The sequence below is a fragment of the Sus scrofa genome, chromosome 1 (assembly GCF_054392235.1).
Source record: "Sus scrofa isolate SSC_HxYL_T2T_F1_AM1 chromosome 1, Sscrofa_HxYL_maternal_Yorkshire_Landrace_v2.0, whole genome shotgun sequence".
Classification (NCBI taxonomy): domain Eukaryota; kingdom Metazoa; phylum Chordata; class Mammalia; order Artiodactyla; family Suidae; genus Sus; species Sus scrofa.
Window position 1 is genome coordinate 62,917,841 of NC_139383.1, and position 144,179 is coordinate 63,062,019.

The following is a 144,179-nucleotide window of genomic DNA, read 5'->3' on the forward strand; positions in this document are numbered from 1 at the left end:
TGGTTCTGTTGCATGGATGCATATGTTCTCTGCATTTGCACCTTTTTTTTATGTATGCCTCCATTTATGGACTCTGAACTAAGCAATTTGGAGGTACTCTTGCACCCAAGTTTTATCCATCCTTCTTCTAATGAAACTCTTTGCTATTAGCCAACTGGCAGGTCAGAGGAGCATGACAAAGAGTGTCCCTTTGAATATATTCTCCTCTAGCTACTCCTGTCTTAGGTAAATAGTCTCTTGCTATGACTGAGGCCTGGGAAGGATGCCTCAGTTATAACCCACATCATCAGCCCAAATCCTTGACAAGGAGAGATAATAAGGAGAGTATTATAGGACTTGAAGGTAGTATTTTGATTATCACTTCATTTTTTTTTCTTTTCTTTTCTTTTTTTTTTTTTTTTACTTCAAGCGTCCATCTGGGAGTTCCCATTGTGGCTGAGCAGGTTAAGAACTTGACATAGTGTCCATTAGGATGTGGGTTCAATCCCTGGCCTTGCTCAGTGGATTAAAGATCTGGTGTGGCTGCAAGCTGCAGTGTAAATCACAGATGTGGCTTGGATCTGCTGTTGCTGTGGCTGTGGCATAGGCCAGCAGCTTCATCTCCAATTTGACCCCTAGCCTAGGAACTTATATTTGCCTCAGGTGCAGCCCTAAAAAAAAGAGTGCATCTGATTTTGTTGACAGCAGGAGAGACAACAAATAACAGGGTGTGGCATGCTATTTTAATTAATTCCCTAATATCAAGCTATTATTCCATTGTTAAGGTGAATCTAAATGTGTTGTGGTGTATTTTTTTTTAATGTACTACTGAGTTCTATTTGTTAATGCACTTGTATTTATTTATCTCTTTATTTTACTAAGGTGTAATTAACATATAACATCATATCAGTTTCAGTTGTATAACATGATGATTTGATATTTGTATATATTGCAAAGTAATCACCATAATAAGTCCAGTTAACATCTGTCACAACCAAAAGTAGTTAAACAGAAATTCTCTTTTTTGTGGTAAGAACCTTCAAGATCCCCTCTTTTAGCTATTTAACTATAGCCACTACTTTTGTCCATTATATCCGCTTAACTTATTCATTTTAGAGTGAAGTTTGTACCTTTTGAGCCCTATCATTGCTTTTGCCCACCCCAAGTCCTTCCTCAGGCAACCACCCATGTATTCTTCCCCAGCACAGTTTTGTTTGTGTGTTTTTTGTGTTTTTTACATTTCAATGTAAGTGAGATCATGTAACTTTTTCTGAGGCAGAAACTTTTAACATAATTTTTATTTCTCAGGAAAGTTTTCTCAAGAACCTTAAGAGAGTTGTATTCTTTTTTATTAGAGCAAACTATTCCTTGTGATAGTCTTGATTTCTTTCCTTATTCTTAATACAAAAAGGTCATGTATGGCCTGGTATTTCTCCTGTGTTACTACCCAAGCCACTGAGAAAAAATTATAGTAAATTAGGGAGAAAACCATGACCTGCTGGCATCCTCCTTGAGTAGTTTACATTCTTAAATGTCTCCCAGTGCAGATCATTCAGAACCCTGCTGATCAGAACAAGTAAAGGAACCCCAGTGGTGCCTCCTATTTATTCTATGCTATGGCACTGCCTTTATCCCTCTCTCTGGGAAATTGTGAAGGGCTAGAATCTCCCAGATTTATTTTCTCTAATGTCACACTGTAATCTCAGGAAGAATAAGAAGCAATGGGTCTTCCCTTGTTTGTTTCCAGGTAAATTAACTCAATTGGACATATACTGATTAGTCATGATTTCTAATACTACGTAGGCCCTTTACCATTCTTATGTTTTTTGGGCATTTTGTTATTAATTACTAGCTCACTGAGAATGCTGGGTTGGCACAGGGGCTAGGTATACCCATACTCAGGTCATTTGCTTATGGGAAGTCATCATCGATAGCATCTCATTTACAATCCCTCATCAACTGTTTATGGTCTGGAATCCCTAATGGAGTTTTTAATCAGGTGTACTGTGCTTTCACCTAAATATAGATATAGGTATTATCCTACTGTTTTATTTTTAGTTCTGTGCTCCTTTTCCCTATAGTTTCCTCATACAATTTCATCCAGTTTTGTAACTTCAATCATCTCTACTTTGCAGGTAACTCCCAGATCTTATCACTACTTTTGCCTTTCCCATAGCTGCTGGTTCTACCATTCAGATGAGTGTCTGCTCCTGCTTTGATTATTATGATTATGCCTTAAGTCAAAGCAATGTGTCCAAAATTGAGCTCATCACCCCCTACCTTCCCAAGTCTATTTCTCTACTTATTCGTTCACCTGCTTATTCATACATTCGTTCATTACTGTAGTTAGTGAATACTTTCTTTGTATCAAGTTCTGCTGCTGAGTGTGTATTAGCAAAAATGGTAGACAAGGTCATTCCTCTGAGGAAGTTTGCACAGAATCAAGGGACTTCTATGCACACAATTTAGCAAGCAAGTGTGGGATGCTATGATAAGTGCCAAATTATGATAAGGTTGGATTGGGAAGAAAGAACAATGGGAGTTTTGGTGTCAGGAAAAGTTTCTTAAAGAAAGTAATGTCTAAGTTGAGTGCTAAAGCTTGAGTGGTAATTTAGCCATGTAAAAGAGAGAAGAGAGTGTTCTAGGTAAAGAGGACAGTAAGTATGAAAGTAAGAAAGATCATGGCACACAGGCAAGCCTAGAAATAGAGAACCGTTCATTATAGCTGGACTGCAGTAGAGATGAAGTAGTGAGTTTCACACTGGAAAGGTAATCAGCAGCCAAATCCTTAAGGGCTCTTTAGTTGTGTTAAAGATGTTGTTCTTGATCCTGAGGGATAGAGAAAACGTTGAAGGATTAAAAGGAAGGGAGATACATGATCAAATTTGAATTGAGAATTGTTACTTTGACTGCAGTGTGAAGGTTACATTGAAAGGCGAAAGGAGGGGGAAGAACAATTAGAATCAAATGAGAGGTGATGAAGTGGTGCTATCAGAGATAAGAAAAGCTAAGGATCTTAAATTATATTTTGAAGGACATGGTGATTTTTTCAGTTGGGGCTCTAGGGGAAAAAAAAGCCCAAAGATTTCTGGCTTGATTAATGGTGTGTATAAGGATGTGTGTGTGTGTTTGTGTGTGTGTGTGTGTGTGTGTGTGTGTGTGTGTGTGTGTTTTCTTCTGATGTCAGACAACTCTGACATCAGCTGGGTGTCCTGCAATTCAGTTAACTTCTGACATTAACTTACCCTGGAGGTAGCATCAGACTCCAGAGGCTTAAGGGCTCAGTCCACAATTCTGTCCTCACTTCAGATGCCAGTTGCAAGTATTGAGTCACCAGGTTATCTACACTTCTGATCCACTATGCTAGACAGTCAGGGGTTTCCTTACTTCAACCCCTCTTCTATTTTCCAGGCTGAATAATTTGCTCGAATGACTCAGAAGGACCAGGAAAACACTATAATTACTATTACTTCTCTGTTAGAAAGAATACAACTCAGGAAGAGCCAATGGAGCAAATGCATAGGGCAAGGTATAGGAGAAGGGATAGGAGCTTCCATGACCTGTCCAGCCAAGATGGCACCTCAACTTGTTTACCAGTCCAGCAACTTTCTGAACCCTGTTATTTTAAGTTTTTTTGGTTTGTTTGTTTGTTTTTGTTTTTTGTCTTTTTGCCTTTTCTAGAGCTGCTCTCACAGCATATGAAGGTTCCCAGTCTAGGGGTCAAATGGGAGCTGTAGCCGCCAGTCTATGCCAGAGCCACAGCAACGTGGGATCCGAGCTGCATCTGCAACCTACACCACAGCTCATGGCAATGCCGTATCCTTAACCCACTGAGCAAGGCCAGGGATCGAACCTGCAACCTCATGGTTCCTAGTCAGATTCATTAACCACTGTACCACAATGGGAACTCCTATTTTAAGTTTTTTTATGAAGGTTTCATCAGAATCACCTCATTAGAACAAAAGATGCTCCTATAACTGGTCACTTAGGAAATTTCAAGGGTTTTAGGAGCAATGTTTGGGAAACAAAGATCAAATATCTGTTTTTTTTTTTGTTACAACCTTCTACTGAGAAATGGAACAGAAGAAGAGGAATGGGTTAGGGAGGAAAACTTGAGTTCAATCTTGGACATGTTGCATTTGGGTTTCCCAAAGTGTTTATAAGTATAAATAATCACTAGAAAATGAATGGGTCTGGAGTTTAAAAGAAAAATCTCCTTGCCTTAGTGATCCATAGGATACTAATGGTTATTGAAACCATGAAACTTAAGGGAGATTGTCAACAGTAAGTACCGTGCATGAGAAGAGTGAGGATCCAAATGTCTACTTAAGGGTTGAACCAAGAAAGGGAAGCCAATAAAGGAAATGCTAGAGTCATCAGAAAAGTAGTAGGAAGACTCACAGGACTTTGCAAATATATTTTGAGAATGTGTGTGCCCTGAGAAGTGAGAGCAGTGAACACTTTCCATGGATTGGTTTATGTAAACCAGAGAGTGTAGAATTAAGAAAATCAGAGGAAGAATGTGTTCAAGACACATGGACCTGGAGATAGAGCTGAATGCAACCAAGACATTAGATATGTAGAGACTGAAATGTGTTTATTGTATTTAGTGCAAGGAAGTCACTGGAGAACTTGAGAAAAGCAATTTCTAAGGAGTATTGGAAGTGTAACCATCCTACAGTAGGTCTGAGAAGTAATGGAAGGGAAGATGTTTCTCATGACTACTGCTAGGAACTCCACCACTCTGTGTATCCAGAATTGAAAACCTGGCTTCGTCTTGGATCTGTTTTTCTTTTGTCTTCTGACGTTAATTCTAAATGTATAATTACTCTTGCTTCTCTTTGACTTTTCCTCAGCATTGCTCTAGGAGGGCCACTTTTGTTCAATCCTAGCCTCATACCCCACACCTTTATTATAGTTCATGTTTAGGGAAAATCACGCTATTTAGGGTCCAATTTAAATGCTACTTATTTGATTAAATCCCCCAATAGGATCATACTCAAGCAATTTACTTCTCTCTAAACTCTTCTAACACTTTGTAAGTATCCTTTTTATAATACTGATAACTTTGTGCCTCGAGTGTGACCATCTGCATACATGTTTTATCTTCCTTTCTATACTGTTAACTTCATTAGAGCAGAAGTCATAGTTATTTTTACATTGTATATACTTCCTAACACAGAACACCTAAGTACTTATTTTGTTTCTGTGTGATTTCAATCTCTTGGACCTTGGCCACTCCTATCTTGGTGTTCTGAATATTATTCCTTCCAAAAAGTGATGATAATATTTTTTTCTGCCTATTCAGTATTGTAGAATGGTTTTTAGGATTTTAAAAATCTAATGTTTGAAAATGCTTTGAAAATGGTAGCAAAATACCGTTAAGATAAAAACAATTTATTATTTGCACTGTTATTACCATTGCAGTGTAATAGTGTTATTAGTGCTATTATTTTAGTAGTGATACCAATATGGTTATTCTCTGCTAAAAATTGCTGATTTATTTAGATATGCAGCAGTTCAGCCAATTACTAGTTTAAAGTTTTTTTTTCAATTCATAGCATGTATATAACATCTGTGATGAAGTGTCTGCCAATTTATTTTGATGAATAAGTCAAGAAACATATATTTTACTCAGAGACTGTTTCTTTCCCTAGGTGTTTATACTAGGAGACAAAGCTGGTGATTTTGATCAAGTGTCTTGAGGCTCATTTATCAATTTATTATTCTTTTATTTTTTAAGCACAAAATTAATGTGTGCTTATTGTACAAATGCAAACCATTCTTAAGTGTGTATATAAGAACTGAAACTCCAATTCCCAGAAATATCCACTGTTTAAAAATGTTTGGTATATTTACTTCTAGAAATTTGTTCTACATATATACATATTTATATTTTGCTGTTGTCACTGTTGTTCTCTATCTTTCTCTTTCCTCCCCCCTGCAGTTAGTTGTGTGTATGTATATGTGTGTGTATGCATGTATATACATACAAAAATATGGGTGTGTGTAAATATATACATATATATTTGTATAGTTATATATTAAGTGTACATATAGACATTGTGATAGTCTTAAAAAAAGGTCCCCAATTATGTCCACATTATTCCTCAGAACCTGTGACTATTGTACTTTATGTAATAAAAGGGACCTTGTACATGTAATTAATATTAAGGATCTTGAGATGGGGCTATTATCATGAATTATTTACTTGGGTCCAATACAATCTCATGAGTTTTTAAAAGTGGAAGAGGAAAGCATAAAAGTGGGTCATGTGGAATCTAAAAAAAAAAAAAATGAACTTATTTACAAAACAGAAATAGACTCACAAGCATAGATACAAAATAGATAAACAATAAGGAGTTACCATATAGCACAGGGAATCATATTCAGTATCTTGTAATAACCTATAATGGAAAAGCATCTGAAAAAAATATATGAAACTAACACAATATAATAAATCAACCATACTTCAATTTTAAAAAATGTTAAGTCAGATGAATGTGACATGAGGAGACACTGACCTACCATTACTGGCTTCAACAGCAAAGGAAGTGGGCTATGAGCCAGATAATTCTATGGTCTCTGGAAACTGGAACCTGTCCTCAGTTTACAGCCAGCAGGAAAACGCAGATCTCAGTCATGCAACTTTGAGGCACTGAATTCTGCCAATAAGTTGAATAAGCAGGAAAAGGGAATCTCCCCTGGAGATCTTCTCTCCAGTAAGGAAGGCAGCCCTTTTGACAGACACCTGCTTCTCTAGCCTAAGGAGACCTAAGTATGACTTCTGCAGAACTGCCAGATGATAGATTTGTGCTGCTCATGACATTAAATTTGAAATAATTTTATAGGCTAATAATAGAACGCATACAGATATAAATATATTTCTACACAGTTTTACAACTTCAATTTTTCTTAAAAATATGCTTAGATGCCTTTTCATGTCATTTACAAAGACAGCTAGTTATGTGCACAGCTTTGCACACTACAGTGCAATTTTGTAGAAGAAATTGATAAACATAGAATAGCTCAGACAAAGAACAGATATACCACTTTATCAGAAGCATCCAATTTTCCCTTCAAAAAGATTCTTTCAACTAATATTTCTACCAATGTATAAGAATGTCCATATTCTACCTAGCCCAAACTAGATATTTCAGTCATTTTAAAGCCAGGGCCTTTACCTTTTCCAGGAATCAAAAGTTGCTTTTTCAACTATTGAGTGCCATTAGTATTTTTCTGAGTCTCACATTTATTCCAATGTGAAACATTAGAGGGCTATGTATGATTTTAAATTTATAAGTAAATTTTCCTGGTGTCTGTGATGAATTAGTATTGTTATATTAATTATAAACTCAAAAATATTTAAATACAATTTTGAATAAAAGGTCCATATTTCTGAGTCCTGAAGCTTTGGGCTTCGACTCAATTGATGGGATAGTTAACTGTCCACGTGCAATGGAAACTTCATGTACCACAGTTGATGATATTGCGTTCACTTACCCTCATCCCCCTGCCACTCTCCAGCCTCTTCCTACCATTTCTACCCTTCCCATCCCAAGTTCTGAGAGTATTAATTCTTAAGTAATTTAAATACAAACATAAGAGGTGTCAGGATATTTTTATGAACATATAATAGCTAATATGTAGTGTGTGAAGGTCAATCCCCAGTCAAGAGGGGCCACACAAAAATAGAATATCTTATAAAAAGAGTGGATAAACTTTATCAGAAAAGGCTTTCATAAGGAATTTATTTAAAATTGTACTTGCTTACCAAGTGTTTCCAAGTTTCTTCTAGAATCTGCTTAGTTTTTTAAAATCATGAAATATTTTGGTTTACCTTAAAATTTACTTTAAAATATATTTAAAAATATAAAATGCATGTACCTATAACCCATTTACAATTCAGTCATATTTACCTGAGAGTTTTTTCTTGTTTATGTGAATATTTTTAGTACATTTTCTAAAACTGTCTACATTTAATGTTTTGTTACTATTATTTATAGTGTTGCCTTTGTTGTTTGGGTTTACACTCCATCTCTCTCTCTCTTTTTTTTTTTTTTGTATTTTGTCCTTTTATGGCCTCACCCATGGCATATGGAGGTTCCCAGGCTAGGGGTCTAATCAGAGCTGTAGCCACCGGCCTATGCCACAGCCACAGCAACGCCAGATCCAAGCCACTAGTGTGACCTACACCACAGCTCACAGCAATGCCGGATCCTGAACCCACTGAGCGAGGCCAGGGATCTAACCCACAACCTCATGGTTCCTAGTCAGATTCATTTCTGCTGCGCCATGACGGGAACTCCTTCATCTCTTCTTTATTTTATTGGAGTATAGTTGACATACAGTTTTGTGTTAGTTTCAGGTGTATAGCAAAGTGAATCAGTTATATAGATACAGATGTCGATGTAGATATATACAGATTCTTTTCCCATATAGGTTATTACAGAATATAGACTAGAGTTTCCTGTGCTATAGAGTAGGTCCTTGTTATTTATTTTATGTATAGTAGTGTGTATATGTTAATCCCCAACTCCAACATTTCCCCTTTGGTAACTATAAGTTTTATTTCAAAATCTTTAAGTCTGTTTCTGCTTTGTAAACGTTCTTTTGTATCATTTTTTATTAGATTCTACATATAAGTAATATTGTATGGTATTGTCTTTGTCTGGCTTACTTCAGTTAGTATGATAATGTTTTCTTTTTTTCTTTTTTTTTTTTTTTCTTTTTTTTTTTTTTTTTTTTTAGGGCCACTCCTGTTGCCTATGGAGGTTCCCAGGCGAGGAGTCCAATCGGAGCTGTAGCTGCCAGTCTACGCCACAGCCATAGCCATTCCGGATCCGAGCCACGCCTGTGACCTATACCACAGCTCACAGCAACTTAACCCACTGAGCAAGGCCAAGGACAAACCTGTGTTCTCATGGATGCTAGTCAGGTTCGTTAATCACTGAGCCACTATAGGAACTCCAGTATGATAATCTTTAAGTCTATCCATGATGCTGCAAATGACATTATTTTGTTATTTTTATGGCTGAGTAATGTTCCATTGTATATATGTAGCACATTGTCTTTATCCAGTCCTCTATTGATGGGCATTTAGGTTGTTTCCACATCTTAGTTACTGTAAATAGTGCTGCAGTGAACACTGGGCTGCTTGTATCTTTTTGAATTATGCTTTTCTCCAGATATATACCCAGGAGTTGGATTGCTGAATCATATGGTAGTTCTATTTTTAATTATTTATTTATTTACTTATTTATTTATTTTTGTCTTTTTGCCATTTTTTGGGCCGCTCCCGCAGCACATGGAGGTCCCGAGGATAGGGGTCAAATCGAAGCTGGAGCCACCAGCCTATGCCAGAGCCATAGCAATGCCAAATCCGAGCCACGTCTGCAACCTACACCACAGCTCACGGCAACGCCGGATCCTCAACCCACTGAGAAAGGCCAGGGATCGAACCCGCAACCTCATGGTTCCCAGTCGGATCCGTCAACCACGGAGCCATAATGGGAACTTCCCTATTTTTAATTTTTTAACTTCTGTACTACTTCTGTACTACTCTCTATAGTGGTTTTACCAATTTACATTCCCACCAACAGTGTAGGAGGGTTCCCTTTCTCCACACCCTATCCAGCATTTACTGTTTGTAGAATTTTTGATGATGGCCATTCTGACTGTTGTGAGGTAATACCTCATTGCAGTTTTGTCTCTTTATTTTTGAACTGAAAGCTCTCTCTTTCTTCCAATTCTGTCATATATTAAAATAAAAAAAAAACTGCAATTACACTTCACCCAGCATTTCTATGTGTGTATGTGTGTGTGTGGGTGGGGGTGCTATCCACCTTGGTTAGTTCATCCAGTGTTACATTCATGAGAAGTCTTCTCTTGAAATTTAAAGTAAGGTTGATATGAAGAATTAATGCATTTCCTTTCCTCCTAATACTGATATCTCAGGCTACATAGACAGAAGAATACTTTCTAAAATAGAATGTATCCTGCACTGGAAATTCAATTCTTTATTATGGCTATAAAGAATTTTTAAAGAGGTCAAAATAATCCTTTCTAAAAATTTGGAAAGAATATTAGAACTATATTCATTTATTTTAGGGCTATCTTGTAGAAGAGGAATTACAGTTTTCTGTGGTTCTTCAAAGAGCTAGGACCAGAGTATGGAAGAGACAGAAACTCATTTGGGCATACTTTGAGAAAAACTTGCAGAAATTTTTCCTTACTGAGTCATTTGTCTATTCTTGGATGTTTCAGAGGAAAATACTGCAACCACTTGTTTGGAATGGAAGAAGAGATTGTCCTACTAGGAAATGTCCAGCAGAACACCCTAAAATCCTATAAGTGTCCATAACTCTAACAAAGCGCCAGTAGACGCAAAGCTGATGTAATCAAATGTGGAGTAAATGAGTCTAAACCAGGTACCTCCAGTCAGTTTTCAGACCTGAAGGTGAGTATAGGTAAGGAATATTGCTGAGCTGCTCACAGTGGAGCTAAACAAAAAAGAAATCTCAGCTCAGGGAGTTCTCATCATGGCTCAGCGGTTAACAAACATGACTAGCATCCATAAGGATGCAGGTTCCATCCCTGGCCTTGCTCAGTGGATTAAGGTTGCGGCATTGCCATGAGCTGTAGCATAGGTCACTGGTGTGGCTCAGATCCTGTGTTGCTGTGGCTCTGGTGTAGGTCAGCAGCTACAGCTCCGATTGGACCCCTAGCCTGGGAACCTCCATATGCTGCAGGTGTGGCCCTAAAAAGACAAAAAGGCAAAAAAAAAAAAAAAAGAAAAAGAAAGAGAGAGAAAAATCTCAGGTCAGGAAACAAACACTCCATAGAGAGAACCAGGAAGACAAGAATAGTGTGGGGACTTGAACAGGTGTAGGAAGAAATCAAAATTGAAAGAAGTTTTGGAGAAAGGTTGGGGAGAAGTCAGAATCTTCTATTCCTGATAAATCCTATCTAAAATTTCCCCATCTCATTTTCTTAATAGAATATATATGAAAAATAATTTGGAATTCAATATTTTCTCATTATTTTTATATCTTTTCACAGTTTCCCTGAACAAGTTATATGAAATATAAAAGTTAATGTTCCAGAATGAAGATATTTCATAGCTTGCAATAAATTCTAAACCTGCAAAACAGTTAAAATGCATGTATAAAATAGTGTTTTTAATACAGATTTTTGGGAACACACTGTATTTTTTAATGAATCATAAAATATTGTTGAGATAAAGTAGTTTGCACAATATACATATTCTTTTCTCTGCTGTGAATCATAAATGATAATTTGATAATTTCTGTTTTTGTTGCACTTTTTTCTTTTCTTTTCCTTTTTTTTTTTTTTTTTTTTTTTTTTGCACAGCACATGTAGGTGCCCAGGAGGCAGGGGTCCAATCGGACCTACAGCTACCAGCCTATGCCACAGCAATGCAGGATCTGAGCCACATCTGTGACCTACATCACAGCTCACGGCAACGCTGGATCCTTAACCCACTGAACAAGGCCAGGGATCGAACCTGCAACCTCATGGTTCCTAGTTAGATTTGTTTATGCTGTGCCACAATGGGAACTCTGCACTTTTTTCATTTTAAAAGATGATTAAATATCATATCAGAGGATTTATTCTGAAAGAAGCAAGAATAAAAAGTCGCCACCAAATTATCACATTCATGAATAAACATACACACACACACACACACACACACACACACACACACACACACACACAGGGCTTTGTTTCAGTCAGTAAAGTATGAGTTTTTGGTCACTAGGTACATTCAATTAATCAAATATATTTGAGGACTTGTTATATGAAATGTTTTGAGCTAGGTGCTTTAAAAATACACATGAGAAAAAAAAAAAAAAGCCTGCCTTATAGGAGAACAACCTCTTTGTAAAAAACTGACCATAAAATATTACTGAAGTAACTTAAACAGTGGTGAGTGGATAATTAATATAATTATTTACAGTGACTATCTCTGTATCAGTTGGTAGTTAGCAAGCTCCTAGAAAACAGATTTCTTATGAATTGAAAGACTACAGGAGCCACCCCCACCCCAAATTATGAATAATGCATAATCAAATAAAGCCTGTTATCATAAAACTAACATACTGAGCAAGCTCAACAAACCAAAACCAACCAAAACAGCCAGAATAAGATTTTATAAATAAAATCAAATCAAGCTTAGTTAGTGTAATTAGCTTTAACTCTGTGGATATATTTGAAGGATGCTGTTTCTCTCACATCTCAAGAAACTTTTCAGGTCCATAACAATAATAAAAAAAGAATATACAGTATTTTTAGACCATTGTGGGCATCATATAATTAATATAACATTTACTGAATTCCTACTATTTGTCACTTCATTTATCCAACCATTTACTGAGCAATGTATTTGTGTCCTGTGGCTGCTGAAACACAATTCTACAAACCTGGTAGCTTAAAAAACATAACTTTAACCATTATTTATTTATTTATTTGCACTTCTGGAAGTCAGAAGTCTGAAATGCATTTTACTGGGCTGAAATCAAGCTGCTGGTATGGTCACTCTCCCTTTGGAGGCTTAGGGGGGAATTTAATTTCTTCCCTTTGTCAGTGTCCAGAGCTGTGTTCCTCACATTTCTTTATTGTGGCCCCTTTCTCAGTCTTCAAAGAAAGCAGCATAACATTTTGCTTCAGTGATCACATTGCCTTTATCTCTGTCAAATCTCTCTCCATCTGCCTTCTATAAGGACAACTGTGAGGACAGCCAGGACGTACCCAGGTAATCCTTGTCTCAAGATCTGTAATCACATCTGCAAAGTTCCCTTTGCTATAAAAGTAAGATTCAAACGTTCCAGAGATTAGGACCTAGATATCTTTAGAAGCCATTATTCATCCTACTACAAGCACATACTCTGTGTTGAAGGTAGGAGATCCAGCTGTGAATTATGCTTCTCTGTGTCTATACTCAAGGAGCTTGATATGATGGAAGGTAGAACAGATGCACAAGGCACAGACCTGCTTTTTAATTTAATTCTCAAGCAGAAAAATGTTTTATCAGAGAATATGTTTTTTCTTTTTCTCTTTGACAAGAGAAATTGCCAGCTTCTTAGAATAAGCAGGCACAGAAAATCACCAACTACTTCTTAGAAAATAAGAAGACACAGAATATCACCTTGCAGCAGATACTTTTGAGAAGGATTACTTGTGGACTTTCGTGTGTAAATAGAAGATGAATGCCTCATCTATGTTAGGAAATAGCAAGTCCCCCCTACCTTTTTTTAAACTTTCAGTGACTTGGCAAACTGCTCCATTTTTTATGTTAGGAGAGGGTTCACTTATGGCTTAAGAAAGGTTGTGTTAAGTTGGTTAAAGAACACAAAGCATCCTGGAAACAAAGAAACCCAAACAGTAATGCCCTAGGAAATGGCTCTGTAAAACCTGGATTTGAGTGGTCTGAGGTTTGGCTGATTAGGGTATGTAACAAATGCATTATCACAACCTGTGCAGTAATTTCCCTACTCAGGAAGTGTTGAATTTCCCTCCTTGCCCAGCTTTCAACTAAAGGCATGTATCTGTCTCAGTTGCCACCATGCCTGTGAATGGAACAGGGTCTTCCCTCAGGAGAGATGGCCTACAGCCAGTCATTGGTGCATTCACATCCAGCAGAGCCAGTCAACTAGAGGTGAACCTCCTACCACCTCTTCATGGGAAGGTAACAACACTAGAACTCTCTCCCATCTCAGTCACTAACGAGTGCCATGACCCAGACACATGCTTCAATCAGAGAATGAAAAGCATTTTACTCAAGGGATTGGCCCATTTAGTTGGTGTCTTCATTTGTTTGAGATGCTATAACCAAATATCATAAACCAGATGGCTTATAAACATCGTTTATTTCTCACAGTTCTAAGAGGCTTGAAGTCCACGCTTAGGGTACCAGTATGGTCAGATGAGGACCCCTTCTGAGTAATGGTCTTCTTGTTTTATCCTCATATGGCACAAAGTGGTAAGAGATCTCTCTGAAGCCTCTTTTATAAGGGCACTAATCCCATTCATCAGGACTCTGTGCTCATGACCTAATAGCTTCTCAAAGGCCCCACCTTCTAATACCATCAACTGGGGAAGCTATGGAGCTACGGACATATAACCTAGGTTTAGCCAAATGGATTATTCCAGCCCCAAACTTGAATCTTGAAGATGTGAGGCAAATAATGAAGGAAGATTTGAGAAATTATTCATGGTATCAACAACTTTGAGCATTCAGTACATCCCAGAAAATATCAATGCCTAATCTGTACTGTTATATGAGGCTGTGCTCCCAATGCCAGCCCTTCTGCAGTCATACCCACTGCCATTGCCTAAAGTACGAGCCTTCACCATCATGCTGTACCCTACAGCTTGTCACATAAAATCTGTGTTTTAGTTGCCAGATTCAGTTTCTATTCCCTGCACAAAATAACTCTGACTAATGGGAGTGGAGAGAGTGTGAATAGGAACTGAGAAGACATCTCAGGTGAGTAGAGATAAAATACCATGATTTATCTAGAAGACTCTAATAAAACTTCTAGGACTGGACGGAAAGAGAATACTTGAGATATAGCTGGCCCTCTGGGAGAATAGGTTCTACATTTGTAAATTCAAAAAAATATATTTTTAAAATCAAAATTCCAGAAAGTTCCAAAAAAGCAAAACTTGAATTTGGTGCACTCTGGCAACTACTAACGTCGCATTTATATTGCATTTACAATTATTTACATAGTACTTACATTGAATTGGGAATTATAAGTAATCTAAACATAATTAAAAGCAGAAGGGAAGATGTTTGTGGGTTGTATGAAAATGCTACGCCATTTTAGGGAAGGGATTTGAGCATCCAAGGATTTTGGTATGCTGGGCAGTTCTGGAGCCATCAACCCCCCATAGATACCAAGGGACAGCTGTATTTAAGAGGCAGACAGGAAAGACAGTTTAAGACCAGAACAAACAGTACATATCAGGAAGTAGGGTTAAATAATAATGGCTAAGTAACCATATTTTTTTTTCACACTTTTATCAACCCCCCAAATTGTTTGAGTCCCTGTTCTATGACAACAACTTTTGTTGGCTCTGCACATATAAAGATGGCCACATTTACGTGCTCAAGAAGACACTAGTCCTTACCAGCACAGTAGGGGAGGTCAGGATATAAATCCCTTTTGTCTTTTAATTTGACTGTTTATATAACTCTCTCTCTTTAGAGCAAATAATTATCACTCATTTATGAGCTTTAAAAATTGATGGAGTTCCCATTATGGTACAGCAGGTTAAGAATCTGACTGCAGTGACTCCGGTTGCTGCAGAGGTGAGGCTTTGATCCTCGGCCAGGCACAGTGGGTTAATGATCTAGTGTTGCTGCAGCTGTGGCAATCCCCAGCCTGGAAACTTCCATATACTGCTGGTGCAGCCATATAAAAATTATAGGAACAGAAATTAATATCATACTTAATATATGTGTGTTAATATGATTAATTATGTTAATTAACATCATAAATCCTAGAAGAGTGAAACTAAGAGTGTGGATCCTGAGGGCTATATTCTCAATTTTAAGACCACATACCTATAAATATCCATAGACAAATGGATTAAGAAGATGTGGTACATATATACAATGGGATACTACTCAGCCATAAAAAGAATGAAATAATGCCATTTGCAGCAACATGGATGCAACTAGAGATTCTTATACTAAGTGAAGTAAGTCAGAAAGAGAAATACAGTCACCATATGATATCACTTGTACGTGGAATGTAAAATATGACAAAAATGAACTTATTTATGAAACAGAAACAGACTCACAGACACGGAAAACAGACTTGTGGCTACCAAGGGGAGGTGAGAGGGAGTAGGAGGGACTGGGGGTTTGGAGTTGGTAGATGCAAACTATCACATTTAGAAAGGATAAGCAATGAGGTTCTACTGTATAGTACAGAGAACTAAATCCAGTCTTTGGGATAGACCATGATAGAAGATAGTTAGGAAAAGGAATGTATGACTGGACCATTTTACTGTACAGTTGAAATTGGCACAACATTGTAAATCAACCATACTTTAATAAAAATGAAAAGACCATATATCTATTTGCTAGTTATGGTTAATTATAAATTTACAAGTTTACTGTGAAATAATGTAGAAAGAAAAGATGGAATTAGAAAATCTACATTTGGTAACACTAAGGCTGGTGCTACCAAAGTCTGCCCTTCTAGTTACCATTTGACCCAGCTGCCCTTAGGCCTGCGTCAACTTGGACTCTCAGCCCCCTTCTTCCTGGAATACATAGGCCTGGATTAAAATTCTACTATGACAATTCTACTAGTTCTCTTGAAACTGTAATCAAATAGAATAGGAAGTTTAAAGCATGAAATGGTATAAACTCACTACCCAATCAGAAAAGAAACATGACAAAAGCATTTCTTATTTTCCAAAGGACACTGATGTCTTATTTTTGCAAAATCCCCCATTACTGCAAGAGAAGAAAAGAACTAGTAATACATACACTAGGCTATAAAACAAAAGTACAAGATGCAGAGCTGGCAATAACACTAATGCATAGAAGACTTGCAGAGGCTTACTTATAGAGAGTACTGCTAAGGAAACTATCCAAACCTAATCCTCATTCATAGATGAATGTCACAGGTGGATGGTTTCCAAGTGTATCCACAAGCTACGGTGGCATACACTGTGGTCCACAAATATCTTCCAGTATAATCGCTGCAGTCCTACTTTCCTGAAGCCTCTTTACATAGTGGTGTGTTATGGTGAAATGAAATTAATTAGCTAGGGAAGAGCTTCTCATGCAGGGTATCACTAATGTGTAACAGGTATGACAAGATATGAATCTCCTTAATCCTAGGATTTACCTGATAGGATCTGGGGTAGTCAGAGCCACAGATCCATAATGTTTACTGCAAGCAGACCATTTGCCTTTTTTATGTTTTATGAAAATACTATTTTCTCTGTTTGGAAAAATGTGAACAAGGATGGAAAGCCCTGGACAGAACCAACACTCACTAGCCTCTCTAACCAGGACAGTCTGGTGGCACAATCCAGTCAGTGTCTACATAGACCTCAGTAAATCTTTGCCAATTCTATTCTAATTAAGTCCAAATAGGGTTGTTTTTTTTTTTTTATGGATCTTGGTTGACTCATCTTAAAATTTATATGAAAAAGCAATGAGCCAAGAATAGTTAAGGCAATTTTAGAGAAGAATCATAAAGAAGAGGGGCTTGCAAAATGTTTGAATACATAGAGTTGAATGCAGGGGAATTCATTGTTATTATCTGTACTCTCTTGCTTCTACAATGTTTCATAATTAAACTTTAAAACTTTTAGAAGAAAATAAAAGAGAAGAGCTTCTGGTGTCTGGTTGGGAAGACTTTTGTGAGCAAGAAAGAAAAAAGCACAAAATTATAATTTAAAAAATCATCAAATTCAACTAGCAGTACCTTAAAATATACAGCTTTTGGTCATCAATAAAAAAAAAAAGCTTGTCTTTTAACACCATAAAAAGTTAAAAGACAAGCTACACACTAAGGGAAACTATTTGTAACACATATAACTGACAAGAGGAGAAGTACTTCAACTTTTAACATATATTAAGATTATCTACAAATTAATTTTCAAAATTATCCAGTCAATAAAAAAATGAGCCAAAACTGAGAACAGGAATTTTACAGAGACCCAAAGAGTCACTAAGAATGTAAAGATTCATAACCCTATTAGCAAGGGGGAAAATGCCAATTAAAAGATCAATTGTATGCTACCAACAGGCAAAGTTTTTAAAATAACAATAATTATAATAATAATAATAAAGCATGGCTGTTATGATAACTATGTGCTAGCCTCCATGTGAAATGGATTTGTGTGTAAATGAATCTCAAAACCTGAATGTGTAGTGAAAAGATGTTGGAAAAAAATTCAGTATAGCTCATTACATAAAAGACAACAACAGCATACTTATGTTTTTAGGGAATTATACATATATACCTATTTTCAAAAAATCAAGGAAATGAGCAATATAAAATTTAGCATAACAATTATTTCTGGCTGGTAGGGAAAGAAATACTTTGGAGCATTCTTAGCTGGCTTCAAAAATGCTGATATTTTTGTGAATCTTCAGCTCTGTAGTGGGTACCTGAGAATTTTATTATTCTTTTTAATTTTTTTGAATTTATTATATTTATAGTTGTACAATGATCATCACAATCCAATTTTATAGGATTTCCATCCCACACCCCCAGCACATCCCCCCACCTCCCTAATTACCTCCTTCGGAAACCATAAGTTTTTCAAAGTCTGTGAGTCAGTATCTGTTCTGCAAAGAAGTTCATTCTGTCCTTTTTTCAGATTCCACATGTCAGTGAAAGCATTTGATGTTGGTGTCTCATTGTTTAACTGACTTCACTTAGCATGATAATTTCTAGGTCCATCAAAGTTGCTAAAAATGCCAGTATTTCATTCCTTTCAGTGGCTGAGTTATATGCCTGTGTATATGTACCACATCTTCTTGATCCACTCCTCTGTCAATGGGCATTTAGATTTCCATGTCTTGGCTATTGAAAATAGTGCTGCAATGAACATTGGAGTACATGTGTCTTTTCAATTCATGGTTTTATCTGGATAGATGCCCAGGAGTGGGATTGCTGGATCAAATGGTCGTTCTATTTTTAGTTTTCTGACGAATCTTTGTACTATTTTCCACAGTGGTTGCACCAATTTACAATCCCACCAACAGTGTAATAGGGGTCCTTTTTCTTCATACCCTCTCCAGCATTTATTGTTTGTAGATTTTTTGATGATGGCCATTCTGGCTGGTGTAAGGTGATACCTCAGAGTGGTTTTGATTTGCATTTCTCTAATGAGGAGTGATGTTGAACATCCTTTCATGTGTTTTTTGGCCATCTGTATGTCTCCTTTGGCGAATTGTCTATTTAGATCTTCTGCTCATTTTTTGATTTTTTTTTTTTTTTTTTTGGTATTGAGCTGCAGAAGGTGTTTATAAATTTTGGAGATTAATTCCTTGTCAGTTGATTCATTTGTAAATATTTTCTCCCATTCTGTGGGTTGTCTTTTCGTTTTGTTTAGGGTTTCCTTTGCTGTGTAGAAACTTTTAAGTTTAATTAGCTCTCATTTATTTTTGTTATTATTCTTTTTTAAAATGTGCACATATGGGATACATTCATATATGTATATTTCACAATTAAAATTTGTTTAAAAAAATCCACCGAGATTTTAAACAGAGCCTTTAACAAAATTGTTTACATCAGCAACTTTATACTGTGAGCGAGGGTTTCCTAATTACTATGTAACCAAACAAAACAGAGAATTCCCTTGGCTTCTGAGGCTGATGCAAGGTGATGACCTTCACCTGTAACCCCTTATTTCAAGAGTTGTACTTCACAGCTGCCTCACTGTTCTCAAAGATTTAAGTATTCCCACAGAAATGCGATTTTATACATTTGCAAATTAAAACTGTCCTCTCTGTCGACTTTTAGCTTCCAAGTAGTTTCTTTTTCCTTTCTCTCTCTCTCTCTCTCTTTTTTTTTTTTAAAGGCAAACGGTTGCTTAATTTTAAAAGTTTGAAAACATCCAGTGTACTCAGAGCTTTTGCAACTTTTGGACACCTCACATCAAAAAACAGCACTCCTCTATTAGTGAAACTTCTGAGCGGAACCTTAGAAGACTTGGTTTCTAAGAGAGGAATGGGTCATTTCTAGTTGGGGAAAGAGAAGGAAGTCCAGCCCAATGCCACCTTGCCCCTCTGCTCCACTCCTTGGATGCTCAGAAAAAGCTCTCCCCCTTTCACGCATTCACATTCGTGTTCCTCACAAACCAGAGGCGCCTGTGCCTTGAAACCAGTGCCCCACCCACTCAAAGTCCCGCCCCGCCAGGCCCCGCCCTTCCAGGCTCCCGAAAGCCCTGCGCGCGCCCTTTGGGCGGCGGGGCTGGCTGGGCTCGCAGAAGAGCGGCCGCGGCCTCTGCGTGTTCTTCGCCTTCAACGTTTCTGGCGGCCGAGTCTCTACCGGTAGCTGGATTCCAGACCCTGGTGAGTAGCTGGTAGATTCAGGGCCTTGCAGACATGTTGCGGCCGGCATTGGGCCCACCAGCGGCGCCTGCGCGCTCACCTGCCTATCAGTCTGCCAACGGCCTTTGACCCCGTGCCCAGAAGGGCGGCCGTGGGCGGAGTCGCGCTGCGAGCCTTGGGATCTCGGGACTTCCCACTTTGTCACTCCTACCCCTTATTTTGTCTGGGTTATTTTTATTGCCTTCTATCCTACTTTATCCCGACCCCGCCGGCCTCGTCTCCACCACTTCTTTGTAGCTGAACCTCCTGTCGCCTTGGTTTTCCTTTCTTTCCCCAAGTTGGGAAGTTCCGGAGTCACGGAAGCTTTTCAGCACCTAGTCCTTTTGTCGGCAAACTCGGCCTTGAGCCTTGGGGCGAGTGGAAAGGTCGGGGCCTGTTGGGCTTGGGCTGCAGCAGGAAGGTGGTGATGGCCGGTCCCTAGACACCTGGGCACCGGGAGAGAGGAGAGCGAGGATGGCGAGACCGTCGCATTGATAGTTTTTCCATTCACCTGTTCACGTTTGGCACTATCATCTTAGACTTATCTTTTACTAAGTCTCAGGATGCATCCATACTGGAATAGTACCTTTTCCCTTTTTTCCAAAGGACCAAATTGAATTCAGGCAGTTAGGATAGTTTGTTTTTGTTTCATTTTCGCAAGACCCTACGGATAATATTTAAGGGAAATTGGAAGTGCTTAAAGAAATAATTAAAACAAGGGAGGCTAATGTTAATTATATGACTTTTAAAAAAAAAAGCAAATGGAACAGGGATGAGTACATTAAAGTATTTTTTATGTTTATGTTATTTAGACAGTAGTTTGGAAGAAAAATACAAAATAAAATCTAGATCTTGGTAATATTAAGTCACGTTGTTTGCACATCATTTTTATGACACTGTGTTACTCCATTCATATTGAGCTATATGTAAACCTCGAAAAAATAGTTTTGTACAGTGAGTCTTGTGGGTTTTCAGGACCTACGCATAAAACATTACCAGAGCTCTTGCTGTTAGTCACATGATGAATAGTAAGTGTATAAGAAAATAAGATTTCTTCAGATTAAATGTGGACTGCAGTTTATGAGTAGGTAATGGATAATCATTGTCTTCTAAGCCCATAATCTTTAAATCAAAACGTGACCACATGTCACCAGTTTTCATTTGTCACAATTTACAGTGTTAATAATCTCTATAAACTTGATTTGTCTGAAATGTAGGATGATGGAATGACATAAGAGGAAGAGCTTGAGTTCTAGAGCGGTACTTGCTCTGCTCCACACTAGTTGCTTAACCTCAGACAGGTTACTTAGACACTTGTTAGCCCAGAGGCTTGGAAAAAGTTCCCAACTGCTCTGTACTTTGGTTCTGTCATCTGTAAAATGTTGTTGAAAAGAAGTTCTACTTCATAGATTGCTAAGATTAAAATGGATGAGATTATGCCTAACTCATTTCTTTTGACAAAAGGGTACAAGTGTTTACATTAAAACCAACTTGGGAAGGAACCCTGGGTACAGAAATTGATTTTGAAAATTCCAGGTGTGTCTTCTGGTATTAGTTATGTTTATCTTCAGTGGTTTCTTAGAAAATAATATTAGGAAAAGGGGAAAAAAAATCACCAGAAATCTGTATAAGAACAGGATAGCAGCAAATACTTTTTGAAATTGTAATTGATATCATACTGATTGTGATCACTTATACCTCACCAGGCCTCCAAGTCCAAAACAAACTTTTCAAAGATTAAAAGACCTCCGAGTCACAAAGCACAGTGTAGAAACCACAGAGTTTCAAAAGAACCTATTATGTATTACTTCTCTGCATTATTATGTCATGTAAACTGCCCTTTGAAGATAACAAATTTTAGTTATCTAATACCTTGGGTAGGTTACTGCTTTGGGAAACTGTCTATCTGCAGTTAACTTGTAACTTTTTTTTTCTTTCAAGTGATTGCTGAAACTTTTTTGTTGTTGAAGCCAAATAAACAGTTCCTCCACTCCTTTCCTACTAAAGATCATTAGACCTGTTAGGCATCTCAAGTTTCCTAGCTTTGCTAAGTTGGACTTGGTAATATTTTATTGAAATGGGTTTTTGGTATTTTTGGATCTATTTATCTATAATTCTTCCTATATATGTTCAGTATAGACTTTAAACATGTCCAATGTAGGTATAGTTAATAGAATCTTATTTATATGCATACTTCCCAGAGAGATACCAATATTAAAAATACATATAAATAAGTAGCATGATACAACACATAAAGAAAGAAATGCCAATTTAAAAAGCAAGTAATGCTGTGACAGTAAATTATATGGGAAAGTGAGTTCTTTTCACTTTGGAATCATTAGGAGAGGTGTCACGAAGAGGCAACATTTCAGCTTTGTCTTGAAGAATTAGAGTAGTATTTCAAAAGGTAGCCATATGGAGATGAAGTATTTATTTTATGATTTTTATTTATTATAGTTGATTTAGTGTTCTTTCTATTTCTACTATATAGCAAAGTGATCAGGTTATACATATATACATACATTATTTTCCTCACTTATCCTCAATCATGTTCCATCATAAGTGCCTGGATACAGTTCCCTGTGCTACACAGCAGGATCTCATTGCCTATCCGCTCCAAACACAATACTTTGCATCTACTAACCTCCAAATTCCCAGTCCATCCCACTCCCTCCCCTTTCCCGTTGGCAGGTGGTACATATACACAAGTCTGTTCTCCAAGTCCATGTGGTACATATACACAATGGAATACTACTCAGCCATAGAAAAGAACAAAATAATGCCATTTGCAGCAACATGGATGGAACTAGAGATTCTCATACTAAGTGAAGTCAGAAAGAAAGGCAAGTACCATATGATATCACTTATATCTAGAATCTAATGTATGGCGCAAATGAACCTTTCAACAGAAAAGAGATATTTAGAGAGAGTAAACTATGCATTGGTTATTGATTGCTTGCCAGATACTCATCTTTAATAACAATCATCAGAAAAAATAATTGTTCATATTTATTCAGTGTTACAACAAGCCAGAAATGATTCTAAGTGTTTTGCAATACTAACTTCTTTCATCCTCACAGAAATCCTATGGGTGAGGTAATAACTCATTACAAAGGTGAGAAAAGGAGCAGGGAAAAACCAGGTCACATATAGGTGAAATAGCTGAAAGATGCCCAGCGAGAATTTGAACTCAGGCATTTGACTGCAGAGCCCATACTTTTAATCACAATGGTCTGCTGCCTTTATTTAGGTTGAGATGACTTTCTGTTCATTGAGATCTGGAGGTGGGGTTGGAGCCAGGGGATCACCTATAATGATATGATAAACAGTTTTAGTGAATGAATTAAATAAGTAATGTAAAAGGAAAAGAGCGAGCAGCTTAAGAAATTAGATTTATAGGCAAGAGGGGGAAAAAGGCAGCTTTTATAAACAGGTGTTTTGTGTTCATCCTGTAGCTCTGAGGAATAAATATAAAAATATCTCACAACTATTCATTTCCTACATTTCTTCACTGTTCATTTTTAAAAACCCAATTAGTATTTACATTTGATTTAAAATTACCCTTTTGCATTTTATTTCACATATATTTCTTGTGTGATTTACAGAGAACTTTTTAGGTAGCAGGTAATTTTTTTTTTAAGATAAAAAAAAGAACTCAGGGTCACAGAGTTAGGTCAACATAGCTGACTTGAACTTAGATCTTCAAATTCTAAAATCAATATTCTTTCCACTGTATATATCTTGACTCTTGCATGCATTTCACTCCTTTCAGGTGATCAGCATTTCAAAAATCAATGTCTTAGTAATTTCTAAATCCAGTAATTATTTCTTCTGTTCTCTGTGGTTTGTCATTATTCATTAGCATTAATTGTTTCTTTATGAAATACCTAACCCCCAAAAAACTTCTTCCTTAAGAAATGTTCTAATTTTAGAAGACAGCATAAGAAAATATTACTGAAAAATGATTACTCAGAGGTAATCATTCTATGTGTTTAAGTAGACTTCCTCTATATATCTTTAATATAGTTGAGATCATAATTACGTCCCTTTTTTTTTTTTTTCTATTTCATGGCTTGTCAAAATTCTCACTTTCGTTAAGCAAAGGAAAAGATTTGTTTATATCTTGACAACTTGGAGATTTTAGGACCGCAAATCATAGCAGCAGGGCAGAATGTTTGTATCATCTCTTTATTCCTCTGCACAGGGCTGTCACATACATACATAGGCTGTCACTTTCTGCATTCCTGCAGTGCAGAGCTTGAGGGACTGTTGGAGTTTGCCCTTTTCGGAACTAAGCAGGTGTTATGTTAACTGTTCATGTTCTCCCGTTTGCTGATGATAATCTTTTTTTTTAATTTCAATTTTCAAATAATTTTAGACAGTGAAGAGTTTCAAAAATAATACAAACAACTCAACAATCCGTTTATTTTTCCTGCATTTTCACCAAATTGTAATATTTTGCCACATGTGCTTTATTATTACACACACATTCATATATTACATTGTATATAATTTTACATAATATGTGTAATAGTTCTACATATGTATTTATGCATACATGTATATGTACACACATATATGTATGTGTGTGTATGCGAGTGTCCTAATATGTTGACTAATGTTTCCTCATGATTAGATCCAGATTAATTTTGATTGAAATATAACAGCAGTGATTCTGTTTTCTTCTTAGGGCATCCTCTCTGTAGACTCATATCTATTTATTCAGAATTAACTGATGAAGTTAATTTTGATCACTTGTTTAAAGTGGTATCTTCTGGGTTCTGCACTGTTAAGTTACTGTGTCTCCCTTCATAGTTAATTAGCTATCTTGAGGGGAGATATTTTGCTGATATGTAGATATCCCGTTCCTCATAAACTTTAATCTCTCATTTAATATCCATTTCCATTAATGAGTCTTTCTTGATACAGTTATTACCATGGTTGTAGTCACATAGTGATAGTCTAATTCCATTATTCTATCTAAATTTATAAGTTGATATTCTGAGTCTTCTTTATTCCATATATTTATTTTCACGTTTAAAAAATCAATATAGAATCATGAATTCCTATTTTAATATCTGTAATTTATTATTAATTATTTTGATGCTAAAATTGTCCCAGATTTAGTCAGTAATTGCCCCTTGAAGTTGGCTCCTGTGTCCTGTGAACATGTCTCTGCATTTTTTGAGTACTTACCAACTTTCAGGCAAGATGAGCCAGGTTCTTATCATACTTTCCTAGCCACATCTTTTGGGGTTTTTTTTTTTTTTTTTGGTCTTTTTGTCTTTTCCAGGGCTGCACTGCAGCATATGGAGGTTCCCAGGCTAGGGATTGAATCAGAGCTGTAGCCGCCGGCCTACACCAGAGCCACAGCAATGTGGGATCCAAGCCATGTTGCAACCTACACCACAGCTCATGGCAACACCAGATCCTTAACCCACTGAGCGAGGCCAGGGATTGAACCCGCAACCTCATGGTTCCTAGTAGATTCGTTGACCACTGAGCCACAACGGGAACTCCCCTAGCCACATTCTTGAAATCATCATTTCTCCAAGGAACCTGGTTCTGTTAAATAGAGAAGGGTATGTAAAAATCACAATCTTGGCATCAGATGTGTTCATTGTTGCCAAGGTTTCTTTGGTCGTATACTCTCTCAGCAGAGTTAGGAAATAATGTGAATATATTTACATGTGTGCACACAAACACACACCAATTTATTGATCTTTTAAAAGCTATACATCCATACTGATACTGCCAATTATAGTCTGACAACGCAAGTTTCATTTTAACCTCCCACTTTCTACATTTGTAATGCATTTTTTTTGTCAGTAAAACACCTGGGCCCCATTTCCCAACTTAGACTGCTTATTTTTACAATACTCATTATGTATTTAAGAATTGCTAACCAGTATCATTGCAAAAATAATCCACCTACTAATGGGAATTTAACATTTAATTTTTTTTTTGTTTTGAGTATATGAAATATAACATGGCTCAAAATGACAGAACTACATAAAAAGGTATACTCAGAGAAAAGTTAACTTTCATTCCTCAGCCCTCTATCCTCTTTTCATCTTTCCATATCTTCCACATGGTTTCCCTCTACCCACTGTAGATAATCAACCTTATTATATTCTTGTTTTTCTGTGTTTCTTTTGCTCACTTTAGAAAATGTATCTTTTTATTTGCATTTTGCTTTTTTCAGTATATCCATAAAATCCCTTTATGTCAACTCAAAGAGCTCTTCATTTTTTTCTGAGTATTCAACATTGTACAATTATAAACAATGCTGTATATAAATTTATTTACTACTATGTTGTGTATTTTCAAGGTAAATTCCATGAAGTAGGGTTGCTGAGTCAAAAGAAAATGGTTGTGTAATTGTTAGATATTTTCAGATTCATAAAAAGGTTGTACAAATATGTATTCACTAGCAGTGTATGGGAGTGCTTGTTTTCTCACTGTCTTGTCACCAAGATGTGTGTGTGTTTTTAAGATTTTACTGGAATATAGTGACTCACAGTGTTGTGTTAGTTTCAGATGTCCAGCAAGGTGAATCAGTTATACATATACATATATTCTTTTTCAGATTTTTTTTCCCATATAGGCCAGAGTATTGAGTAGATCCCCCCGTGCTATAGGTAGGTTCTTCTTACTTAACCATTATATATATAGCAGTGTGTATATGCCAATCCCATCCTCCCAGTTTATCCCTCCCTTCAGCATTTCCCCTTTTGTAATCATAAGTTTGGTTTTAAAATCTTAAGAGTCTGCTTCTGTTTTGTGAACAGGTTTTTTTGTATCATCTTTTATTAGATTCCACATGTAAGCAATATCATATTTGTCTTTGTGTGTCTTACTTTACTTAGTAAGGTAATTTCTATGTCCATCCATGATGCTGCAAATGGCATTATTTTGTTCTTTTTATGGCTAATATTCCATTGTATATATGTGGCACATCTCTTTTATCCATTCCTCTGTTTATGGACATTTAGGTTGCTTCCATGTTTTAGCTGTTAGAAATAATCCTGCAGTGAGCATTGGTGTGCATATATCTTTTCAAATTATGGTTTTCTCCAGATATATTCCCAAGAGTGGGATTGCTGGATCATATGATAGTTCTGTATTTAGTTTTTTTAAATGAAAAGACAACTTATGGAATGGGAGAAAATAGTTACAAATGATGCAACTGACAAAGGCTTAATTTCCAAAATATACAAACAACTCATACAACTCAACAATAAAACAAAAAACCCAATCAAAAAATGGGCAGAAGACCTAAATAGACATTTTTCCAAAGAAGACGTACAGATGGCCAGTAGCACATGAAAAAAATGCTCAGAACAAATGGTGGGGGAAAAAATGTAATTGTAATGTATACATGTAAGGATAACCTGACCCCCTTGCTGTACAGTGGGAAAATAAAAAAAAAATTATAAAAAAAAATGCTCAGCATCACTAATTATTAGAGAAATGCAAATCAAAACTACAACGAGGTACCACCTCACACTGGTCAGAATGTCCATTATTAATATGTCTACAAATAATAAATGCTGGAAAGGGTCTGTCAAAAAGGTAACCCTCCTGCACTGTTGGTGGGAATGTAAATTGGTATAATGGCTATGGAAAACAGAATGGATATTCCTCAGAAAACTAAATATAGAACTGTCATATGATCTAGCAGTTCCATTCCTGGGCATATATCTGGACAAAACTGTAATTCAGAAAGTTACATGCACCCGTATGTTCAGTGCAGCAGTATTCACAATAGTCAAGACATGAAAACAACCCAAATACCCATTGACAGATGAATGGATTAACATGGGGTACAAATGTACAATGGAAAACTATTCGCAGTAAAAAGAACAAAATAATGCCATTTTGCAGCAACATGGATGCTACTAGAGATCTCATACTAAGTGAAATAAGTGAGAAAGAAAGACAAATTCCATAGATATCACTCATATGTGGAATCTAAAATATGTCACAAATGAACCTATCTACAAAACAGAAACAGACTCATAGACATGGAGAACAAACTTGTGGTTGCCAAGAGGGAGGGGGGAGTGTGATGGACTAGGTGTTTGGGGTTAGTAGATGCAAACTATTACACTTAGAATGGATAAGCAATGAGATCATACTGGATAGCACAAGGAGCTGTAGTCTCTTAGGATAGACCTTGATGGAAGACAATACAAGAAAGGGAATGTATATATATATATGTACAACTGGGTGGGTCACTTTGCTGTTCAGCAGAAATTGGCAAAACATTGTAAATCAACAATACTTTAATAAAAATTTTTAATATAGTTTTGTAAGGAACCTCCATACTGTTTTCCATAATGTTTGTAACAATTTACATTCTCACCAACAGTGTGGGAGGGTTCCCTTTTCTCCACACCCTCTCCAGCATTTATTGTTTGTAGACTCTTTTTTTTTTTTTCTTTTTTTCTTTTTAGGGCTGCACCTGTGGCATGTGGAAGTTCCAAGGCTAGGGGTCAAATGGGTGTTGCAGCTGCCAGCCACAGTCACAGCAACGTGGGATTCAAGCTTCCTCAGTGACCTACACCCTAGCTCACTGCAACACCAAATTCTTTACCTACTGAGCAAGGCCAGGGATCAAACCTGCATCCACATAGATACTAACCACAGGTTTTTATACCACTGAAGCACAACAGGAACTCTCGTTATAGACTTTTTGATGATGGCCAGTCTGACTTGTGTGAGGTGATAATAACCTCATTGTAGTTATGATTTGCATTTCTCTAATAATTAGTGGTGTTGAGCATCTTTTCATGTGTGTTTTGGGTGTCTTTGGAGAAATGTCTATTTAGATCTTCTGCCCTTTTTTGATTGTGGTTTTTTTTATATAAAGTTGTATGAGATGTTTGTATATTTTGGAGCTTAATATACACACATCTTGTCAGTAGCTTTGTTTGCAAAGATTTTCTCCCATTCTGTGGATTGTCTTTTTGTTTTCTTTATGGGTTCAAACTCTGCTATAATAAACCTTTGTGTGGTTTTAATTTAATTTACATTTTTGTCATTTTGAATGACATACAAGATCTTGCAAATATTTTCATTCATTATTTCAGTTGTCCTTTCAATGTTATGTGTGTGTGTATATATATCTTTTAAAATAATGCAGTTAAATTAACCTCTATTTATTTATTGCATCTGAATTCTGAGTTATAAGTATCAAAAGTCTTTCACTATACTAAGGATATAGGGAATTCAGGTGGGATTATGTAAGTATTTGAATGATTCTGAGCCCTACACTTTACGTTATTCTTTGAGAGATAAGAAATAGGGAGGTTATTTAACACCTCTGACTCAAAAGTAGTAGCAGAGAAGCTGAGACTATAAGTAAATAGTGGCATCTGAGAAGATGAACAGGTCTTTCAGTAGTTTCATGGCTCTGTGGGAACTAAAATTAGAATTCAGGGCACTTCCAAGGCCCGTTCTAGATGAGGGATTTTGATAAATACCTATGACTTTGATTTCAAAACTCATGGGTATGAGAGAGTAAAGATGAATCAGAAATAAGACAAATATTTACAACACCTTAACATTAGTTTTTAAAATTTCAATCTCTGATTATAAGATCATCTTCCTCTACCCTAGAAGTCTTCAGGAAGCAAAAATAATTGGAGTTCCCTTCGTGGCTCAGTGGTTAATGAACCCGACTAGTAACCATGAGGTTTCGAGTTTGATCCCTGGTCTTGCTAGTGGATTAAAAAAAAAAGCAAAAATAAGCTTTCTCAGAAGGAAAATAACATACAGGGCCTCACATTGTCTCTGAAAATGTTCCTACATGATGCTAGCATACAAAAAAGAATACTGTCAAGATATTAACAGGAAAAAGCTAAACAGGTAATAGAAACAGAGCCCTAAGGTCCAAATTCAGGTTATTAGAAGTAGACTTACAATAAATGCGATTGAAAAATTCAAGGAATTATAAGAGAAGAAAATTTTAGCAGAGAGTAAATGTCTTAGAGAAAATTCAAATGGAAATTCTAAGACTGAAATTAATAAGTCATAGCCGAAGAAAATTAGAAAACTGATAGTTCAGAAGTAAATATTCAGACTAAAGCATGGAGAGACAAAAGAGGGAAAATTTTTTTTTTAAAAGAATGTTTAAGAAACACATGGGACATAAAATTCTGATATGTGTAGTGTATTCCATGATGACAGGTGAGAGATCAAGAGAGCAATAATTGAGCAAAGGCAGTATTTGGAGAGATAGTGTTCAAAGCTAAGGAAAGATATCAACCCACAGATGGAAAAGGCACTTTGAACCTAAAGTAGGATAAATGTTAAGAGGACCATACTCCTATATATTCCATAGGAAAACAAGTAAAAACCAAAGGAGAAGAAAAAAATATTAAAAGTAGCCAGAGAAAAAGAAAACACATTATTTTTAAAGTCTTTAAGGAATCAAGAAGAAGAAAAAGAGAATAGTAGCTGAGTTTTCATCATAAGCACTCAAAGGCAGAAGGTAATGGGTGGTGCTGAAAGAAAATAATTACCAATATTGAAGTCAATATAAATAACTAAAAATGAAGGAGAAATAAAGATATTTTCAAACAGGTTAACTAATATGAAAAGGGTATCAGTAGCAGACCAAGACTAATGGCCCTATTAAAGGGAATTATTAATTCACCCTAAAGGAGATTATTTTGAATGGAAATATGGAAATATTTTCAGCACAGTACAGTACCTGAAGGGGTTTAAGATGTCTATACAGCACAATACACTATCTGGAGGGGTTTTCTATGTAAAAATATAGAAAAACACAAAGTTAGGGCAGGGATAAAGGAGCACAAAAGTTGGGGCAGGGATAAAGGAATCAACGTATTCTAAGTGTGTTTTCACTGTTTAAGAAATAGTATGGGAGTTCCCGTTGTGGCGCAGTGGAAACGAATCTGACTACTGACCATGAGGATATGGGTTTGATCCCTGGCCTTGCTCAGTGGGTTAAGGATTCGGCATTGCTGTGAGCTGTGCTGAAGGTCACAGACACGACTTGGATCCTGTGTTCCTGTGGCTGTGGCATAGCCTGGCAGCTGCAGCTCTGATTTGACCCCTAGCCTGGGAGCTTCCATATGCCACAGATGAGGCCCTAAAATGCAAAAAAAAAGAAAAGAAAAGAAACAGCAAAGTTGTACTTCACACTGGATTTTGACAAGTTAGAGTACATACTGTAATCGCTAAGATAACTAACAGTAAAAGTATGTATGATTAACAGAGAAATAGGGAAGAATGAAATAACTAAAAAGAAAGTAAGAGAGAAGATAGAGCCTGTAAGAAGGAAACCAAAAGAAAAGCAAATAGAAGGTAAGGATAGATTTAAGGGTAAGAGTAAGGAGTAGATTTTAAACTGTATTATCTATATTTGTAGAATTGTAAATGTGCTGAATACTGTCATTATCGGACAAAGACTATTTGAAGAACCAACAGTAACAATAGAGGAATGTCATATTTAAGAAAAAATTTAATCATTTAAGGTGACAAATGCTAAAAATGATACTCTGTGCCAACATGAACCAAATAAAATCTGTTAAAGCTATACTAATATCAAACAGTGGACTTTATGTCATAACCTTTCAATAGAGAAGGAAAGGAACATTTTATTATAAAATAAGATTTAAAACTTTAGGAAAATATAAGTCCTAAATTTGTTTCCACATAATAACATCAATGAAAATTATGTAATGTAAGCAGTTACAGACATGCCTAATGATAGTTGGTAATTTTTAACACGAGTCGAAAAAAGATGGGTGAGGATAAGAAAAATATAACCAACATATTATATTAGCGTATTTGGTTTGATAAACAGGTAGAACTCTGTAACACTAACCGCAGGATATATATTCTTTTCAGGTGCATATGGGGTACTTGACAAAATTGTTCATTGTTGAGCCTTAAAGAAAGTCTCTACATATTTCAAGGGATTGAAATCACACAGGGGGATGTTTTCAGTTTACTCACACTAGAAATCAATAACAAAAAGAATCTCATGGGAGATTTTCCTATTTTTATAAATTTATAAATGTCATCAAAGAATAAATCATAATGAACATTAGAATATATTTTGAACAAAGTAGTCATGAAAATACAGAAGTGAAAAACTCATACTGCTGAAGATGTACTTAGAGGTAAAGTTATAATATTAACTGCATTTTTAGGAAGGTACAAAGAAATTTGGAGATGATAGCAGTAGCAGAGGTATAGCATTTAAATCTTCCTGAAATTGAGAGTTCCCTTTGTTGCTCAGTGGGTTAAGAACCTGACATAGTATGCATTAGGATGTGGGTTTGATCCCTGGCCTTTCTCAGTGTGTTAAGGATTCAGTGTTGCCACAAGCTGTGGCATAAGTTGCAGATGTGGCTTGGATCCCATGTTGCTGTAGCTGTGGCATAGGTCAGCAACTGCAACTCCGATTTGACCCCCTAGCCTGGGAACTTCCATATGCTGCAGGTATGGCCCTAATACTAACAAACAAAAAAAACCAACTTTCTGAAATCATTAAAAGAATAAAATGAAAACAAAACTACTATAACAAAAACTGAAGTGAGAGTTGATCTCCACAGATCCCCAAAATACAAGTTAATGGGGTCAGCTTACTAGTAACTAAAAAGGACATATTGTTTCTCTGTGCTGGTGAAAACAGAGGGAAGCGGTAGTTTAACTGCTTGAGATCTGAGAACAGGAAGATCCCTGTATATGTATTAATTGGAAAGAGTGACAGTTCAACTTGAGTAGTGCCTGCAGTGGAGGATGGGGGCTTTGAAGTCATATTTTTTCATCTTTTTTAAAAATTTAATTAATTTTATTACATTTATAGTTGTACAACAATAATCACAAGCCAATTTTATAGCATTTCCATCCCAAACCCTAGCTCACACCCCCATCCCCAACCTGTCTCCTTTGGTAACCGTAAGTTTTCCAAAGTCTGTGAGTCAGTCTCTGTTATGCCATTTTCTCTATGAAATACAAGGCATGGTTGTGTGAAGAGAATAAAGGAAATTGGTAATGTAGAAGTAGGGTTGATGAAAAATGAGAAGGAATGAAATCATTCTTTTGAGATTAGGTAAGTGTAAGTACTGGGGTGTAGTAATAGATTTGTTAAGCCGTCTTAAATATCTGAAATTTATAATCATAAATTCAGAGGGAAAAGTCAGAGTGGTGTGTGTTTTTCTCTAGTATCATTTTTTGGTTCTGGATCAAGGTCAAGAAAGGCATCGTTTATTTGAGATTATACCAGGTAAGTATTAAGAAAGGAGAGAAATAAAGGAAATTATGGATATATTTGTCTCTTGGTATCTGTGAGGGGAGCTGGGATTAGTTCTAGGAGTGGGTACCAAAATTTATGTATGCTCAAATCACTTAGTAAAATGGCATAGTACAGTTGGTCCTCTGTATCTGTGGGTTCCTCCTCTTTGGATTCAGCAAACCATGTGTGCCAACTGTATTTGCAAGTGAGGAATTTCAATGCTGGGTTGTAGGCTACAAACTGCTTCATTAGAGATAAAACAAAACAAAAAAATAATGAAGAAGTGGTGGAATCAGTGGATTAGGCATCTCAATAAGGTCAAGGAATTGATTGACTGAATGAGAGTACTAAAACAGAGAAGGTTAGAGCTTTGAAGGTTATGTTTAGAAAAATGTAAAAAAGTGAAGTACATATTTTCGAGTGGATAATGATTAAAAATGACAAGATCAAATTTATGAGTATGACACATGAGTTGGTGAAGTGGGATGGAAGAACAACAGGTCATAAGAAATGAGAGGCACTAAAAGAATGAGTTGTAATTCCATTTAATGACTAAGCTTTTAATATACTTTTAAGCATTTCCTTTTTAAACAAAGTTTTAATTTTATATTTATATTTAGAAATCTTAGTCTCTCTATATCAAATATTCCCTTTTTACATTCAGTACATATAAAATCTCTCCGAATGATGAAAAATATATTTACTTAAATAAAATTCCTAAAATCTTTATCTGACAAAATGTAACTGTGGTATTTCCAAACAAAAACTATTCAGTCTAGCTGTAGATTCTTTTGTAGATATTAATATTTGATTACATAATTTGTCACAATATACTTTAAAACTTTTCATTGTAACACTATTTTAGTTTTCATTTTGAATACGTTGGAAAATATTGTTAATACCACTTACTAATTAGCATTTTCCAATACATTACAGCCAAACATTTACCATTTTGGATTTTAAAGCATGACATCATGGCAAAGTTTCGAAGAAAGACTTGCATCGTTTTGTTACTTTTTATTCTATTTATTTTCTCTCTGATGATGGGTTTAAAAATGCTGAGACCAAATAAAGCTGCTTTTGGAGATCCCTTTGGACTTGACCTTCTTCCAGAAATTCGTCAACACTCTCATTTGGTGAAAACTTTTGATTCCCAAAAGAGTGACAAAATCAACAGTGAAACAAACAACAAGAATTTAAAAAGTGTTGAAATCACCATGAAACCTTCCAAAGGCTCTGAACCTTACCCAGAAGAACGGCCACCTCTGAATTATTATTTGCATGTATTTTATTACAGTTGGTATGGAAATCCACAATTTGATGGTAAATATATACATTGGAACCATCCAATCCTGAAGCATTGGGACCTTAGAATAACCAAAAAATATCCACAAGGGACACACAACCCCCCAGATGACATTGGCTCCAGCTTTTACCCTGAGTTGGGAAGTTACAGCTCTCGGGATCCTTCTGTCATTGAGACTCACATGAAACAAATGTACTCAGCTTCAATTGGTAATTATTTTAATGTGTCTGTTTAGATGTGTTTTGTGTGTATGTATATGTGTATAAATTTTTGTAGAACGTTAATTCCTAACTACTCTTCACTATGTTATTAATTACAATTTTAAACTTAAAAACTATGAATTAAACAATGTTAAGCATCTTTTAACACTAACATGTTCATACTAACATTTCTGGATTTTTTTTTTATTGATTTCTAATTTAATGCTCTTTCTGAATTTTATTAAATTATGACTGACATAAGGTACAATTAATTCTCTCACTTTGATATACATCTATTTAAATATCACCCCAATTATGAAGTAAAATATTCACTAGCCCCCCCCCCCCCAATTTTTGTCATGTATTCCTTATGTAGCTCTTCCTACAACCCAGGAAACTATGTATCTGGGTTGAGTAGTAGTTGTAAATATTCCATTATTACATAAAACAGAATCTAACACTTATGTGTATGTGTGGCAGTGTATGTCTTTTGTTCAGAATGCTATTTTGAAATTTACCCATGTTGTTAACTATACCAAAAATTTAGTCATTATTATTACTGAGTAGTATTCCGCTGTATAATAGTTAGCTTCTGCAGTCATTCACCTTGATGGATAACAGTTAGCTTCTGCAGTCATTCACCTTGATGGATAACAGTTAGCTTCTGCAGTCATTCATCTTGATGGATATTTATGCTATTTCAAATTTTAGACATGCAACATATAATTTGGTCTTTTTAAAAACTAGTCTGACAATCTCTTCTTTTTTAACTCCTCTGTTTACTTCATTTCTATTTAATATATTAATGGTATGGTTGATTTTAAGTATTTCATTTTGCTATTTAACTATTTATCCCTTCTGTACCCCTCCTTTTTTCTACCTTTTCTTGTATTGAAAGTGTTTATTCCTGAGTGAAATGAGCCAGAAAGACAAAGACAAATACCATATGATATCACTTATAACTGGAATCTAATATCCAGCACAAATGAACATCTTCTTAGAAAAGAAAATCATGGACTTGGAGAAGAGACTTGTGGCTGCCTGATGGGAGTGGGAGGGAGTGGGAGGGATCGGGAGCTTGGGCTTATCAGACACAACTTAGAATAGATTTACAAGGAGATCCTGCTGAATAGCATTGAGAACTTTGTCTAGATACTCATGTTGCAACAGAAGAAAGGCTGGGGGAAAAATGTAATTGTAATGTATACATGTAAGGATAACCTGACCCCCTTGCTGTACAGTGGGGAAAAAAAAAAAAAATAGCACATGAAAAACAAAACAAAACAAAAAAAAGAAAATGTTTATTCCATTTTATAATAATCTCTGGCTTATTAGATATTTTCCTTCATTTTATTTAGTGATTTCTTTGAAGTTTACAATATACACCTTTAACATAACTGATGGGAAATCAAAAATTATTCATATTGTTTTCACCACTTCCCCTCAAATTTCTCTTCCCTCTAACTCTGGCACTCCAATTACACACATTTACATAGAGCAATGTTGTCCAAGAGGCAAATAATATGGAAAAGTTTGTATTTGGGTGCCTGAAAATTCTTCAGTTAATTAATATACCCTTTATAACCTCTCCCCCCCGTTTTTGTTTCCCCTAGGATGTGTCACTTATGTATGTTTATATATTTATAATACATATAAATATAAAAATATACCATTGACATATTGTATATGTTATAATTTTTTATTAAAATATAGTTGTTTCTTCAATTTATGTTGTACAGTAGAGGGACCCAGTCACACACAGTTCCCTGTGCTGTACAGTAGGGTCCCATTGCCTATCCATTCCAAAAATAACAGTTTGCATCCAAAAACCCAAACTGCCTATCCATCCCATCCCCTCCCCCCTCCCCCTAGGAATCACAAGTCTGCTCTCCTTGGCCAGGATCTGTTTCTGTTTTGTAGATACGATCATCTTGTGCCATATTTTAGATTGCACAAATAAGTGATACCGTATGGTTTTTGTCTTTCTCTTTCTGGCTTACTTCACTTAGTACGAGAATTTGTATTCCATCCTTGTTGCTGCAAATGGCATTAGTTTGTCTTTTCTTATGGCTGAGTAGTATTCCATTGTATGTATGTGCCACATCCTCTTAATGCATTCATCTGTCAATGGGCATTTAGGTTGTTTCCATGTCTTGGCTATTGTGAATAGCACTGTGATGAACATAGGGGTGCATGTATCTTTTTGAATGTATATGTTATAATTTTAATTGTCATTAAAGAAAGAAAATCTTCAGTTCGTATTAGTTTTATGGTTGTCTAATGTTTATAAAGAACTTCCTTCCATATATTATTTTACTGATAAATAATATTTATGAACATGAGTTGCTTGAAAACGTCAGCAATACAGTTTTAATTTTAAATGTTGACAGTTTCACTATTGATGCAAATATTTTATTTCTCTGGTAGATTTTATATTGGGGAAATTTTTTTTTCTTAATTTTATAATGCTTTTTGTTTTTTCCATTATAGCTGGTTTACAGTGTCCTGTCAATTTTCTACTGTACAGCAAGGTGACTCAGTTATACATACATGTATACATTCTTTTTTCCCACATTATCATGCTCCATCATAAGTGACTAGACATAGTTCCGAGTGCTATACAGCAGGATCTCATTGCTAATCCATTCCAAAGGCAATAGTCTGCATCTATTACCCCAAGCACCCCATCCATCTCACTCCTGCCCTCTCCCCCTTGGCAATCACAAGTCTGTTCTTCATGTCCATGATTTTCTTTTCTATGGAAAGTTTCATTTGTGCCATATGTTAGATTCCAGATACAAGTGATATCATATGGTGTTTGTCTTTATGATTTACTTCACTTAGTATGAGAATCTCTAGTTCCATCCATGCTGCTGCAAATGGCGTGATTTCATTCTTTTTTATGGCTGAGTAGTATTCCATTGTGTATATATACCACATCTTAATCCAGTCATCTGTTAATGGACATTTAGGTTGTTTCCATGTCTTGGCTGTTGTGAATAGTGCTGCAGTGAACATGCAGCTGCATGTGTCTTTTTCAAGGAAAGTTTTGTCTGGATATATGCCCAAGAGTGGGATTGCTGGGTTATATGGGAGTTCTATGTATAATTTTCTAAGGTACCTCATACTGTTTTCCATAGTGGCTGTACTGATTTACATTCCCACTAACAGTGCATGAGGGTTCTACCAGGGAAAAATTTAAGAAAACACTTGTTGGTAGTAAAAGTGACAGTACAATTCATCTGTGAATAAATTATTTCCTTTTCAGTTAAAAGGTGAACTATAGTTGCTAATGTTTTGTTGAGAATTTGTGCATCTGTGTCCATCAGAGTTATTGCTCCATTCTTGTAGAGTCTCTGTCTACTTTGGTATCAGGAAAATGTAGGCTCATAGAATGAATTGGAAAGTGTTCCCTCCTCTCCAGTTTTTTGGAAAATTTTGAGAAGGACTGGCATTAATTCCTCTTTAAATGTGTAGTAAAATTCACCAGTGAAGCCATGTGATCCTGAGGTTTTCTGGGTTAGGTAGCTTTTGTAGTAGTTCAGTCGTCTTGCTTTATAGGTCTGTTTAGACTGTTTCTTCCTGGTTCAGGCTTAGAAGGTTATATAGTTCTAGAAACCTATGTATTTCTTCTATGGTTTCTATTTGGTTGATGTGTATTTGCTTATAGTAGTCTCTTGTGATTCTGTATATTTCTGTATAATTTCTTTCGTTTCTTATTTGAGTCATCTCTTATTTTCTTAGCAGTCTTTGTAAAGGTTTGTCAGCTTTAAGTATCTTTCTGAAAAACCAATTCTTAGTTTTGTTGATTTTTCTTTTGTTTTTTCGGACCATATTTTTCTACTCTGATCTTAATTATTTCTTTCCTTCTGCTAACTTTGGGCTTAGTTTGCTCTTTTTCTAGTTCCTCGAGGTGTAAAGTTAGGTTGTTATTTGTAATTTTTCCCATTTCTTAACACCTCCTTTTGTCACTATAAGCTTTCCTCTCAGAACTGCTTTTGCAGCATCCTAAAGGTTTTGCTATGATGTGTTTTTATTTTAATTTGTTTCAAGATAATCTTTGATTCCCATTTTCGTTTCTTTTTTCACATTGGCTGTTCAAGAGTTTGTCGTTGAGTTTTCATGTATTTGTGGATTTTCCAGATATTTTGATTATTACAAGTATAGCTTCCTGGCTTTCTTTTGGATTCTACATGCATGGGATATCTTTTCATCCCTTAACTTTGAGCATATACGCATCCTTAAAGCTTTGTTGTTGTCATTCTACAGTTGAGTCTTTTTTTTTTTTTAAATCCTTCTAGCCACTTATGTACCTTTTAATTGGGGAAATCAATCCATTTACATATAGAGTAATTATTAATATGTAAGGACTTATTAATGCCATCTCACCAATTACATACTGGTTTTGTATTTCCGTTATTTTTTCTCTTTCTGCCTGTATTTGTAAATTGGTTATTTTCCATGATGGTGTGCTCTTCCCCCACACCCCTTTTTGTCTTCTGTGGATCTGCTCCAGTTTTTGCTTTGTTGTTACCAAGGGTGTTACATAAAGCATCTTACTCCAATTCAGCTTATTTTTAACTCTCTGAAGTTTTAACCGTACTGCTCTTCCCTTTATATTATTGATGCCACAGTTTACCTCTCTTTTGTTGTATATTCATTAACAGCTTCTAGTAGTTATACTTATTTTTCCTCTTCTTTCATTTAACCTTTATACTATAGTTGAATAGTTAACAAATTGCCCTACTACATAACTATAGTTTTTAAATCTGTGTATTTCTCATCTTTACCAGTGTTGTATAATGTTTTTATATTTTCATGTGGCTTATTATCTTTTTTGCATTTCAGCTTTAAGAACTCCTTTCAGCATTTCTTTCAAGGCTAGTCTAATGGTAGTGAATTCCCTAAACTTTGTTTTCCTAGGAAGGCCTTTTCTTTTCTTTTATATCTGAAGGATAACTGTGCTAGATTAAGTATTCTTGGCTGGCCATTTTTATCTTTCAACTCTTCAAATATGTCATCCTACTGTCCCTTGGCCTGAAGGGTTTCTGTAGAGAAATCTATTGATAGCCTAATGCCTAAAAGGTTCAAATCCTTTTTTTCCCTGCCATTAATATTTTGGAGAATGTCTTTTTGTGTTGCAATAATAGGATGATCTATTAGCTTTGTAGACTTGTATGTCCAGGTCTTTCCTTAGATTTTGGAAGTTCTCAGCTATTAGTTCTTTAAATTAACTCCCCGCCCATCCTTTCTCTGTCTGGAATCCCAGTTATCCTGATATTTTTCTTCTTGATGGATATCCATGGATTATGTAGACTTTCCTTGCTCTTTTATAATCTAAATTCCTTCTTCTCTGCTATTTCAGAAATTCTATCCTCCAAGTCATCTATTCTTTGTTCATTTGCTCTGTCCTACTGCATATTTTCTCTATTCCATAGTTTCAGTTTGTTCTTTGAGTTTTTAGCTCCAGAATTTTGTTTTTTTTCCTATAATTTCTTTCTCTTTAATGAAGAATCATTTTATTCAAATATTTTATTCTCAATTTATTTGAATTGTCTTTCTGAATTTTCTTGAAACTTGTTGAGTTCCTTCAGAACAGCTAATTTGAATTCTTTTATTTTTTAATTTGTAATTTTTTTAATATAATAATTTTTATTTTTTCCATTATACCTGGTTTACAGTGTTCTGTCAGTTTTCTACTGTGCAGCATGGTGACCGAATTACACATTCATGTATACATTCTTTTTTCTCATATTATTATGTGCCATCATAAGTGACCAGACATAATTCCCAGTGCTACACAGCAGTATCTCATTGCTAATCCATTCCAAAGGCAGTAGTCTGCATCTGTTAACCCCAAGCACCCCATCCATCCCACTGCTTCCCCCTCCACCTTGGCAACCACAAGTCTGTTCTCCAAGTCCATGATTTTCTTTTCTGTGGAAAGGTTCACTTGTGCCATATGTTAGATTCCAGATGTAAGTGATATCATATGGTATTTGGCTTTCTCTTTCTGACTGATTTCACTCAGGATGAGAGTCTCTGGTCCCATCCATGTTGCTGCAAATGGCATTATTTTGTTCTTTTTTATGCCTGAGCAGTATTCCATTGTGTGTTTATACTATATCTTCCTAATCCAGTCATTTAGTTGTTTCCCTGTCTTGGCTATTGTGAATGAGCTGCAGTGAACATGCAGCTGCATGTGTCTTTTTCAAGGAAAGTTTTGTCTGGATATATGCCCAAGAGTGGGATTGCTGGGTTATATGGGAGTTCTATGTATAATTTTCTAAGGTACCTCTAATATGTTCTCCATAGTACCAGCTTACATTCCCATTAAAATTGCATGAGTGTTCCTTTTTTTCCACACCCCCTCTAGCATTTGTTATTTGTGGACTTCTTAATGATGGCCATTCTGACTGGTGTGAGGTGGTATCTCATGGTAGTTTTGATTTGCATTTCTCTAATAATCACAGATGTTGAGCATTTTTTCATGTGCTTGTTGGCCATCTGTATCTCTTCCTTGGAAAAATATCTGTTCAGGTCTTTAGCCCATTTTTCAATTGGGTTGTTGTTGGTTTTTTTTGCTGTAGAGTTGCATAAGTTGTTTGTATATTCTAGAGATTAGACCCTTATCTGCTGCATTGTTTAAAACTATTTTCTCCCATTCTGTAAGATGTCTTTTTGTTTTCTTTTTAGTTTCCTTTGCTGTGCAAAAGCTTGTCAGTTTGATTAGGTCCCATTGGTTTATTTTTGCTTTTATTTCCGTTGCTTTGGGAGATGGACCTGAGAAAATATTCATAAGGTTGATATCAGAGAATGTCTTGCCTATGTTCTCTTCCAGGAGTTTGATGGTATCTTGTCTTATATTTATGTCTTTCAGCCATTTTGAGTTTATTTTGGTTCATGGTGTGAGGGTATGTTCTAGTTTCATTGATTTTCATGCAGCTGTCCAGGTTTCTCAGCAATGCTTGCTGAAAAGACTGTCTTTTTCCCATTCTCCTTAAACTTTTTTGAAAGGTTGAAGAAGGAACACTGCCAAAGACATTCTGTGATTCTACCATCACCCTAATTCCAAAACTCCAGACAAAGATACCACCAAAAAGGAAAACTATCGGCTAATATCTTTGATGAATATATACACAAAAATTCTCAACAAAATTTTAGCCAACCGAATTCAACAACGTATAAAAGAGATCGTACACAATGACCAGGTGGGATTCATCCCAGGTGCACAAGGATGGTTCCACATATACAAATCAATTAACGTCACACATCACATTAACAAAAGAAGTCAAAAACCACATGATCATCTCAACATATGCAGAAAAAGCATTTGACAAAGTCCCACATCCATTAGGATCAAAACTCTTACCAAAATGGTCATAGAGGGAACATTCCTGAATATAATCAAAGCCATTTATGACAAACCCACAACAAATATAATACTCAATGGAGAAAAGCTGAAAGCCTTCCCACTAAAATCTGGAACAAGACAAGGATGCCCGCTCTCATCACTGTTAATTTGAATCTTTATTAGTTAAATCATCTATTCTGTGCCTTCTAGCTTGGTCCTGGAAAATACTATTTTCTTTTTGTGATGCCATGTTACCTTGATTTTTTTATAGTTTGTCTGGATATATGTTGGTACTGTCCCATTTGAAATAGTACATATCTCCTTAACTCTGCTTGTGCCTTTAGCTTATGACATGTTATCTTTATAGTGTTGATATTTAAGTTTTTTCCCCTGTGAAGGTGCACCTCCTTCACCATACTTCTTACCTCTTGTGGGCAGACTTTTATCCTTTTATGTCTACTCAGCTTTTTATATTTCACCAGACTGGCTGTTGGAAACCTGTTTTGCTTAAAGCCACTAAATTTGTGTTAATTCATTACTGTAAGAACAGAAAACCAATACTCTTAGCAAAACATAGTTCACTCTATGTCTTTAAAATTATCTTCCCTTTACTTCAGTTTAAGCAATAAATATTTAGAGTTTCTACCATGTCCCACTCTTGGGCTAGATTCTAGGCACAAAAAGATAAATAAGTCACACTTCCTGGACTTCCCCTTGTTTTCTTCACTAGTACTTCAAAAGCACTAGGTGAAAACTAAAAATATTTTCTAAAGATAGAAATTATCAGTTTTTATAAGGCCACAATTCTTATTTCTGTATCTCTTGCCTTTAAAATTTATACATAAAGGTAGATGAAATAGAACTTATAATAAGATGAATTAGGTATTTGAAGTTTAAGTGAGCCTATTAATATCTAACACACTGTCATAAATTTTCCTTTTAGAGTAACCGTGTTTGTGTTAAGTATAAAATGCATATCTATGTAGATTGGTGATAGTTTCATACTGCTTTAGATATCTGAGTTTAGTTTTACTAAATGCTTTATCTCTTGGTTGTATACTGTGTTGTTTTTTGTTTTGTTTTTCTATGCCTTGTAATTTTTTCTTGAAAGTGTTTTATTTTTTGTAGGCTCATAGAGACTGTGGAAAGTATTTTTTTATCTCTGGAAAATGGGCCTGCCTTTCTTTGTACTAAGCCTGTAACATGGGCATTTTTCACTTTATTTGTTAAGAAAACTGTACTATCTCCATTGATATGTTCTTCCACTTTTATCAAAAATCCAGTGACTGTATATATTTGTTTGGGTTTATTTCAGGACTGTATCCTGATCTTGATTTAGATGTCTCTCCTTTCATCAATACCACACTTTCTTGATTTTTTTTAGCTTCCTGAAATCAGGTAGAGTGTGATTCCTCTTTGTTCTCTTTCAAAATTGCTTTGACTATTTAATTCCTTTGCCTATCCATATCAGCAGTCCATATCTTCAAAATATCCTGGTAGAGTTTAGAATGGGATTCCCTTAAATAAATAGATCAATTTGGAGAAAGTTGACATTTTTAAAATATTAAATGAAATTACCAATATTGAACAATAAAAAGCTGAATTTTCCATTCCATAAGCATGATGTATCTTTCCATTTATACAGGGCTTTGTTTTAAACTTTCTTTGGATTTTTATAACTTTCAGCATACAGATCCTAGACATATTTCTTACATTTATTTCTATGTATTTTGGGGAGATTTGCCATTATAAATAATACCATTTCTTAAATTTTTTTTTTTTTGCCCATCAAAAATATAGAAATATGATAGATAGATCTGGAGCTTGTGATTTTGATACATCCAACTTATTAACAAGGAAGATCTCAAACACCTTTACAACTTGAGGAACTAGAAAAAGAACGAACTAATTATAGAGTTGGCAAAAGGAAGGAGATAATAAAAGATTAGATCAGAGATAAATGAAATAGAAAACAAAATCAGTAGAGGAAATCAGTGAAACCAAAATTTGTTTTTGGGAAGAGATTACAAAATTAACAAACCTTTAGCTGGATGAATTAAGAGGAAAAGCAGACACAAAGATGAGTGTGAGGACATTGCTATTGATTCTACAGAAACAAAAAGATTATTAAAGCGTACTATGAACAGTTTTACTCCAGGAAATTAGATAGCCTGGATGACATGGACATATCCCTAGAAGCCCAAAACCTACCCAGACTGAATCATGAAGTAAACAAATTGAATAGATTTATACAATTCCTAGCTATTATTTCTGTATATATAACTTTTACTTCTGACTTTCCAAATTATATGTATGTTAGAACTTTGATATTTATCACAGAGCTCCTGGATGCATTGTTTTTTGGTTTTTGCCTCAATATTTTTTCTCATTGTATTTCTGTTATGGTGATTTCTTGTGACTCTGTCGAGTCTGTTCTTAAGTCTATTGAATGCACTATTTTTGTCTTTTAATGTTTTTTCATTTCTTTTAAAGCTTTTTCATTTCCAGTATTTCTATTTGTTTTGTTTTGTTTTGTTTTAGTTTTCATCTCTGCCGATATTTCCCACTTGACCTTACATGTTGACTAGCTTTGGATCTTTTAACATTTAATTATAGTAATTAAAAAATTCTTTGTTTAATGACTTACTATCTATTATTACTATCTATCTATTTCAGATCTGAGTCTGGCTATAGTGATTGCTTTAGCAGTGCATTAGTTTTCTTGCTTTTTATATGCCTTATAATTTTTTTGGCAAATGTGTCAGCCTGTGTAATGATTATAGTGTTTATGCCTGGAAACGAGCTTGCCTTTCTTTCTGTTGAATCTGTAGTCTGAAAGAATGTTTGAGATGTTTGAAAGAAGCACTAAATAAATTCCCTATATATGAGAAGCTATCACAAACTCTGTGCAGGTAAATATACTCAATTTTATTTATTGTTTTACCATCTTATCATTAAATGTTTTTTGCAGTCACTTTTTGGGGAAGGTCTTGCTCTGCATAATGCCTTCTCTCATGTATAGTTTTTATGAACTGAATTTATTCCCATTTTACAAGTGTGAAAACTTAGGTAATATAACTTACCTAAAAATAAACACCTATCAAATGACAGAATTAGGATTGGATTTCTCCAAGTCTATCTGATTTTATAACTTGTGTCTTAATTATCACCCTGTTTGGAAGTATCATTTAGCTTAACAAAAATATTATTGCTGGATTTCAGGTATATTGAAGGTCCTTGATAAGTGCTATGGAGAGGATGACATGATCACTATGAAATGATCTTCCCTTAATATTGCTAATATTCTAAGAATGGACTTTTAAAAGAGTATCCCTTTTCACTAAGCAATGGGAATGGTAGAAGTACACAGTAATAGATTTTATTGATAAATGATCCTTGGTTAATGTATTTTAGAGAAACTTTTTGGGTTACTATGAAGGATTCATTAACATTTTAAATGGGCCAGTCCTCCTCAGGCCAGTCATTGGCTTGGTTCCCCGGCCACCACTTATTCAGTGATGACAAGTGACACAGTCAAAAAGACACTGTTCAAGGATAAATTGGATTGTGGACCACAATATGGGGATATGATTCAACATATAGAAGTGATTACTGATACAATAAAGCAGCTGAAACACAATAATAGGATAAGGAAGAAGCATTCTCCCCGGGGCTCAGAGTATACCTTCAGCAAGGATAGGGAGGAAGAAATATCACTGGACAAGAAAAAGGTAGTAAGGTATTTAGAGAATCAGAATACTTTAGCAAGGCTGTCTACTATAACTTTCTGTGATAATGAAAATATTCTATACCTGTGCTTGCCAGTAAAGTAGAAAATATTAGCCACTTTAAATTCACTTTAGAACTAGAGGACTTCCTAAGCATTGTCTACCTGGGATTTAATCTACTGTTTTGAGGGCTGGTTTACTTCTGCCAATTATGCCTAGGGCAAACTGATTTCCTTTCTCAGTTACTTCTCTGACTTCACATTTTTGCTTCATTTTGGACAGGTACTTCTTTACTCTCTTCAGCTGTTTGGCTTTTGAAAGTTCTTGTTCCAATATTTTAAGAGTTTGTTTTCATAGCGAATATTAATCTAGATAATCTAATTTACTATTAGAAACAGGATTCTTGTTTGTAATTTAATGGAATTATGCTGTGCTCATACTTTTCCTGAGCTCTGTGGTATAATTTTTTCTTTTGTATGTTTCTCCTTTATAATTTTTTTCTTATGTTCTTTTTCTCCATTTTTTTGTAGGATTTCTTCATAGGTTTCATGTAAAGAAAATTTTTATTGTCACTCTTCAGTAATGATGTTCATCCTATAAGCTGGGGAAGCAGGCAGCTGATCAGTTAGCTCCAGACACTTTTCTCTTTTTTTCTTTTTTTAATTATTTTTATTTTTAGAGCCACATCTGCAGCATATGGAAGTTCCTGGGCTAGAGGTCAAATCGGAGCTGCAACTTCCTGTCTATGCCACAGCCACAGCTCTCAGGATCTGAGCTGTGTCTGGGACTTATATCACAACTCACAGCAACACCAGATCCTTAACCCACTAAGTGAGGCCGGGGATCAAACCTGCATCCTCATGGATACTGTCAGGTTCTTAACCTGCTGAGCTAAAATGGGAACTCCCACCTTTCTCATTAACATTTTTTTTCCTGTATATGATTGTTTACTTTGCTAGCCAGAAGCTTCTCTAAAGCCCCATATATTATAGATTCTTTTTTCTACCTCTTTGTGTTCTTGTTGCCATTTTTATTTTCAGGTTATATAAAGGACAGAGGTCTTTTTTTCCCATTAAATTACCTAGAAGATCTGTTCTCTAGATGGGACTGCTCTGTTTGTGTGTGGTGTGGCTACCACAGAGTTTAAGTCGTGAAATTTAGTTTTCTGCCAGTTTCTGACTTTGCGTTTTCTGTATTTCCACATGCTTGTCTTTTGGTAACATTTTTTCCCCCATCTTAAGGACTCTGTTGGATGATTTAAAAATTATTACCATACTTTCAGTGTCCTCTTACTTCTTTGTGTATGTAATAAGGCTCTGAATTAGTTGCTTTAAAGGATTTCCTCTCCAGTTAGTAATTTCATTGCAGGCTTTTTGTTTCTAAAACTTTCTTTTTGTAGTCTATTATTCAAAAGTAAATAGGTACTACAAAGATAAACTAATTTTAAACGTTCTTGGATCTCTATTAGATGATATTTATCCTCATAAAAATCTTCATTTGAATGTTTATTGCAGTTTTATTTATAATTGTCAAGACTTGTTAAAAAATTAAGATGTCTTCAGTAGGTAAATGGACAAACTGTGGTACATCCGTATAATGGAACATTATTCAGCAATAAAAAGAATGAGCTGTCAAGTCATAAAAAGACAAGAATGAAACTTAAATGTTTATTTCTGAGTATAACAAGCCAGTCTAAAATGTTACTTTATTTCCACCTATATACCATTCTGGAGAAGGCAAAATATATAGAGATAATAAAAAGATCACTTATTTTCTGGGGGAAGGAGGAGGAGTTAAGTGAAGTAAGCATGGTTTCTAATATATTGTGAAATGATCGTCACAGTTAGTCTAGTTAACTTCCATCACCACACATTATTTTTTCTTGTGATGAGAATTTTTAAGTTCTATTCTGTATGAAACTGTAATGGTGGACATTATACATTTGTCAAAAGCTGTAGAACTATACAATACAAAGAGCAAACCCTAATGTAAACTGTGGACTTCAGTTAATAATGATGAATCTACATTGGTTCATCAATTGTCACAAATTTACCACAGTAATGCAAGCTGTTAATATTAATGGAAACAGTATGTGTCACAGGAGGTGAGTAGGAGAGCAGTATATAAGAACTCTACTTTCTGTACAGTTTTTCTGTAAATCTAAAACCAATTCTAGTAAGTAAAATCTATTAATTAAAAGATTACAGTGATGCCTAAAACAGTTTAAAGTTTTGAGTATACAAAGTAATCAATTAACCATAAGTGGTATCTTAGTAAAATAACAAAATAACATTATTTGAAAATGTTACTTTTTATTGTTAACAATTTTGCCCCCAATCTGCCTTTTTTTTTTTTTTAATAACACCTGTAGTCATTTCTGTTCCTGTGTTTATTTTTTTTCTTTTTGGTTATTTCTATTAGGTGTACTAGCCCTATCTTGGTACCCACCTGATTCAAATGATGAGAATGGAGACGCTACTGATTACTTGGTACCAACTATTTTGGATAAAGCTCATAAATATAACCTGAAGGTATTTTATTTATTTCTATTGAGATATAATTGACAGTTTAGTTTAAGATGTTCAACATAATTATTTGATATATGTTTATATTGTGGAAATGATTGTCACAGTCTAGTTACCACACGCTATTTTTTCTTGTGATGACAATTAAGATCTGTTCTTTTAGCAACTTTTAGATATACAATATAGTTTTATTAACTGTAGCTACCAAGTTATACTTTACATTCTGAAGGTTTGCTTATTTTATAATTGGAAGTTTGTGCCTTTATCTTTACCCACTTCACCAACCCCTGTCTCAGGGAACTGCAAAACTGTTCTCTGTTATGTACGAGTTGGTTATTTTTTGTTTTTTTCTGTGTGTGTGTGGTTTTGGTTTTGATTACACATGTAAGTGAGATCATGTGGTATTTATTTTTCTCTGACAGACTTCCTTCACTGAGCATAATGCCCTCAAGGTCTATCTGTGTTGTCATAGATGGCAACATTTCCTAGGTTTTTTTGTTTGTTTGTTTTTTGTTTTTTTTTTTGACTGAATAATATTGGGGGGTATGTGTGTGTGTCTGTGTGTTATATACCATTTCTATTTCCTTTTATTCATTCATCCATTACAGATACTTATGTTGCTTCCATTTCTTGGCTCTTATAAATAATGAGGCAATGAACATCAGGTATTTTGCAAGTTGGTGTTTTTGTTTCCTTTGGATAAGTTGCATCAACTTATATTCCTACCAAAAGCACACAAGGGTTCCCTTTTCTCCACATGCTCACCAACACTTGTTATTTCTTATCTTTTTGATAATATCCATTCAAACAGTTATGATGTAATATCTTATTGTGGTTTTGATTGGCATTTTCCTGATGATTAGTGATGCTATGTACCTTTTCAGGTATCTCTTAGCCATCTATCTGTATATATTCCTAGGAAAAATGTCTATTCAGAACCTGTGCCCATTTTTTTTTTTTTTTCAATCACATTGTTAGGGTTTTTTTGCTAGTGAGTTGTATGTGTTCTTTATGTATTTTTGATATTAACCCCTTTTCAAATACATGATTTGCAGATACTTTCCTCCATTTGTTATGTTATCTTTTTGTTAATGGTTTTCTTTGCTTTTTACCAAAGCTTTGTAGTTTGATGTAGTTCCACTTGTTTATTTTTGCTTTTGTTGTCTTTGGTTTTAGTGTCAAATCCAAAACATCATTGCCAATACCAATTTCAAGGAGGTTGCTACTTTTGCTTTCTTCTAGGAGTTTTGTGGTTTCATGTCTTATGCTTAAGACTTTAATCCATTTTTTAGTTAATTTTAGTGTATGGTGTAAGATTGTGGTTCAATTTTATTCTTTTGCATGTGGCTGCTTAGTTTTTCTAACAACATTTATTGAAGAAACTATCCTTTTTCCATTGTGTATTCTTAACTCCTTTGTTGTATATTGATTGACCATAGGTGCCTCGTTTTATTTCTGGACTCTCTAGTCTGTTACATTGATCGCTGTGTATGACAGTGCCAAACTCTTCTAATTACTCTAGCTTTGAAATATAATTTGAAATCAGGGAGTGTGATACCTCCAGCTTTGTTATTTTTTCTCAAGATTGCTTTGGCTATTTAGGGTCTTCTGTGGTTCCATACAAGTTTTAGGATTGTTTGCTCTGTGAAAAATGCCTTTGGGATTGCATTGAATCTACAGATTGCTTTGAGTAATATGGACGTTTTAACAATATTAGTTCTTCAAATCCATGAGTATGGAATATCTTAACACTTATTTCTGTTTATTTAATGTCTTTCATTAATAGCTTTTAGTTTTCAGTGTACAGATCTTTTACCTCCTTTGTTAAGCTTATTTCTGGGTATTTTATTCTTTTTGATGCAGTTGTAAATGGGATTGTTTCCTTAATTTGCATTATTAGTGAATAGAAATGAAAATGGTTTTTGCATATTGATTTTTGTATCTGGCAAGTTTACTGGATTTCTTCATTTTAACAGTTTTTTGATGTAGCCTTTAGTTTTCTATATGTCACATACTGTTATCTGCAAACAAGGACAGTTTTAATCCTTCCTTTCTGATTTGGATGCCTTCATTTGTTGTTGTTGTTGCATTATTGCTCTGGCTAGAAGTTCCAATACTATATTGTATAAGTTGGTGACAGTATCCTTCAGTTATTGTTGATCATGGAGAAAAACATTTGACTTTTCTCCTTTGAGTGTGATATTGTTTGGGAGCTTGTGATATATGGCCACTATTTTGTTGAAATACTTTTTCTCTCTACACACTTTGTCGAGAGTTTGTATCATGAATAGATGTTGAATTTGTTGAATGCTTTTTCTGCATTTTTGAGATGATCATATGTCAAAATAATTCATATTACTTTGTGAATGTTGTGTGTCACATTGATTGATTTGCCAGTCAGTGTTAGGCCATCCTTGCACCCCTGGAATAAAACCCACTGGATCATGGTATATAATCCTGTTATTGTATTGTTGAATTCAGTTTATTAATATTTTGTTGAAGATTTTTGCATCTCCGTTCATCAGAGATATTGGCCTGTGGCATCCTGTCTGGTTTTGGTATCAGGGTAAAGCTTGTTCCATAAATGACTTTAGAAATGTTCCCTCCTCTTCCAGTTGTTAGAAGAATTTGAGAATATTGGTATCAATTCTTTGAATATTTGGTTGCATTCACCAGTGAATCTGTCTGATCCTGGATTTTGAATTTTTGTTGGGGTTTTTTGATTACTGGTTATCTCCTTTCTAATAATTGGTCTGTTCAGATTTTGTTTGTGATTCAGTCCTGGAAGCTTGTATATTTTTAGGAATATATCCATTTGCAATGTCAGTGAAGTATTAAAGTCCCCTATTATTGTTGTATTGCTCTTTCACCCTCATGTCTATTAAAATTTGCTTTTATATTTCACTACTACTATGTTGAGTGCTTATTTATTTACAAATGTTATGTTTTTATTATGTTGATCCCTTTATCATATGTAATGACCTTCTTCTCTTACTACAATCTTTGTTTTATGTTCTTCTTTGTCTTACATAAGTATTATATATACTTATATAATACTTCGGTTTCTATGAGCATGGAATATCTTTTTCCATCCCTTAGTTTTCACACTGTGTGTGTGTGTGTTTGTACATCTAAATGAGATTCTTGTGGGTAAAATGTAGATGACTTTTTAAAAATCCATGTAGCTACTATTTTTTTTTTTTGCATTTATTTTTAGGAATTTTGTCCATTTATACTTAATTATTGATAGGTATGAAGTTATTGCCATTTAGTAGTTGTTTCATAGCTGTTTTGTGCTTTATTTTTTCCTTGCTACTTTTCTTGCTTTCTTTGTGATTTGATGATTTTCTGTAGTGGCAGTCATAGATTCCTTTGTCTTTTGTGTACTTACTTTAGGTTTTTGCTCTATAATTACTGTAACGCTTACATAAAACAATTTGTACTTGTAATGGTCTAATTTAAGTTGATAAATTAAATGTAATAAGTCTAAAGCTCTAAATTTTTACTTTCCCCCTTTTATATTTTTGAAGTCACCATTTCCGTAATCTTAACCTGCATATTCGTTAACAAATTATTTTAGTTATAATTATTTTTACTGTTTGTCTTTTAACCTTCATACTAGTACTTCATAAAAGTGGTTAATCTATCACCTTTATAATGTTAGATTTTTCTAAATTTTACTATGTGTTTATTTTTACCAGTAAGGTTTATACTTTTATGTTTCTTCCTGTTACTGATTAGCCCTCTTTTGTTTCTTGAAAAGTCCCTTTAACATTTCTTGTAGGATTGGTCTGTTGATCATTACTCTGTTTTATTTTTCTGGAAATCTCTTTATACCTTCCTCAATTCTGAAGGATAAATACCATGTAGAGTATTCTTTGTTGGCTGTTTAATTTTTTCAGTGCTTTAAGAATGTCATAACATTCCCTTCTACCATTTTCCCGCTAGGAAATATGCTAATAGTGTTATGAAGTTTCCTTATATATATAAGAAGTTGTTTTTCTCTTGCTTCTTTAAAGATTCTGTCCTTTTCTTTAACTTTTCACAATTTATTTATAATATGTATATATTGGTGTTGGTCTCTTTGGTTCATCCTACTTGGAACTTCCCTAGCTTCCTGGATCTGGATGCCTGTTTCCTTCCCTGGATTAGGAAAGTGTTCAGCCATTATTTCTCCATATACATTTTCTGCCTTCTTTTTCTTTTCCTTCTGCAATCCCTGTAATATGAATGATGGTCCTCTTGATGTTTTTCTATAAATTCCTTAAACTATCTTCATTCTTTTCTATTACTTTTTCTTTTTGCTACTCTAGTTGGATTAGTTCAGCTGCCCTGTCCTTGAGTTTACTGATCTTTTCTTTTTGCTTCTTCTTGTCTGCTTTTGAACTTCTTGTTATATGTCAGCACAACAGTTGTATTCTTCTACTCCATTTATTTCTGAGAGTACTCTCCTGTGTTTTCTGTTTGTTGAAATTCTTAATTCTCATTTTTTTCATGTTTTGTTCTCCTGGCCTTGGTGAGCATCTTTATTAGTTATTTTTGAACTTTTTTGTCATGTAAATCATTTATTTCTTTTTCATTTAGTGTTTTCTTAAAGTTTTTACCTTATTTTGTTCAAAACATAACTCCTTTGTTTCTTCAGTTCCCCTAACACTCTGTGTTGGTTTCTCTGTATTAGATAAAACAGCCTCTTCTCTCAATCTTGAAGTTGTTACCTCATGTAGGAGGTGAACTTTAATGTTCAACCCTATCCTATTTCTTGGTTGTCTTTAATACCCTTGTGATTGTCTAAGCAGCCTACTTCATTCTTAGAAGCTCTCAGCAGTTGAGGATTTGCCAAGACCTTCCATTGTGCTAAAGGGGAGGGTCTCAGTTAGTGCCTAAATTCAGGCTGATTGGAAGCCAGACTGCAGACAGCACTTTTAAGTTATACACATATTCGTCTTTCTGTGGAAGCCTGGGAGATAGGTATTTGGTCTGCTCCCTCTGTATTATGCTCTTCCTGATAGTGAAGAACAATTTCTTCCTTTGTGCAATGCCATTAGATCCTTGTATATAAGACCCATTAGCCACCAGAGCCAGACTATCAAGGCTTGTTTCTTCTGGGCAACAACCACAATGTGTGACCTGCAAAGAGCCAGGTGGTCAAGGTGGTGTCCACTACCTTTTTAGCAGCAGCCACAAAAATCAGGCCACCAAACTTGTACACAAGTTTCTTTGCAGGAGATATAGTGATCTGGAGTGAGGCAGAGGGAAAACAACAAGTTAGCTCTTGCCAACCTCCTTGTATTTGGAAAGTATTCAGTAAGCCTCACTGTATGCTTTACCTTAGATGCCTGCCTCTTAGGCTGAAGCTTTTAGATAAGCATAGGTCTGTTTTACAGAAAGACTACGCATTTTAGTTGGCTGCCTTTGTGCTGGGCCCTGGGGTGTAGGCACAGTGAATCCTTTAAATTATGTTTTGTCAGTTTACTCTAGTCTTGTGGACACAAGCCTTGTTCGCTTTCAAAGCTGAATTTTTTTGGAAACTTGTCTCTCAGTCATAGGCCTTAAAAGTGGGAATGCCAGATGTAGAGTTCGAATCCTATGCTCCTCAAGAAGAAGCTCAGAGTTATGGATTCCTTCCTGATTGTGGATCTCCTGCCAGAAGTGTAGTTTATGGTTAGATTTTGTTCCTCTCATGCCCACTTGAACATGGGTCTTTTTTTGTTTACCCAGTACGCAGGAGTATAAGAGCCACTCAGCTAGTTTTTGGATTTCTTTCAGAGAAAATTCTTCCCTATATAATTGTAGATTTGGTGTGTCCCTTGGAGGAGGTAGGTTAAGGATTCCGCTGCATTGCCATCTCGAACTAGAACCGCTAGAGGTATCTTCTTTTCAAGCTACTCATGAATTATTCTTTGGACATGAGAATAGTAATTACATTTTTGGAGTGGTTGTTTTAATTAAAAACTTGATGTGAAAATAATGACTTAAAATCTTTTTTAATAGTACATTTTTCATAAAAAATTCCTGAGTTCCAAATTTCATTTAGATTATAAACTTAAAAGTTCCATTATTATTTTCTATATATATATTGTTATTCATGTACTTATTATTTTAGCAGAAAAGAAAGGATTGCAGAGCTCTTTATGAAGATAATAATTAGTGAGATTTACATATCTAAGTGTCAAAGATGTACTAAAAGAAGATTTTATTAACTATGTCAATATAAGTATTTCTAAAGTAGTTAGAAAACAAACTGCTGCTGAAAAATTTGCCAAAACCTGATTTCTGAGAGTTGTGGCGCATTAGAAACATGGATCCAGCTAATATCCATGAGGATGCAGGGATCTGGCATTACCATGAGCTGTGGTGTACGTTGCAGATGAGGCTCAGATCCTGCATTGCTGTGGCTGTGGCATAGGCTGGTGGCTGTGGCATAGGCCGTTAGCTGAGGCTCTGATTCGACCCCTAGCCTGGAAACTTCCATGTGCCGCAGGTACAGCACTTAAAAAAAAAAGAAAAGAAGAAAATAAACAAAGATGTCTTTGGCATTTTATTGAAGAAAACGAAAGACTTCCATAAATGGATAAACGGGGGAATTTTGTAAGATTCAGTCACAAAAGTGGCCATTCATCTCTCAAACATTTGTCTTTTATTTTTAATATAATTTATAAATTTAATGCAATCCCAGCTAAAAGTTTCAGTGAGATTTTAAATGAAGAATTTGACAGGCTAATTGTAAAGTTTATAAATGTGTTTGAATAATGTAAGACTTTTTAAAACTATTTAGTTTATTGGAGTATAGTCTGACAAAGTTGTGTTAATTTCACATGTGCAGCAAAGTAAATCAGTTTATACATATATATATATATATATATATATATATATATATATTCCTTTTCCGATTCTTTTCCTATACAGGTTCTTACATAATATTGAGTAAATTTTCCTGTGCTATACAAGTAGGTTCTTGTTACCTATTTTATATATAGCCATGTGTTAGTCCAAACCTCCTAGTTTATCCCTCCCCCTACCATGTTTCCCCTTTGGTAATCATAAGTTTTTGGTTTTGAAATCTTTGAGTCCATTCTTGTTTTGCAAGTTTTTTTGCATCATTTTTATTAATTTCCACATATTAGTGATCTCATATGATATTTATCTTTCTCTGACTTCCTTCATTTAGTATACCTTCACTTAGTATAACCTTCACTTAGTATAATTTCTAGGTCTAGCCTAAAAAGAATTGAGGGAAAACTTGTCTTTGCAAATGACAAAATGTATTTTAAAATGGCAAAAATTAAGAGTATGGCATTAGCATCAGTATACACAGAGAAATCTGTGGACCATACGAAGTCTAGAAACAAGGCACTTTGTATGAGAATCTAATATGTAATTCAAGAAACATTTAGGTCAAGTATAAAAGGGATGTTTACTAATGATTTTAGCTTCATGATACTGGTTTAGTTTTTTGCATTATCCACTCTGCTGTTCTGTTTCCTTGGGTAATAATTTTCATGTCTAATGATTTTACTTCTCATATTGTTCATTCTTCTTCAGGTTTATTCTTTTCCAATGCAGTGTGTTTGCAAATCTTATTGACAGCGTGAATTAGAGTATCTTATTAACTAGAGACTCTTCACCCTGAGTTTGCAAGTTGCTATCCCTCTTAAAAAATTGCTGAAGATTTTCATTTGATTTGAGACTTCTTGCAGTTTATATTGTCTAATTGAATACAGGCTGATTTGTCTAGTATAGATAGTTGAGTAAGCTCTTTAAGAGATCATATGGCTCATAGTTGAAACATTTATTCCAAATAGAAATGTGAAAAATTACTTTTAATATTCCCTTTGCAGCTTAAAGACTCAGTAGTTACTAGGGATAGAAAAGGGAAAATAAATAAGGAAATGGGCAAGAATTTATATTTTATTCTTGTCCATGAATCCTTCCCTTTCTACTTTACAATCCTGAAGCTAAGGCAGCATCTCTTAAATTAGCTGACTGGCAAGAGCTGTCATCAGCCATGTTCCTCAGTTTTATTTATTGAGCTCTTACCAGGATTTGAAATCTGCAAGTAGACAGATCTGCGGGTTCTGGTCTCAAGTCTCAGACTGGATAAATATGATTTATTTTCCACAAAACAAGGCCAAAGTCCACTCTTCTGTCTAGACCCTACCATAACCATGGGAGATAGGAGGTGAGTAGCCTTCACAACTCAGTAGATCTGGCAATTTTAGTGCTTTCAGGAGGTTTTTAAAGAAAAGTGAAATGTTCTGATGCAAAAAGATAGCTTGATTTTTCGCCTGTTTAAAGCTTCTGTGTAGAAGGAAAATGCGGCAAAGGTCTAGTCGCCAACATACTTGATCTCTCCGGGCTTCGGATTGCATATATCATGATGAGAATTTGGAACTGACAGGGTAATATTTTCCAAAATTTTTAGAACAATTTCTTGGCCTCGTGTCTGGGAATGAACTCTATAGAGTTATTAAAAAAATAATAGACTGGGAACTAAGAGACTGAAATTCTTATTCAAGCTGAGTAGCTCTGGAATCTTACATAAGTTACTTCATCTTCGGAGTTCCCCTTGTGGCTTAGTGGTTAACGAATCCAAGTAGGAACCATGAGGTTGCGGGGTCTATCCCTGGCCTTGTTCAGTGGGTTAAGGATCTGGTGTTGCCGTGAGCTGTGGTGTGGGTCACAGACCCAGCTCGGATCCCGCATTGCTGTGGCTCTCATGCAGGCCTGCAGCTACGACTCTAATTAGACCCCTAACCTGGGAACCTCCATATGCTGCGGGAGCGGCCCTAGAAAAGGCAAAAAGATCAAAATAAATAAATAAACAAATGTTACTTCATCTTCTTGGCTTATCTGATGCCTTCATAGAATGATAGGATGAAACCATAAGATGGTTTTATTTAATGGATTTTTGTGTGATCTCTGTTGTGTTGATGTTCAGCATGAACATTTTTTATAATTAGATGATGTGTAGTAAGTTGTTTTTGTAAAAAATGGAAAACTTACCTTTACTTCTTAATATAAGGAAAACAGTTATTGATTAGGATAAGGAAAACAATAATTATTAATAATTTATTAGAATATTGAAACTTCTAAGGCAGTATGATACAAATAAATGAATAATATTGTGAGTGCTATGCTGATAAATTAGGGCCTATAAGGTACATAACTGGCCACATATGAAAATTAAAATTAAAATAAGTGAGTCCAATATTAACAACTATTTTTGGCTTGCTAATCTTCAAAGCCCTTTTTCCTTCTAATTTGGTTAGTACAAATTTACTTAGCCCCTTTCCCCAAAAAACAGCCCTTCAATTTATCGATTCTATTGTTAAAATATTCTAATGATTATGATTTATTCTGATAATAATGATTCTCCTCCACCTTTGATTAATGTGTTTCACATTCTTTTACTTGGGTTTGTTTTAATCTTCCTATTTTTTGAGCTGAATTTTTTTTTTTTCTTTATTTCATTCTTTTTTTGCTTAGGAATAGAGTTTTTAGGAAATTATTTTTTCTCACAGTTAAGCTTTTGTTATAGCTCATTAGTTTTGATTACATAATGTTTAAATAACATTCATCACTAAATATGTTGTAATTGTAATTTTGATTTAAAACTTCAATTAAAAGTCACTTAGGTGAGTGTTTAAGTCACAAACAAGATAACAAAAATGTTTGACACTTTACTTGTTTTATATTGTCTTTAGCACATGTATACTGATTTGTTTTCTTGGAAGAGTAATTGAATAAAACTAAAATGTAAATCATGATTTTTCAAAGCGATTTAGATATCTGCTCTTTATATGCTGGTTTGCATATTCACTAGAGCAAGCACTTGTAGCCCTTTTAACAGTCATTGAGTAGTCTGGTTTTGTAGAGACTACAAAAATCAGAGCTGGATAAAAATCAGAACTCAATGATTAACTATCACTGAGTAAGCTGGTTTTGTAGTGACTGTAAAAATCAGAACTTGATTTTGGATGTTTAGTCAGGGTAGAGCTGACTTGCTTTGCCTAATAAGATGTAAGAAAACATCATCTAGTAGTTCATCTAGTGGCACAGTGGGTTAAAGATCCCATGTTACTGCACCTATGGCATAGGTCACAGCTGCAGCTTGGATTCAATCCCTGGCCCAGAAACTTCCACAAGTATGGCCAAAAAAGGGGAAGAAAGAAAAGAAAACAATCTATATCTTTTCTGAGCAGAAGAATTATATGTGCTTCCATGGACGTGTTCCTCTTCTATGACAATGTGCCCGAGGTGCTCCTTCTGCTTAGGACTCAGAATGACAGACATATGAAGCGGAATTGAACTTGGTCCACAATACGGAGTAGAGCTATCATAGCTAGTCCATAAACCTATGTGCAATAAACAAATGTTTGTCTTTGAAAGCTACTCAGATTGTGGGTTGTCATACAGCATCAACATACCATACCTGACTGAATTAAAGCATCCAGTTAGATAAAAGAAAATCAGGCCAATAGAATGATTCTTTTTCTTTGCTCAGGATTATAGGGAAAGAACTAACTCAGCCACTGGTGGTATTCCTGCTTTTTAATGAATTTAGTATGCTGTTTTAAAAGGGCAAATTTTTTTCTTTATGTATAAATCACATTTCTCATACTATTGTTTTGTCATCATCGTTTATTTGGCTTATTGCTCTAGTCATCATTATATCTGCTTCTCAGGCTTATACAGATTTTTGACCAGGTGAAACTAACATGTAGTATGTCTGTGGATTTTTCTAAGTGATTTTTCAGCTCCATTTGAAAAATATTTTACCATCTCTGACCTCTTTTTTCCTTTATTATTCTTAAATTAACAATCTGAATGTATGGTGAAAACTTAGTGAATCTTACCTAAATGTGGTATATAAATGGCAGACCTAGAGTTTAATTTGACTATTTTCTCTTGCATGGAATCATTCATTCATTCATGTATGCATGCGTTCTCAGGGCCTGTTAATTAGCAGGTACCATTGGAAGTGCTCGTAGTACTGAGAAGGACAGGATGTCTCTGAGACCTTGCAATCCACTGGTGGTCAGAAACAAATACAACTGATTGCAGGAAGAGTATAATGACACTACACAGGAGTAGGAAGATCTATCTCATTCTAATTGTACTGCAGGATGGAGAGTATGCAAGAGTGAAAGAAAGAATGGAGGAGTTTGAGAAGGAGAAAAGCATGATCAGATTTTCATTTTTTTTCTTTTGAGGTGTAATTGACGTAAAATTGTGTAAGTTTAAGGTATATAGCATTGATTTGATACATTTATGTTGCAATAAATTTTTATAAATTTTGGGTATTAACCTTATCTAACACATGGTTTGCAGATATTTTCTACCGTTCTGTAGTTGTCTTTCATTTTGTTTTTTGTTTTTTTTTTTTTGTTTTTTTTGTCTTTTTTTTTTTTGCTATTTCTTGGGCCGCCCCTGCGGCATATGGAGGTTCCCAGGTTAGGGGTCGAATCGGAGCCATAGCCACCGGCCTACGCCAGAGCCACAGCAACACGGGATCCGAGCCGAGTCTGCAACCTACACCACAGCTCATGGCAACGCCGGATCGTTAACCCACTGAGCAAGGGCAGGGACTGAACCCACTACCTCATGGTTCCTAGTCGGATTCGTTAACCACTGCGCCACGATGGGAACTCCTGTCTTTCATTTTGTAATTACTTTAGCAGTGCAGAAGCTTTAGAGTTTGATGTGGTCCCACTTAGTGGTTTTTTTATTTTGTCATATGTGCTTTTGATGTCGTATGCAAAATACCATTGACAAGGCCAATGCCATGCAACTGCTTATGTTTTCTTCTAGGAGTTTTGCAGGTTTAAGTCTTTAATCCATTTCAAGGCAATTTTCGTGAGTGGTGCTAGATAGGGGTCCAATTTTATTTTCCTGCATGTGGTTATCCAATTCTCCCAACACCATTTATTGAAAAGTCTGGCATTTATTATTGTATATTGTTTGATCCTTTGTCATAGAGTAATTTGCTGTCTATATATATATATATATTTATTTCTGGGCTCTCTAGTCTGTTGTTTTGATCTATGGGTCTGGTTTTATGCCAGTACCAACTGTTTAGAATTCTATAGCTTTGTTCTTTTTTCTCAAGATTACTTTGACTATTCAGAATCTTCTGTAGTTCCATATAAGTTTGAGGATTTTTATTATTTTTGAGAAAAAAAAAAATGCCCTTGTATTTTGATAGGAATTGTGTTGAATCTATAATTGGCTTTGGGCAGTAGTGATGTTATAACAGTATTAACTCTTCCAATCCATGAACATGACATGTCTTTTCTATTTTATTGTGGCTTCTTTGATTTCCTTCAGCAAAGTCTTGTAGTTTTCATTGTATAGGTCCTTCATTTCTTGGTTAAATTTATTCCTAGTAGGTTGAAGAAGAAGGAATACTCCCAAAGACATTCTATGAGGCCACCATCACCCTCATTCCAAAACCAGGCAGAGATACCACCAAAAAAGAAAACTATCGCCCAATATCTTTGATGAATATAGATGCAAAAATTCTCAACAAAATCTTAGCCAACCGAATCCAACAACATATCAAAAAAATTATACACCATGACCAGGTTGGGTTCATCCCAGGTTCACAAGGATGGTTCAACATACGCAAATCAATCAGCATCATACACCACATTAACAAAAAAAAGGTCAAAAATCATATGATCATCTCAATAGACGCAGAAAAAGCATTTGACAAAGTTCAACATCCATTCATGATCAAGACCCTCGCCAAAGTGGGTATAGAGGGAACATTCCTGAATAGAATCAAAGCCATTTATGAGAAACCCACAGCAAATATAATCCTCAATGGGGAAAAACTGAAAGCCTTCTCACTCAAATCTGGAACAAGACAGGGATGCCCACTCTCACCACTGCTCTTCAACATCGTTTTGGAAGTCTTAGCCACAGCAATTAGACAAACAAAAGAAATCAAAGGCATCCATATAGGAAGAGAAGAGATCAAACTGTCACTGTATGCAGATGACATGATTCTATACCTAGAAAACCCTAAGGACTCAACCCCAAAACTCCTTGAACTGATTAATAAATTCAGCAAAGTGGCAGGATATAAGATTAACATTCAGAAGTCAGTTGCATTTCTGTATACCAGCAATGAAACATTAGAAAAGGAATACAAAAATACGATACCTTTTAAAATTGTACCTCACAAAATCAAATACCTCGGAATACACCTGACCAAAGAGGTAAAGAACCTATATGCCGAGAACTATAAAACCTTAATCAAAGAAATCAAAGAAGATGTAAAGAAATGGAAAGATATTCCATGTTCCTGGATTGGAAAAATCAATATTGTGAAAATGGCCATCCTACCCAAAGCAATCTACAGATTCAATGCAATCCCTATCAAATTACCCATGACATTTTTCACAGAACTAGAACAAACAATCCAAACATTTATATGGAACCACAAAAGACCCAGAATCGCCAAAGCAATCCTGAGAAACAAAAACCAAGCAGGAGGCAGAACTCTCCCAAACTTCAAGAAATACTACAAAGCCACAGTCATCAAAACAGTGTGGTACTGGTATCAAAACAGACAGACAGACCAATGGAACAGAATAGAGAATCCGGAAATTAACCCTGACACCTGTGGTCAATTAATCTTTGACAAGGGAGGCAAGAACATAAAATGGGAAAAGGAAAGTCTATTCAGCAAGCATTGCTGGGAAACCTGGACAGCTGCATGCAAAGCAATGAAACTAGAACACACCCTCACACCATGCACAAAAATAAACTCCAAATGGCTGAAAGACTTAAATATACGACAGGACACCATCAAACTCCTAGAAGAAAACATAGGCAAAACACTCTCTGACATCAACATCATGAATATTTTCTCAGGTCAGTCTCCCAAAGCAATCGAAATTAGAGCAAAAATAAACCCATGGGACCTCATCAAACTGAAAAGCTTTTGCACAGCAAAGGAAACCCAAAAGAAAACAAAAAGACAACTTACAGAATGGGAGAAAATAGTTTCAAATGATGCAACTGACAAGGGCTTAATCTCTAGAATATATAAGCAACTTATACAACTCAACAGCAAAAAAACCAATCAATCAATGGAAAAATGGGCAAAAGACCTGAATAGACATTTCTCCAAAGAAGATACACAGATGGCCAGCAAACACATGAAAAAATGCTCAACATCGCTGATTATAAGAGAAATGCAAATCAAAACTACCATGAGATACCACCTCACACCAGTCAGAATGGCCATCACTAATAAATCCACAAATAACAAGTGCTGGAGGGGCTGTGGAGAAAAGGGAACCCTCCTGCACTGCTGGTGGGAATGTAAACTGGTACAGCCACTATGGAGAACAGTTTGGAGATACCTTAGAAATCTATACATAGAACTTCCATATGACCCTGCAATCCCACTCTTGGGCATCTATCCAGACAAAGCTCTACTTAAAAGAGACACATGCACCCGCATGTTCATTGCAGCACTATTCACAATAGCCAAGACATGGAAACAACCCAAATGTCCATCGATAGATGATTGGATTCGGAAGAAGTGGTATATATACACAATGGAATACTACTCAGCCATAAAAAAGGATGACATAATGCCATTTGCAGCAACATGGATGGAACTAGAGAATCTCATACTGAGTGAAATGAGCCAGAAAGACAAAGACAAATACCATATGATATCACTTATAACTGGAATCTAATATCCAGCACAAATGAACATCTCCTCAGAAGAGAAAATCATGGACTTGGAGAAGAGACTTGTGGTTGCCTGATGGGAGGGGGAGGGAGTGGGAGGGATCGGGAGCTTGGGCTTATCAGACACAACCTAGAATAGATTTACAAGGAGATCCCGCTGAATAGCATTGAGAACTATGTCTAGATACTCATGTTGCAACAGAAGAAATGGTGGGGGAAAAAACTGTAACTGCAATGTATACATCTAAGGATAACCTGACCCCCTTGCTGTACAGTGGGAAAATAAAATAAAAAAAAATTTATTCCTAGTATTTTATTGTTTTTGAATGTATAATGAATAGGATAGTGGTTTTTTTTTTTTCCAGATGTTTCATTGTTAGTATAATATAAATGCAGGTGATTTCTGTGTACTGATTTTATGTCCTGCAATTTTACTAAATTCAATGGTTTCATTGAGTCTTTGGGATTTTTAATATATAAGATATCATCTGCAAATAGTGATAGATTTTCTCCTTCCTTTCCTATTTGGATCCCTTTTATTTTTTGTCTGGTTTGATTGCTCTAGCTAGGACACTGCCAGTATGGTGTTGAATAAGAGTAGCAAAAGCGAGCACCCCTTATGTTCCTTATCTTAAAGAAAAATTTGCTTTCACTTTTCACTGAGTATAATATTAGATGGGGGTTTAGTATATGTTGCATCCAGTATTATTAGGTATACACAATCTGTTAAGAGATTTTTATCATGAAAGAATGTTAAATTTTGTCAGATGCTCTTTCTGCATTTATTGAGATGATGTACTTTTAATCTTTCTGTTAATGTCCCATTTATTGATTTGCATATTTTGACCAATCCTTGAATCTCAGGAATAAATCAAACTTAGTTATAGTATACATAATCATTTTAATGAAATTCTTGAATTTTATTTGCTAGTATATTTTGTTGAGAATTTTTACATCTGTGTTCAAAGGGATATTGGTCTATAGTTTTCTATTCTTGTAGGGTTCTTTTCTGGCTTTGGTATCAGTATAATGTCAGCCTTATAGAATGAGTTTGGAGGTGTTCCCTCCTTTCCAATTTTTTAGAAAAATGAAAAAGATTGGCATAAATTCTCCTTGAAATGTTTGGTAGAATTCACCAGTGAGGCCATCTGGTCTTGGGTTTTTCACAGTTGAGAGGCCTTTGATTACTGATTCAGTCTCCTTAAATGTTACTGGTGTCCATACTTTCCATTTCCTGGTTCATTCTTGGAGTGTTAAATGAGTCTAGGAAATTATCCACTTCTTTTCGATTATCTAATTTTTTGGCTTATAAATGATTATGGTAGTCTTTTACCATCACATGTATTTCCATATTGTCAGTTGTAACTTACTCCATTTCTGACTTTATCTCAATTTTCTCATTTTCTTAGTTATCCTTGAGGCTTGTCCATTTTTTTTTTTTCTTTCTGAAAAACTACCTTCTTCTTGATCTTTTCTGGTCTCTATTTCATTTATATCTGCTAGGATCTTTATTCCCTTCCTTCTTCTTACTTTGGGCTTAGTTCATTGTTTTTCTAGTTCCTAGCTTTCTAGATAGAGATACAAGGTTAAGTTGTTTATTTGTGATCTTTCTCATTTCTTAATATGTGCATGTGCATTTTTCACTCTCAGAGCTTTTGTAGTGTTCCATAGGATTGTGTATATTACATTTTCATTTGAAATAGTCTTTATACTTCTTTAACATTAAGTTACAATTGATACACAACATTGTTTCATGTGTCCATGGTAAAGATTTGATGTTTGAAATGATCACCACAGTCAGTCTAGTTAACATCCATCACCATATATAGTTCCAATTTTTTTTAGTGTGATGAAACTTTAAGATCTACTCTCTCAAGGATTTTCAAATGTGCAGTACAGTAATCATGCATTATAGCCGTTAGGCAGTACATTACAGTTCCATGACATACCTATTTTATAACTGGAAATTTATATGTTTTGAATACCTTTGCCCACATTCTACCCCCAGCCTCTGGCAAACACCAGTCTGTTCTCTGTATCTGTTTATGAGCTTGGGTTTTTTGTTGCTTTATCTTTTTCATGTATAAGTAGATATCCTACAAATGTGGCACAGACCTCAGCTGCAGCTCTGATTTGACCCCTAGCCCAGGAACTTCCATATGCTGCAGGAGCGGCTCTAAAAAGTTAAGTAAATAAAATAAATAAATTTTCAGGTTATGGAATTTTTCAGTGATTACTTCTCCCTTCCTTCAATAGGTTTTCAGCATATACATATACATATATATACCACACACACATATATATACCACTTTAAAAAAATCCATTCATACACTGATCAACATTCAGTTGTTTTGATATCTTAGCTATGTAAACAATGCTATAGGAGTTCCCACTGGGGTTACTGGGTTAAGAATCCAACTGCAGCTGCATGGATTGATGCGGAAGTAAAGGTTCAATCACCAGCCTGGCATAGTGCACTAAAGGATCTGGTGTTGCCACAGCTGTGGCATAGGTCATGGCTATGGCTCAGATTCGTTCCTTGCCCTGGGAACTTCCATGTGCTGTGGCTACAACCATTAAAAAAAAAAAAAAAAGCGATGCTGCAGTGGCCATTAGGGTGCATATATCTTTTTTGGGTTAGTGTTTTTGTCAAATAAATACCCAATAGAGGAATTGCCTGATCATATAATAGTTCAGTTTTTAACTTTTTGAATACCTCCCTCCAGTTTTCTGTAGTGGCTGTACCAATTTACATTCCCAACAGTACACAAGGTTTTCCTTTTCTCTACATCTGTTGATATGGAGGAGAATGACAAGAAAAACAAAAAATAATTTTAAAATACAGCATCATTGACATAGCACATAGAAACATTTCCATAAAAATCAGCATCTTCTACTCATTTAATTTTTCAGCCCTTTTATAATTTACATTCAGACTTTTATATTTCACTGCAACTTCTACCTTTTCCATCCCTTCACTTTGAGAATGTATATGTCCTTAAAGCTCAACTGGCTCTCTTGATAACACCATACAGTTTGGTCTTGTTTTTTTAACTCATCGAATCACTATGTGCTTTTTGAACTGATGATGTATTTACATCAAGTAATAATTAACATGTAATCTTATTAATTGCAATCTGCTTTTGTATTTCCATCATTTCTTTTTCTATTTCTGCCTACACTCATAAGTTGGTTATTTTCCATGGATGTATGTTCTTTTTCCCCTTTGTCTTTTGTCTACCTGCCCCAAATTTTTGCTTTGTGGTTATCAAGAGGGTTACAAAAAATATCTTATAGGAAGTCCATTTTAAGTTGATAGAAACTTATTTTAACTCCCTAACATCTCCACCATTTTGTTCCTCCCTTTTGTATATTGAAACAATTTACCTCTTTCTTTTTAGGACCACACCTGTAGCATATCAAAGTTCCCAGGTTAGGGGTTGAATTGGAGCTGCAGCTGCTGGCCTCTACCACAGCCACTGCAATGCCAGATCTGAGCCACATCTGTGACCTACACTGGAGTTTGTGACAACGCCAGGTCCTTAACACTCTGAGTGGGGCCAGGATCAAACCAGTGTCCTCATGCATATTAGTCAGTTTCATTACCACTGAGCCACAGTGGGTACTCTTACCTTTTTCTTATTGTACATTTATTAACAACTTATAGTAGCTATCTTATTTTTCTTACTTTTTCATTTAATCTTTATTCTATATAGTAGGATGGTGTGCTAAGTATCCAACTAGAGTTATACTTTTCTATGTCTATTTCTCATTTTCACCAGTGTATCCTGTAATTTCGTATGCTTTCATTCCAGCTTGAAGAACTCCTTTCAGCACTTCTTCCAAGGCAGGTCTGGTGGGGGTGAACTCTCAGATATTGTTTGTCTGGGAAAGTCCTTACTTCTCCTTCATATCTAAAGGATAACTTTGCTAGATAAATATTCTTGACTGGCCCTTTTTATTTTTCAACTATTCAAGTATGTCAATCTACTGTTCCCTGGCCTGTAGAGTTTCTGCAGAGAAATCTGCTGATAGTGTAATGGTGTCCTTTGTAAGTTCTGTTTTTCTCCCCTGCCTGCTTTTAATGTCTTAGAGAATATCTTTGCATTGAGATAATAAAATGATCTATTAGCTTTTGTAGACTCGTATGTCCATAATCTTTTCCTCATATTTTGGAAGTTCTCAGCTATTATTTCTTTAACTCCTTGCTTACCCCCTTCTCTATATGAAACCCATACTATCCTGCTATTTGTTTCTTTGATGGATATCCATAGATCACATAAGCACTCATCATTCTTTCTCTATTTAAGTTTCCTCTTTTTTGTAGTACAAAATTTCTGTGCTCCAGATCAATTATTCTTTCTTCATATCCTCTGCCCTGCTACAGATTCTGTCTGTTGTATGCTATCCAGCTCCAGAATTTTTGTTTGGGTCTTTTTATCATTTCTTTCTCTTTAATAATCATTTTTTTCATATATTTTTTCCTGATTTTATTAAATTGTCTAAGTTTTTTCCTAACCTGTTGAGTTTCTTCATAGCATTTTTAATTATTTATCAGGTAGAATGCACTAATTTATGCTTTGAGTTTGATTGCTAGAAATATATAATTTTTATTTGATGCCATGGTTCCTTGATTTTTTCATATTCCTTTTAGATATGCATTGTTGTTTTTGCATTTGAAGTAGTAGATACCTTCCTCTTGTTGCCTTCAGCATGTGGTATGTTATATTCCATATTGTTGCTACATCTCTGAGTATTTTCTCCGTTTTTGTGAATTTGTACACTCTCCAGTCTTCTTGCTTCCTCTTTTAGGTGAATTTTTTAACCTTTTATGTCCTTGGTGGTGCTTACAGTTCACTACTCTGGCTATGGGAAACCTGTCTTTTGTTTTCCAAAAGGTTGCTTTAGCTCAAATTTGGGTTTCTGAGCATTCTCTCAAATCTGCTGGCGCTTTCTCTTGCACTGGTACCTGGGAGCCCACACAAAAAGCCAACATAGAGTGGGGGAAGTATGAGTTTAACATTAGGCGCATTGGGATTGCCTGCAGATCCAGTAGGATGATCCCAATGGCTCCTAGGTGGACTTCTGCTAAGAATAATCCCTTACAACAAATTGAAGTTCCCACCTGCATCTTTCCTAATATCCTTCTAAGCCGCCAGCCCGCAGTTATAAAGCTCCCAACTTAGTATTACAAGTGTCAGTGAAGAGAATGGGTTTCTCCAGCCACTCCCATCCAACTGGGATACCTGGGCATTCACTTACTGCTTTCCTTTTACCCTTTCTGCTTTTCCTTGTGCAGAACATGGTGCCAGGAAAGTTTCAGACCAAACTTGGATTTTTTTTGGTCTCTCTTTGGAGGACTACACTTCTGCAAGTCTTCTTTGTCATATATGAATGCCTTCCTGGGTCTTCACTGACCCAGTTTTTGCCTGGCAGTGACAAAAGAGGCCTGGGCAGTTTGGCTGGCTCCTCCAGTTCCCCATCTCAGAGGTTTGATTCTCTCTTACCAGCTCTGTAGCAAGTGAGGCAACTCCTGGGTTCCTTGGAGTAAGATACTGGTTCTTAAAACACCATGAAGGCACTTTTGCTCATGTACAAATGTCTAACTTGTTGACTTAAAAAGTGATAAATAGGAACAGTTTTATGCCATCATGTCACTGATAGCACTCTCCAGGATTATCAGATTTTTCACTTTAGAAAGTTCACTTTGGGTTTATGGTCAAAATTAGAAGCATGAAATGAGGAAATATCTATTACTCTTACATCCCCATATAAAGATAATGCAAACATTTGATGATATATATATTATTCTATAATTTTTAAAGTCCTTGTAGTATTGTCCTAATTTTTCCAAATAGAATGGTGAAATGGTGACTCTCACATCATTAATTAAATCTAAAAAATACTACTTCATTTAAGTAGTTAGAAATAGAGGAGTTAAGATGGCAGAATAGAAGGATGTGTATACCTCTTCTCATGAAAACACCAAAATCACAACTAACTGCTGAACAACCATCAACAGCAAAGACTGGAACATACAAAAAAAGATAGTCTACATCTAAAGGCAAAGAAGAAGCCACAAGGAGATAGAAGAGATGCTGTCATGATATAGTCAAATCCCATAGCTACTGAGCAGTTGATTCACAAACTGAAGAAAAATTGTGTCTCAGAGATTCCTCCACAGGAATGAGAACTACTTAGCCTGAGGGTCTGGCATCGGAAGGAGGAGCCCACAGAGCATTTGGCATGGAAGACCAGCAGAGCTTAAGTGCAGGAGCTCCACTCTTAGAGGGAGCACACAAGGTTCACATACACTGGGACCCAGGGCAAAGCAGGGATCCCATAAGCGCCTAGGCCAGACTTACTTTTGGGTTTTAGAAAGTTACAATCTTTCAAGACTGACCAAGGAAGAAATGGAAAATATGAATAGACTAGTGACAAGTACTGAAGTTGAAAGTGTGATTTAAAAAACTTCCAACAAAAATCCAGAACCAGATGAGTTCATAGGTGAATTCTATCAAATGTTTAGAGTAGAATTATATCCTTCTGACCCTCTTCCAGAAAATTGCAGAGGAAGGAACACTTCCAAGCTCATTCTATAAGGTCATCAACACCCTTGATACCAAATCTGGACAAAGATACCACAAAAAAAATAAAATTATAGGCCAACATCACTGGTGAACATAGATTCAAAAGTCTTCAACAAAACACTGGCAAACTAAATCCAACAATATATTTAAAAGGATCATACACCATGATCAAGTGGGATTTATCCCAGGTATGTAAAGAATTTGTAGTATCCTCAAATTGATCAGTTGGATATACCACATTAACACACTGAATAATAAAAACCATGTGATCATCTCAATAGATGTAGAAACAGCTTTTGACAAAATTCAATACTCATTTCTGATAAAAACCCGTCAAAAAGTAAGCATAGAGGGAACATTCCTGAACATAATAAAACTTGTATATGACAAACCCACTGCTAACCTCACACACAATAGTGAAAAGCAATGCATTTCCTCTAAGAAGAAGACAAGGATGTTCACTCTCACTACTCTTATTCAACATAGTTTTGAAAGCCCTAACCATGGCAATCAGAGAAGAAAAAGAAATAAAGGAATCCAGACTGGAAAAGAAAAAGTAAAATTCTCACTGTTCGCAAATGACGTGATACTCTACATAGAAAATCCTAAAGATGCTACCAGAAGGCTTCAGGAGCTCATCACTGTATTTGGTAAAGTGGCAGGATATGAAATTAATATACAGAAATCTCTTGCATTTCTATACATAACAATGAAAGATCAGAAAGAGATATTAAGAAAACAGTCCCATCTACCATCACATCAAAAAGATAAAATACCTAAGAATAAACCTACATAAGGAGGTGAAAGACCTATACCCTGACAACTGTAAGTCACTGATGAAGGAAATTGAAGATTACTCAAACAGATGGAAAGATATACCATGCTCTTGGATTGGAAGAATCAGTATTGTCAAAATGACTGTACTATCCAAGGCAATCTACAGATTCAGAACAATCCCTATCTAATTACCAATGGCATTTTTCACAGAACTAGAACAAATTTTAAAATTTGTATGGAAACACAAAACATTCCTCAGTGGGACACAGAAAGCACAGAAATTAATTGACCATATCTAACAGTGATAGGAATATACAATGAAACACAGTCTCTTCAATAAGTTGTGGTGGGCAAATAGGACAGATACATGAAAAGGAATGAAATTAGAACATTCTCTTAGACCACATACAAGCATAAACTCAATGGATAAAGAGTTACATGTAAGACTAGATACCATAAAACTCCTAAAGGAAAGCATAGGCAGAACACTGATATAATTCGCAGCACTATCTTTTTTGTTCTACCTCCTAGAGTAATGAAAGTGAAAACAAAAATAAACAGATGGGACCTAAAGCTGAAATTTTTTCACAGCAAAGGAAACCATATCCAAAATGAAATAACCTACAGAATGGGAGAAAAACTTTGTAAATGAAGTGACTGACAAGGGATCAATCTCCAAAATATACAAACATCTTATACACCTTTGTATCAAAAAAAAAAAAAATCAAAAAATGGGCAGAAAGATCTAAATATACATTTCCCCAAAGAAGACATACAGATGGCCAAGAAGCACATGAAAAGATGCTCAGTGTCACTAATTATTAGAGAAATGCAAATCAAAACTAACAGTGAGGTACCACCTCACACAGGTCAGAATGGCCATCATTAATGTCTACAAATAACAAATGCTGGAAAGGTGTGGAGAAAAGGGAACCCTCCTACTCTGTTGGTGGGAATGTAAGTTGGTGTAACCTCTATGGAGAACAGTATGGAGGTTCCTCAGAACACTAAATATAGAACCACCATATGATCCAGCAGTCCTGCTCCTGGGCATATATCTAGAGAAAATCATAAATTGAAAAGGTACGTGCACTCCTGTGATCATTGCAGCACTATTCACAATAGCCAAGACATGGAAGCAACCTAAATGTCCATCAACAAAAGAATGGTTAAAGAAGATGTAGTACACATGTGCAGTGGAATATTACTCAGCCATAAAAAAGAATGAAATAATGCTATTTGCAGCAACATGGATGGACATAGAAGTTATTATACCAGTGAAGTAAGTCAGAGAAAGACAAAGATATGATATCACATGTGGAATCTTAAAAAGTGACACAAATGAACTTTTTTACAAAACAGAAACTGCCGGACTTTAAAAACAAATTTACGGTTACCAAAGTGTGAATTGGGGGGGGTAGATTAGGATTTGGGGATTAACATACATATACTACTATATATAAAATAGATAAACAACAAGGCCCTCTTGTATAACAGAGAAATCTACTTAGTATTTTGTAATAACTTACATGGGAAAATAATCTGAAAAAGGATGGATAGTATGTATATATATAACTGAATTGCTTTGCTGTACACTTGAAAATAGCACAACATTTTCATCAACTATACTTCAATATAAGATAAAAATTAAATTTAGAAAAGTTAGGAATATGAGGGAAAATTTTAAATGTTATACATCAGTAATGGCTTTTTGAACTCTTATAAATACATTGATCTGTACGTTATAGAAAGAAGGATGCCATTTATAGTTTGCAACTTTAAAAGAAAATTTAACATAGGATATTGGCTTATATATGATGCGCTTTATATATAAAATGGAAAATTATTGAAAAGAAGAAACTTCAGTTGCATCTAAAGGGAAATTACCCAAGGTGGCAATATGTAAGAGTATGATAATACCTATACCCTTGTCAGTTTTCCTTCAATTGAGTTAAAAAGCAAACAGCAGAGCTACTGTAAAACCTAACTGTCCAGCCAATACTTAAAATATACTGCAGAAATGAAATTGACCTTACTTTATTAGTAATGAGAATTTTCTTTGTACAATATTCTGAAATCTCATTTTATTAAAGGTTTCACTAAATGCTGACGTTAAAATTAATTCTGTGAAAACTAGTAGCACTGATTAATGTAAAATACATTTCACTTTAATGGGGGAGTTGAAAACAAAGGCATTTTATATTGCAGTAGCATAGAAATCTCTAATTCCATACATGCTTCATAGAAAACAAACTCTAAAACTATCAGTAAGTTTATTAGGTTGCCATAAAGATTTTAATTCTTTTTTTTTTTTTTTTTTTTTTTGTCTTTTCTAGGGCCACGCCCACAGCATATGGAGGTTCCCAGGCTAGGGGTCTAATTGGAGCTGTAGACGCAGGCCTATGCCAGAGCCACCCCTACACGAGATCCGAGTCGAGTCTGTGATCTACACCACAGCTCATGGCAATGCCGGATCCTTAACCCACTGAGCAAGGCCAGGGATTGAACCCGCAACCTCATGGTTCCTAGTCAGTTTCATTAACCACTGAGCCACGATGGGAACTCCAAGATTTTAATTCTTAATGGTAAGTCAGTAAAGTTAGTAATAATAGTGAAAATTCTCATATTTGTTTTGCAGATCTTAGTACACATGATACTTCCCTTAAATGACCATTTACTCTACTAGTTAGAAATTACATACAAAATGATTTTGCTAATGATAGTTTTTCTTGATTTATACATAAGTAAACCTTTTAGTTAAAAATTTAATTTTCTGTGCACAGTGTTTTAAAAATATTTTTGGTTACTGCTTTCTTCTATTATGGTAGAGATATATAAACTGCATCAATAACAAGCATTCTGAAGATTATCCATTATAGTACCAGTTTCAGATTTTTAAGTAATTTTGATCTTAATTATTTGAATGGTAGTACGTATTGAATATAAATTATTTCATAAAATGCCGTTTTAATGGTGTAGGAGAATTTGTCCTTTAAAGGAATTTGTTTTGGTTTCATTTAAATATCAGCTTAATGTTTCCACCTGAAAAAAGAATCCAGGCTTTACTAGATCATGATTTTGTTTCACCTTTTTTTAAAGAAAGATATGTCTAATATAGAATATATCCCTATTTAACATACAGGAAGAAGTATTGCACAGTGGTCAATACTTTGAATTTAGGTTGATCTTATTCCTCCAGTTGGCTGGGTGAAAAGTCACTGAACCTATCTTAACTTCATTGCTTCATATAGAAAATGAAGATACTAATAGTAATAGAGTTGTAAGAATTACCTGAAGTTAAAAAAGATAAAGTATTTAGGATATTATTTAACAGAGAAAGCTCTTTTATTAAGTGTTATTACGATTAAAATTCTCTGGCACTTAAATGTTCACTAAGTATTCATATAAAATGAAGGTTATTAAATCAGTTTATTAAAAATGAGGGCTGTGCTTTTCATTTTTATTTTTACATCATAGATAATTTTTTGTCTTATCAATGTTTTCTGTTTTAGGTCACTTTTCACATTGAACCATATAAGAATCGAGATGATCAAAATATGTACAAAAATGTCAAATACATTATAGACAAGTGAGTTTCTTTTGTGCTATAATTACTGTTATATGATCCAATGATAATTATTAAAACTATAAGTTATATTTGAGAGATTTGAATGATAGTCTGACATAATAAAATTAATTTAAACTAATTTTTTAATGAATATTACAATCGTTTTAGGGAATATTTCTTAATTTCGTTATAATTCACTTTCTATATGAACAGTTAAAGGGTGCTGTTTTTACTGTTTTATGTGTTTATCATACTAGTTATGATTTCTGTCATTTGACATTTTAAATTGATATTATTCTGTAAATCTTATGAATATAGAGTTGTCTTTTTATAAGGAAGTTCAGAGTATAAAATGTGAACTGCTTTTACAGCAGAGAACCCACATCTACTATTTTCATGTATATTTAGGGTGATTACAAGGAAAGCATTAATGCAGTTTCATTTTGTTTGCGGTTTTACTGATAATTGTCTGTGACAGATATACTCTTACAAAGAAACATGTCAGCACTAATGGGACATTTATCACTTATATGAAAAAGCAGTATTTTCATGTAGAAAATGGGCTTTTTATTGTGTTAGTCATTAATTCTAAACCTCGATATAAGATAATTAATTTCTTGTTTGGTAATGTCTTAATGTGTCTAGTATCTCATTTCCCAATGTATAAAATTAAAAATGCATGTTTAATGATTATATTTACATAGCTAATTCCCCAAAGAAGGTGAACAGTGTGCTTAAATTTCACTGATTACCTTCATTTTCAATACATAAACAGTTATTGTCCATGGCAAGTGAGTTAGGAATATTCATTTTTGCTTTTACATATGTTTGTATTCTAGGTATGGAAACCATCCAGCCTTTTATAGGTACAAGACTAAGAACGGCAACGCTCTTCCCATGTTTTATGTCTATGATTCCTATATCACAGCACCTGAAAAATGGGCCAATCTATTAACCAGCTCAGGGTCTCAGAGCATTCGCAATTCTCCTTATGATGCATTGTTTATTGCACTTCTGGTAGAAAACAAACACAGATACGAAATTCTTCGAGGTGGTTTCGATGGAATTTACACATATTTTGCCACAAATGGCTTTACTTATGGCTCATCATATGAGAACTGGGCTAAACTAAAGTATTTTTGTGATCAGTTCAACTTAATGTTTATCCCAAGTGTGGGCCCAGGATACATAGATACCAGCATTCGCCCGTGGAACACTCAGAACACTCGCAACCGAATCAATGGAAAATATTATGAGACTGCTCTGAATGCTGCACTCCAGGCCCACCCCAGTGTAATTTCCATCACCTCTTTCAATGAATGGCATGAAGGAACTCAGATTGAAAAAGCTATTCCCAAAAGAACCAGAAATACTGTGTACCTGGATTACCGGCCTCATAAACCAAGTCTTTATCTAGAGTTAACTCGCAAGTGGTCTGAAAAATACAGTAAGGAAAGAGCAACTTACGCATTAGATCACCAGCTACCTGTTTCTTAGTGCACTGACTAAAGTTTAATAATTATAGAAATAACCTAATTTGAATACATTCCTTTTGTTTTGAGTTATGGAAAGAAAACTCAAAATCAGTATGTACTTTTATCTCTAATAAAGAATTTGTACATTTTTAAAGTTAGTGATATTTGCCAACTTTCACATTGTTGCATTGAGAGAATATCTGAGAGAAAAGTACAAATAACATTCCTTGTGGCATAATTTACTAAATTTCTGACTGAAATTGAAATCCTGCTTTGATAGCTGTTTTTATTTCACAATGGGTAATTGCTTGTGTTACATAAGTCAGCATACAGTTAAAACCTACTTGTAATCTGGGCCCAAAGAAATAGTACTATGTGTATATTTGGTTTGTCTTTTGAAAAACAAAGATCTAAAAGATAATATACATGATTCATTTTTAATTTTTTTCAATGATCCAATCAACTTTCCCACATTAGCATACAGACTGGGTAACTCTCCAATAATAATTCTTAAGAAAAATAAAATCACATACCTTAAGCAATACTGTGAACCATATTTTGTTAGGAAGGTCTGCTTTCTGCAGCACAATATGTATCATCATTTGCAGATTTTTGATTTCCTACAGCATGCGAGGTGTTTTGCATGTCTAATGTTATAATGCCTAATCCAGACTTTAGAATAAGGAAAATCCTTTCATAAAGGTTAAGGATTGTTTCTCAGTTATTAACAAAAAAATAGCTGTTTCACAATTATTATGACAATATAATGTCCCAAATAGTATTTTTAGGACTCTATCAATCTTTAACTTGTAAATCTATTATTCATGTTTTAAACTTCAATATTTTAACTTTAGTGTTATCAGAGACCAAGTATAAACATTGAATTACTTTAAAATTAAGCTATTTTTTACTAGAAGTCATAGAGAAAATTACTTAGCATTTTAGATTTTAAGGACATAGAAATGAAAATTCCTTTATATCTTAAATTCATTCTTAAAGTTCTTAATGTTTAATGCTTAGTGATGGAAATAATATTTTATTTAAAATACAGTACTTTAAATTATTGTCTATAATAATACCCCCATTTAAAAATACTACTTGGTATGGACTTTTAACTTTTTAAAAGTTGCTTTTATGCTACCTATAAGGTTAAAGACTTGTGATCAGTTGTTTTCATATTGTGAACAAATTAATCACCTGTATGCTAAAAATGAATCTCTTTAAACTCAAGACAGTTAAAAGGCAGTCTATAGTTAATATTTGTAGCTAGAATTATAGTTTAAAAAGTCTAATATATATGTACTAGCATTTTTTAAAGATATTTAGTAAAGATAAGTAATAGGGAAATACTAAACAATAATACAAGTATATATTCAGAGTATAAAACATTTCACTTGGAAATAAATTAGTATTGGAATTGATCATGAAATAACTCCTCAGACAGTGAAATTCATTTTTAAGCAGTACTTTTGAGGTAAACTATCTTTTCTTTAAAAAGAGACATGATTACTATATTAAACTTATTTGTAACTTAAGAATTTGCCATTTTTTTCAGGGAATATTCAGACTATTGGAAATTAGTATAGAAGTAATTAATCATTTATTCTCTAGAGGAAATTACAAAAATAAGTCACTATAATGTTATAACTAAGCATCTTCATTGGAACACCCATACAGCCATATAACCTGTGGATTTTTTTTCTTACATCCATTTAGCACTATAAGTTATCTTAGGGATAAACTTTAAATATGTCACACCTAATAATTTCCATGATATACATATTTTATTAAATTTTAGTTACAGAGGTATCTACCACACAGGGATTTTTGTCATTGCTTAATATATATTTGAACCCACCAAGACATACAATTTTATCCAATAGTTCTGAGATTAAGAGAAAGCGTATAAAAAACAAGGTCAGCAAATCTTCAACATGGACACCACCGTTTCTCTCCTACTCCCACTGCAGACACTGATCATCTAGGACAGGAGACTTTGCCACTGAGCTTTGTTGTAGTACCCAACAATTACCTCAACCAGCCAAAGTTCAAAGTGGGATAAAATAGTCTTCATTGCAAAAAGTTATTCTTAAGGGAAGAATGTTTGGAATCAGCTCACAAGATAGTTTATTAGTTTTTAATTATTTGAATATCATGTTTCTGTCTTAGAAAAAACAATTATTAGAGGAGATTATCTCTAATAATTTTGTTATTCTTAGGAAGGAATGCTTTCAAAATCTTCCTCAGGTCTTCATTACAGCTGCCTTTACCATTTGACTTATAGTAAGTTTAGATTGAATGAGCACAAGTAAATAAAAGCAAAGAATTGATTTCTTAATTTAAAAAACTGTATGTAGGTTTCAATTCAGTAAAGTAACTTAAAAGAAAAAGCAGTGTAATATATGCAGCGCATGAACATAATGAATTTTATAGTTTAATCAGTCTGATTTGACTGTATAGAAACCAAATCTTTCTTTTACCTCTCCCTTTAAGGACTGATATTGTCAAAAACTGCTGTTATTAATGTTGATCTCAATTGTATACTAACTTTTTTTTTTACCTTAAGAGTATGTAATTTAAAATGACTATTTTGTTATATGAAGTAAATTTTCAACTAATAAAAGCATACATGAAATAAATCATATCTCAGATATAAATATATATTTCCTTTTATTTATACAATGTTTTATTTAATTTCTGATTAACAGCTTAAAAGTAGTATTCAGTCAGCACTATATATTTTTGTTACTTGAATATGCCTGTATTTAAAAAGTAGACATCTTTAATAAGCCTGTGAATTTGTGTTATACACACAAAAATGTGATTGTCTTTAAAATTTGAAAGACGGCTTATTTTTTTATTCTTTGAGCATAATCATATTTAGCTCGGCCATCCTTTAAAAAGTTGATCTTCCCCTAAAACAACAAAAGTAACCAGCCTCCAGAGGACCTACCATGTTCATAACCAAGCACTTTTTGATGATCACGGTTACTCAATTTAAACACAATTACTATTCCTATAAACTCTGTACTGCCTACAGAAACAGTCCTTGGAAGTCCTTATCTAAATTTTGATAAGGTTGAACACTTATGTCCTATAGTGTAGAAGCAATACTTTATTTACAGTCAGTAAAATTTCATATTTTTATAAGTATATACTATTTCAGAATGAAAAATTGAGTCAGTTTTTTGCCTCAGCTATTCCTTTTTAAAAAATGTACTTTAAATTTTATACTGACTTTGTTAAATATCAGCATGAAGGATAAATGTGCTCATATGCTTAATTTAAGATTATTATCCTGGAGAACTCAGGTACTACTTTGGATTACTTACAGAGACTCAGCCTTAGTCAAGTCAAAGAATTTAGTGGTAGTGCTGTGACATTCCAACTATCAGCAAAGAGGGGAATATTTTTCAGTGTGATTAGCTTTTGTGGTTATTCCATAAATTACTATTTCATTTATGATATCAAAAGACAATAATTTAAGACCTAATAAGCCATTAGTCATAGATCTAATATTTACTAAAATCAGAATATAGAAAATTTTTTATATTGTATGTTCTAAACTTCATTTAAGACATCATATATTGAATTTCACATTTCTCAATTTATATTAAAAGAAACATAAATATAACCATAAAGTAAAAAACCTTGTTAGGTCTATCCAATTGAAATAAATATACAAAATAATGATATACCATGGTAATGATAATTCTATATACAATTCAGCTTATGGTGTGTGATTGGATCATTATGCGTTCGTATTTTTATTTTGGCTTTTTAAAAGAATAGTTTAAAAATCTAAATAACAATATTATAAACAACTTAAAGTAGCAGTCCTCAGCTACTCAATAGCATTTAAAATAAATATCCATGTATAAAAGTATTTTTGAGTCAGTTTTACAAAAGCTACTTTTTTTAATGGCTGCACCCACAGCACATGGAGATTCCTGGCCTAAGTGTCGAATTGGAGCTGCAGTTGCTGTCTATAGTACAGCCAGGGCAACACCAGATCCAAGCTGTATCTGTGACCTACACCACAGATTGTGGCAACGTTGGATCCTTAACCCACTGAGCGAGGCCAGAGACTGAACCCTTATCTTCACACAGACAATGTTGGGGCCTTGCTGAGCCATAATAGGAAATCCACGAAAGCCACTTTCAAAACACTGTATATCACAATGTTAATTTGATTATAGTACCTAACGATGTGAGCTTTATCCTGATCTTGAAAATATGAAATGCAAAAGAGAAAAATACTTAGAAGAAATTCAATTGTAATACATGCAGTACATTTTAGAAATTTATGTTTGAACACAGTCACTTAAGGTAGTAGCCACACTTTGTACATACTAAATTTATATTTATTGAATGCTATCATACCATATGCCATTTTAATTACCCAAACATATCAATCATGTGGCAGACTTTTAAGCTATTAATATCAAAATGGAACAGTCAAATCTGATTTCATGTAAAAAGTCAAATGCACATCTGATTGCTCCATTCTTGAAAATTTGCAATGCTGTTGTATTAAAGTACATTCTTGAAAATTATGCTCCTGAATTTTTATATTGTAAGAAAAATATTTGGTGACAGTCATTATATGAACAGTAGTTGAGCTCAAATTCTGTGTTATTTTTCTTCATATGCACATTATGTGTTTGTAGCTAAAGGCTTAATTTAATCCTAAAATAAAATGTTCTGTTAATGCACACTAATTTTCTCATTTCATTTTTTTTTTACTTGAATCATTCTTAAATAAAATTTAGGTGTTTCCTCTTACTAGAATGTGTGTACTCTGACTTTGCAAAAAGAATTTGATATTTTTCATAAATAATTACAAGATTAATAAATTAATAAGGATGGAATTTTGAAAGCAATTTACATATACAGTACTAGCTATGCATGGTTGAGTGCACTTTTAGTATTGAGAAAGATATTATATACCATATAATAAAGAAGTACCTTTTGGTGGGTGGGATCAAGATGGTGGAGGAGTAAGATATGGTGCTCATCTCCCACAAACACATGAAATACAGACATTTACAAGTAGAACAATTTACACAGAACATCTACTAAATTCTGGCAGAAAACTTTAAAGCTCCAAAAGGGTTAGAAACCCTCCACATAACTAGGTAGAACAAAAGGGGAAAAAAAGAGAAAATAAAAGGAATCAGGATGGGGCCAGCACTCCTGAGAGGGAACTGGAAAGAGGAAAGGAACCCACACTGTGGGAAGCCACCTAACAAGGAGATCAGCTGAGAAGGAGGGACTTTAAAGCCTCAGAAAATCACAGCAACCAGGTTGAGGAGGGCAAGCAGAGAGCTGCACAAACCATTGGTGCCACTGCCTTGGACACCAGAGCCTGGGACGGTCAGATGGGGGCTGGGCACTCAAGATTCAGACTCCCGAGGTCAATTCTGCAGAGAGGACTAGGGTTGGCTGAGTGTAGACAGCCTGAGGGGCTAGGGAGTGGTGCACCATGGCTAGGAAGTGGAGCACCACAGCCAAAGGAGCATGGGAGGAGGCCTGGGCCTGAGGGAGGAGCAAGGTGCCATTGGGGAGGAGGGCAAGAGGAGGAAGATGAGAGGAGACCACTATAGGAATATCTTTCTCTGTGCACCTGTAGGCTCTTGACAGCAGTGGGGGTAAACCCACACAGCCATCTCAGACTTCAGAGGTGGGAGTGGCCCACCACCACTAAGGGTCCATGAACAGGCACCACCTACAGCCCCAGTCACCTTAAGGACTGGTGGAGAGGAGGGCACTGTGACCAAGCGACACCCATTGATGCTCTCACTCCCCTGGGAATGCACATGCCCTAATGCTGCCACTGCCAAAGGCTCTGGACACTACCTATAACTGCCTAAGGATCACTGACACTTCTGAGGGCCCTGCAACAAGGAGTAGCCTGTGCCACATCCCTGCATGTCCTTGCTACTGTCAAGGGCCCAGCAACCAGGTCCTGGCTACTAGTTAGGCCCACTGCTTCCGTCTACCTGACAGCAGCTGCAGGCCATATACCAGCATGAGAATAACAGTCTGCACACACTGAGAAAAGAGACAGCAGGCATCCAAACCCAAAGCAGGGCCTCCCCCCCCCACCACACACAGTAAGCCCCCCAAAATACCCAGGGATGTTCTTGCATATAAAGAGCACACCAAGACCATAGTACTTATTTTCCCTTAACTCACAGAATAAGAAAAACACAAACAAAATGAAGAAACTCAGGAACCATTCCCCGTTAAAAGAACAGAAGAATTCCCTTGACAGAGCAAACAATGGAATCTGCAGTCTAACAGACACCAGGTTCAAAAAGGAGATAATGAAAATACTGAAGGTGCAGATATGAACAGTAATGCAGATTACTTTACAAAGGAAATAGAAAATATAAGGAGGAGCCAAGTAAAATTAGAAAATTCATTTGAAGAGTGGCAAGGCTGAGTTAAAGGCACTGAAGAGCAGAATGAATAGTGCAGAGGAATGAATTAGTGACTTGGAAGATAGAATAATGGAAATCACTCAGTCAGGACAGCAGACAGAAAACCAAATGAAGAAACATGAAAGCAATATAAGAGATCTATGGGATAATACAAAGCAGGCCAATCTATACATAATAGTGTTTCCAGAAGAGAAGAGAAAAGGCGATTGAAAATATATTTGAAGAAATTATGGCTGAAAACTTTCCAAATCTAAAGGAAACAGTTTTTTTTGTTTGTTTGTTTGTTTGTTTTTTGTTTTTTTGTTTTTGGTCTTTTTGCCTTTACTAGGCCTGCTCCCATGGCACATGAAGTTTCCCAGGCCAGGGGTCTAATTGGAGCTGTAGCTGCCGGCCTACACCAGAGCCACAGCAACATGGGATCCGAGCTGTGTCTGCAAACTACACAATAACTCACAGCAATGCCGGATCCTTAACCCACTGAGCAAGGCCAGGGATCGAACCCTCAACATCATGGTTCCTAGTTGGATTCGTTAATTAAGCCAATGTCATGAGACATGTTTCTATAATATTTTCTTAGTTTCTATGCTGAAAACTCCATCTTGTCCTGCTTTATTTTACCCCATCTTCCTGCTTGAAAAACAGTCACGGTGCTGGTGAATGACTTAAGCTTAAGCACAAAGACCTAAAGGTATGAGTTATTCATAGGGTCAGCTGAATGAGGACATAATGTGTTGGTATAGGCACGCTGGACCTGTGCAGATTGGCACTACATTTGCACAGCATGATACATCCTCTTAAGAACAAAAGAAAGAGGAGCCTTATGGCCCCAAGGGGTTTATGAGGGGGTCATTAGCAGGATATGCATTAGCAAGGAGAACCAAGGTGCAAACCTAGGCAGCTGGTTGCTGCAGATATGCAGCCATCAGCAGAAGCACAATAGTGATTCTCTAGATGCTATGCATAGATAGCTGATGCCAAGCTTCTTCAAATGCTAATGATTGTTAAATGCCTAAAGGTCAGAATAAAAGCTTAATCAGCAACTGGCTATGTGACTTTTAAAATAACTTAAAAAAACCTATATCCTGCACCCACAATACCCTCCTCTTTTGACTTAATCCTCAAGAACACAATAAAAGCAGTGTGGTTTCTTGAGGCGGGGCTCTTGGTCCCTGAGACCTTGAGTCCCCCAGTTCCCACCTTTACTTAAGATAAATGTCTCTTTGTCTTGTTTTATGTTAACTTTTTTCCTTACGTTTCACAGCACCTGTTCTTCAGTCCCATCCTGATAAGCTCGTCTTGGCAAGCCAAGACAGATATTAAGATTCAGGAAGCACAGAGGGCCCCAAGCAAGTTGAACCCAAACAGATCCACACCAAAACAAATTATAATAAAAGTGGCAAAAGTTAAAGATGAGAGGATTCTAAAAGCAGCAAGAGAAAAACAAAGAGTTAATTATAAGGAAACCTCCATAAGACTAACAGTTGATTTCTCTACAAAAACACTACAGGCCAGAAGAGAGTGGCAAGATACATTCAAAGTTCTAAGAGGGAAAATTTTGCAGCTTAGAATACTCTACCCAGCAAGAATATCATTTAAAATGTAAGGAAAAATAAAGAATTTCTCCAATAAATAAAAACTGAAAGAGTATAGCAACACTAAACCCATTCTGAAAGAAATGCTGAAAAGGCTCCTTTAAATAAAAAAGAAGGTATGGGATGGAGGAAATCACAGTTGGAAAGTGATTACTTAAATAAGCCAGTATACTGGGCTAAAAGAAGGAAAAATCTATTGCAAAAGTATCAATAAACACAAGGAACAGAAAAAAGATAAACATGAAGATTTTTAAAAAGGGACATTAAAACCATAAATTGTGGGTAGAGGAGTAAGAAAATCTTTACTTTTTTTTAGAATGTGTTTGAGGCTTTACAACTATCAGGTTAAAGCAAGCAGATATAAGAAAGAGTTAACAGCTTGAAAAACAGGGCAACCACAAATCAAAACTAAAAAATACATTCACAAAAAGTTAAAAAAAAAAAAAAAAAAAAAAGGACACAGGCATAAAATAAAAGGAAATCATCCAACCAAAAAAAGGAGAGGAACAGGAGTTCCCATCGTGGCTCAGTGGTTAATGAATCCGATAGGAACCATTTGATCTGTGGCCTTGCTCAGTCGGTTAAGGATCCGGTTTTGCTGTGAGCTGTGGTAAAGGTCGCAGACGTGGCTTGGATCCTGCATTGCTGTGGCTCTGGTGTAGGCCAGCGGCTACAGCTCCAATTAGACCCCTAGCCTGGAACCTCCATATGCTGCAGGTGTGGCCCTAGAAAACACAAAAATAAAAAAGAGAGAGAGAGGAACAAAGAAGAAACATAGACTCAAATGGAAAACAATGTTTAAAAAGGTAATAGATACATATTTATCAATAATTACCTTAAATGTCAATGGACTGAATATGCCAATCAAAAGACATACAGTGGCAGCCTGGATAAAAACCAAGACCCTATAATATGCTGTCTAAAAGAGACTCAACTTAAGGCAAAGGACACATGTAAATTGAAAGAGAGTAAATGGAAAAAGACATTATATGCAAATGTAAAAAATAGGAAAGCAGGAGTTGCAATACTTATATCAGACAAAATAGACTTTAAAATGAAGGCCATAAAGAAAGACAAAGAAGGACACCATTTAATGATAAAAGGATCCATTCAAGAAGAGGATATTACAATCATCAGTATATACCCCACTAAGACAGGAGCACCCTGATACATACAACAAATACTAACAGACATAAAAGGAGAAATTGATGGGAATACAATCATAGTAGGAGACTTTAACACCCCACTCACATCAATAGATAGATCCTCTAGATGGAAAAATCAATAAGGCAACAGATAAATGACAAAATAGAAAAGTTAGACTATTTTCAAGACATTACATCCCCAAAAAAACCAGAATATACACTCTTCGCAAGTGCACATGGAATATTCTCAAGGATTGACCACATACTGGGGCACAAAACTAACCTTAACAAATTTAAGAGTATAGAAATTATTTCAAGTATCTTCTCTGACCACAATGGCATGCAACTGGAAATCAACCACAGAAAAAGAAATAGGAAAAAAACTGACTACATGAAGACTAAAAAACATGCTACTAAAAAAAAACAATTGGTCGGTGAGGAAATCAAGAAGGAAATTAAAAAATACCTTGAGACAAATGACAATGAAATACAATGATTTGAAATCTATAGGATGGGAAAAAAAAGCAGTGCTTAAAGGGACGTCCCTGGGCCTTCCTTAAAAAGAAGAAAAATCTCAAATCAGCAACTTAACCCACCACCTAAAAGAATTAGAAAAAGATGAACAAAAAGACCTAAAGTCAGAAGGAAGAAGGAAATCATAAAGATCAAAGAGGAAATTAATAAAATAGAGATTCAAAAAACAATAGAAAAAATTAATAAAATCAAGAGCTGGTTCTTTGAAAAGGTAAACCAAATTGACAAACCTTTGGCTAGACTCACTAAGAAGAGGACAGAAAGAACCCGAATAAACAAAATAAGAAATGAAAAAGGAGAAATCACAATAGAGACTGCAGAAATACAAACAAAACATAAGAGTATACTATGAAAAATTATATGCCAACAAATTTGAAAACCTAGAAGAAATGGACAACTTTATAGAGGTATATAGCCTGCCAAAATGGAATCAAGAAGAAATAGATCATCTGAACAGACTGATCACTAGAAAAGAAATTGAATATGTAATAAAAACACTCCCTACAAACAAAAGTCCAGGACCAGATGGCTTCACATGCAAATTCTACCAAACATACAAAAAGGAATTTATACTCATCCTTCTTAAAGTTTTCCAAAAGGTTGAAGAAGAAGGAACACTCCCAAATACATTCTATGATACCACCATTACCCTAACACTAAAACCAAACAAATATATTACCAAAAGAGAAAATTATAGGCCAATATTTTCAATGAATACAGACACAAAAATTCTCAACAAAATTTTAGCCAACTGAATCCAACAATATATAAAAAAGATCATATACCACAACCAAGTAGAATTCATCCCAAGTTTACAAGGATGATTTAACATTTGCAAATTAATCAGCATACATCACATTAACAAAGGTCAAAAACCACATGATCATCTCAATAGATGCAGAAAAAGCATTTGACAAAATCCAACATCCATTCATGATAAAAACTCTTACCAAAGTAGGTACAGAAGGAACATATCTTAACATAATAAAAGCCATGTATGACAAAACTACAGCTGATATAATACTCAGCAGAGAACAGCTGAGGGTCTTCTCACCAAAATCTGAAACAAGACAAGGATGCCCTCTCTCACCATTTTCATTCAATGTAGCATTGGACATCCTAGCCATAGTAGTCTGACAAAAAAAAATAAATAAATAAATAAAAATAAAAGGTATCCAAATTGAAAGAGAAGAGGTAAAACTGTCCATCTATGCAGATGATATGATACTATATATAGAAAGCCCTAAGGACTCCATGCAAAAACTATAGTACTGATCAATGAATTCAGCAAAGTAGGAGAATGTTAATTCAGATTAACATTCAGAAATTGATTATATTTCTGTATACTAACAATGAAATATTAGAAAAAGAATATAAGAATACCTTTTAAAATCAAACTCCCAAAGATTAAATACCTAGGAACAGACCTGACCAAGGAGATAAAAGCCTTAATACTGAAAGCTATAAAACATTAATCAAGGGAATTAAAAAGGATTCAAAGAAATGTAAAGATATTTCATGCTCCTGATTGGAAGAATTAATATTGTTAAAATAACCATGCTGCCTGAAGCAATCTACAGATTCAATGCAATCCCCAATCAAATTACCCATGACATTTTTCACAGAACTTGAACAAATAATCCAAAAATTTATATGGAACCATAAAAAGATCCAGAATTGCCAAAGCAATCCTGGGGGGGAGGAGACCAAGCAGGAGGCATAACTCTCCCAGACTTCAGACAATATTACAAAGCTATAGTCATCAAGACAGTGTGGTACTGGTACAAAAACAGACATAAAGACCAATGGAACAGAATAGAGAACCCAGAAATAAACCCAGACCACCTATGTCAATTAATTTTCAACAAAGGAGGCAAGAATATAAAATGGGGAAAAGACAATCTCTTCAGCAAGTTGTGCTGAGAAAGCTGGACACAGGGCATGTAAATCAATGAAATTAGAACACACCCACACCATGCACAAAAATAAATTTAAAATGGCTTAAAGACTTAAACATAAGACAGCATAAAACTCCTAGAAGAGAATATAGGCAAAGCATTTTCTGGCATCAATCACACAAATGTTTTCTTAGATCAGTCACCCAAGGCAATAGAAATAAAAACAAAAAATAACCAGTGGGACCTAGTCAAACTTACAAGCTTTTGCACAGCAAAGGAAACCATAAAAAATGAAAAGACAACCTATAGAATGGAAGAAAATAGTTGCAAACAATGCAACATACAAGGGCTTACTCTCCAAAATATACAAACAACTCTTACAACCCAACAGCTAAAAAATAAACAACTGCACTGTTGGTGGGAATGTAAATTGGTACAACCACTATGGAAAACAGTATGGAGGTTCCTTGGAAAACTAAATATAGAACTACCATATGATCCAGCAATCCCATACCTGGGTATATAACCGGAAAAACTTTCACTGAAAAAGACATATGCACCCCTATGTTCACAGCAGCACTATTCACAATAGCCAAAACATGGAAATAACCTAAATGTCCATCAACAGATGAATTGATTAAGAAGTTGTGGTACCTATACCCAATAGAAAACTATACACCTATTTTAAAAAGAACTAAATAATGCCATTTCCAGAAACAAGCAGGAAGCTAGAGATTTTCAGACTAAGAGAGGTAAGTCATAAAGACAATTATCAAATGATATCATTCATATCTGGAATCTAATACATGGCACGAATGAACTTATCTACAAAAAAAAAAAAACTTTGGACATGGAGAACAGATTTATGGTTGCGAAGGGGAAGGGGGAGCAAGTGGGATGGACTGGGAATTTGGGGGTTAGTAGATGCAAACTATTGCTTTTGAAGTGGATAGGCAATGAACTCCTGCTGCGTAAAATAGGAACTGTATCCAGTCACTTATGATGTAACATGATGGAGGATATGTGAGAAAAAGAATGTATGTATATGTGTAACTGGGTCACTTTGCTGTACAGTGGGAATTGACAGAACACTGTAAATCAACTATAATAAAAAACTGGAAAAAAAAAGAAACATCTTCTTTCCTATGCAAGGCAAACTTTACCTTGTTGATACATTTTAAAATATATTTCTCAAATAGACCTAGTACCTAGAGTTAAAAATGCAGAAACCCGCAGGAAACTGTCAGGTAATATAAATAAATCCATCAGGGTTAAACTGTATACAGTCCTAAGGACTGTGGACAACTGGCACCTAATGAGAGTAGTTGTTAACACCTCTTGTAGTGTTGCCTCTTTTAGCCATAGTTCCCTAAAATGAGCAAGAATGTAGGTCTGCATGTAAATTTTTCTAATGATAACATATTGGGAATATTGCAAAAGATTTTTTGAATATTTGCTGGTTGGATCCAGTTTGCTGGTCACTAATTTGTGATATCTGATGTAAAGAATGAAAACTGCATTATGAAAAATGTCCTCATTATTTTGTTACACTCAAGGGTATTTCATCTAACTGGTTATTGTGATGGTTACTGGATATATTCCAAGTATAAAACAGTACAACACAAGCCAGTGAAAGTGAATCCATGTGGCTCTTTCCCCAGGCTTTATCTGATCAGAAATTAAACACTGCTATACTGGTGGTCACAAATTTAATTCTAAACTTTTGAGTAGCCATACTAAAAAGGACATCTAATCATCTACATATTGTGCAATTTCCATGGTGTAAGATAGAAATGTTTCTCAAGAAAAAGTGCAGCTGCTTTGATATTAAGACAGGAACTTCTTCTGAGGACTACAGTATCATACTATACTATAATAAGCAATATCTTTTTCAGCAACTTTCCCTATAATGAACCAATATCAAATTTTATAACTTTCTTATATTGTTATAGTATGTGATTATAGTATCATGCCAAAGCATAATTAAATAAAAGCCGTTATATATCTCTGTATCTATCCATCCATCTACATCCATCCCAAAGAGTGGGCGCCTCAAGCAATTCTTGCAATTTCTTTTTGGGTATTCATTGAGTATTTCTTGACTTCCTGCCAGAGTATAGTGGTAAAGGGGATATACTCTTAAGTAAGGTGCTATCTTTCATCTTTCAAGACAGTTTTTAACTGATAAAGCCTTATGTTTTAGGTGATGTCATTTATATTTTTTGATTCCTTATGGCTAATCAGCTATGATAATGATAGAGCCTTTTTCATAAATAATCAAGATGAAAGGCAATTAAATATATTTTAGCTCCAAAAGGGGAAAATGAAATTAGCTATATAGAAAAAGATTTACATTTGCTGAGTCAGTAGTATATTAACCATAGCTCATCATTCATTAACAACAACCAAAAAAAACTCCAAATATTTACTAAAAACTGATCTGTGTGGTTTCCATGTCTTTAAAATGAGGGGATTGGGTTGAATTATGGCTAAGACTGCTAATCACCACTAAAATTATTTTTGTTAATGTTATCAACAGCATAAAAGAAGAAAAAGGTCTGCATTTCTATAATTAAGACATAAAATCACCCAGGAGGAAAAAGAATTCTATAAAATCATACCAACCTTAAAATTAACATTTGCCATCTACTCCGTACCTTTTTTTTTTTTTTTTTTTTTTTTTTTTTTTTGTCTTTTCTAGGGCCGCACCGGCAGCATATGGAAGTTCCCAGGCTAGGGGTCTAATCAGAGCTACTGCCAGCCTACACCGCAGCCACAGCACAGTCGATCCCAGCTGTGTCTGCAACCTACACCACAGCTCACCGCAACGCTAGGTCCTTAACCCACTGAGTGAAGCCAGGGATCGAACCCGCAACCTCATGGTTTCTAGTCGGATTGATTAATCGCTGAGCCATGATGGGAACTCCCTACTCTGTATTTTATTCTAATCTTTTCCTTTCAAATAACATTGTTGTGGATATTAAATATGTTAGTACCAGCAAAGTGCCTGAAACATGGTAATGTTCAACAAGAATTGGGCTTTACTGTTATTTTTACACCCAAAATAGGAACACCCCAATGTCCTTTAGTGGGTAAATGGATAAATGACCACTGGTACAACATTGCATGGCAATAATAGGTAACTAAATACTGATACATACACCACATGATTGAATCTCAAAGGTATTATTATGAAGAAGTCAGCTTCCACAGAATTAAGTACATTATGATTGTATTTATAAAGCATTCTGGAAAAGACATACCTCTAATACATTATAGTGTCACCAAGGTTTAGAGGTTGGGATCAGGGGGTTGATTACAAAAAAGCAGCACAAGGCAATTTTGTGGGGTGAGGGAATTATTCTATATCCTAACTGAGGTAGTGATTATCTAGGTCTATACATCTGCCAAAATTTAGAGTCCTACAAGTCCTCCCCCCCACACAAACACACAAAGAAAATGAATTTTCTGTGTATTAATATTTAAAAAGCTCTTAATGTGGTACTATTACACACTCACACATATGGCTAAAATTAAAATAACTGAAAAGGCTAAAGCCCTCATGCTTTCATGGTGGTAGTAAAAATATACATCATCTACTTTCAAAACTATTTGGCAATTTCTTTATAAAGTTAATCATATCTTTACCATATGTCCAACAATTCTACTTCCATTAGTAATAGGTTTTCTCATCTTCCCTCCTCATTCTCCAGTTCATGACACTGCCATTCATGCCACACAGCCAGAACCACAGGCAGAACCTCTGCTTTATCATATTTTCTCATGCCCTAAATCCCATCAACTATTAAGTACTATTTCCTTTTTCCCCCCTAGATTTTTCCTAAATATTTATGCTATTCTCTGTATGTATGATCTCTGATCACATCAGGAAATCATTTTGCAGTTGGTCTATTATATCTTCTCGACTAGTTTATAAATCTACAGTGTTGTCTAATTCAAATAAATCTCTAGACTGGATGAGTCTAGGCCATTCTCTTACTTCCAATTACTTAAATGACTCCCAATTGCCTGACTAGAGATAAAGCACAAACTTCACAAGGTATACAAGATGTCCCATTATTGTTCTGTGGCTACAGTGACAATCTTATCTCTTGCTTTTTTTCCCCTCAAAATTTATGCTAAAATATTATACTTCAAATTATACTTAAGGGTATCACCATACAAAATTTGTTATTTAATAACCTCATGAAGATTGTTGTTGTGTGTTTTTTTTTCCAGGTGATGTCACTTGGTTTACTCCTACTGAAAAAGGGTTAGAATGGGACAGAAAGCCAAAGAAGAAAGGAAATATTTCTAACAAGTATTTGATGTGTATCAAACACTGTATTAAGTATTGTACATGTTGTTCCACATAACACTCATTCAACATTCTGAGGCAGTTTTTGTTTATTTTGTAGTTAAGAAAACTATACAAAGTTGCCAATGTTCCAAGTTGAGAAAGCTGAACAATGGCACTCTACTATAATGTCAACTTGTCTGGTATTTCCCTACACCAACATTTTTTTCTATATTCACACAGGTTAGGCAGTCAGAGTAGACTTCTATTCTAGCACCTATTACCTTGTGTTGAGAGAGGTTTCCTGTATCAGTATGTTTCTCTCAACTACAAGCAACCAGAGGGAAGGGAATATCTCTGTTTTCATTCCTTTTAAGAATATCAAATACAGGTGTTCCCATCATGGCTCAGTGGTTAACAAATCCAACTAGGAACCATGAGATTGTGGGTTTGATCCCTGGCCTAGCTCAGTGGGTTAAGGATCTAGCGTTGCCATGAGCTGTGGTGTAGGTTGCAGATGCAGCTCAGATCTGACGATGCTGTGGCTGCAGTGTAGGCCAGTGGCTACAGCTGCTATTAGACCCCTAAACCTGGGAAACTGCAAATGCTGCGGGTGCGACCCCAGGAAAGAGAAAAAAAAGACAAAAAGAAAATTAGATACAAAAAGAAAAAAGAACATAAAAATAGATTTTTTTTTTTTTTTTTTTTTTTTTTTACATACGGTCATAGAGCCAACACTAAATTTAATGAAATCCAGCAATCCCTGTAGCTTTGAAGCCTGGACCTAACTAGTGAGTGTGTCTTTTCTGCCTTTATATTCCCAGTTCCTGGCATACAGTAGGTATGTCTTTTTTTTTTTTTTTTTTTTTGCCTTTATTTCAAAAAAAATTTTTTTTTTATTGTTATTTCCCCAACACGATTTTTTTTTTCCGTTATACAGAACAGGGACCCAGTTATACATACATGTATGCATACTTTTTTATCCCATTATCGTGCTCTGTCACAAGTAACTAGACATAGTTCTCAGTGCTACACAGCAGGATCTCATTGTTAATCCATTCCAAAAGCAATAGTTTGCATCCGTTAACCCCAAGCTCCCAATCCCTCCCACTCCCTCCCCTTCCCCCTGGGCAACCACAAGTCTATTCTCCAAGTCCATGATTTTCTATTCTGTGGAAAGGTTCATTTGTGCCTTATATCAGATTCCAGTTATAAGTGATATCATATGGTATTTATCATTCTCTTTCTGACTGATTTCACTCAGGATGAGAGTCTCTAGTCCCATCCATGTTGCTACAAATGGCATTATTTCGTTCTTTTTATGGCTGAGTAGTTCCTAATCCAATCGTCTGTGGATGGACATTTGGGTTTTTTCCATTTCTTGGCTATTGTGAACAGTGCTGCAATGAACATGAGGGTGCATGTGTCTTTTTCAAGGAAAGTTTTGTCCGGATATATGCCCAAGAGTGGGGTTGCTAGATCATATGGTAGATCTATGTATAGATTTCTAAGGTACCTCTATACCGATATCCATAGTGGTTGCACCAGCTTACATTCCCATCAAAATTGCATGAGGGCTCCCTTTTATCCACGAGGGCTCCCTTTTCTCCACACCTCCTCCAGCACTTGTTATTTGTGAACTTCTTAATGATGGCCATTATGACTGGTGTGAGGTGGTATCTCATGGTAGTTTTGATTTGCATTTCTCTAATAATCATGGATGTTGAGCATTTTTTCATGTGTTTTTCGGCCATCTGTATCTCTTCCTTGGAGAAATGTCTATTCAGGTCTTTTGCCCAATTTTCCAATTGGCTTGTTTTTTTTTTTTTTTTTTTTTTTTTGCTGTAGAGTTGCCAAAGTTGTTCGTATATTTTAGAGATTAGGCCTTTGTCTGCTGCATTGTTTAAAACTATTTTCTCCCAATCTGTAAGTTGTCTTTTTGGTTTCCTTTGCTGTGCCAAATCTTATCAGTTTGATTAGATCCCATTGGTTTATTTTTGCTCTTATTTCTGTTCCTTTGGGGGACTGACCTGAGAAAACATTTGTAAGGTTGATGTCAGAGAATGTTTTGCCTATTTTCTCTTCCAGGAGTTTTATGGGTTTTTTTTCTCTTATATTTAAGTCTTTCAGCCATTTTGAGTTTATTTTGGTTCATGGTGTGAGGGTGTGTTCTAGTTTCATTGATTTTCATGCAGCTGTCCAGGTTTCCTAGCAGTGCTTGCTGAAAAGACTGTGTTTTTCCCATTTTATGTTCTTGCCTCCTTTGTCAAAGATTAATTGACCATAGGCGCTGGGGTTTATCTCCGGATTCTGTATTCTGCTCCATTGGTCTGTCTGTCTGTTTTGGTACCAATACCACACTGTCTTGATGACTGTAGCTTTGTAATATTGCTTGAGGTCTGGGAGAGTTATGGCTCCTGCTTAATTTTGTTCCTCGGGATTGCTTTGGCAATTCTGGGTCTTTTGTGGTTCCGTATAAATTTTTGGAGTGTTTTTTCTAGTTCTGTGAAAAACGTCATGGGTAATTTGATAAGGATTTCATTGAATCTGTAGATTGATTTGGATAATATGGACATTTTTACAATATTAATTTTTCCAACCCAGGAGCATGGAAAATCCATTTCTTTACATCTTCTTTAATTTCCTTGATTAATGTTTTATAGTTCTCAGCATATAGGTTTGTATTTTTTTTTTAGGGCCTCACCTATGGCATATGGCTGGTCCTAGAGGTCAAATCAGAGCTGCAGCTGCTGGCCTACACTACAGCCACAGCAATGCCAAATCCTTAACCCACAAGTGGGACCAGGGATCAAACCCATGTTCTCATGGATACTAGTTGGGTTTGTTACTGCTGAGCCACAACGGGAACTCCAGTAGGTGTGATTTAATTGTTGTTACACTGAAAATAGGCTCATATGAAGCTTTGTGTATATATATATATATATACACACACAAAAGAATGTGTAACACAAGGTTTCAGTTCATGATCGTGTCACTTAATTCCTCTGGGGCTACTTGCAAGAAGATTGCAGATGTATTCCATGATTTGATGGTGGTAGCCAAATAATATTGGCATGCAAAAATGTCACTTTATCTTCATTAACGAGACATTAAAGAAAAAACTGTAGCTCTATTTCATAAGTTATTTTTAATGAGCCTTTTATACAAAGTCACTTTTAGGGAAATTCAGTAAAGCAAACAAAAACAATAAACAAACCAAAAAACAAAACAAAACAAAACAAAACAAAAAACCTCTATTGCTTACATAAAGGAAAGGCTACTGGGGAGTTCCCGTCGTGGCTCAGTGGTTGATGATTCCGACTAGGAACGAAGAAGTTGCAAGTTGTATCCCTGGCCTTGCTTAGTGGGTTGGGGATCCGGTGTTGCCGTGGGCTGTGGTGTGGGTTGCGGACGCGGCTCGGATCCCGCATTGCTGTGGCTTTGGCATAGGCTGGCGCCTACAGCTCCAATTGGACCCCTAGCCTGGGAACCTCCATATGCCGCAGGAGCGGCCCTAGAAAAAGGCAAACCCCCCCCCCCCAAAAAAAAAGAAAGAAAGGCTATTGTGTTGATTTAACATAGTAGTGGCAGAGATCCTAGATGTGTCCCAGTTAAACAGACTTTTAATCAGCCATTCGCTCTAATAGTATAATGTTTGAGACAGTCATAGCCTCTCAGTTATTTGCATAATCCCTGTGCTCTTTCCACTAAATGTTTTGCTAAATTTAACACAGCTATTAAAACAGAACATGCACCACAAACTTTTAAAAAGTAAATATTGACATGCTTTTCAGTTAATATTAAGATTTAGAAGACGATGCATTGAATATTAACCTCATTTCTCCATTAATAATTCCTCATTGATCAATAAATCTTAAGGACAGTAGAATTAACTCTTATTATTTATGACAAAACACCACAAATATCATTCAGAATATTCATTTATTTACTTATTTATTTATTTTTTTTCTTGTCTTTTAGGGCCACACCCATGGCATATGGAGGTTTCCAGGCTAGAAGTCCAATCAGAATTGTAGCTGCTGGTCTACACCAGAGCCACAGCAATGCAGGATCCAAGCCTCATATGCAACCTGCACCACAGCTCACAGCATCACCAGATCCTTAACCCCCTGAGCAAGGCCAGGGATGGAACCTGTGTCCTCACGGATACTAGTTGGGTTCGCCAACCACTAATCTATGGCAGGAACTCCCAGAATATTCAGTAATTGCCTACAGCATGAGGATTAGGTTGAATAAACAGTTATCCTAGAAAACAACATGGTGGAGAAGCCCTATGAATATTGAAGAGATTGCTTAGAGGCAAAAGGTACATTCACTGTTAGACACATTCAAACTTTTTCCCATTTCCTCAAACTTTCACTACCTTCTCCTCTGTCCAACCATTTTGTAATCCTGCTCCCAACTTAACCAAGAAAGTAGAAGCCATTGAAGATGATGCCTAGTGAACTAGGCCCTTGTACAACCCCTTCCTTTGAGTATGGGCAATATTACCTCTAACAGAATATGGCAAAGTTAATGGGTTATCACTTCTGCAATTATTAAATGGCAAAGTGAAGCGACACTGAGAATATAATTGATATCCCTAATAGTTGACTTTAAGTTAATTAAAAGGTAGATAATCCTCAGTGGGCTGATTAGCCAGATGAGCCCTTTAAAAGAGGTGTAGAAGTAGAGACAGAAGACATGAGAGATGCTTGCTTGCTGGCCTGAAGATGCAAACCACCATGAGTCTACAGCTTAAAGGAAATGAATTTCCCCCAACAACCAAGTGATATGGGAAAAAGATTCTGAACTGTACATAAGTCTTCAGCACCAGCTGACACCTTAATTACAGCTCTGTGAGACCCTGATCAAAGAAATGGGTTAAGCCATGCTGGTATCCTAATTCATGGAAACTGTAAGATAAAACATACATTGTCTTAAGTTGCTACATTTGTGATAATTTGTTACACAGTAACAGAAAACTAATTCAGAAAATAAAATGCCCAAGCTTTCACCACCATAATCTCTTACATGTAGGCATCTGTGTTTATAAGCTGTGTCAGCCCTTCTTTTAACCATGAACAAACTGTCCTTGTTTACCTCTAAGGGTAATCTCTCCCTCTGGTTCTAAACTCCTGTTTTCTCTTGTTTACTCAGACAATGGTCCTCTTTCACTCCTCCATAATTAAATCTACCCATTTCTAGTAAATAATTCCCAACAGCAAACAGGATCTGTTTTCTTCCAGCTTCCAAAAGCATGCTCCCTCTGTGGTATTCTTTCAAAAAACAGTAACTCTGGTCAAGTCATGAGAAAAAATATCAGACACAGTCTAATTGAGGGGCATTCTGAAAAACACCTAACCAGAACTCCACAAAACTCTTAAAGACATGAAACAAGGGAAGACCGAGAAACTGTCATAGACTATTGGAGAATAAGAACATAGATATGAAACTAAAATGGTATTTGGGACTGGAGCCTGGAATAGTAAAAAAGACAAGAGAACAACTGCTGAAATGTGAATGAAGTCATAAATAATCCATGTTCTTAGCTTTGATATATATTATCTTAGCTTTGATATATATATATATCATGGTGGTCCCTCACCTTCTGGATATCCTTTCTCAAATAACATCTTCCCAGTCAGGCCTTCTTTGACAAGTCTATTTCATTTTATATTACACCTGCTATTTCCAGTCAACACACACATAGTTTTAGATGATGAGGAAATAAATGTAGTATGTCCATGTCTAAGGAGTTCAGTTTAAAAACAGAAGAATCATTTCCTCACAAGATGTGTGGTTTTGATGGCCCAGTGTCCCTCAAATCTCACTGATAAAAATTCCATTCTTTATACTGAAGGAACCAATCTTCTGTACTTTGGGTGGTCCTGGTGGGAGTATTAATTTTTGTATTGGGGTGTTGTAAATATGGTATAGACTGGTAAGGGAATTTCCTCCCTTTACTACAGTGATTTCTCCAGGGCTAGGCATGTGAACCAAGCTCAGTTGCGTTCTAGTAATATAGGCTTAAAGCACTCCATAGATATACTTTTACTGACATGGAAAGCTTCCATCTGAGAGAAAAGTCAACACATGGAAGGAAACAGATGAAAGAGGTTAAGAAACAGAGCCTTGATGACATATTTTGAGCACTCAGATTCTACCCTGGAATTTGTCTGCCCTTTTGGCTCTATTTTGTTGGCCAATAAACCTTAAAAGTTAATTTAATGAGATTTATTTCATGGAACAGAAAGAGTCTTGATTAATATAACTGGGTATAGATGATCAGTCTCAAAATACAGGTAGATATAGAGATGGCATCAGCAAGAGAAAGGATTATGGAAACATTCACAGAGGAGTTACTCTTAAGTTTTAAAGTCAAAGGACTCAATATATGGACAAACAAGGGAAATGCCTTATTGAATATCTGAGTTCTGTATGCCAAGCACTATCTTAAGTATGTTATGTAATTATGAAATAGATTCCAGTATTGTCACCAGCTACCTGAGGAAAAAAGCAATAATCTGCCCAGGCTTGTACATCGCTAATCAAATCCTCACAGCTGAATTCCACAGAATGCTTTTCTTTCTTTAGAAAAAAGTTTTATGATGTGTAGGTTTTGAAATATTTTCCATGTGTTCTGAAAACTGAAACTAATACACAATTTATTTATTGTGGATTGGATTTCCTTATTTATAAGCATATATTTTGAGCCCTGAAACTATTTAACTTTGGTTTAATTAAGATGAACAACATACTAAAGACCAGTCAGTGAGTAAAATGGAAATGTGACTTAAGAAGAGAAAAATACCTATATATTTTTATAAAATCTTGTAAGACTTACAGTCTTATTGTACACAGTCATAATTATACAGTTATGTACAATTTCTTATGAAAATCAAGTATTTCCCCTACTGTGGCTGAAACACTGAATCAGATAATACTGTGACAACTGCTTGGATGGGATAGCAGGTGCTCTCTTCATGAATGCAACTTAGGCAAAGAAAAAATTTGAGACACATTAGTGTGATGCTTGTCATGCTGTGTTTCTGAGTAGTGGTAGGGTAGTTTTCTAAAAATATATGTTAATTTCTATGAGGAAAAGGGTAAATATTATAGTTCTATAATAGCTGGCAATCTTGAGAAAACTTCAGGTTTCTTTTATTTGCCCATAAAATCTTCTAAGTTCCAATATCAATTTATATAGATTTTTTTCTATATACAGCCTGTTATATATTTCCTCTCATAAATATCCCTCATAATATAAGCCATTCATTTTATTCAAATAATATCTGCTTTTCTGAAGATGTGACTATAGTGCCATGTAGGTTGATCTCGATCATCTTTTTTTTTGGATGGGGGCATACCCACAGCATGTGGAAGTTCCCAGGTCAGGGATCAAACCTGCACAACAGCAGTGACCCAAACCACTGCGGTGATAATGCAAGATCCTTAACCAACTGTGCCAAAAGAGAACACCTAATGTGGTTTTTTTGTAGGTGTTCTTTCTTTTCAGTCATCTTTTTATCATTATTGAAACACCCAAAATGTTTCCTTAATTAAGGTATCTCTCAGTAATTGGCACTCTTTTTGTTGTTGTTGTTGCTGTTGTTTTGGTTGCTTAGCATTATGGCATCATGTATTATTAAGATAGCTGATTTTCTTTAATTATGCCCTTCAACACTTCAGTCTTTTTGAATTTTTAACTTTTGTAGGCATAAATCCAAGAATTCATAAGATGAAATTTTCTTCTTTATTGTGAATAGATTTCCAAGAACTCTAGAAAATGTGCTTTTATTGACCATTTGGAAGCATCATACCTTCCTAATGGTAATTACTATGCTCTAGGAAATAAAATATTTTCAACTATGAATTTGAGAAACCTATTTTACCTAAGAAACTTCAAGTGAGCTAACAATTCATTAGTGGAATTTTCACTAAAAAAATTAATAAGCACTTTGGAAATAAGCTTAAATGTGTTTTCCCAATAGTTTGAGAAAAATAAATGGAAAATATTTTTATATCACTCAAAAATAAAGGTTATTGCCAGGGGTACAGGGGTGGGGAAAGATGAATTGGGAATTTAGGATTAGTGGATGTAAACTATTATATATAAAATAGAAAAATATCAAAGTCCTACTGCATAGCACAGGGAACTGTATTCACTATCCTGTGATAAACCACACTGAAAAAGAATATGAAAAAGAGCGTACATATATGCACAACCAAAACACTTTGCTATAAAAAAATTAACACAATATTATAATTCAACATTTCAATAAAATAATTTTTTAAATGTATCTTCAAACTTTTAAAAATTTCTCTTTTTATCTTTTACTTTCTCTTCATTCCTTCGTGGCTTTCTGTTGTTTTCTCCCCCACCTTCTTTCCCTTTCCTAGTTTCCTTCCTTCTGACATTTCTCCAGATCAGATTTTTTTTAAAAGCAGAACTGTCAGGATCCAAAATAGGATACCATATCTTGTAAAATTCTATTTTCAATTCTTTAATCTAAACATCAAAATATTTTTTACATTTTGTAATCTGCCTTGAACTTTATGTTCTGTGAATGATCTATTACATATTTTCATAAATTACAACCTCTAAATAAGATAATAGTTGAAATTGCTTGCCTCTCTGCATATATTTTGATTAGAGCATATTAATTCATCCTAGATGAGTATGACATTTTATCATTCTGAGTATCTATGAATTTTCTTTAACTCTATTGTCTCATTAACCTTCAAAATATCCTTGTAGGCTAAGGGAGCTATCTTTAGCAGCACTTTTAGTTTCCTCAGCCAGAAAATGCAAATGATAGTAATACTTACTCCCTGCAGTTATGTGCTATTATTTGAGGTAAGTGATGCACAGTAAACTCCCAAGTGTTGCAAAGCTAACTAGGGATAGGACCAGGACTTCATCCCAGGTATGTTTAACTCTGGAGCTTGCGTGCTTAATTGTGCTATGATGACATACTGAAAGCTAACTGCTGCTGGGAAGAACACCTTCCTCTAGTTCCTGCACTGCTCTCAGTTGGATTATGGCAAGGATAACATAGCTCGGCTTACTTTCACTGTGACCATGACCTCCCATGCTCCAATAATTCCAATCTACCTTGAACCAGATCAACGATGGGCCTGCATTTCAGCTTCGTCATCCATCTTTCCATAAGAAAACATCAGTACAAATAACATTGTGTCCTATATTCCCACTTATCTCAGTCCCCCTGACAAGAAGGTCAAACCTGGTATCCTTTCTCAGTTTAGCCCCATATGGCATTGAACATTTCTTATTCAAGGTCCCATTCTTTCCTGTAACCGACAGATTCTAAGATAACCCCAGTTACACCACCTCCTGGTACTCAAGTTCTTATGTAATCTGTTCCCCTTGAGTGTGTTAGAATCAATCTGTGACTTGATTCTAACCAACAGAATACTATAAAAGTGACTAGACTTAGACATTCCATCTGTGATTAGATCATGATAAGCAATATTGTAGTGTCTGTTTTGCTAGGAGACTCTCTGCCTTGCTGGGTTTATTATTATTATTATTACTATTATTATTATTATTTATTTTATGGCTGCAAACATAGCATATGGAAGTTCTCAGACCAGGGGTTGAACTGGAGCCACAGCTGTGACCTCACACCACAGCTGCTGCAATGTTGGATCCTTTTAACCCATTGTTCTGGGCAGGAGATCAAACCCACTCCTGAGCCACTACTGTGGGATTCTTAACCCAATGCACTACAGCAGGCACTCTTCCCCCCTGCTGGTTTCGATAAGCAAGTTGCCTTATATTGGAAGGTCTACGTGACAGAGAACTGAGGCAACCTCTTTGCAACAGCCAACAAGAAACTGAGGCTCTCAATCCATCAGTCTGTAAACTTGAATTCTACCAACAACCACATGAGTATGGAAGGGAATCCTTCCTCAGTCAAGTCTTTTTTTTTTTTTTTAATCTTTTTGCAATTTCTTGGGCCGCTCCCGTGGCATATGGAGGTTCCCAGGCTAGGGGTCTAATCAGAGCTGTAGCCGCCAGCCTACGCCAGAGCCACAGCAACGTGGGATCCGAGCCACGTCTGCGACCTACACCACAGTTTAGGGCAATGCCGGATTCGTTAACCACTGAGCTACGATGGGAACTCCTTCCTCAGTCAAGTATTAAGAATGCAGCTTTGGCTGACACCTTGGTTGCAGCTTTCAGAAGGCTAGATTAAACATGCTTAGAGTCCTGACCCAGAAATTGAGAGATGATAAATCCTCGTTGTTTTAAGCTGCTAAACTTATGCTGCTGTTATCCAGCAATATGTGACTAATTCACCCTTGAATCCTCAAAACCTTTCCTGTGCCCTCTGGAATTCACTGAGGAAATAGAGACCATCAGAAGAGAATTTCTACATCCACCAGCAAGAAGTCCAGTCTACCTTCATTTTTTTCGACTCTTCAACTGTCTTTCTTTTTAAAATGGATGAACTTGCTATGCTAACATTATCTTCCATATTATGCATTTGATTCAATTACCCTCTCTCTATCTCAAAGACTTTGCTTTTTAGTTATTTTATCCTCACCACCATCATTTTTTTCCTTTCTATTAGATCTTATTTTCATAGAACCATGTACAATATCCTCATCATAAAGTGACAGCAAAAACTTCCCTGTGCTTCATCTCTCACCAGTTATAGACCCCTGTTCTGTGATACAACAAATATTTTGGAAGAGTGGTTTATACTTTCTTACCTATTTCTGCTCCCTCTTTGGGATCCAATTAGTCTTCTTCCTTATCCCTCCACTAAAAGTGCTCTTATTAGGGTCACTAATGACTTACATTTTGACAAATAAATTTGAGGTAATTCCCAGTCTCTATCTCATTCAAACTCTCAGCAGTGACACAATTGATTACTTCCTCCTCCTTGAAGCACTCTCTTCTCCTAGTTTTGGTGACATACCCGCTTCCAGTTTTCCTTCCAACACTGACTGCTCCTTTTCAGTCTCCCTTGCTGTATCCTCCTCCCTTTCTTAACCACTGACATTCACAGCGATCTGGGCTTGGTCCTTGTACATTTTCTCTTCTGTATCCACATTCCCTTCCTAGGCAATCTTGTCCAGCTCCATGGCTTTAGGCTTAAGGATATGCATGTTACCTCCCAAACTGTATCTGTAGTTCTGACTTTTCACATGAATTCTAGCCTCATGTACCTATTCTGAACTTGGATTCCAAACAGGTAACTTAAATCTAACCTTTTAAAAGCTGAACTCTTAACTTTCCACATCCCACAAACATTTGCTTTCCCAAGAAGTGGCATCAGCCTACTTTCTGTTCTTCATGCCCAAAAACCCTTGAATCAATCTTGATTCCTCTATTTCACAATCCCCGCCCACTCCTTTACTGAGAATCTGCCAATTCTACCTTCAAAATATGTTCTAAATTTGACCACTTTAACCACTTTTATTCTAGTCACTACTTTTTCCTCTCTAGCTATAGCTTCTCACTTTGCTTTTATTTTTGGAAACATCAGGTTTATCCTTCCTTTGTAGCTGATGAGTGATCCTTTATGATATGTTAAATTACATTATGACATTTTATATCTCAAAAACATCCAGGGTCTCCCTTCAACATTAGGAACAAAATCCAATGTCTCCATTCTCCTTGTTCCTGACCAACATGTTTCATTTGAAATAACCCTTCATTTAACTTTCATAGTGATATTTATCCAGGCTTTTAAGAAATTCTCATCAGTTGATCCTTTTCTCCTCCAAGACTTTCACTGAAGAAAAATAATTTGGTTTCCTTTGCTGTGCCAAATCTTGTCAGTTTGATTAGATCCCATTGGTTTATTTTTGCTCTTATTTCTGTTCCTTTGGGGGACTGACCTGAGAAAACATTTGTAAGGTTGATGTCAGAGAATGTTTTGCCTATGTTCTCTTCCAGGAGTTTGATGGTGTCTTGTCTTATATTTAAGTCTTTCAGCCATTTTGAGTTTATTTTGGTTCATGGTGTGAGGGTGTGTTCTAGTTTCATTGATTTGCATGCAGCTGTTCAGGTTTCCTAGCAGGCATCGAAGCCTGCATGATCTAGCCCTTGTTTCTGCCACAAACATTCCTCATCCAGTCTTCCTTTGTTCACTCCACCCCAGCCACAAAGACCACCTGCTGTCTCTGGAGCATTCTATACAGGTGCATGACTCAGCCTCCTCCTTCCTTGGTCTTTGCTGTTTCCCCTTCCCAGAATGAGATTCCCTAATATAGCAGTAGGGCGCACTGCTACCCTCATTTTATATATGCTTCTGGCCAAAGTTTCCAAATTCCTTCCCCAAGTACATGATCTAAAATAGCAGTCCTATCACTCTCTATTCTCTTATGCTACTTCATTTTTCTTCAAGGTTCTTTTACCAACAGACAATATACTTGTTTTTAGAGTCTGTTATCCTTTCTGGAATATTAGTTCCATGTCCTGCTGGGTCCTTTGTTTACTCACTGATGTATCACAACTCAGACAAGTTCATGGGGGCAAGCAAAGCATCAACAAAATGGCAAATCATGAAAATGAAAACCAAAATTTCACCATTTGTTGAGTTATAGAAAAGGCAATTTGCCATTACAATGTTTGTAGCTCGATGAAGAATTTGCTGTTATGCAATAGATCTATCACCTATATGCTACAATTTATTTTTAGCCATTTAGATAGAGATGATCTTATCACATTTTTATGAGGTTCCCCCCCCCTTTGGGGAAGTAGGGGATTTTATCTCCATTCTCCTTGTTCCTGACCAACATGTTTCATTTGAAATAACCCTTTATTTAACTTTCACAGTGATATTTATCCAGGCTTTTAAGAAATTCTCATCAGTTGATCCTTTTCTCCTCCAAGACTTTCACTGAGGAAAAATAATTGGTTAGAACATTTTATAAGATTCATTACCTAATCAGTAATACCCTAGTTAGCTTTGATTTTTCCCAGGTTGGTGAAAACATTAAAAAGATTTTTCAAAACTTTTTGAAGACATTTTATTTGTCCTTGCTGGCAATACCTCCTACTTCCTTCCAACTTATTCTTTACATGTGCCAATGTATCCCTGAATGTTTTTGAAACTGCCACAAAGCTTCACCTTTTTATTCCATTTCTTTTTCATTACAAATATTACAACAGAATTCTACTCACTCAATCTGTCTTTGTTTAACACATTGCTCACACACCTTCCTGTCCTCATAGTTTTAAAACATAACCAATTTGTCATTTAGTGCCTAAGAATAGTGTTATGCTTCCACAGAGATGAGTCTATGCCAACTTTCACAAACCCATTGTGCATAATCACAAAACTGTCCCTTCATAATACACCTCCTTCTAAAAGGCTTTCTCAAATTCCCCTTAAAAATAAAGATGAGAGTCTCTTACTAAAAGGGCTTCATTTTCAATGTGCCTGGACCACTGACAAAAATCAAACCTGGATACACTATTGGTAAACTATATGCACACAACAAATATAACTTTAGGGTAAGTTTTAAATTTGCAGACAGCAATCATTCTGTGGCTTCGAATTAGCATTTCTTCCATAACTCCATTCGTCTTCTCCATTTAGAATGTGTAATTCTGTGCTTCTTGCATTTGAGATTAAAACCTGACTCTATGAGTTTTTCTTAAAACTGCAAGTCGTTGCCATGGAAACACAGCATGGCTTCTCAAATGTCACCTTTCTCAAATAGGCACTTGCAGCTTATGAGGGATCCTCCATTGAAGTGTGACAATCTCTTCCACGTCTGTAAAATAAGTAGGGAAAATTGGACCAAGAAGAGATATTTAAGGGATGCCTGTACAACTAAATAAAACTATGAGGTAAATTCCCATCAATTAAACATTGATGTTTTAAGGAAGAATCATTGCCCTCCTGCATACTAATCCAAAAGCAGGGGCATAGAAACACACATAAGAAGCATATTGATTTCCTTTTTCAGAAAATAGTTCAGAATATATCAGAATAGTTGTGTCCCGCCTCTTCTACTGGCTCTCAAATCTACTTTATATAGTATGGTCTCCTCCCCCAGTTGGGAGCTCCTGAGCCTGGCTAAGCACTGGGTTAATAAAATGTAGAAACTGGGCACTGATAAAGCAGAGAGAAAAGTGGGCAACTGGGCCTGTGGATTGCACACACTGAGCAGGGCCCTGTGTTGGAGGAAGTGATAAGCAGGGGCTGAGCTCTGGGTTTCTCCTGGATAGTGCCACAGAGAAGAAGATCAAACACATGAGTCTGTGTGCACATGGATTTCTTTCATGAGCACAGCCACATGCTCCCCACTGTGGCCTCAGACCAAGAAGTCTCATCTCTCCATCTGCTAACAGTACTGTTGTCTCAGATCTGCCACAATCCTTGCTGCTTCAGTGTCTCAGTATACCCTGCACCAGAATTCATGATTGACAAGAGGTAAAGCAGTGGATTCCAGGATTTCTGATGTAGCTTTTGCCTCCAGGATTGCTCCTGCAGGTGACCCAGAAGACCTCTAGAGATGCAAAAGGGTCGTTTGGGAGCCTTTTCTGTCTCAGTTCCAAAACAGGCCAAGAAGAAAGAGTTCAACGTGTTCATAACTGTAGCCAGAATTCTGCTAGAAAAATTGAGCAGCAAATTGAGGCCATGATCAAAAGAGGTCTTTAAATAAATGTTCATTATCAGTCCTTATTTTAGGAGTTTCTTTGAATTTCCCTTAAGCCTGTCATTTATCTGCTTGATTATCTCATATTTTGATTTCTTCATGTCAAGAAAGAAATGAACTGGTCAATTAACACAGAAAGATTTCCTTCTGAGCACTGGCTGATAAAAATTTGGCTCAGTTTACTACACAAGTTACCCAGAAAGTGGTCTGCACTCTCTCCTGCCCTTCTTCTTCCTACCTCCCCTCCCTTCTCTCTCCTCTTTTGCATTCTTCCATCTCTACACTTCCTCCTCATCTTTCCAAATCCTTTTGGTCATTCTTTGTCACCTTGAATTTTTTAAATTTTTATTATTATTATTATTTGTCTTTTTTTTTTTGGCTTTTTAGGGCTGCACACATGGCATATGGAGGTTCCCAGGCAAGGGATCTAATCAGAGCTGTAGCTACTGGCCACGCCACAGCCACAGCCATGCCAGATCCAAGCTGTGTCTGCTACCTACACCACAGCTCATGCAACGCCTGATCCTTAATCCACTGAGCGAGGCCAGAGAACGAACCTGCCTGCAATCTCATGGTTCCTAGTGAGATTCATTTCCACTGCACCATGATGGGAACTCCAGAATTTTTTATATATATATTTTAAAAATAAAACCAAATTAGAGTTGAGCATGAGGAAGTTATTTTGATTTTTTTTATCATTGTCTAGTCTCTGTTTCCTCCAAGATACTTTTTCACTTTTTTTAAATTTTCATTTTTTCCGTTCTAGTTGGTTTACAGTGGTCTGTCAATTTTCTACTATAGTCACACACACACACACACACATATATATACATATTCTTTTCCTGACATTATCCTCCATCATATTCCATCACAAGTGACTTTACTCACTTTTTGTGTTCATTTGTGGGCCTTGTCTTTCATGTTAAATCTACTCCTCTAATGTCAGATTACCATGAGCTGTCCACTTGTATTTCAGAGTTAATAATAAAGAGCTGACAGGAACATCTGGGTAGGACCTGCTGAGTATAGCTTTCATGTGGGATGTTCATATGGATCATTTATTGAGAAACTTCCTGTCAGCATTTGTTAGGATTTCCCTGTTGATCCAGGCTATTTGGAGAAGATTCTGTCATCACCTGATTGGCTGCTGGCATTTCAGGGGCCAGGATGTGAAGAAAGTCGAGGGACTCAACAGTCAGTATGTGCACTCTTACTTCCTGTGTCTTTTCTGTGTGGATCCCAACTTTCACTTTGGTCTGCTGGCCCCCAGGTCAGAAACCCTCAGTTTGACCTAATCCAAAAACATAGAACTTCAGTCATTGGATGGAGGAAGAGCCACTGCCTGGTTGCAAGAGTGGGAAGGTAGATTAGAAGTCCAATATACCTTAAAGTGATTTTCTTTTACTTTTTGTCTTTTTAGGGCCATACCCAGAGCATATGGAAGTTCCCAGGATAGGGGGTCAAATCAGAGCTACAGCTGCTGTCCTATGCCACAGCCACAGCAACACTAAATCCAAACCACCACCGCAACCTACACCACAGCTCACAGCAACACTGGATCCTTAACCCACTGAATGAGGCCAGGGATCAAACCCATGTTTTCATGGATTCTAGTCAGGTTCATTACCACTGAGCCACAATGGCAACTCTCTTAAAGTGATTTTAAATCAGACTTTTATAGCCCTATCTTCACTCCATTTCCAGGGTTAATATAAAAGTATATTCTGGAGGCTTTTGAAGTTTCCAGTTTCCACTGTTGTTCCTCTCTTTCCTCACTGTTGGCTTTGGGTTCAATTTTCTTGGGTGTACCATGTCAGTTGCTTCTTGTGCCCCTGTTTTCTAGCTTCCAAATTTTGTTTGTCTTGTATCTTCTTCCATTCTCATTTTTCTTGTCATTTTCTACCTTATAACTATTATTTTGGTGTCATTGAATGGGAATTTAGGAAGGAATAGAACATAACACACACACACACACACACACACACACACACACACATATATATATATATATATATATATATATATAACATGTCATCATTTGTGGTTTTATCCTTTATTTTGCTGCTACTATGTATGAATTGAGTAATCTATAGTCCTTAATGTTAAACTTGGAAAAGCCTATGGAGATCAGACATGCTCTTGTCTCACAGATGAAAAATCTAACCCCAGGGAGGTAAATGACCAATTGACAGTTTGTCAGAGTAGGTTTGGGATGTGGACAAGAGCTTTTTGACATTGAAATTGAACCATTAAGAATCTCAGAATTTTAAAATAAGACATTGTAAATGATCTCAGCAAAATGCTTATATTATGAACCAAATACCAGAAAATCTAGGAGACTTATTCCTAGTCAGACAGCCAGGTAGATCTCGGGTTTCTCGACAACTAATTCATATTGTCACGAGTTAAGTTTAGAACATTTTCTTCAATGGTGGTGAAGATGGATTTAGAAGAGAAAATAGACGTGACTTATGTTTTAGAATTTAAATGATATCTGTGCTTTGGAGTCCCCCTTGAATTTCTAAACTTTGTAAGACTAGTTGAGTCAATACTGGTGTTAGCCCTTAGCAAAGTTCTGGTAAGGTCAATTTCCACTGCAAGAAGACAACTCAGATATAGTTGGATTATTCATAACTCACACAAATGATAAGATGGTAGAGGTGATTTATCATCAAAAGTTTTGATGAAAAAATGTTGCTTCAGATATATGTAACCCAAACTATTTGTAGCAATGATAAAACAACTGCTAATTAAACTGTTCAATCATTATAAAACTGAATTAAACTTCAACTTGAGGCTAAGAAATGAAAATAAAAACAGAATGCAAAACTTTTTGAAAAAAAAAAAAAGAAAAACAACTTTCTGAACTTTTTACCATTCCCAAACTCAGGGAAAACATACACATACAAACATACACATACACCTCAATATATAAAAAGGAAATGCAAATAACTGGGTGGATTAGTACTAACTTCAGGGAATACTTATTTACTTATTGTCATGCTATAAAACTCAAAAAATAGGATTTTATAACGAAGTGGTAACTTTAATTACAGCAAAGAGAATACTAGTATGATAGTTTACATACAAAGCATAAGAAAATAGACCATTATATAAAAATCAAGCTAAAGTTCAGGGCCAAAAATTGGCAATGTTTAGTAAAAGCAAATAAAAAGTTATGACTAAGTCACTATAGACTCAGAGTAGCTTTAAAAAAATCCTAGAATTTCATAGAAATGGAAGGAAAAGGAATGGGCTTGATGACTTGTTTTAATAAAAGGAATAACTCTAGCTGCTTTCTGGACACAACATGCAACATTGACCCAAGTATGGCTTATGAAATGGAAAATAACTTCTCAGATTGATTAAATCCTTAAGCTGGAATCAATATCTTAACTTTATTATTTTTCTAGTTAAGAAACATAAGCTAATAGTGTGAGGGAGTTTCCCACCTATTTATTAAATTTGTTTACTCCAAGTGACTTGGAAAATATTTGTGCTGAAGAGAAAAGGAAGTAAGTTAGAAGTCACCCAGCCTGGGTCCTTTAGGAGCCCTTGACATGGCCCCCTCTGGAGCACTGAGGTTCTGGAAAGACCAACACCCAGAGTCAAGATTAATGTGAGAGAGATGTGTGTTACATAGCTTGTTGTTCATTAAAAAACCTTCTGTTGTCCCTTGCCAAAATATATGTGGGTTCCTGAGCAGGATGGATTTTGTTTTTTCTGGATCAGAGATCGAGGTGCTGCTATTTAGAGTGAATAGAAGCCACACAGGGAAAATTCGGATTCCTTTTCTTTGTCCCTTGATTCACTCTTTCTTTTGGTCTGTATTATGTCTTATTTCAAGTGATCAGAATGTCTTTCCTTTTTTTGTCTCTCCAGTCAGAAATTCTTGTTTGTAATCTTTACCAAACTCCAAATTAGGGATATTTTCTGGGTCACTTCCATGGTCTGAATGCTTGTGTGCCCCTCCCAATTCATATGTTGAGAACCCAATGCCCCAAAATGACGGTATTAGGAAGTGGGGCCTTAGGGAGGTGCTGGGTTTGCAGGTGGGACCCTCTTGAATGGGACAGTGTTTTCTTAAGAGTCCACAGAGAGCTCTCTTGCCACTTCCCATACATGAAGACACATGGCAAGACTGTGACCCAAAAGAGGGTCCTCACTTGAGCATGCTGACCCTCTGATCTCCATCTTCCAGTTCCCAGAACTCTAGAAAGAAATTTCTGTTGTTTATAAGCTACCCAATCTGTGCCATTTTGTTACAGCAGCTTGAACTAAGCCGGTCATAACAGCGGTGATTTTATTAGATAACAACATAATCTACTCTCTTATTAGTGCCAGGCACCAGGCACAGGAGATTATATGTATAGTGGAATTATATCCTGCAGTATTTGTTCATCTAGTTAGTTTCTCTAACCCGCTATCCCTCTCTTCTCATACTGGTAACCCAAGTATTATCTTCCCTCTATCTATCTTATACTAAAGGAAAAAGTAAAATTGAAAGAAATGGCCAATTTAAGAGGAAAAAAAAAGACTTTATTTTCAGAGATAGGCTGTTTCTTAAATAAAATAGCCCCATGGAAATGAGAGGGAAGAATGATTTGACATCTTAAACATAAAAGAGAGACCAGATGGTTTGGAGAAACCTCCAAGATTGGAACCATAATGAGTCATGAATTCCCCCCAACCTGGTCTTCCATCATTCAGATGTTTATAAGGAGAATGTGTCTTGAGTAGGCAGTAGGAAATTTGAACACCCTGACAGAAATAGGGCTTAAGGAAGAATTCCTGGCCAAAGCAGCACTAAATTAGTCCAGTGGGGTATTTCCTTGTGAGCCTACTTAACATTAGACCCATTTTGATCAGGCATAGGTTAAGAAACTGAGAGTAAATAACCTGTATGAGATCACTCTCTAGTCAGTTTTGGAACTGGGACACAGACCATGTGCTGTGGCACAAAAGCATCCATTTATCCTAATATTTTATTGCTTCCAAATATCTACCGCAAAATAATTTACAATAAGGACTTATCAATATAGTGACAGTTTATTGTATCTAAAAAGTATCCATATTCTCCAAGAACGATGTTGGGCTTTACTTTTACTCTATTATGTACTTATTTTCCTCACAGAGAGATCTGGATCAAGGGCATTTCTGACAATGAAAAACAACTCGCCAATGCCTATGCCACCTGGGCTTTAGACTATCAATATCACTTGCAGGTGTTCACATTTCAGATCTGAGGGAAACCTAATACGATTTAGATAAATGGGTTTTTAATTAACAAAAACTGAATTCCAAACCAAGGGAGAGTACTTCAACCTTAGAATTAGCTGTATAATGAATCCAGTTTTTTAAATGTCAGCCATGCCCACCCGCCTGAATTTGCGATGACTCTGCAAGAGGTTCCAAGGAATTGTCTATCAATCTGGCCTCCTGATATCCATTGTTTGGGGAAGATTTGTACAAGAACAAAGTAACTTTAGCTCATATCATCAAGTTACATTACTTTTCTTTTCTTTAGCATAATACCCAGAGTCCAGGGTTGAACCTCAAAAATTAGACCAAAGATCTTAAGAGTATGCCATGTACAACCTGTCCCTACCTTTGGCCCTTCCTCTGCATGATACATTCTTAAAAAAAAAAAAAACCCAAAAAACAACCTTTAAAGGAAAAAAATCTGGTCAGTCAGTCTAATAAAGTTTAAGACTTTTCTGTAAAAGATACTATTAATAAAATGAAAGACAAGCCATAGACTGGGAGAAAACATTTGCAAAATACATATATGAAAAAGATTATACATCAAAAGTATACAGAGAACTGTTAAAACATAAAAATAAGTTAAATCAGTAAATAATGGTCACAAGATCTGAACAAATACCTTGTCAAATAAGATACAGTGATAGCAAATAATCACATGGAAAGATGCTCCACATCATGTGTCATTAGGGAAACAAATTAAAACAATAATCAGATACCACTCTACACACATTAAAATTGCTAAAATCCAAATGATGACATTTCCAAATGCTGGTGAGGATGTAAAGCAATAAGAACTTCTATTCATTACTGGAGGGAATGCAAAATGATACAACTACTTTGGAAAATAGTTTGGCTGCTTCTCACAAAGCTGAGCATAATCTTACCATGCGATTCAGCAACCAAGCTATTAGACACTTACCCAAATGACTTGTAAACTTATGTCCACATGTAAACCCACACACAAATTTTTATAGCAGCTTCATTCACAATTACCCAAAACTGGAAGTAACCAAAATGTCCTTCAAGAGATAAATAAAAAAGTCGTTTTACATCCTTACAATGGAATACTATTCAGCAATAAAAAGGAATGAAGGATCAAGGCACACAAACAGGTGCATGCATCTCAAATGCATAATGCTAAAGGGAAGAAGCCAGTCTGAAAAAATCTACATACATATTCTTCCAATTCTATGACATTCTGGAAAGGGTAAATTATAGAAACAATAAGCAGATCAGTGACTTCAGCAGGTTCAGTGGTGGCAGGGGAAGGATGAATCTTTGAAATACAGGGGATGGGAATTTTGAGGAGGCAAAACTGTAAGATAGTGTAATGACAGACAGATGAAACTACATATTTATCAGAACCCACAGAACTTTATAGCACAGAATGAACCTTCATGTACACAAGCTTTAAAAAGCCATTCAAAAGATTTAAAAGGATACCACATGGTAGAATGAAGATCTAAATGATCTAAATATATGAAACCACCTCACTGAAGAAGATGGAATAAAAGGTGCTGACTGAAGAATTCTGGAAATGAGGGGAGTCTACAACTAAAGGCAAAAGGAATTGCATATAAGACCATACCCTTGTTTATAAATAAACCACACAGCAGAAGTGGTTAATAATTCTCATAATTCTTTACATGCACAGTTGTCCTTCCATATCTATGGGGGACTTGGTTCCAAGGACCTGTAGGGATACCAAAACCTGAGGTCCCTATATAAAATGGCATAGTACTTCCATATAACTCATGCACAACCTCATGTACACTGTAAATCATCTCTATATTACTTATAATGCCTAATACAATGTAAACACTATGTCAGTAGGTATAAATACAATGTAAAAACTAGGTCAATAGTTGTTAACACATGGCAATTTCAGTTTTTGTCCTTTGGGAATTTTCTAGAATTTTTTTCAAATTTTTTTCTGAGAAATATTTGAATACTTTAAATTCACGGATTTGTACTCCATGGATATGGAGGGCCAAATTTATATTGTGACTGAACAATTAAATTTGTGCAGGACATAAAGTGGGAACCAGTTTTCTCGTTGGAGTGGTAGATTCCAAATAAGCAAGGGGAAGAAGCTAGAGTAATAGATTTGAGTTTGAGACATCTGTGTTAATTGATATTCAGCTTAATATAGATACAGGTGATGACATACAGAAGTGTATATTTATACATGTGTGTATACAAGTATATACATGTATTATAGATGCATTGGCTTAGTATACACATACATATATTATCTTGCTCCATCAGCTGAGAGGGCTTAGAACCAACGATATCCTAGTAGCAATAATCCCAGCACCCAGACCTTGGTTTTACTATGGCCCAAACAAAGAACCAGTTGATCCTTAACAAAATGTCTGATTCAAGGCCTCGTGAAGAAAATCCGTAAGATGAGCCCAGAGCATAGTGCCAGAAAAGGAGGCATTTATCAAACGAATGAAAGAACAAATGCAACAAAAACAATACTAAAAGACACATGTAAGAGAGGGTCAAAGAGGCACAGAAGTCAACTAAGATGACTCCCAATGGCTGAAACTATAACAATTATAGCAGCATAATTCATAAAATAAAATTGGATTTAACTCAAAGAGCAATATAAATATTTATGCATTCATATGCTATAAATAAATGATAGACTAAACAGAAGAAAATGAACAAATTTCCTGAAGAATTCCAAATAATTTATGTAGGTATTACAACCTCAGATAGGTAGCGAATAACTTCCCACTCACTAAGTGTGAACTGTACACAGTGAATTCCTTTCATAGAGCACAGTATAGAAGAGAGAGAAAAAAGAGTAATTTTACAGAGGAGAAATCTGACAATCACTATCTTAGGTAGGTAATGAAGGTCAACATCTAGTTAGTCATGTTGATGGAATGCACTGTTGACATGATGTAATGATAAGGGCACTTCCTCCCCAAAACCCATGACCCAGTCTAACCATGAGAAAAATAACAGACAAATCCTCATAGACAGATATCCTGCAAAATACCTGATCAGGATTCTTCAAAACTGTCAAGGTTATCAAAACTAAGAAAACTCTGAGTAACTTTCACAGCTAAGAGGGAATGACGTCTAAATGCAATGTGGAACCCTGGAAGAGAAAAGGGCAATACATAAAAATTGAACAAATTTTGGCAAATATAAGATGTTATATAATAGGGGAAACTGGGTGTGAAGTATGTGGTAAATGTCTGCATTATCTTCACAATCTTTCTGTAAATCTAAAACTATTCTAAAATTTAAAATATATATATAGTGCATGACCTCAATACATAGCTCAATGTATTTACATTTTTGTATATCCAGCTCCCAGATCAAAAGCAGAACATTATCACTATGGCCAAAGCCTCAACTTCCCCAGACCCCCAATCTCAGGCACTGTTGCTCCTCCCCAAAGAATAACTACAATTCTGAGCTCTAAAACATAGGCTAGTTGTGCTTGTCACTGACCCTAACATACAGATGGAATCACACAGTGGGAAGATTACTTTTTAAATGTCAAATTGGCTCAAGTCACTTTGAGGCTCCTATAGAAACACACTTCTCTTGATTATGTACAATTATAGGTATAAAATTAAGGTGCTTGTCAGAAGTCGGCACAGCTTGGTATTTGACTACAGATATAATTTAAGCTATTTGGAAAGGAATTAATTAGGGAGAATGGAAGGATAAAATATATGAAATATTGGCTTCTTTGTAAGATTTTTCTCTAATTTTTAAAAAATTATATGGAGTTTGCATTCTCAAATTTTTTTCAACTTTTTCTCATTAGCAGTTAATACAACAAATGTTGCTTATTAGATTTTTCAGATCATAACTAAATGGCATTTCAATTTCCAAAGATTTACTCCTTACTTTCCAGACAATTTTAAATCTGGGCATCTTATACTCCTGTGGAAAGGCCCTGTGAAAGCTCCTTCTTGATTTGTCATAACTACCAGTGGGATAAATCTCTAGGACATAGGGTTTTATTTAAATTTTGTCCTCATGCAGCTTGCCACATAATTAGTCATCTAATAAGATTTTTAAAATGCAGATTTATAGGCCCACCCAACCCTACTGAATCAGACTTTTTGGTGTTCAAAACTGCAGATCTGTAATAGTATAATACTACCATATGATTCCTTTGCCCACTCAAGTGTAAGGATCTATTCCTAGTTGTCAGACGTGGCATAACTTGATGAATTTTCTCCACGGTATTTTTTATAACGTTATTCAAAACTATTTTAAATGGTGTGTATGGGTATGTATGGAATGTCAAAATATATACCCTATTGTCTTTCATTGTATAGTAAGTGTATTATCCCAGAGTCATACATTCTCAAGAATAACTCATGAGGATTTGGCTTGAGGAAGGGGCACAGATACTAGGGAAGTGATAAGATGTGAGCCCTGCTTTCTTTGTTTTCTTAATTCAAAAGAAGTCAGTGTAAAGTCCAGAAGAAATTGGTAGATCATAGATTCCAAGTTCAAATCAATATCACCCTAATCCTACCATTTCCTTTTTCATTGCAATGAATCCAATATTTTGAAATAAACTAAGGCACTTTTTTTTTTTTTTTTTCTGTAAGGAGTTCACAACTGACTTGCTAGTCTGTTGGAAGCAAGACATCCCTTTGAGTTTATGTGTGGTACCTAAAAGTTGCTGCTGCAGGAATGCAAAAGGAATGAAAGAGTTAATTCTGTATTTTGTTTATGATATTTAAAACGGTATTTGATGAAAGCTAATTATCCAGATAGATATCTCAGTACCCTTGGAGAGAAATGAATTTTCTAAATTCTTTTAGAACATGAATAAACAAACCCAGGAGACACCAGCCATAGGTTTTCTTTCATATTTCAGAGAAGACACTGCATCTGCCTATGCTGATTAAGTCAACAGTCTTACTTCTCCTAAGGTAGATAAGATACAGTAGTTTCAGGGTCAAAGCTCCCTTCTTCTATTCCCACTCAGCACCAAAACTTTAAGCTGAGAGTTTCGAGAAGCATCAATTCTTACAGGCTAGATTTAGGAAACACTGCGGCAAGTTGTATAATTCCATGGGAATTGTATGATGGAGCCTTCAAACCCCTGGGAAAATGCTTTAGATCCAACAGGGTGTAAACATGGCTCAGAGGTGGTGGCCAGAGGCAGGCAGATTGATAGACTTGAAAGAGGTACCCATGTCCCTCTAGGCCTTCACTTGTCTGAAGCTCTGGGAGTTCCTGTATACCCTGTGCGGGGAGGGGGATGTGGTAAGAGGGATGGTAGGTGGCCTTTAAAATTTTCAGGTTCATGATGGAGCTATTGCAGATAGAAGTTCTAAGACCTAGGGCAAATATCTGTACCTACAGTCTCCAGCAGTGGCTGGAGCACACATGGAGCAAAATATGGTCAGTCACACCTCACGAGACCAGGGAGCTGACCAGCCCAAGGCTCTCTGTGGCCAAGATCCTGGAGGACACACAGGATACTATAGGGGTCCCAGCCCAAGTCCCTTTTGCTGACATAAGACTGCATAAGTGGAAGTTCCTATTGTGGCTCAGTGGTAACAAACCTGACTAGTATCCACGAGGACGTGGGTTCAATCCTTTGCCTCGCTCAGTGGGTTAAGGTTCATGGTATTGCTGTGGCTCTGGTGTAGGATGGCAGCTGTAGCTCTGACTTGAACCCTAGCCTGGAAACTTCCATATGCTGCATCTGTGCCCCCCACTCCCAAATAAAGATTGCATAAGTTGTTGTCCTCTCTTGAAAAGGAAGAGACAGAAATGTGAAGGAAAATATTTTTATTCCAAAAAGATGAATTACTTGCAGTGGTTTAACACTATTAACTTGAAGATTACTAGATTAGGTAAATTTTTTCTTTCTTTCAGCTGCCCAGTGGGAGTAAAGGTCTCTGGAAAAACAGATCAGATAGAATACAGGGTTTACACACTATATATGCTGTTAAACTGCAGCAGAAGTGAAAATACGTTTTTCTACTGAAATTATCTCCTTGTGAGTGTGATTATGTACCAAACTTTTGTAATTTCAGGAAACTGCAGATAAAGTCTGTTTATCTGTTTTAGTTACATTATTTTATAAGAGAACAAGAATAGGCAACCCAGACACAATATAATTTTCGAGTCTAGATCCTACTATCATTATGAAGACATGACCTCATGATTTTTCAGACTCACTGACAGTATTGTGATTTTATGCCATTTAGAGCATCTATATTATAGGGGAATAAGAGGCTATCTCTCTTAATGGGAGATGCCTGAAATTTTTTTCTAGTTCAAAATGTGTCCTTGTGAGTGAATAGCATTATTTACCACTCTCTGAATGCATATACGCTAAGATAACTTATTTTTATGACAACAATTTCCATGCATTGAGGCATTTTGCATTTTCAGTTAGCTTGCATTTTTCTGAGACATAAATAAATCCACTTTAATCTTTTTTTCTAGATCTGTTTCTTTCTTAGTTTTTGTAATAGCTATTAAAGGATTTCTTAGAAATAAATTAACTTTCCTAAGGCTGTGTATGTTCAGTCTATTAAAATTTACATCAAAAGTTTATAACGAAAGCCATTTAGATCATTCAGAGATGAGGCATCATTACAGGATTAAAATAAAACTTAGCTCCTAATATGGTCTATTTTGTGAGCAGGGGCACTAAGAGAGAAAGAAAAAAAAAAGTAGATGATTACTTCTGTTAATGTTAGTTGCCAGATACTATTTCTTCTCCCATACTTCAGTGAAATTAAACTACTTTCCTTTATTTACCAAATCCTTGAAATTCATAATGTTAATAGCATAGCTTCTTCTAAAACACAAGAACATCCTATCCCTGTTATTTCTTCAGCATTCTATCAACACAACTCTGAATACAGTTTTCCTGTTTTCAATTTCCCATTTATTCCTTCCTCTTAAATTTTCTCCAAATCAGCGTAACTTTTTCCTCTTTTCTATTCCCCACATCACTCCTCTTCTTATTCATGTGCTTTACCACTAAATAGGAGCTGCACCGCCCCCCTTTTATTGTGGTAATAATTCTTACCAGATCTACCCTTTTAACAAATTTTTAAGTGTACAATACAAAATTGTTAACTATAGGTACAATGCTGTACAGAACTTATACGTTCTCTAGAACTTAATCATTTCACAGAACTGAAACTTTGCACCAATTAAAAAGCAACTCCCAATTTCCCTTGTTCTCCAGCCACTGACAACACCATTCTACTCTCTTCTACCCCTTTGACCATTTTAGGCCCCTCATAAAAGTTGCTAAGTGAAATAAGCCAGTCACATAAGGACTGACACTTTTCATTTTTTGCAATGAAAAATGAAAGCAACCTACTTTACTATGAATATTGAGACCACCTGGAATGAACTTACTCAATTTCTCCCTCTCATAATTTAAAAAAAAAAAAAAAAAAAAACAGAAAAAACCCCAAAAAACAAAAAACCTGCAAACAATGTCTCTCTTCTTCTTCCAAAGCTTTTTTCTTAAAATGCCCTGTACAAATTTTTCCATCAGCTGCATCTATTTTGTCTTTACATTATTAATGTCTCCCACTCAATTTAAGACACTCAAACCTTTGTACTCAAAAAGAAAACAACAAAAAAGTCCTTCCAGTCTTATACACTGAAGTGACTATTTACATGTCTTCATCTCCCATTCAACCACTCGGTCCTAAACCCTTCACATTCACTTTGCCATCCCTGAAACACTAATAAACCATTTTGTTTATGAATTCTATAGCTTATGTTTTTAAATCTATTTCTCCTTGACCTATCTAAAATTAATTGTAGATACACTCCATTATCCTTGCTTTAAATGCTTTTCTTTCTCCTCTATTGTTATGGGTCAAATTGTGTCTCCTCAAAATTCATATATTGAGCCCTAACCCCAAGTACCTCAAAATGTGACTGGTTTTGGAGATAAGGTACCTTTAAAGAGATGATTAGTTACAATGAGGCTATTAGGGTGGTTCCAATCCAATCTGACTGGTAATAAGAAGAGCATATGAGGACACACAGAGACCCTGGGGAACCCTATGTACAGAGAAAAGATCCTGAGGGGCACCGAAAAGGTTTGCCACCTCTGCAAACCAAAGAGAGAGGCCTCAGAAAAATCCAAACCTGCCAGCATCTTGATATTGATTGCAGCCTTTAGAACAGTATGAAGAGAAGTTTCTGTTGTTTAAGCCACTCAGCCAATGTATTTTGTTATGTCAGTCTAAGGGTTCTGCACTCAATAGAAATGCAGGGCAGGGGTGCCAACACCATCTACAACTCTAAACAGAGTGTCCTACTCAACTCAGTCCTGGCACTCTCTACCCAGAAATAGCATCATATCACATAAGTTAAGGTCTCAGTCTTGCAAGATCACCTCCCACCTCACTTCGAATGGCAACCACCAGCCAAGGTTTTTACTTCTGATCCACCTACAGATTGGAGATTTCCAAGACCTTCTCTTGGAATTCCATTAACTTGCTGGAGAAGCTCACAGAACTTAGAGAAATAGTTTTTTTTTCCCCTTTTTAAAGTTTTATTGAAGTATAGTTGATATACAATGTTGTGGTAAGGGACACACTGGGCAAGTTATGGGAAAAGGGCATGAAGCTTTATACACTCTTTGAGGGCATCATTCTCTGAACCTCCATGTGTTCTTCAACCCAGAAGCTCTCTGGAACCTCTCTTTTTGGATTTTTATGGAGGCTCATTACCTAAGCAATATGGATTAAGTCATTGACCATCAGTGATTAAACTTAATCTCCAGCAGCAACCGCCACCCCCTGTCTCCAGGTCAGGGCAGGGGACTAAAAATTTCAACCCTCTAACCATTTGGTTGGCTTTCCTGGCAACCGACCCCCATCCTTAGGTGTATGCCAAATGTCACCTGATTAACATAACAAAAGACACATTTATCTCTATCACCACTTAGGAAATTCCAACGGTTTTTGGAACTCTGTGCCAGCAATGAGTTGAAGACCAAATACATATTTCTTATTACAAATCACAACATCACACAGCCATAGCAAACTAATATGCTCACTTAACCCTGAAAGTCTCACTTGTGTCTTACCACTCTTCTATTTTTGCTGGCTCTTCATCAGTTTCACTCATCTGAATGTCAGATTTGCCTCCCAATTTTATCCTAAACTTTGTCATCTCCCTTTAATGTTGACCTCTTTATTAATTACTTCCTGCAGTGTCTATAGTCACCTCCAAGCAAATCACCTTAAAATCTATATTTTTAATTCCAACAGGTCACATAAAGCATGTCTCTTTTTTTCTGTTATCAGATGCATAGCTCTACCTCAGTGCTACACCAGCACTTCCTATTCAGCAAATCCAAAATTGGACTCATCTCCACAAGTTCAAATTATTGCCTTTTTGTATTCCCGCCTATTATACATGTTCCATGTCCTATTAACGATGCCACCATTTTCTTTCTTTTTAATCCTTGAAACTCCAGTCCTTATTCCTCTGTGGCATCTCTCAGTTCATTTCCTTCTTTTTCCATGTGCCATCATTGGACTGTAGGTTATTAATGGAAAACTTTGATCTCTTTAGTTGAATTCAAGTTCTCTGTATTCTACCGCCAAGGAAAAGAAGCACTGATGGGGGTCACAGCTGAAAACATTAGCAGACCATGGTGCTAAGGGATAGGAGCTTTTGTAGTGAGTATAAAAGTGATTCAAAGCTCATGCCTTTTATACAATTTGTTCTTTTCCCTTTTGATGTGAATATGTCTGAGCATGTGTGTGTGTGTGTGTGTGTGTGTGTGTGTGTGTGTGTGTGTAAAGGTGTATCCTTTTAATGTTTATTTTCTCTCTCCTGCTGTTTTTCCTCATGTAAGAAGAGGGTCACATATTCACCTTCCTTTTAGAAAAGTTTACCCTCATCCCACATCCAGCTTTAGAAAACAAAACAGGAACAAGAAGGGGTCTGTGAGAAGGGAGGAATAGAGGCTAGATTACTTAAAGACTATCTGTTGTATAGTAAATTCTCAACAGAATTTTGTGGGTGTTCAAAAAGATATCTGTACTCTGGTTGGTCAGAACTCAATATATTTCTTTTCTTTTTCTTTTTCTTTTTTTTTTTTTTTTTTTTTTTTTTGCCTTTTTTTAGGGCTGCACCTGAGGCATATGGAAGTTCCCAGGCTACCGGTCAAATTGGAGCTACAGCTGCCAGCCTAGGTCACAGCCACACAAACTCGAGATCTGAGCCATAGCTGTAACCTACACAACAGCTCACAACAACACTGGATCCTTAATCCACCAAGCGAGGCGAGGGATTGAACCTGTGTCCTCATGGATGCTAGTCAGAGATTCGTTTCCACTGAGCCACGACAGGAACTCCCAGAACTCGATATATTTCATCTCTTTGAAAATTTCATCTGATCATTTTTCAGCAAATAGTTCCCAGAATCTTTCCTGACCCTGCAATCATTCTTTGCATAACCTAATGGAATTTTATCATGTAATGACTCAGTGGAATGCTGCAGGCTCTCTTTGTGTTTAACCCACTCCTACTCTGCCCTGCAAATTCTAGCTACCTTAGCTTCCCTGATCTCTGCTTGCAAACTCTACTGAGTGGTAGTGTCTTCCTTACATAGATTCCCTCTCCCTGCTCTATAGTCTGCAATATGCAGCTAGGCAGAAAACTCAAAAAACTGTAGGGCTCAGCATGGTTTTTCTCCCTCTTTAAAGGCAAAATGCCATACTCTGGCTGTTGCCCAATATCTGAACACAGTTGTCTCATATAGGCTGTTTATATATATATACTTATATCCAGTTCTTTACAAAGAAAGAGAAGTCTGGTGCCAGCTACTCTCTCATGACCCGAAGTAGAATTACTCAGATATAATTTTTATTCCCACTTCACAGATAAAGAACCTGAGGCAAAGATAATTAAAACAATTTGCCCAAATTTACAAATATTGTATGTAGAGCCAGAATTCAGATATTAATCTCAGTGACACAGGCCTATTATCAATGCATGGTAATATACCTCCTTTCATGGACAAAAGGATATTTTAGATTCTTTCAGCCTCCATAAAATCCAAATTTTTTTCTTCTTTTTACAGCTATACCTGCAGCATATAGAAGTTCCTTGGCTAGGAGTCTAATTGGAGCTGCAGCTGCTGGCCTACACCACAGCCACAGCAATGCCCAATCCAAGCCAAATCTTTCAACATACACCATAGCTTGCAGCAGAGCCAGATCCTTAACACACTGAATGAGGCCAGGAATCGAACCCACATTCTCACAGAAATAGCATTGGGTCCTTAACCTTCTGAGTCACAGTGGGAACTCCTATAAAATCCAAATGTTAACTCTGGTAGCAGTAGCAGCAGTGATGGTGGCAGCAGCAACAGCAATGACAATAGAAAGAAGAATGGCAATATTTATATGTAAATAGTAATAGTAACTTACAATTAAGTTCATGTTCACTTCACATTAATTCCTACAAGGCTTCTAGATTCCTCACTTTTCTTTTTCACCTCCACTGATCTACCTGTGCTAGGGAAAAAGCTGTAACTTTTGTTGCGTTTCCAAGAGAAAGTGTGCATGCTCTCACGTGCTTAGTTCAGTGACTGTAATATACCAAAGGAATGATCAGCCTTTGAAAGGGAAATTTCTACTTTTTTAAAAACTACTCATTACCAGAAGAGAAGCCCCCTGTATTTCTCTGATGGAGAAAAAACCTAGAAAAAAATAGTCTGGTCTAAGTTTATTCCAATGCTTCTGAAATTTCATCAATGGCATAGTGAATTTTGTAGACTCATGGAATTGTATGTTTTGAAAGTTTGTTCATTTCAGTTTTCTCCTAATTATTTCAGTAACCACATAATTGGATTCAAACAAAAGCTGAACATCAGGCAAAACAGGAAAGTAAGGCTTCGGATCTGAGATTATACCCCCAGAATGGGACATGTTGAACTTCCTAGATCCAGAAATCAAGATTAAAAGAGCACTAACAGGAAGATGTAGCCAGTATGAAAATCATGGTGACATTATGTGTCTTATTTAAAATTTCTTTAATCATAAGCATTATGCTATCTAAATGCATCCATATTTAAACCATCCTTTGAGTAGGACAGTTACTCAAGGAGAAATAGAAAAAATAAATATTAAAAATCAGTAGCACAGTAGAGAATTAAAATGTTAACCAAGGTGGCTGAATAGAAGATGGTTATTTTACAATGCAGATCTTTGAAGGGAGAAGTTATATTAATTTGTTCTAAACACAAAAGAACACAATGATTGGTCTTGCTCTGTTATTACTGACCTTCAGTTTATATTACCATTTGGTCCCTTAAAAATCAACCTTATCTTTTTTAAATGCAACACCATTTAAAATATTTTTTCCTGGCCTGCAGAAAAGAAGAGAAATAAGCTCTATGTTGACTTCTCATGAGAAAGTCTCATTTTGAACCAAATATTCATTCCCTAACTGTGGGATACTGTGAATCCTCTACATTGTATGGCATGTTTTCATTAAAAGCTCATAGATTTTTCTAGAAAAACAACAAAGAGTAATTTTATTGCTTATTTAAAAGCATCCATATCCTCAAAAGATTAAGTATTTGGTTTTAATGAAAGACATAGAGTAACAGGAAGGGTGCAAGTTTGGAAGTCACAGCCATGAAAGCAAATTCTGTCTTCATCGCTTACCGATTTCATGATCTGACTTTATATCTTTGTAAAAATTACATTAAAATCTAGGTCATAAGATTGTAAAAGGGTGAAAAGAATAACAAGTTAGTATGAGATCAATTTTCATCCCTTCTGCTTCTGTAATTAGGGCTACACTTCACATATCAGATTCTTGCTTTTTCAAGCACATCAGCTGAACTGAGCCCAACTGAGGGCAAGTATGCATGTCACAAAGAGACAGAGGGACTGTCTTCAAATAGAAACTTGAGCTAGGAAAAGCCTTATGGCTACGGTGTGGTCTATTGTTTTTCTTCCAGCAGGATCATAAACTTTGGAGGGTTTATACAACAAAGATATCTCCCAGGGTACATTGTGCAATGGGAATTCCCTCATCATATCCACATCCTACCCACTCTTAAGACAACTTGCTTCATACAGGTGTGGGGAGAATAGACTTATCTCACTTACTGTATGACCTCACTCGTCCCTAAGTTAGTATTTCCCCCCATTGTGTGTGTGTGTGTGTGTGTGTGTGTGTGTGTGTGTGTTTAGGGTTGCAGCATATAGAAGTTCCCAGGCTAGGGACTGAATCGGAGCCAAAGCTGCTGGCCTACGCCACAGCTGCAGCAATGCCAGATCTGAGCCCCATCTGTGACCAATGCCACAGCTCAACGCAACACTGGATCCTAACCCACTGATCGAGGCCAGGGATCAATCCTGTATCCTCACAAGTGTTAGCTGGGTTCGTAACCCACTGAGCCACAATGGGAACTCCTACCCCAAATTTTGACTAATTTCAAATTAAAATTGTCAGTACATGACAAGTCAGAGATCAGTATTTGCAATCCTAAGGAAACCAAAAGAGCAAGCCAGGAACCTAAAGAGCCTCTTCCTGGAACCAATCCTCATACTTGTTTTAAAAGGTCATGAAAATTAAGAAAATATATATGGAAAACATTATGGACTGAGTATGACAAATAAATGTATGGGGGAATGGGAAAGATAATAAGAAAATACCTAAATTTGCTTTAAAATTTTGACTGAGATATAATCTAACCTGTGCACTATTTTTCACTTTTGTTCATCTCAGCATTCTATCTTTCCCTTATCCTGTCCTCTTCTGCGCCACACTCTCTCCTCTTTCCAGTATATGCTCCTGAGTTCATCCTTTTTTTTAAATTGCTTTTTAAGGGCTGTACCCACAGTATATGGAGGTTCACAGGCTAGGGGTCCAATCGGAGTCAGAGCTGCCCACCTACACACCAGCAATGCCAGATCTGAGCCACAGTTCACCACAATGCAGAATCCCCGACCCACTGAGTGAGACCAGGGATCAAACTTGCATTCTCAGGGATACTTTTTGGATTTGTTTCCTGTGCCACAATGGGAACTCCAAGTTCATCTTTCTTTTAAAGCAGCACTGTCCAAGTTGAGGCATTATCTATAACAAATTGGCATATGGTTGGCACATTACCTAATGCACTGGAGGAATGTGGACATAAATTGTGGCCATCTCAGTGTGTAAAAAACCTTGACATATAAATCTATGCAAGGTGCAACCACTGTGAATATCTAGGGAAGTCTGGTTGCCAGTCATTGGAGCACATCTTTTCAGGTGTTATCAAAGGTCAATACTAAAAGAATTTTTGGGAAAGGAAAACACTGCCCATTTCACTCAAGATTGCTACAAAAAAACACCACAAACTGTGGTGCATAGAAATTTCCACTGGATGGTGCTGGTTTTTATCTCTTGCTTTAATTTCAGTTCAAATTGTCTGGATTGCTTCAGTAAGAAAATAATGGCAACTCCTATCATTTCTGGAGCATAAAAATGACTATATTCTTCAGTACAGTTTTAGAATGAAGAATATGCGTATAAAATGACATTCCAGAACAAAGTAAAGAATGTTGTTCTTCTATGATGAATATTTCTTAAAAATATGATCCTATATCTAATATCATTGGAGAAACTAACACTTTTACTTAATACTTTGCCCAGTTAATTGGTTTATTTAGCACAATTTCTGTTTGCATTTTGATATGTGTTTCAACCACATATGGAAGAATAATATTTAAAAATAAAGACTGAATTATTATTATTATTATTTTTGTACAATGTCAAGGTAATAAATCAAGCAATGGTGTCTTTATTCTGGTTAATTCTGGTGATACATAAGGAAATTTCTTCATTGGCACAGGTTGTAGCTACATTAATTGGTGATCTATTTTATTCTGTTTTCTTATAAGTGCTAGAGGATTTAAATTCCTTTATGAAACAAAATTCTGATGAAAATAACCATAATCAAATCACATATTTATGTTTTGTTCCCAATTTATGTCTTCAAGTATTCTGTTTTTCAAATATAATGTCTACTCCATAACTCTATCTGAATAAAAAGAATTAACCTATTATGGTGTAATAAGTAACAAACATACAACTTTCTCCCTGAAAATTTGATAATTGGGTTCCATAATATTGAAGAGCTATAATCAATGTTGGAAGAAATTCCAACAATGTTGTTACTGTTGGAATAAATTCGATCTGCTCTTTGCTTCTAAAATGATTGCAGAAAGTTCAGACATACAAATAATAATTTTAAAATTGTTACATAAACCTTCACCCATCCTCTGATTTATGTGTGTGAGTTCCTTTCTGTGAAATGTCAGATTTTCTCTCTGTAATTAAAGGAATGATGTGACCTAAAATATAAATTTCAAATTTCAGTACTCCAAACTTTCTTAGTTCTTCCTACTTGCTTCCTATCTATAGACCTCTGAGAAGAACATTCAATTCCCTAGAACTCACAAGCAGCTGTAAAAGTACATGTTTCTGAGAGTTTTAGAGCAGGAATGCAACACTTCTCTTTTTTTTTTTTTTTTTTTTTTTTTTTTTTTTTTTGTCTTTCTGCCATTTCTTGGGCCACTCCAGCGGCATATGAAGGTTCCCAGGCTAGGGGTCCAATTGGAGCTGCAGCTGCCAGCCTATGCCAGAGCCACGGCAACGCGGGATCCGAGCCGCGTCTGCGACCTACAGCACAGCTCATGGCAACGCCGGATCCTTAACCCACTGAGCAAGGGCAGGGATCAAAACCGCAACCTCATGGTTCCCAGTTGGATTCGTTAACCACTGCGCCACGATGGGAACTCCCTGCAACACTTTTTTTTAAAAGGAAGAAGGGAGATTAAGCTTATTTCATTCTCCTTATTTATGTGAAACAGTTGAAAGAGCACATAGGAATTAAATGGTAAATATTACACAAATTTCAAAATTAATTAAGATACAATTTATTCAATACTTTTTTTGAGAAATCACTGTGGACTGTGCATTGCTCCAAGACCCACAACAGTGGATGTGGAGCTGTAGTTCCTCTCCTTAAACAGTCTGCATGTTAGTGCTTGGGGAAGCCAAATACAAAGATCATTTTAATAGAGAGAATACTCAGTGCTATGACAGAACTAAGCAAAGGGGATCCAGACACATATGGTGGGGTTCTGGAGACAGGGCATAAAAGGACGGGAAGTGGCCATCAAATGGAGTCATAACATCAGACAAGACATGAACACATCAAAAAAGTCAATAAATAGTTAAAAACAAGTAAGATCTTTTCCAGTAATGATTATTTTAGATAAGAAATAAAATAGTATTCAGGGATAGATAATGATTGGAGAGTGGAATTGGGAGCTATTTTAGACCAGAGACTTCTCTGTGAGATGACCCTTTGATGTGAGACCTGAATAAATGAGAAGAAACCCTAAGATATGCAGGAAAGGCATATCATATAGAGGGAACAGCCACTGAAAATGCCCTGGGGTAGGAAAAATCTTGATATGTTCGGAAACAGAAGAACTATAGAACAGTGTGACTGCTGCATAATAAGCTCAGAGGATCTTCTATGACTTAAGCTCATAGACATAGGCAGAGGCTCTAGTACAGATCTGGCCTTGTAGGCAATGTAAGAATTCTATTCTAATTATAATAATTTTAAGCTGGAGAATGAATGTCATTTTTATCATTCACTTATATATTACTGTACCTAGAAGTAGGTTAGCCACAAGCTAGCTGCTCAGTACATATCTACTAAGTGAATAAATAATTGGCAATGTTTGAAGAAAGATCATTGCAATATCATGGAAACAGGACTCAGATTCATTACTTATATTCTCTATATATGTAATGTTGTCATTATTACATAATGAAAAAGAAACGACATTTTAAAAACAAAAAATATGATTGCCAAGTTGGTCAAAATAATCTAATTTTTTCCTATAATCATAGTTTAATAGCTCATGGTTTCTATTTTTACATGAAAATACTAGTGGTGACCCTGGGATTGCTCTGAAGGAATAGCTTCTTAAAAGGATATGTCTAAAAGCCTTCAGATTTTTGGAATGGGTAAGACCATGAGTATAGTCAATCATTATTAAATTTTCATTTTTGAAGAAACTGAAAGAGCACAAGGATAAGACTGGTTCATCATATTAATGCTCAGCTAATCTTAGGAGAGCACCTCAAACAACAAAAGGCATTCAGAACACCCAAATCTTCCAAAACTTTCTAATCCCTGCATGCAGTGCTGTTCAAAATTGAATTTCTTTGGAATTTTTCCATTGTACTTATGTCAAAATAGGTAATATTTTTCTGGTCCACTAAACTAAACCTTATTTCAACTTTGATGGATATAAAATAGTTCCCTTTTATCTGGGAAGGTTATAGCACACAGTGCTTATGATTTGCCCTCAGAGAAGCTTATTCTGTTCATACTGTGGAACAAATACATCAAGTCTACAAGGTTTTGGCATGGAAATCTCACATAGGCTCTTCTTAACTATACTAAATGGGATTATTGAATGAAATATAAGTGTAACTACCTGCACTGATAACAATGAGCAACAAGAGCAAGGAAAACATATAAGCAATGAGGAGGATCCATAAAGTGTTCTTTTTTTTTAAGATTACTTTTTAAAGCACTTTTGGGTTCATAGCAAAACATATGTTTTTTAAAAATATATATATATACAACAGATGCAAAAAGGGGACATATAGGCAAAAATAAATCCAAGGAAATGGAAAAATATGTAAGAGTGTGCCAATAATATTGGCAAATATTTACTGAGTCTCTGCTCTGTTTCAGAAACATTCTAAGTACTTTATATACATCATTTATTTTCACCTGCACAATAACCATATGGTAGCCACATTAATTTTTCTTTTTTCCAATGAGGAATCCAAGGACAGAGAGGTTAAGTACCTTTCTTACAACCAGTTAGTAAGTGGAGGATTCATATTTGAATGATGAAGGCAGTCTAGCTCCACAAACCTACAGGGCAACATGAGAAGCCCTGCTTGGATTCTCCTTCAAGAAAGAGTTTGCTATTTGCCTATAAGTATTGCAGTTGGCCATTGGTGTCCAACTACAATGTCTGAATTTTTAAATAAAGACTACATACTTTCCGGATGTTCTGCTGATTCCTGCCTGAAGAATGTGGCAGAGGTACTAGGATTTGGCATTTCTGCCTACTGTGAGTCTCCTCTAGCGGGTGATTTTGCTCCAAAGCCCCTTTGGCCAGATAAGAAGAATTTGACAGATCTCTATTTGAGTCTGAAACTTTTCACAGAAGACAGATCTGGATTTCATTCTGAAGGCTTTTGCTTCTCCTTGATAAAAATCTTGCACTCCAAACTCCAGTTCAGAGCCAGGCTCCCAGAGACACAACTAATACACATTTTTAATCACTCTATAATAATGACCATCTGAAAACAGAGCACTGTGACAATGAAATTAACAATATATATAAATATGTCAAACACTCTAAATATAATTTTTTCAGAAGGCAAAATAAAGCTCCTAGAACTTAAGAAATTTGCCTAAAATCAATGAAAAAAACAAAATTAGAAATTTCATTCATATCTCCTTGACTCCAGTAAACTACCTTATTTCAGTAGAAGAAAATGCATAGCCTTCTAAAGTTATTTATAAAGAGATAAGAATAGACATACTGCTTAGTTAAAACAGTATTATTATTACAAATGAAAGAAGGAAGAATAACTGTATATTCTTCAAATTCCATTTTTCCTTGAAAAGAGGATGTCCTTCAAACTAAAATTTTACTAAAATATAAAAAAGGATATTACTGCTTGATATGGTATATAAATGGTGTGAGGCAGCCCCTCATTAAATTAATCCAAGTCTCAAGACTCTGAAGATTTTATTCTAGGAATCTGTAGAAATGTACAAATGTGATCTCAAGTCACTGCCAGAAATATTTTATTTTAATGATGTAGGAAGGGAGAAATGTGGGACACTCAGTAAGGAACAAAGCTCTCCATTTTCAAAAAAGGGAAATGTATAGCAGTATTAGATATTGATTCCTGGATTTAAAAAAATATGTAATGTCAATTATGCCTAATTTGTATTTTTAAAATTTGTATAAAATCCAAATAAAAGATTAAAAAAACACACAAGAGCTATAAAGTATTCAGAGTCTAGAAATGTGCTATTACATAGACTGATCGATAGATAGATTGATTAAGAGAATTAGGGGAGTTCCTGTCATGGCTCAGTTGTAACAAACCTGACTAGTATTTATGAGGATGTGGCTCAGTTAGTTAATGATCCAGTGTTGCCGTGACCTGTGGTGTAGATCACCAATGTGGCTTGGATCTGGCTTTGGAAAAGGCTGGCAGCTGCAGGTCTGATCGGACCCCTAGCCTGAGAACCTCTCTATGCCACAGCTGTGGCACTAAAATAAAAAAATAAAAAAGAGAGAAAGCTAGAGGGGAGTTCCTATGATGGTGCAGCGGAAATGAATCTGACTAGGAACCGAGGTTGTGGGTTCAATCTCTGGCCTTGCTCAGTGCATTAAGGATTTGGCATTGCCATGAGCTATGGTATAGGTCACAGATGCGGCTCAGATCCCACATTGCTGTAGCTGTGGTGTAGGCCAGAGCTATGGCTCTGACTGGAACCCTAGCCTAGGAACCTCCATATGCTGTAGGTGTGGCCCTAAAAGCAAAAAAAAAAAAAAAGAGAGAGAGAGAGAAAATTTTGGTTTTTCTTACAAATTGTTTTATAATTTTTCAAAGTCTGCAGAGTTAATGGTAGCTTAGAGTCATTACAGTCTGGATATCAGTAAATCACACATTTTCTATTACTTCCTTAGGTCCTTGGTGACAAAACAGGAGGTTATGCATTGTCTTAGTCTGTTCAGTGGCTATAATAAGATATTATAGGCTGTGTGGTTTATAAATACAAATTTATTTCTCATAGTTCTGGAGATTGGAAGTATGAGATCAAGGTGTCAGCATGACCATGCTTTGGTGAAGGCCCTCTTCCTGGTTCATATCTATACCTTCATGCTACAGCTAAGGATCTCTTTTTTATGAGCTCAATAATGTCATTCATGAAGACTTGCCCTGTAACTTAAGCACCTCCCAAAGGCCCCACTTCCTAAGATAATCACATTTGGGGGTTGCAATATATAAATTTTAGAGGGAAACAAATATTCAGACTAGACAAGTGTCCTCAGGAGATTGGAAGTAGGACTTCCATTATCTCAAGTTAAAAATTCAGACGCTCAATCATTTCCAATCTCATGGAGAGAAAAGAAGCTATGTTTTCATGAAACTGACGTATTTTCAAAATAATTAAGGGACTCAGCTTTTTCTTTTCTTTTGTTCAGAAATATAAGAATCTCTAAGGAAATAAGGCTCAGAATTTCTGGGCTTAAATTCTAGGCTGTGTTATCTAACTAGTACCTTGTCAAGTCACTACATTGTCCTGGGACAATAATTTTCTTAGATGTAAAATAAATGTATTTCTAAGTTTACTTTGAAATAAAAACTTCTCTGCATATATAGGAGGTCTACTCATGAGTATATTACAATTAGAGTGAGGATAAATAGGTTTGCACAGAAGCACATCACTTAGTTCACATTTTTTTTTTAATGTTTGTTATTCCCATGTGGCAAGAAAGCTTACTAAAAATCAGCAGATCATCAAGGAATTATCATCACAAAGCAAAATAATGGACAGAGTTAGAAACTATTTTATTACACTGCTTCTCACTGACACTAATAACTAAATCAATAAATAAGAATAAATAAGTGAATAAAATATTTTTAAAGCATTTCAACAACTCTAGAAAAACAAAAAATTTAAAATGCAAACATTTGGAGTGCCCATCATGATTCGGTGGAAACAAAACTAACTGGTATCCATGAGGACACAGGTTCGATCCCAGGCCTTGTCAGTAGGTTAAGGATCTGGCATTGCCATGAGCTCTGGTGTAGGTCACAGCAGCTTGGATCTGGCATTGCTGTGGCTGTGGCTATGGCATAGGCTGGTGGCTGCAGCTCTGATTTGACCCCTAGCCTGGGAACCTCCATATGCCAAAGGTGTGGCCCTAAAAAGACAAAAATAAAAAGCAAATATTCATAGTGGGCACTAATTACACATATCATGTCATTTTTATTTTTTAAAAGTTAAATTTATTTAAAAAAATTTAATTATTATTAATTTTTTTAGGGCTTCACCTGTGGCATATGGAAGTCTCCAGGCTGTGGGTCGAATGGGAGCTACAGCAGCTGGTCTACACCACAGCCACAGCAACACAGAATCTGAACTGAGTCTGCAACCTACACCACAGCTCACACCAACACTGGATCCTTAACCCACTGAGCAAGGTCAGGGATTGAACCTGCATCCTCATGGTTCCTAGTCAGATTTGCTATTGCTAAGCCACAATAGGAAATCCCATGTCATTTTAAAAATATTTTTCAACTTTAAATCTTGACTAGAATTTATGAGAAAGGTGATAATATGTTACAGTGGGATAAGGGTAAACTTTTCAATAGATGGAATTAACTGGATATCTGTAAGAAAAATAAATGCATCTTGCCCAAAAAAATGCAGATGTAAAAGTTAAAGGATGGAGGAATGGCAGAATAAGAGGAAGAGCCCACCTACTCTCACTATCAAAAATACATCTACATGTGGAACAATTCTAACTGAAACAAACTGGAGACTGGGAGAAAGACTCAGATAAGCAAGGCTGTAAGATCCATGTGGAATCAGGTAGAGGGGCCATAGAAAAAGAAGAGGATCACACAGACACAGGGATCCTCCATGGGAAGTGAGTAGTTCATACCACATATTGGGTGCTCTAGGACTGAAGTTCAATACTAGGAAGATAAGGTCCAGTGGTGCTAACAACAGGGATAACAAACATAGATTCCACTAAGGAAGAGCACACATACATACTTGCTTACTCCCGACACAAGGAGGAAAAAAATAGATTGAAACTTCTCCCAGCGAATCCAGATGGTTTCTTAAAACCAGCACCAAACATGCATCAGCCGATGCTGAGCACCCACTCCAGAACCTCTTCATCCTGATTGCAGCTACACATAAGGATGAAGACAGCTGGTACTGAGGAGAGCATGCAGTTGTGGTGGACAAAGCTGTCTATGACCCAGATGGCCCTTAAATCTGGTGAGGGCAGCTGTTATTGGTATTCATAGGGGTAGCCATTCAGGACACTGACTGGTATGTCAGGACTGCTGCACAATGTGTGCCTAACCATAATAAGTGCCCATTCCAGACCCTCCTGCTCCAATGTTCTTCCCCTCTGGTAAGAAAGTGCCAAAGTTGAAAGCAGAAATAGCACACACTTAGAGGGAATGGAACCATCTCAGCCTGATCTTTAGGGCTTCAGCCCCAGCAGTTTGGGAACTTACCCTTCCCCCAGTAGAGTGGTGTTGGCCATAAGCAGAGAAGCAGCCCCAGGTCACACCTGACTGTGGCACTAAACATTTCATCTCCAGCCCCACCTCCTACCAAAGTGACTGCAGCCAGCACACCCTGAGGAAAGACATAACACTCGCTTTAGATCTAGTTCTCACCAAAGCCACTGGGAACATGCATATATGGATATGGACACACCCATACAAGGATACCCATTCGAGTTGAATAGATAACTTTATGTCTTATGAACTTAGGTAAATGTTAAGTGAATGAGAAGACAGAAATTTGTTTTAAGAAAAAATTAATAAAACAGAGGTAACTTACAAGATAAAGAATTCAAAGTATGAGTAGTAAGAATGCTAACTGAACCAAGGAAAAGAATAGATGAATAAGTATTTTAACAAGGAACTAGAAAATATAAAAGAGAACGAGAGAGAACAAAAGAAAATAATAACTGAAATAAAAAACACAACTAGAAGGGATTAACTCAAGAACACTCAGGTAGCAGGGGTCATATCACAAAAAAACAGACTTTAAGACAGAGTCTATATAGGAAGACAAAGAAAGGTTTTCTGCAATGATAAAGAAATCAACAAAAAGAATTAATATTTGTTAACACAGATGTACCTAATATAAGAGCATCTAAATATATAAAGCAAATATTATCAGACATAGAGGGAACACTGAAAAGAATACAATAATAGTAAGGGAGTTTAGACCCCATTTACATCAATGGGCAGATCATCTAGAGAGAATATCATTAAGAAAATTGTAATCTTAAATGAAATATTAGATCAGTTGGACTTCATTGATAAACACCAAACAGCAGAATACACATTCTTTTCAAGTGCATATTGATCATTCTCTAGAATAGATCAGATGCTGGACCACAAAATCAGTTACAAGAAATTTAAGAGGACAGAAATTGCATCAAACACTTTTTTTACAACCATAAAAGTTGAAACTAGAAATTAATTACAAGACAAAAAATAGGAAAAACACAAACACATGGAGATTAAACAAGATGCTATTAAAGACAGTCAGTCAATGGATAAATCAAAGAGGAAATCCAAAAATACTGAGAAAAATGAAAACAGAAATGAAAATTCTAAAATCTATGTGACAAAAAGAAAATAGTTCTAAGAAGCAAGTTTATAGTGATAGAGACCTACCTCAAGAAACTAGAAAAATCTCAAACAACCTTACCCACCATCTAAAAGAATTAGAAAAGCTTGGGATGTTGGCAAGATGGCAGAAGAGTAAGAGGTTGTGCTCACCCTCTCCCACAAACACATCCAAAAAACACATCTACATGTAAAATGACTTGCAGAGAACATCAAATGAATGCTGTCAGAAGAACTTAAACCTCCGAAAAGGGCAAGAAACTCTTGACATAATTGGATAGAACAAAAGGAAAAAAGAGAGAGAGAGAAAAGGAATCAGGATGGGGACTAGCATTCCCAAGACGGAGCTGTGAAGGAGAAAAGGAACCCACGCCCTGGGACACCACCTAACTAATGGAAAGATCAGCCAAGTTGAAGGGACCTCCAAGGTGCCAAGAAAATCACAGCAGCAGGTATGAGAATGGAAAAGCAGAGTGAGAGACACGCAAATCATCTGAACCACTGGCACAGACACCACAGCCTGAGACACTTGGGTGGGGGCTGGGTGCTGAGACTTAGGCCCCCGAGGTCAGTCCCCAGGAACGGGCTGGGGTTGGCAGTGTAAAGACAGCCTAAAGGGCTAAGGAGCAGTGCGCCATGGGCAGGGGGAGTGTTACACTAAGGGCTGGGGAGTGGAAAGCCATGGAAGAAGGAAACTGGAAGAAGGTCTGGACCCACAGGATAGGCAAGGCGCCATTGTTGCAGAGGACCACAGTAGAAGGAGTGGGCCACCCTAGGAAACTCCTTGCACCCCAGCATGCTCACACCACAGGCTCTCAGAGGGTGGAGTGTCCCTGGTGCAGCCCTCCACCCCCACCCCCTGCTGCCAGAAGCCTCTTGCCATCCACCACAGTACAGCGAACTCCAGGCGCGGGAAGCCACTTGCTGGCCTGCCCTGGACCAGGCCTCTCCAGCCACAGGAAGCCACCTGCCAGCCTGCCCCAGACTGGCCATCTCAGGTAGAGCGCCCCGTGGCCAGAAGCCGCTTGCTAGCCCACCGTGGACCAGGTGTCTATGGCAGCCGGAGGACTGGAACTGCAGGTGGCAGGAGCCAACCACCATAGTTATACCTGACTCCAGAGGTGAGCATGGCCCAATGCCACTGGCGATATCTGAACAAAAATCACTTGCAGCCCCAATCACTTCAGAGAGCATCACAGAGAAGGACACTCTGACGGAGCACCACCTGATGTTGCTCTCGCTCCCCTGGGAGCACACCTGCCCTGCAGCAGCCACTATCAAACATTCTGGGCAGTGTCCAGATGCTTGATCACTGTCCCTTCTCAGGAACCTGCAACTAAGAACACGTTGTGCAGCACATCCTGTGGGGGCTAAGCAGACGAGGTACTTTCTTGCATGATTTACAGGTGGTGGGGGCAAACCACTGCTGTTATCGCTGGCTCCAGAGGTGGCAATGGCCCAATACCACTAGGGGTCAGTGAACAGGTATCACTTGCAGCCACAATCACCTCAAGGGCATCACAGAGGAGGGCACTGTGACAGAATACCACCTGTTGGTGCTCTCACACCCTTGGGAACACACAGGCCCTGCTGCTTCTATTGCTGAATATTCAGGGCAGTACCCATATGCCAGATTTCTGTCACTTCCAAGGACCCTGCAACTAGCAACAGCCTGTGAAGCACCTCCTATGTGGGCTAAGTGAGAGAGATCACCTCATGCAAGGTCTACAGGTATCAGAGGCAAACCACTGCAGTTATCACTGACACTAGAGATAGTCATGGGCTGTTACCACTAGGGATCCCTGAACAGGCAACCACCTGTGGTTCCAATTACCTCAGAGGAAGGCATTACAATCAAACACAAGCTGTTGTTGCTCTCACCCCCGCCCCCGGGAACTCATGCACCCCATTGCTGCTACTGCCAAATGATCTAGTCACCTTGCAGATCCTCCTAGAGCTCATTACCACTTCCCAGGACCCTGCAAATAGGAGTAGCTTATGCCACTTTCTGGCAGATCTTTGCTTCTGTAGAAAGCCCAACAATCAGACGCTGACTGCTGGCCCTATCCATTGCCTCCTTCTCCCTGAAAAAACACAGAGCATCCTGGGGATAACAGCCTGCTCACACCAAAGAAGGAGACAGCAAAGATTCAAATTCCCATGACAAAAATAAATAGTAACCCCCCCAAAAAATACAAAGGGGTATTCTTGCATAGAAATAGACTTATAAGACTACAGTTTGGCATCCCCAAATTCACAGAAAAAAGAAAAACACAAGCAAGGTGAAGAAGCTCAGAAACCATTCCCAGTTAAAGCAACAGGAGAATTCACCTAAAGCAGTCAACAACGAAGCAGACCTCTGCAGTCTGATAGACTTTGAATTCAAAAGGGAGATAGTGAAAATACTGAAGGTATTAAGAGACAATATGAACATTAATGCAGATTCTCTCAGAAAGGAGGCATTGTACACCAATGCCTCAGTGGTGTACAACAGAGTTCTCGCAGGACTTATAGCCTAGCTGGAAACTTCTATAATTTAAGAGGTTGACAGCTAAGCAGGTAACTCCCGGGTTCTCTGTGAGCAAGGAACTAGAAACTATAAGGAGGAGCCAAGAAAAACTAGAAAGTTCATTTGCAGAGATGCAAACTGAGCCAAAAGCAATAAAGATCAGAAAGACATCAACTGAACAGACCGATCACTAGAAATAAAAGTGAATATGTCATAAAAACACTCCCTACAAATAAACATCCAGGACCAGACGGCTTCACAGGTGAATTGTACCAAACATACATGAGGAATTTATACCCATCCTCCTTAAAGTTTTTCAAAAATTTGAAGAAGAAGGAACACTCCCAAAGACATTCTATGAAGCCACCATAACCCTAATTCCAAAACCAGACAAAGATATCACCAAAAAAGAAAACTACAGGCCATTATCTTTGATGAGTATAGACGCAAAAATTCTCAACAAAATCTTAGCCAACCAAATCCAACAACATATAAAAAAGATCGTACACCATGACCAGGTGGGATTCATCCCAGGTGCATAAGGATGGTTCCACATATGCAAACCAATCAACGTCATACACCACATTAACAAAAGAAAAGTCAAAAACCATATGATCATCTCAATAGATGCAGAAAAGGCATTTGACAAAGTCCAACATCCATTCAGGATCAAAACTCTTACCAAAGTGGGTATAGACGGAAAATACCTTAACATAATCAAAGCCATTTATGACAAACCCACAGCAAATATAATACTCATTGGAGAAAAGCAGAAAGCCTTCCCACAAAAATCTGGAACAAGATGAGGATGCCCACTTTCACCACTGTTGTTCAACATAGTATTGGAAGTCCTAGCCACAGCAATCAGACAAACAAAAAAAAATAAAAGGCATCCAAATTGGAAGAGAAGAGGCAAACTTATCACTGTATGCAGATGACATGATACTATATATAGAAAGCCCTAAGGACTCAACCCAAAAACTCCTTGAACTGATCAACAAATTCAGCAAAGTAGCAGGATATAAGTTAACATTCAGAAATCAGGCACATTTCTGTATACGAACAATGAAATGTTAGAAAAGGAATACAGAAATACAATACTTTTTAAAATTGCACCCCCCAAAATCAAATACCTGGGAATATGCCTGACCAAGGAGGTAAAAGACATATGCTGAGAATTATAAAACATTAATCAAGGAAATTAAAGAAGATGTAGAGAAATAGAAAGATTTTCCATGCTCCTGGGTTGGAAAAATTAATATTGTGAAAATGGCCATACTACCCAAAGCAATCCACACATTCAATGCAATCCCTATCAAATTACCCATGACATTTTTCACAGAACTAGAACAAACAATCCTAAAATTTATATGGAACTACAAAAGACCCAGAATTGCCAAAGCAATTCTGAGGGACAAGATCCAAGCAGGAGCCATAACTCTCCCAGACTTCAGGCAATATTACAAAGTCACAGTCATCAAGACAGTGTGGTACTGGTACCAAAACAGACATATAGACCAAAGGAACAGATTAGAGGATGCAGAAATAAACCCAGACAGCTATGGTCAATTAATCTTTGACAAAGGAGGCAAGATTATAAAATTGGGAAAAACAGTCTATTCAGCAAGCACTGCTAGGAAACCTGGACAGCTGCATGCAAAGCAATGAAACTAGAACACACCCTCACACCATGCACAAAAATAAACTCAGAATGGCTGAAAACTTAAATATAACAGAAAAAACCATCAAACTCCTGGAAGAGAAAACATTCTCTGACATCAACCTTATGAATGTTTTCTCAGGTCAGTCCCCCAAAGGAACAGAAATAAGAGCAAAAATAAACCAATGCGATCTAATCAAACTGACAAGATTTGGCACAGCAAAGGAAATCAAAAAGAACACAAAAAGACAACTTACAGAAGGGGAGAAAATAGTTTCAAATGATGCAACTGACAAGGGCCTAATCTCTAAAATATACAAACAACCTATACAACTCAACAACAATAACAAAAAAAAACCAACAACCCAATGGAAAATTGGGCAAAAGACCTGAATAGACATGTCTCCAAGGAAGAAATACAGATGGCCAACAAGCACATTAAACAATGCTCAACATCCTTGATTATTAGAGAAATGCAAATCAAAACTACTGCAAGATAACCATCTCACACCGGTCAGAATGACCATCATTAATAAGTCCACAAATAACAAGTGCTGGTTGGGGGTGTGAAGAAAAGGGAACTCTCCTGCACTGTTGGTGGGAATGCATGCTGGTACAACCTCTATGGAGAACAGTATGGAGGTACCTTAGAAATCTATACATAGAACTACCATATGACTTAGCAATCCCACTCTTGGGCATATATCCAGACAAAACTTTCCTGAAAAAAGACACATGCACCCGCATGTTCATTGCAGCACTATTCCCAATAGCCAAGACATGGAAACAACCCAAATGTCCATCAACATTCAATTGGATCAGGAAGATGTGGTACATATACACAATGGACTACTACTCAGCCATAAAAAAGAACAAAAAATCCCATTTGCAGCAACATGGATGGAACTAGAGACTCTCATACTGAGTGAAGTAAGTCAGAAAGAGAATGATAAATACCACATGATATCACTTATATCTGCAATTTATTATATGGCACAAAGGACCCTTTCTACAGAAAAGAAAATCATGAACTTGGAGAATAGACTTGTAGTTGCCAAGGGGGAGGAGGCAGGAATGGGGTGAATTGGAAGCTTGGGGTTAACAGAAACAGACTATTGCCTTCAGAATGGATTAGCAATGAGATCCTGCTGAGTAGCACTGGGAGCTATATCTCCTCAATTATAATGGAGCATGATAATATGAGAAAAAAATGCATACATGTATGTGTAACTGGGTCATCATGCTGTAAAGTAGAAAAAAAATAAATAAAAGGAAAAAAAATAAATAACAGAATTAGAAAAAACAACAAACATGTCTAAAGTAGAAGAAAGAAGGAAATAATGGAGATCAGAGAGGAAATAAAGTATTTTAAAAAATAGAAGAGATCAGTGAAACCAAGAGCTGATATTTTGTAAAGATAAAACTGCTACGACTTTAACCAAGCAAACAAAGAAAAAACAAGAGAGAGGACCACAAAAAATAAAATAAGAAATGAAAGTGCAGAAATAACCAATATCACAAAAATACAAAGTAAATTACAGGAGAATATTTCAAAGAGTTATATGTCAATAAACTGGACAACCAAGAAGAAATGGACCAACTTCTAGAAAGATACACTTTTGCAAGACTGACACAGGAAGAAATAGACAATAAGAATATATGAATCACTTGAATTAGCAATCAAAAAACTTCCAAAAAACAAATGTTTAGGACCAAACAGCTTCATGGGGTATTCTACTGAACATATACAGAAGAGGTAAGACTTATACTTCTCAAACTATTCAAAAAAATTGAAGAGAGCAGCACAGTAACAATTTCATCTTATGAAGCCACCATTACCCTGATAACAAAACCAGACAAAAACACAACAAAAAAAAAAGAAAATTACAGGCCAATGTCTCTGATGAATATATAGGCAACAGAACATTAGCAAGTTAAATTCAACAGTATATAAAAAGGATCATACACTATGATTGAGTAGGATCTATTCCAGCTATGCAAGAATGGTTCAATATGCACAGATCGACAATGTGATACACTGCATAAATGAAAGGAGAAAAATCACACAATCACCTTAATAGACATGGGAAACTCTTTCAACAAAATTAAGTTTTATTCTTGATAAAAACTCTCATTAAAGTTGGTATAGAGAGAACATATCTCAATATAATAAAGGACACGAGACAAACTCACAACTAATATAATACTCAAGAATGAAAAGTTGAAATTTTTTTTCCTCTAATATCAGTAAAAAGCAAGGATGCCCAGTTTCATCACTTCTATTTAATATAATACTTGCAATCCCAGTCACAGTGATCAGACAATAAAAAAAATAGCAATAATAAAAGGCATACAAACTCAAAGAGAAGACTAAAACTGTCACTATTTGCAGATAACATTACTACATATAGAATACCCTAAAGTCTCGATTAAAAAAACAATTGAAACTAAGAAATGAATTCAATAAAGTTGCTAGATCTAAGACTAATATGTAAAAATCTGTTGTGTTTTTATATATTACTAATGAAGTAATATATAAAATAATTTTATATATTACTACAATCCTATTTAAAAATCACATCAAAAAGTACAAAGTACCAAGGAATAAAATCAACCACAGAGTTTAAAGATGTATACTCTGAAAACTATAACATATTGATGAGGGAAGCTGAAGATGATACAAGGAAATAGATAGATATCCTATTATAATGGATCGTAACAATTAAAATTCTTAAAATACCCATACTATACAAAACAATCTATATATTTATTGCAATTCCTATTAAAGTATCCATGGCATTTTTTAATAGAATGAGTAATCCTAAAATTTATATACTCACAAAAGATCCCAAATAGCTAAAGCAACCTTGCCAAAAAGAATCAATCTGGAGGTATAATGCCCTCTGTCTTCTGACTATACTAAAAAGCTACGTTAATCAAAACAGAATGGTACTGGCACAAAAACAGTCACATAGATCAATGGAACAGAACAGAGAGTGCAGAAATAAATCCACACACTTATGGTCAATTTATCTTTGACGAGGAGGTTAAGACTATACAATGGAGAAAAGGTAATCTCTTCAATAAATAGTTTTGGGAAAATTAGATGGCTACATGTAGAATAATTAAATAAGAATATTTTGGGAGTTCCCATTGTGGAGCAGTGGTTAACGAATCCGACTAGGAACCATGAGGTTGCGGGTTCAGTTCCTGCCCTTGCTCAGTGGGTTAATGATCCGGCATTGCCATGAGCTGTGGTGTAGGCTGCAGACGCGGCTCAGATCCTGCATTGCTGTGGCTCTGGCATAGGCCAGGGGCTATAGCTCCGATTCGACCCCTAGCGTGGGAACCTCCATATACCGCGGGAGTGGCCCCCAAAAATAGCAAAAAGACAAAAAAAAAAAGAATATTTTATCACATCATACACAAAAGTAAACTCAAAATTGATTAAAGATCAAATATAAGCACCCAAACCATAGAACTCCCAGAAAAAAACTTAGGCTGAACACTCTTTACCATAAATTGTAGCAATATTTTTTGGACATGTCTCCTAAGCCAAAGGATACAAAAGCAAAAATAAACAAATGGGACCTAATTAAACTTAAAAGGCTTTTACACAGCAAAGGAAACCATCGACAAAATTAAAAAACAACCTTTCAGTGGGAGAAAATATTTGCAAACAATATATTGAATAAGGAGTTATTATTCAAAATATATAAATAGCTCATATGACTCAACAACAAAAAATACAACTCTATCATAAAATGCGCATGAGAACTGAACAGACATTTTTCCAAAGACAACACTCAGAGCCTACATGAAAAAAATGCAAATCAAAACCACAATATCATCTCATACCCATCAGAATAAGACCACAAATAAGAAATGTTGTTGAGGATGTGAAGAAAAGGAAATCTATGACTCTGTTAGTGGGAGTGTAAACTGCTGCAGTCACTATGGGAAACATTATGGAGATTCTTCAAAAAACTAAAAATGGTGTTACTATATCATACAGTAATTCCATTGTTTGATACATAGCCAAAGAATATGAAAACACTAATTTGAAAAAATACATGCATACTAATGTTCACAGCAGCATTATATAACAGCTAAGACATGGAAGCAACCTAAATGCCCATCAACAGATGAATGGATAAATTCTGGTGTATATACACATACACGGAAATTAATCAGCCATAAAAAAGAATGATATTTTACCATATGCAACAACATGGATGGGCCTCAAAGGTATTATGCTTAGTGAAATAAGTCACTAAGAGGACAAACCCTGTATGTTATCATATATATACATATAATTAAACAAGTGTCTATAACAAAACAGAAATAGACTCAGAGAACAACCTAGTGGTTACCAGTGGAGAGAGAGAAGTGGGGAGAGCAAAATAAGGGTAATGGACTAAGTTATCAACTACTATTTCTAAAATAAATAAGCGATAAGGATATATTGCACAGCACGGGAAACACAGCCAATATTGTATAATCCTGACATGGAGTAGAATCAATACAAATATTGAATCACTACATTGTACATCTGAAAGTAATACAAAAAGCAAATAGACTTTACTTCAATTAAGAAAGGTAAAAGTTAAAGGAAAAATAATTGTTTTTAAAAAGGTATCTTCAGAACTTGGACTATGCAATGACTTGTTTTAGTATTTTTTAATGGAAGAAACTTCTTGTTTTTGGTGGGGAGGCATGTCCATGGTATGTGGAATTTCCCAGGCCAGGGACTGAGCCACTGCAGTGACAATACCGGATCCTTAACCCATTGTATCACAAGGGTACAAGATTTGTTAAATTGGGCCTCAAGGCAGTAACCACAAATCGTAATTCAATGAATTATATTAAGAATTTCAGTTATCAAAAAATATCTTTAGGAGAGTGATAAATAGTTTAAAAATCAGGGAACATTTTCCTAAAACATATATTCCACATAACTCTGTATATAGAACCCCTATTTATCAATAAAAAAGGCAGATGATCCAATAGAAAAATGGACAAAAGACATTAATAGATACTTCATAAAAGAGGACATTTAAATGGTTAAAATGTATG

At 36.0% G+C, this 144,179-nt stretch overlaps 1 protein-coding gene and 1 long non-coding RNA gene across 6 annotated transcripts; both read left to right on the forward strand.

Annotated features, from left to right (window-relative positions):
• Positions 1-19,909: 19,909 nt before the first annotated feature.
• Positions 19,910-80,302, forward strand: MANEA (mannosidase endo-alpha). Of its 5 annotated transcripts, none has more exons than XM_084960437.1 (6): positions 19,910-20,056; positions 34,287-34,865; positions 45,042-45,122; positions 48,360-48,469; positions 74,055-74,131; positions 74,950-80,302. In XM_084960437.1, the coding sequence occupies exons 3-6, from the start codon at positions 45,095-45,097 to the stop codon at positions 75,605-75,607; spliced, it is 873 nt and encodes a 290-aa protein (XP_084816563.1). In that variant the 5' UTR covers positions 19,910-20,056; positions 34,287-34,865; positions 45,042-45,094; the 3' UTR covers positions 75,608-80,302. The 5 variants fall into 5 exon arrangements, with proteins under 5 accessions (XP_084816563.1, XP_084816574.1, XP_001927419.2 ...); XM_084960448.1 differs by having other exon boundaries at positions 34,648-34,865; XM_001927384.5 differs by lacking the exon at positions 45,042-45,122.
• On the forward strand, positions 57,806-69,833 carry LOC146406122 (uncharacterized). Its single transcript, XR_014806053.1, has 2 exons — positions 57,806-60,848; positions 63,485-69,833. It is a non-coding gene; the product is annotated as an uncharacterized LOC146406122 (long non-coding RNA).
• Positions 80,303-144,179: the final 63,877 nt, after the last annotated feature.

Bases quoted from the DNA above. Each gene is read 5' to 3' on its own strand.
- MANEA (XM_001927384.5), top strand. From the start codon at position 34,325: ATGGCAAAGTTTCGAAGAAAGACTTGCATCGTTTTGTTACTTTTTATT. The intron at 34,866-48,359 runs GTAATTATTTTA...TATTTCTATTAG, and splicing joins AATGTACTCAGCTTCAATTG to GTGTACTAGCCCTATCTTGG. The intron at 48,470-74,054 runs GTATTTTATTTA...TTTCTGTTTTAG, and splicing joins CTCATAAATATAACCTGAAG to GTCACTTTTCACATTGAACC.